The sequence below is a fragment of the Macaca nemestrina genome, chromosome 14 (assembly GCF_043159975.1).
Source record: "Macaca nemestrina isolate mMacNem1 chromosome 14, mMacNem.hap1, whole genome shotgun sequence".
In the NCBI taxonomy this organism is placed as follows: domain Eukaryota; kingdom Metazoa; phylum Chordata; class Mammalia; order Primates; family Cercopithecidae; genus Macaca; species Macaca nemestrina.
In genome coordinates, this window is record NC_092138.1 from 108,678,580 (window position 1) to 108,819,747 (window position 141,168).

At 53.1% G+C, this 141,168-nt stretch overlaps 1 protein-coding gene and 2 long non-coding RNA genes across 6 annotated transcripts; 2 read left to right on the forward strand and 1 right to left on the reverse strand.

The window, feature by feature from the left end:
- The first annotated feature begins 2,997 nt into the window (after positions 1 to 2,997).
- Positions 2,998 to 11,604, forward strand: LOC139358223 (uncharacterized). Of its 3 annotated transcripts, none has more exons than XR_011612874.1 (3): positions 2,998 to 4,381; positions 6,094 to 6,181; positions 8,493 to 11,604. It is a non-coding gene; the product is annotated as an uncharacterized lncRNA (long non-coding RNA). The 3 variants fall into 3 exon arrangements; XR_011612875.1 differs by lacking the exon at positions 2,998 to 4,381 and having other exon boundaries at positions 5,970 to 6,181; positions 8,493 to 8,660; positions 9,431 to 11,604; XR_011612873.1 differs by lacking the exon at positions 2,998 to 4,381 and having other exon boundaries at positions 5,970 to 6,181.
- A 7,478-nt stretch (positions 11,605 to 19,082) lies between these two features.
- Positions 19,083 to 24,735, reverse strand: LOC139358334 (uncharacterized). The gene is made up of 3 exons (XR_011613108.1): positions 24,381 to 24,735; positions 20,120 to 20,190; positions 19,083 to 19,501 (listed from the first exon to the last, which is right to left on the reverse strand). It is a non-coding gene; the product is annotated as an uncharacterized lncRNA (long non-coding RNA).
- Positions 24,736 to 25,068: 333 nt separating this feature from the next.
- On the forward strand, positions 25,069 to 108,068 carry LOC105463934 (LIM homeobox transcription factor 1 beta). 2 transcript variants are annotated; one of them, XM_011711374.3, is made up of 8 exons: positions 25,069 to 25,526; positions 26,302 to 26,488; positions 102,275 to 102,507; positions 104,385 to 104,566; positions 104,767 to 104,844; positions 104,992 to 105,058; positions 107,037 to 107,201; positions 107,493 to 108,068. In XM_011711374.3, the coding sequence occupies exons 1-8, from the start codon at positions 25,388 to 25,390 to the stop codon at positions 107,648 to 107,650; spliced, it is 1,209 nt and encodes a 402-aa protein (XP_011709676.1). In that variant the 5' UTR covers positions 25,069 to 25,387; the 3' UTR covers positions 107,651 to 108,068. The 2 variants fall into 2 exon arrangements, with proteins under 2 accessions (XP_011709676.1, XP_011709677.1); XM_011711375.3 differs by having other exon boundaries at positions 25,074 to 25,526; positions 107,037 to 107,180.
- Positions 108,069 to 141,168: the final 33,100 nt, after the last annotated feature.

Consider the following 141,168-nt stretch of genomic DNA (forward strand, 5'->3'; position numbering starts at 1 on the left):
AAGAAAGAAAATTAATCAACTTGTATCAATAGAAAATCATGATCAGTTTCATGCAGGAGCTCAAAAGTTATGCACATACTGTGGGCTCTCTTGGTTCTACCTCCTCTATTGCAGCTCCATTCTCAGACAACCAGTCCCACTTGGGAGCAAGATGGCTTTCTAGCAGCAGCTCTAACACCCTCAGACCAGCAAGGCCATAGAAAAGAAGTGTTTCAAGCAAAAGCCTGGAGATTCCTCCTATTGGACTGGCTTGAGTCACATGACCACCCACAGACGAATCTCTGCGGTCAGATGCTCGAGTGTTCTGATTGGCTTAAGCCTGGGTCACATGCCCCACTCAGAGCCCAGGATTGAATCACGGTTCAGGGTGGGAGAGAACTGGTTCTCCCAAAGGAAAAGCAAAATCATGGTAATGGATGCTAGATGGGGGAAAATAAAGCCATTCACAATTATGATCTCCAACTTACTGATGAGGAAACTGATAAGCTCAGAGATGGGAAATTGTTCAAAGTCAAATAAATAGCTTGGTGCAGTGGCTCACGTCTGTAATACCAGCACTTTGGGAGGCTGAGGTTGGTGGATCACTTCAGCTCTGGAGTTCGAGACCAGCCTGGGCATTATGACGAGACACTGTCTCTACCAGAAATACAAAAAAACTAGCCGAGCGTGGTGGCACATGCCATCTGTGGTCCCAGCTACTTGGGAGGCTGAGATGGGAGGATGGCTTAAGCCTGGGAAGTCAAGGCTGCAGTGAGCCATGATCCACTACACTCCAACCTGGGCAACACAGTGAGACTCTGTGTTGCAAAAAAAAAAAAATTAAGTAAGAGGGCTGGGATTTGAACCCATATTGTCTAACTCCAAAGACCATAAACTTATTTATGACATGATCTTGCCTCCCCTGATTATATATATAGTAATCATCATAATGAATGTAATCATGTCATAAATGAACTTGTTAACAAATAAAATAAAATCATAAGCCTCTGTCTGTGGAATTGTGGTGCGTGGCTGCTTAAGGTGCAGGTGGGGTCAGAGCATGCTTGAGATGCCCATGCCCAGTGCCTCCAGGCAAGATGATGGCAGTCATCCAGGTACTTCATAAGGCCTGGATTATCTTCCCATCAAGACAAGCTGCCAAGAGCAGCCCTGACACCAGCGAATGGCAAGCGCAGCTCAGAAAATAAGAGCAGAAGCTCCAAACACACAAGTTGTCATAACAATAGCTGATATTTATGGGTGGCTTATGTGTTAGGCACTGTGCTATTGATTCCTCATGACTCCCTGAAGAGGTGGGTACAGTAGCTGCCCTGAGTTACAGATGAGGAATCTGGAGTCCACAGAGTGAAGTCCCTTGCCAAGGTCACACGACCATCTCAGGTGGAGCAGGACTTAGGTGGAAGTCCCACTCCAGAGCCAGCCCTTAATCACATGCTCTAATGACTGTATGATAGTTCCTCTCTGCAGCCAAGAGGAAATTTTAGTGGTACCTGCAAAGTTCGGAACTGCAGAAAGCAGTTGTGCTGATAATACAACTCATAATATTAAAGGGGCCAAGGAAGACTGATCCCCCCGGCGGATGTCTTCGTCGAATTTCCCTGGCGTTTGCTGGGGAAGGACTGTGTAATTGAGACTGAAGCACAGCGTGCAGCCTCAAAGCCTGCTATTCTTTCCATTGTGATTTCAGCCTTAATCTTGAGTTCATAAGTATTTTATGTGGGGAAGGATGTCATCACTGGCAAAAAATAAATCCAATCTCTAAGTAGACGCTTAGCTTTAATGGGATATTTGCTTAGGAAAATGGTCATGATGCATTGTTACAGATTTTTCTCATTGCAAACAACAGAGCTATGTAGATGGTATGATCCAAATTTTTTTCTTAAAGGATGTTTCTACAGAAAAAAGACCAAAATAAGTCCAGGCACAGTGGCTCACACCTGTAATCTCAGCACTTTGGGAGGCAGAAGTGGGTTGATCACTTAAGGTCAGGAGTTCGAGAACAGCCTGGCCAACATAGTGAAGCCCCATCTCTATTAAAAATACAAAAAATTTGCCAGGCATGGTGGTGTTTCCCTGTAATCCCAGCTACTCAGGAGGCTGAGGCAGGAGAATCGCTTGAACCCGGGAGACAGAGGTTGCAGTGAGCTGAGATTGCGCCATTGCACTCCAGCCTGGGTGACAGAGTAAGACTCTGTCTCAAAATAAATAAATAAATATTAAAAAAATAAAAGCCCGGCATGGTGGCTCAAGCCTGTAATCCCAGCACTTTGGGAGGCCAAGGCAGGCGGATCACGAGGTCAGGAGTTTGAGACCAGCCTGTCCAATATGGTGAAACCCTGTCTCTACTAAAAACACAAAAATAGCTGGACGTGGTGGTGGGCGCCTGTAATCCCAGGTACTTGGGAGGCTGAGGCAGGAGAACTGCTTGAACCCGGGAGGCGGAGGTTGTATTGAGCCAGAGATGGCGCCATTGCACTCCAACCTGGGTGACAGAGTGAGACTCCAACTCAAAAAAAAAAAAAAAAAAAAAAAAAAGCTAATTCTGAGGGCTGGTATTATGGATTATTTTTATTTTCTCATTTGTGCTTTTCTATGCTTTCCAATTTTTCTATAATAAAGTATATTATATTCATAATTTAAATGTTATTAAAACTTTTTACAAAAGTTTGCTAGTTTCAGAGGCACCACACTTCAATTAACAACTTCAAGCTTTGTGGGTTTTTTTTTAACTTTATTTATTTACTTATTCATTCAACAAACATCTGCTGATTTTAGCTGTGCTGGGCTCTCGCCCAGAGTGGATCAGATGCAGATTCCTTTGAGGAGCTGCCTCGCAGGAGGTGGGCAGATGGACAGTCCCATACCACAGTTGTCTGCTCAGACATGATGACCCCACTAGATGTGAGCTCCAGGAGGACAGGACCCTCTGTGGGTCATTTCTGTATCCTAGTACCTAGGATGGGGTCTGAAACAGGTGCTGCAGAAATATTTATGAACAAGTAAGTGAAATCAGGGAGACACTTGTTCAAATCTCAGCTCATTGAGCCCCAGTTTCCTCTTCTACAAAAACCAGAGATAATACCTATCCCATTGGGGTTGTTTGAAAGCTCAATTAACAATGCCTTGGCCAGGCACGGTGGCTCACGCCTGAAATCCCAGCACTTTAGGAGGCCGAGGCAGGCAGATCACTTGAGGTCAGCAGTGTGATACCAGCCTGACCAACAACAGGGTAGAATCCTGTCTCTACCAAAAAATACAAAAATTAGCTGGGTGTGGTGGCACACTCCTGTAATCCCAGCTACTTGGGAGGCTGAGGCACCAGAATCGCTTGAGCCCAGGAGGGGGAGGTGGCAGTGAGTTGAGACTGTGCCACTGCGCTGCAGCCTGGGCAACAGAGAGAAACTCTTGTCTCCAAACAGAACAGAACAGAACAGAACAAAACAAAACAAAAGCAATGCCTAGAAATAGTAATAGACCCTTGACAAAAAGCAGAAATAACTTGTTTCAAATTGGGTAGATGATGATGATGTGCAACGTCTGAGGTCAGGCCTTCCTCTGCAAGCATCGGGAGCTTGACTTGAAAAAATGTGGTTTATAATTTGGGAGAAGACTATGTAGCTTATACTCCCATTTATCTAAGAAAAGTAGAGGCATTAAATTTGAAAATGGAAAGACAAAACAAAAACTTGAAGCAGCAACATTTCTCTAAAGGGAGAGAAGGAAGGAAACAGGGTGGAGAGGGAGACAGACCTTTCATAATATTTCTTGCTTTGTAGACCTGACTTGGAAACCAGGCAAATATTTAATATAATCATTAAATAATGTGAAATGCTTGGAAAAGAAACTTCAAATATCAAAAGCAAAACAAACCCAAAAAGCTAACTTATGGCAAGTTGGTGACATCACCACACAGAGAATTACCCCAAGTCACTAAAACGCAGTCATTTTGACTGTCCCTCCCTAATAAGACATTCCCTAAAGAAAAAGCAAAAATAAAGACATAAACTACAAAAGAAAAAAAATAATAATCATAGTGTTGGGGTGCTGTGGTCTGAATGTGTCACCCCAAAATTTCTATGTTGAAACCTATTAAGAGGTGGGGCCTTTAGGAGGTGATGAGGTCATAAGGACTCTGCCCTCATGAATCAGATTAGTGCCCTTCTGGGGGGAGCTTGTTCGTCCCTTTGCCCTTACACCATGTGAGGACACAGCTAGAAGGCGCCATCTTTGTTTTTCGCTTTTGTTTTTGTTTTTTTGAGACAAGACCTCACTCTGTTGCCCAGGCTGGAGTGCAGTGGCGCAATGTCAGTTCACTAGAACCTCCACCTCCCGGGCTCAAGCAATTCTCGTGCCTCAGACTCCTGAGTAGCTGGGATTGCAGGTGCGCACCACCATGCTGGGCTAATTTGTGTGTGTGTGTGTGTGTGTGTTTTTTTTTTTTTTTAAACTAGAGATGGGGTTTCACCATGTTGCCCAGGCTGGTCTCAAATTCCTGACCTCAAGTGATCCACCTGCTTAAGCCTCCCAAAGCGCTGGGATTACCGGCATGAGCCAAGGTGCCCAGCTGAAGGTGCCATCTTTGAAGCAGAGAGCAAACCCTCACCAGATACCAAATCTGCTGGGCCTTGATCTTGAACTTCCAGTGTCCACAACTGTGAGCAATAAGTTTTTGTTGTTTATAAATTATCCAGTCTAAGGTATTTCGTTACAGCAACCCAGATGGACTAAGACATGATGGTACTGGCATTCTTATCTGAGTGGGTGAAGTTCAAATGAGACTCAACAGATGAGTTTATCTTTCACTGGGAACTGAAAAGAAAGGGCGTTTCTCATGGGAGAAAGAACAGACGAGGCTAAGTAAAAACATGGTAAACCTGAATTTCAATTAGAAATGTCAATATGAACTCATGATTTTTTAAGTACATTAGTAGACTTTACTTTTTTAGCAGTTTTAGGTTTACAGAAAATTTCAGCAGAAAATAGAGAGTTCCCTTCATCTCCCCCACCCCCTCCCAGTTTCCCCTATTGTGAACATCTGTCAGTAATGGCGTGCTCTTTTTTAAAAATCAGACCAGTGACATTGCATAATGGCATACATTTGTTACAACTGATACATCAATAATGAGATGTTGACTAAAGTCCATAGTTTACATTCAAGTTCACTCTTAATTTACATTCTATGGGTTTGAACAAATGTATAATGACATATATCTACTATTATAATATCATACAGAGCAGTTTCACTACTCTAAAGAAATCCCCTGTGTTCCCCCTCTCCAGCCCTCCCTCCCCCAAACACGGTGAATCCATGGATTTTTTTTTTTTTTTTTTTTTTTTGAGACGGAGTCTTGCTTTGTTGCCCAGGCTGGAGTGCAGTGGCGTGATCTCGGCTCACTGCAAGTTCCGCCTCCCAGGCTCACGCCATTCTTCTGCCTCAGCCTCCTGAGTAGCTGGAACTACAGGCACCAGCCACCACGCCCGGCTAAATTTTTTGTATTTTTTTAGGAGAGATGGGGTTTCACCATGTTAGCCAGGATGGTCTTAATCTACTGACCTCGTGATCTGCCCTCCTTGGCCTCCCACGGTGCTGGGATTACAGGCGTGAGGAGCCACCGTGCCTGGCCCCATGGATCTTTTACTGTCTTTTTTTTTTTTTTTTTTTTTTTTTTTTTTTTTTTTGAGACGGAGTCTCGCTCTGCCGCCCAGGCTGGAGTGCAGTGGCCGGATCTCAGCTCACTGCAAGCTCCGCCTCCCGGGTTCACGCCATTCTCCTGCCTCAGCCTCCCGAGTAGCTGGGACTACAGGCGCCGCCACCTCGCCCGGCTAGTTTTTTGTATTTTTTTAAAGTAGAGACGGAGTTTCACCGTGTCAGCCAGGATGGTCTCGATCTCCTGACCTCGTGATCCGCCCGTCTCGGCCTCCCAAAGTGCTGGGATTACAGGCTTGAGCCACCGCGCCCGGCCTACTGTCTTGATAGTGTTGGTTTTTCGTATAGTTGGAATCATCTTTGTAGCCTTTACAGACTGGCTTCTTCCACCTAACATTTAAGGTTCTCCTGTGTCTTTTCATGGCTTGGTAACTCTTCCTTTTTAGTGCTGCATAATATTCCATGGTCTGGCTGTACCACAGTTTGTTTACCCAGTCACCTGTTGAAGGACATCTTGGCTGCTTCCAAGTTTGGGTAAGCATAATTTATGACGCATTTTACCTTTTAAAAAATGTATTTCTGAGCTCTATTCACTCAAAATGCCCAGAAACAATGACCAACCCAATAGTAATAGGCATTGCATAAAACAAGATTGTGCTTTCTAAATAATGTTCCTCACTGAAAGGAACCAGGACTCCTTAGAGAGACGGCTCATTCCAGGTTTGGGGTAGAAAATGTACAAGATGAGTCTGGGGGAACTTGCTGTTCCAGAAAACAAGGAAGCCATCAAAGCCTGCTGGGGTCAAAGACATCAAGAACCAATCCAAAGAGGTTCTCTCTGGCTGAATAGGATCATTTGAGCACCAATAAGAATAAGAATCACAGGGGGCTGAAACACATCAAATAACATTAAGTCCCTATATTCATAATGACACTCTTTTTTTGAGAGAGTTGGGCATGGGTCTTATTCTGTTGCCCAGGCTCGACCTCTGTGCTCAAGTAATCCTCCTACCTCAGCTCCCAAAGTAGCTGGGACTACAGGCATGCACTCCATGGCTAATTTTTGTATTTTCTGTAGAGACAGGGTCTTGCCATGTTGTCCAGGCTGGTCCCGAACTTCTGGGCTTAAGTGATCCTCCCGACTCAACCTCCCAAAGTGCTGGGATTACAAGTGTAAATCACCAAGCTCGGCTCCATAATGATATTTTTTAAAAAATCAATTTAAAAAAGCCTCTTAGGATGCTAGGAAACAAACTCATTATTTGAAAACCATTAAAGAACTAAGTCTTTCATTGTTTATAGTGTATATACTGGAAGAGAGCATACTGTGCCTTGGGGTAACTAAAGAGCTAACGAGGAGACACCCTTTTTCAAGTATTCCAGCTAATAAATGAAGAAGGAAGATAGGATTAGAACATCAAATTAGCTGGGTGTGGTGGCACATGCCTGTAGTCCCAGCTACTTGGGAGGCTGAGGTGAGAGGATCACTTGAGCCCAGGAGATTAAGGTTGCAGTGAGCCAAGATCGCACCACTGCATTCCAGCCAAGGCAACAACAAAACCCCGTCTCAAAAAAAAAAAAAAAAAAAAAAAAAAAAAGCATCATCATTTTGCAATCCTTAATGAAATAATGAATCTAGGCAGTGAACATCCACAACTACAAACTTCACCCAAAAACAGAGATCACAAGACATTAAGGGTCTCCTGACAAAAGGACACAGCACAATACCTCCTATGAAGTATTGCTGCCAAAAATTGAACCTGAATCTGATCAAGCCTCTAGATCTAATTACAGGAAATTCCGAAGACAGAGAAACATGTTAAAGGACCCCACAGGAATACAAGCAGCAGAATCCAGATTGGGAGAAACGCTGCTGGACAAACAATGGGTTTCTTCCACAAATATTAATAAATGGCAAGGGTGGAGAGGTGGAGAGAGAGACAGAGATGTGGGGAGAGAGAAACTATAGATTAGAGACTTAAACTAATCTAGAATTAGTTTCTGGGTATCTAGAAACTATAGATTAGAGACTTAAAACACACAACATGTATGAGACAATCAGGGAAATTGTAGATGCTGACTAGATCAATTCGATGACAATTTCTCTAGGAGTGATAATGGTATTATGGCTATTATTACCTCTTAAAGACTCCCTTATCTTTTAGAAATATATACCAAAATAGTCATGGTTGAAACATTATGGTGCCTAGGATTTGCTTTTTTTTTTTTTTTTTTGAGACAGAGTCTCGCTCTGTCGCCCAGGCTGGAGTGCAGTGGCTGGATCTCAGCTCACTGCAAGCTCCGCCTCCCGGGTTTGCGCCATTCTCCTGCCTCAGCCTCCCGAGTAGCTGGGACTACAGGCGCCCGCCACCTCGCCCAGCTAGTTTTTTGTATTTTTTTTTAGTAGAGACGGGGTTTCACCGCATTAGCCAGGATGGTCTCGATCTCCTGACCTCGTGATCCGCCCGTCTCGGCCTCCCAAAGTGCTGGGATTACAGGCTTGAGCCACCGCGACCGGCCAGGATTTGCTTTAAAATAACCCAATGAGATAAGGGTATCGGGGTGGGAAGTAGAGGAAACAAGACTGGGCTTGAGTTGTCACTCTGAGGCTGAGTAACCAGTGCATTATTCTACTGTTATATATGTTTGAAATATTGCATGATTAAAAAAAAAAAAAAAAAGCTTACCAGAAGTAAACATTTTGGAAAGCTCCTTTTCCAAAACAAAGCCAGAGGCAACCAGGATCTCTTGTGCCTCGGATGTTTTTATGTTGTCATCACTGTGTGTAACATGTGGCCAGAGTGAGTGGCAGCTTTCTTCCCAGTATTCTTTCCTTCCTTCCAAGTGTGTTGGTGAGTTAGTTCCAAGCTGCCTGAGAAGGGGTGAGGAGGAGCCACATGGGATGTGCCTTCATTGGATCAGCCTGCATCCCAGGAAGGACCAGCAACCATGGGGCAGAGGGAACAAGGCTGGGTCTGGGCCCCAGCACTGCAGCTGACTTGGCAGGTTCAAGGTAGGAGCACTGCAAACCCAGCTACCTGGGCAGGCTTCTCTCTGGGGCATGTGTGGTGCTAGGGCACTCACGGCAGGCATAAATCTTATAGATAAAGGCAGAGTCATGTGATGATTAAGAGCTTGCTACTTGGGAGGCTTAGGCGAGAAGATCACTTGAGCCCAGGAATTCAAGGCCAGCCTGGGCAACATAGCAAGACTCCATGTCTATAAACATAAATAAATAAATAGGCTGGGCACAGTGGCTCATGCCTGTAATCCTAGCACTTTGGGAGGCTGAGGCGGACGGATCACCTGAGGTCAGGAGTTCAAGATCAGCCTGGCCAACAAGGTAAAACCCCATCTCTACTAAAAATACAAAATTATCCAGGCATGGTGGTGGGCACCTGTAATCCCAGCTACACGGGAGGCTGAGGCAGGAGAATCGCTTGAACCTGGGAGGCAGAGGTTGTAGTGAGCCAAGATCACACTACTGTACTCCAGCCTAGGTGACAGAGCAAGACTCTGTCTCAAAAATAAACAAACAAACAAACAAACAAGAGCCTGGTCTCTGAGAAACATGGGTTCAAATTCCAGATCTACCCATCAGTACTTGCGTGGCTGGTGGGCACGTGCCTTTTACCTGTCTGAGCCTCAATTTCCCCATTTGTAGGTTGGGAACAATATGAGTGTATTAATCTGTTTTCACACTGCTATAAAGAAATACCTGAGACTTGATCATTTATAAACAAAAGAAGTTTAACTGACTCACAGTTTCTTATGACTGAGAAGGCCTCAGGAAACACAATCATGGTGGAAGGCGAAGGGGAGGCAGGCACCTTCACCACAAGGCGGCAGGAGTGAGAAGAGTGAGGGAGGAACTTCCAAACACTATAAAACCATCAGGTCTCCTGAGAACTCACTCACTGTCAGAAGAACAGCATGAGGGAAACTTCCCCCATGATCCAATCACCTCCCTCCCTCGACATATAGGGATTACAGGCCCCTCACTCGACCCATGGGGATTACAACTGGAGATGAGATTTGGGAGAGGACAGAGAGCCAAACCATATCAATGAGAATCTTCCTCATCAGGCTGTTTTGTGGATTCAGTGTAAGAGTATGTGTGAAGCGGTGAGCTCAGTGCCAGGCTGCAGTGATATCCAACATATGGTGGTTATTTCTATTGCTGTTATTGTTACGGTTATTAGAGCCTAGACAGAATATAAAGTAGGGCTTTTCTCCAAAAATTATTCCTTAGATTTGACTGCTTAGAGAGTATGCTGTATTATGGGACACATTCCCAATTACTTCATTTTGACCAATAGAATGCTATTTGGGAAAGATGCATTAGTCTGAAATGGCCTCACTAGATGCTCAATTTGGATGTTAATGGCAGTAACCTGACAAATGGGCTAAAAGAAAGATAAAGTAATTTTGTTGTAGCTTTAGAATTTCTCCAGGGAGTGTGGTCTCGTGCACACAGGGGATGGATATTGTTGCAAACAAGCCTTTTACTGCCCATTGTATAACACAATAAAAAAGGTGTGCAGATTATGAATTTATAACTACCAGAAGAATAAAAGTAACCTAGTAGCCTAATGTTCAGCAAACAGTTATTTTTGGCTTGGGATAATTTTAGCACCCTGTAAGAAGTTGTAACAAACAACTTAGAGAACTGGAGATAGGTGCGCTAGAAAATGATGGACATCTCAAAAAGTGGCCTGGTAATGACAAAGGACACAGATTCAAAAATGCAGATAGAGGCCAGGCAAGGTGAGTCACACCTGTAATCCCAGCGCTTTGGGAGGATGAAGCCATTAGATTGCTTGAGCCCAGAAGTTCAAGACCAGCCTGGGCAACATGACAAAACTCTGTCTCAACTAAAAATACAAAAATTAGCCAGTGTGGTGGCACTCACCTGTAGTCCCAGCTACTCTGGAGACTGAGATGGGATGATTGCTTGAGCCCAGGAGTTCAAGGCTGCAGTGAGGCAAGATCATACCCCTGTACTCAAGCCTGGGAGACAGAGTAAGACCCTGTCCCTCTCTCTCTCTCTCTCTCTCTCTCTCTCACACACACACACACACACACACATACACACACAAAAAAACACACACACAGAGCAGGTAGAGCACAAGCAACAAATGAAAAAATAAATTGAACTTTGTCAAAATGTAAAATTTCTGTGCATCAAAAGATACAATCAACAAAGTGAAATGGTAACCCATGAAATGGGAGAAAATATTGGCAAACCATATACCTGATAAGGAGTTAATATCCAGAATATATAAAGAACTCCTACAACTCAACCACAAAAAAACCAAACAACCCAATTAAAGAATGGAGAAAGGGGGCTGGGCATGGTGGTTCATGCCTGTAATCGCAGCGCTTTGGGAGGCTGAGGTGGGCAGATCACCTGAGGTCAGGAGTTCGAGACCAGCCTGGCCAACATGGTGAAACCCCATCTCTACTAAAAATACAAAAATTAGCTGGACGTGGTGGTGCACAGTTATAATCCCAGCTACTCCGGAGGCTGAGGCAGGAGAATTCGCCTGAACCTGGGAGGCAGAGGTTGCAGTGAGCTGAGATCATGCCACTGCCCTCCAGTCTGGGCAACAGAGCAGGGCTCCATCTCAAAATAAATAAAGAGTAAAGAATAGGGAAAGGGCTTGGATAGATATCCTTCCAAAGAAGATATACAAATGGCCAATAAGAACATAAAAAAGATGTTCAACTTCACTAATCATTAGGGAAATGCAAATCAAAACCACAATGCAATACCACCTCACACCTACTAGGATGGCTACTATTAAAAAAAACAAAAACAAAAACAAAAAACAAAAACAAAAACAAAAACAGAATGTGGAGAAATTGGAACCCTGTGCACTATTGAAAGGAATATAAAGTGGTGCAACCACTATGGAAAATAGTACAGCAGTTACTTAAAAAACTTAAAAATAGAATTACTATAGGTCTAGCAAACCACTGCTGGGTATATACACAAGATAACTGAAGGCAGGGACTCAAAGAGATATTTGCACACCCATGTTCACTGCAGCATTATTCACAATAATGAAGCAACAGAAACAACTCAAGGGTCCACTGGCAGATGAATAAACAAAATCTGAGATATATACACATAATAAACTATTCAGCCTTAAAAAGGAGGGAAATTCTGATACATGCTACAACATGGATGACCCTTGAAGACATTATGTTAGGTGGAATAAGCCAGTCACACATGCACAAATATGTACAATTCCACCTCCATGAGGTACCTAAGAGTAGTCAAATGCAGAGACAGAAAAAGCAGAATGGTAGCTGCCAGGGACTAGGGTCAGGGCAGTTGGGAAGTTATTCTTTAATGCATACAGTTTGTTTTACAAAATGAAAAGAGTACTGGAGATAAATGGTGGTGATGGTTGTATAACAACGGGAATGCACTTACTGTCATTGAACAGTACACATACAAATGGTGATGATGGTAAATTTCATGTTATGTATACTTCACCAAAATTAACAAAAAAAATGCAGGTGAAGGGTTTGAAATTAAATTGTTTCAGAAACTACAGGAAAAGGCAATATTCAAGGCCGGGCGCAGTGGCTCACACCTGTAATTCCAGCATTTTGGGAGGTTGAGGCGGGCGGATCACTTGAGACCAGGAGTTTGAGATCAGCCTGGACAACATGGTGAAACCCTGTCTCTACTAAAAATACAAAATATTAGCCAGGCATGGTGGTGGGTGCCTGTAATCCCTGCTACTCTGGAGGCTGAGGCAGAAGAACTGCTTGAACCCAGGAGGCAGAGGTTGCAGTGAGCCGAGATCATGCCGCTGCACTCCTGCCTGGGCGACAGAGTAAGACTGTCTCAAAAAAAAAAAAAGAAAAAAAAAGAAAAGAAAAGAAAAACCAATGTTTATTTATATGATCTTATTTTAAGCCTATTTTTCAGGTTATTGCTATAAACATCCAAAATTACAATAAAAATTGTAATTTTGCAGGTAGTACCAAACTCGTAAATGTAGTTTTTAAGTAGGTATGTGACAGTTTCATTGTCTTGAGTTTGTGAGGGTTTTTTATATACTTAAATTGGCCAAAAAATACTTGGGTTTTTTTGTTTTGTTTTGTTTCCAGAGACAAGGTCTGGCTCTGTTGCCCAGCCTGGAGTGCAGTGGTAACCTCAAACTCCTGGCCTCAAGCGATCCTCCCACTTCAGCCTCTTGAGTAGCTAGGACTATACATACATGCCCCCATGCCTGGCTAACTTTTAAATTTTTGTAGAGATGAGGTCTTTCTATGTTTCCCAGGCTGGTCTCAAACTCCTGGCCTCAAGCTATCCTCCTAGCTCCGTCTTTCAAAGTGCTGAATTACAGACCTGAGCCACTATGCCCAGTCCTGGGGCGGGTATCTTTTAATTAGGAAAATATAAAGGTATCTCCCATTGCTCTTGGCATGTTTCAGGCATGTATGGAATCATCTCCCATCACCACCAGGCTCTCCCCCAGACACCCTTGGCTCTCTCAGAAAGTCCTGGACTGTTCTGGGCTCCACATAGACATGAGTATCCAGAGCTCAGGGCTCCAAGATTCTCACAAAGCCTTCTTTCCTCTCCAACAGGGCACTTCCTAAATGCAGAGAGTATTTACTGTTTAAAAAGCTTGTATTTTGTTGCCCCCCCCACCACACACACACACTTTTGTTTTTTCAGAGACAGGGTCTCTCCATGTTGCCCAGGCTGGCCTCGAACTGCATTCAAAAGACTGCATCCCACCTCAGCCTCCTGAGTAGCTGGGACGACAGGCCCAAGTCATCATGCCAGGCTCTGTTGCACCTGTTAATATTCTTTTATTTAAAACTTAAGAGATGGCGGGGTGCAATGACTCAAGCCTGTAATCCCAGACTTTGGGAGGCCGAGGCAGACAGATTACTTGAGGTCAGGAGTTCGAGACCAGCCTGGCCACGATGACAAAACCCCATGTCTACTACGTGGTGGCACATGCCTGCAATCCCAGCTACTCGGGAGGCCCAGGTACAAAAATCACTTGAGCCCAGGAGGCGGAGGTTGCAGTGAGCTGAGATGGCGCCCCTGCACTCCAGCCTGGGCGACAGATGGAGGCTGTCTCTAAATAAATAAATAAATGGGAAGAGCTGCTCAAACAAATGGTAGAAAACATATTTTTTAAAAAGCTCTTGTACCCCCATATCCTGAAAATGCAGGTTTCCTTTTGCAGAGTCCCCTCGGGACTGTCACCTCACAATTGCCCCCACAATGGGTCCCAGTGGGAAGCTGGCCTGTTGCTTTTTGCCTTGAGTCTTTGGCTGATCTACATGGGAAAGGTATATCCCCAACTACAGAACCAGCACAACGTGGACTATGTAATATACAAGGGTACATGTCCCTTCTCTGTCTCATAGATCCCCTTCCACTGCTTTGACACTGAAGGGCAACCTCCCCATCACTCCTTTCTCATTGTTCCTGGGTTTTTCTCTGAGACTGCGAGGGCATAGAATGAGGAATGAAAAAGACATGCAGGCCGGGCGCGGTGGCTCACGCCTGTAATCCCAGCACTTTGGGAGGCCGAGGCGGGCAGATCACGAGGTCAGGAGATCGAGACCATCCTGGCTAACATAGTGAAACCCCGTCTCTACTAAAAAATACAAAAAATTAGCCAGGCATGGTGGCGGGTGCCTGTAGTCCCAGCTACTCTAGAGGCTGAGGCAGAAGAATGGCATGAACCCAGGAGGCGGAGCTTGCAGTGAGCCAAGATTGTGCCACAGCACTCCAGCCTGAGAAACAGAGTGAGACTCCATCTCAAAAAAAAAAGAAAAAAAGAAAGAAAAGAAAGAATATGACATGCAACCCCATCTCACCATGGAAAATCACAGTCACAGGTTGCTGAGAAAATGCAAGAGGTAGCTTTAAGCTAGCCTGGGAGGTAAAGGAAGGCTTCCAGGAGGAGGTGACCTTTACATTGAGACAGAAAGGATGAATAGGAGTAAGCTAGGAAGAGGGAGTGAAGAGGGCTTTCCAGGTGAAGGGAATGACCCATTGAAAGGCTGGAGGCAGGACAGAGTATGAGCAGCTTGAGAAACAGAATCAGGCCGATGCGCTCGGCACTCAGTGTAGCGTGGAGAGCCAAGGGGAGGGAGGAAGAGACAAGGCCAGGGAGAGGCCACAGGGAGGATTCTAGACTTGGAGGCTCTTGCTGGGTTTGGAAAAGCCCAAATTGCCGAGCTCTTCCAGGGAGAATAACTCAACTGGGCAGATTGTGTGAGCTGGAGCGGAGGTGGAGGTCAGGACGCCAAGATGGAATTTTCTGGCTTTTCTGCACACTGGGGACAGTTGCAGGGCTGTCTAGATCCCACAGAGCTCAACAATATGCCTGACTCACCACCCCTCTGAGGCTGCCCAGCCCACAGGTGACAGTGTCAGGGCTGCGGCCACCCGCCTTGTTCTGCCACTCAGCAACCTTGGACAAGGCACTCCTTCCCACAAGTCTCTTTATCCATACAATGGTAATGACAGCTATGTCCCAGGCTTACTCTAGGATTCCATGAGATCATTCTAGGTCAGAGGCTTTATCAATAAAGGTTACTATTATTACTATTACTGTTGTTGTTGATGTTTGCAGCCTGGCCCAACTCCTGGGCACTGCTTTGTCCGCTGGTTGCTGGTCTGTTTCAGGGACAGACACTAGCAAGGCGCAGGGCCGGCATGTTCGCTTTTTTGCATACATGCGAATCTTGCACTCAGAAGAGCCCCTCCTTCCACAGAGGGTCCAGCGGGGTTGCTTGGGGGACACATTCCAGAAAGAATAACTCTGTGTAACATGAAACCCTGAATCTGGAAACGCAGCCTCTATGGGAAATTGGAGGATAAGGTCTGGTCTGTGGACCGCCCAACCTCATTCCATACAAAAGGGATATTGAAACCCAAAGGCCTCATCCCTTGGCCTCCAGGACCTCTCACCGCTCACCTCTCAGCCTCTCACCGCTCACCGCGGCCTGAGAGATCTTCCTAAAAACCAAACTTGACCGGGACACTGCCTTGTTTCAACTCTTCCATGGCTCCTACTCAGGTTCCCCTGAGGTTTAGGTCCACACCCCTCATTGTGACCTACAGTGCTCTGTGGTCAGGCCACTGTCCACACCTACAGCCACACCAGAGCCTGCTCTGACCCAGCCACATGGGCCTCCAGCGGATCAAGTTCTTTCCTGCTCCAGGACCTCTGCACATCCGTGAGCCCTCTTCCCACTCTAACAGACCACTGCTAACTCTTCCAGATTCAAAAGTCCACAGACTTTGTTAAACCTCCAAATAATAATAGAAAGTAGGCCGGGCATGGTGGCTCACGTCTGTAATCCCAGCACTTTGGGAGGCTGAGCCAGATGGATCACCTGAGGTCAGGAGTTCAAGACCAGCCTGGCCAATATGGCGAAACCCCGTCTCTACTAAAAATACAAAAATTAGCCAGGTGTGATGGCAGGCACCTGTAATCTCAGCTAATGAAGAGGCTGAGGCAGGAGAATGGCTTGAATCTGGGAGGTGGAGGTTGCAGTGAGCCGAGATCATGCCACTGCACTCCAGCCTAGATAACAGAGTGAGACTCTGTCTCAAAAACCTAAATAAATAGATAAATAAATAAATAATAGAAAGCAGTAATATTATCCCCACTTTCCAGATGAGCAGACTGAGGCCATCCACCTCAGGCCTGGAGTCTGGCTGGCCTGGCTTGAGGTTAGTTGCAGGAGCCACTTGGTGATTTTGCAAGTGGCTCCTGCAATTAAACCTCAAGCCAGGCCAGTCAGACTCTGGAATCTTTAAGCACCCAAGGTGAAGCACCTGGTCACAGCTTCACGACCACAGGAGAGTGGAGGTCGCTCGAGAAGAGAGGCAGGCCAAGGAGAAGAACAGGGCCAGGGTAGCACAGTGTCAGGGTAGCACAGTGTCATGACATGGAAGCCATTCTCAATGCATTCAAACCCAGTTCAGCCACTCAGACGCTGTGGTCTAAGGCAGGACATTCAACCTCTCTGAACCTCAGTTTTCTCATCTGTAAAATGGGGCTAAATAATAATACAAACCTCACAGGTACATTGTGAGTATTGGGGAATGACAGATGAAGTGCCTGGCCCATGGTGGACACTCAGGGCATGGCATGATGCCACCTTCCCTTGACGCATCTGGGGAGGCTGCACCAGTCCAGACCAGCCTAGCCCAGACTAGACTTGCATCACCCAAGGTTAGGCAGCCAGGGCCTGGGAACCATCCCTGCCCTGTTTTCTGTTTGGGGCTTTGTGTTTCCCAGCGTTTCCTTTGGAAAAAGTCCAGCTTCCTCCCCACTGGAAGGAGGCAGGAGGGGACTGTTCACGCCTGGGTCTGGATGCCCGAGGGAGCCTTGTGGGGAGATGACAAGAGCCTGGGGTTTGGAGTCAGGCCAGTCGGGTTTGAATCCAGGATCTGACCTTTACAACACTGTGTGGCCCTGGGCAAGTGACTTCACCTCTCTGAGGTGCCAATTTCCTCGCCTGATCTCTGCCTCAGAGGGTACTGGATGCAGATGGAGGGGTGGGGTGAGAGAAGGTTCTGGATGCAGTTCCCCAGTGTACATCCAGTGATCCCTTTTGGGGATGGGCTGAAGACCAGGGGAGAAGCCGAAGAACGTTGACAGAGTGACCAAGACAAATGCTCCCTGGCAAACGGAATCCAGTGGGTGTCCTGCCTGGGATGGAGGTGGGAGGGACAAATTTAGGTCCAGCTTGTCAGCATGCTGCTGGAATGAGGGTCCAAAGCGATCAGACCTCCTCTGATTATTCAGGAGAAAAATCCATGCAAAACTGTCATGTAAAATCTCATGATTAAAGTATGGTAAGAAGTATATAGGATGATTCCATTTATATAAAACTCAAAACTGGCAAAACCAAGATAGTGGTTTCCTTGGAGGGAGGTGGGTGGTGCCTGGGAGGGGACATGAAGGATTTCAGGAAGCCGGCAACATTCTCTCTCTTAATCTGGGTGTTGGTAGCATGGGAATGTCCTCTTTGTAATCCTATGCTTTGTGCACTTTTCTACAATAAAAATGCTAGAATAAAGGCCGGGCGCGGTGGCTCAAGCCTGTAATCCCAGCACTTTGGGAGGCCAAGACAGGCACATCGCGAGGTCAGGAGATGGAGATCATCCTGGCTAACACGGTGAAACCCCGTCTCTACTAAAAATACAAAAAACTAGCCGGGCGAGGTGGCGGGCGCCTGTAGTCCCAGCTACTCGGGAGGCTGAGGCAGGAGAATGGCGTAAACCCGGGAGGCGGAGCTTGCAGTGAGCTGAGATCTGGCCACTGTACTCCAGCCTGAGTGGCAGAGCGAGACTGTCTCAAAAAAAAAAAAAAAAAAAAAAAAAAAAAAAAAGCTAGAATAATTTTAAAACAAATCAAGGCTGCAGTGCTGGGAGGAAAGACTACCTACCGGGGCCAAGCTCAACACACCTGCAGGCTGCCTTCTGACTCTGGGCTGGAGACATGAGGCAGGCACAGGTGCTCTTGGCCCCTGACCCCCTTAGCGGGCAGGTACTTCCTCAGCCACACAGGAGGAACGCCCATCCTGCCCCACCCTGCTGCCTTGTCCAGAGCGGGCTGGACAGCCACAGTTCCTCTCGGCCAGATCTGCTGAGCTCACATTCTAGAGAAACAGATAAGCTCTGTCACTTAAATGATAAAGTCCCCCTAAAACTCACCCTTATTATACATTTTACTTTACCAAGAATGCCCAGAGGACAGTAATCAAAAGGCAGACTCAGGCTGGGTGTGGTGGCTCACGCCTGTAATCCCAGCACTTTGGGAGGCCGAGGCAAGTGGATCACCTAAGGTTGGGAGTTCGAGACCAGCCTGGCCAATATGGTGAGGCTGAGGCAAGTGGATCACCTGAGGTTGGGAGTTTGAGACCAGCCTGGCCAATATGGTGAAACCCCGTCTCTACTAAAAATACAAAAAAAATTATCCAGGCATGGTGGCGTGTGCCTGTAATCCCAGCTACTTGGGAGACTGAGGTGGGAGAATCGCTTGAACTTGGGAGGAGGAAGCTGCAGTGAGCCAAGATCACACCACTGCACTCCAGCCTGGTTGACTGAGCAAGACTCTGTCTTTAACGAAAAAAAAAAAGCAACAGGCAGACCCAGTTATATTTCCAAAAAAGGCTTCCTAGAATCTGGGTTTCACCAAGCCCACCTGCCAGCCCTGATCACCCCCACGAGGCTACAAACTCAACTGGTAGTGTCACTGGTGCCCAAGAGCCCCTGACATCACAGGGGTTATGGTTGGCAGTGGAATTGCCCCAGCTCCATCCCTCTGCCTGGTCCAAAGTCTTGGTTTTATTTTTCTTTTCTTTTCTTTTCTGAGGGCCAACAGGAGATGAACACACCTCCTAACATAAAGTGGTACTAACCAAAACAAATGCTCATCCAATGCATGCATTTGCACACTCATAAAAACATTACTAGACACCAAATCATTACAGGAAGGGGCGAACCTTCAATCCGCCGAGCCACAGCATTTTGAAGTGGATTTAAGATAAAGATAAAATAGGATGGGCACTGGCCCCAGCCCCACATTGGGTCCCCGTCCCCAGCCACGAGTGTATGAGAGAGAGACCAAGGAACTTTCTGGGTTTTGTGACTCTGTGTCCCAATTTATAGAAAATGCCTTTCTGCGAGTTATTCTTAGTGTCTTATGTGGCTTTTATGGTTTCAAATAATACAATCCTGGGCCTTCTCTGCTCTCACTCCGGTCCTCAGCTGGGGAAGCCCCCGGTTCCAGACAGGCTGCAGAAATAATCCAGCCCATCCATTTGGCAAGAAAGCCAAATATTCTTGAAGAAAATACATTTTAAAAATAAGTGACACCTTGAGAATCCCACATGGTTGCTTTTGATGTAATGGTCTAACGCCCCTAATTCTGTGTGCCTGCAAGGGTCCAGCTCTGAGCAGCTACTTGCAGGCCCAGGCTTTAGAGCAGGGCCAGTGGTGAAGGCTGTGCCAGGCCTCTGGGCACTGCCTGGAGGTCTCCCATGCCCAGCACACAGTTGCCTGGAGCTGAGCATCACCTGCCCTGAGCCCAAGGGGTCTGTTTGCCCTCAAGCCCTGGTTGGAGGAGGAGGAGGGAGCTGTGATTTCCCCAAGTCTTGGTAGCAAGGCCCCTCTTCCATCCAATTATTATTATTACTTAAGACAGAGTCTTGCTCTGTCACCCAGGCTGGAGTGCAGTGGTGCAATTTCAGCTCACTGCAACCTCTGCCTCCCGGATTCAAGCAATTCTCCTGCCTCAGCTTCCCAAGTAGCTGGAATTACAGACACGTGCCACCATGCCCAGCTAATTTTTGTATTTTCACCAGAGATGGGGTTTCACCATGTTGTCCAGGCTGATCTTGAACTCCTGACCTCATGATCCACCCACCTCAGCCTCCCAAAGTGTCCATCCAATTATTTACCAAATATGTATAGAGGCCTGGTAGGTGCTGGGTGCTGTGGTGACCACTTACATTTCAGCCTCTCCACAACCCTGTAGGACAGATGAGGAAGCTGAAGTGTGGAGAGTAGGACAGGACCTTCCTGAAGTCCCACGGCCAGATCCTGAACCAGATCTGGGTGGCTCCCCAAGACCTGCTCTTGACCACTCCTAGCCACTGCCAGACCTCAGCCCTGGGCCACCCAGCCAGGTCACCGTCTCCCTCAGAGCTCCAATCCTGAGAGCTGATAGCAGCCTGGGCTCTAAGGGAGCCCAGTCTCCTGACCCACGGTGGAGGAATCCCATGACTAACGACCCAGATCTTGTGCTGGAAAGTCATGGGTCTGTGGCCAGAACCCCTACCCACTGAAGGGGAAGCTGCAGGAAGGACTTAGGAGCTTTGCTGGGGCTGGCTGTCTCCCGGCTGCGCGCGCGCACATACACACACTTGTGCGCAGCCTCAGAGCCCGAGCTCTGCCTCACCAGCAAATTCTGCCACAAATCTTGTCTCCCTGCAGCCCCTCTCCCATCAGGCTGGAAAACCCCAATGGGAGGGAGAACCAGTTCCCAGTCCTGACTCAAAGGACCCCAGCTGAGCCCCATCCCCTCACTCCTCTGTGTGGGCCTCCACCTGGGTTCAAGGTCGCTGTGAGGTCTCCCACCTCACAGAGGTGTGCACAGCAAGACCACAGACACTTGCACCGCGCTGCGGCAAGGTGGCCGTGTTACTCTGTGACGATCACACATGGCCATCTCTAGCTGAGAAGGGGCCTGACCCTTTGGCCCAAGTGCTCTGGGGGTCCAGCCACGCTGGGGTCCAAAAAGCATAACATGGTCACTGCTGGCTGGAAAGTTTCCAGCGCTGTTTCTGGGTGTTCCCGCTCCACTTCCGGAGTCAGTGTGGTTCTCCCTGGACCCTAGACCCGGGGCCACCTCCCAGGAATATCAGCCCCCAACCCGGCCCACTGCTTGGGACTGCTCTGGTCCACCCAGTCTGATCGCCTCTCGAGGATCTGAGGCTCGACAGGGCTGATGGCGCCGGAGCAGCGTGGGACAGCCCAGGCTTTCTGCAGCCCTGCCTCTCCGGGCAGAGTGGAGAGACACTCGCAGCTCCTGGTCCTTGTCTTCCCACTCCTCCGAACCTGGCCAGGACTGCACCCTGCGCTGCCCCAGATCCTTGCCTCCAGCTGGGATGGTAAACTGGGAGGGGGCAGTGTGGCTTTGGCTCTGGTCAGAAGCACAAAACAGTCCAGACAGCCCGGGGCGGGATGGACAGGGCTGGGTGGGGTGGGGGAGGGCAAATCCTAGAGCCGTGCCCGAGGGAAGAGGGTAGCGCAGAGGAGAGGGGCTAGGGCACGGCTCAATGGAGCCGGGGCGTCCGCAGACTGGAAAGAGCCGGGACCCCCGGCCCAGAGCCTCCTTTTCCATTCTGGCTTCTTCCAGTGATTCGGAGCCTCCGACTCAGTCTTTCCCCAGGTGGAGAGAATCCGAGGCTCTTTCTGCCGCTGAAATCCGAGCGGGAGAGCATCCCGGAGCCGCCTGCGCGGAGCCAGCGGCCCCCGCGTCGTAGGCCGGAGGCGCCCGGGAGAATCTGCGGGTCCCAGGTCGCACCCGCGGTAGCCTGGCGGAGCAAGGTGCCGTTCGCCGCCTGCGGGCAGGAGCCGGCTCTGGGCCTCGGCCCCTGCTGTGCCGTCCGGTCGGCCGCTTCTTCGGCAACGAAAGCCGTGAAGAGGCGCAGGAGCCCCGGTTGTGCTGGAGAGACCTGGGGCCTCTGCGCGTCTGCGTGCGAAGGACCCGAGACTGGCCAACTCAGCAGGGAGAACGGGACACGAGGAGTGACAAAGGGCAAGGAACGGGGCCTATAGGGAGGGAGGGTGTGTGTGTGTGTGTGTGTGTGTGTGTGTGTGTGTGTGTGTGTAGGGGGAATGAATGGACAGCGGGGAACGCATGGAGAGGGGCCCAAGGGGTGTGGACTCAGCAGCCCCACCCGGGATCAGAGAAGGCAGCCAGGCTCTGGCGTCCATCCAGCCAGCACCCCTACCTGGGCGCGGGCCGCATCGCGGCAGACCGCCCTATATCCGCCTTGGTGGCGTGGGATATGATTGGCAGGAGCGCGGGAGAGGCGCTGAGAATCCATGCGCCCCAGGACAGACCAGACGCGGCACGGAGTGGGACTGCCCACAAGTCCTCCTGCCGTGAGATCAGGACTTCGAGTTGCCGGGGCAATGCGCCTCTAGGCACAGTCAGCGGCCCCAGATCGGCACTGGACGCCAACCCAAGGGTTAGAGAAGCCTGGGAGGCCAGGTCGCAGGGGCCCTCATTCAGCCAAGGAGGGGGAAAGGAGAGCTGTAGGGTAGGAGAGGCCAGGCACACGGAAGGTGAGGAGGGGATGGAACCCTGCGCCAGGAGTTGGGGATGCAGGGCCTGTGACTGGAGAGGATTCCCATGTGCACCCTAAAGCAGAGGGAGAGGGTCTGGGGCTGGAACGAGGACTGTCGCCTGGAGGTGGTCGCCCAGCCCCGGCTGCAGGGACTGACCGCGGCCAGCAGAGGGCAGAAAGTGCCTGGTCCGCCAGCCGGCCCCGAGCCGGGCTCGGCGCTTCGGGGCTCTGGCTCTGAGCGCCGAAGCCTTGCCCGCCTGGCTTCTCCCTGCAGCAGCCGCGCCCGCGCCCCAGATGCCCGGAGAAGACGGCCCAGGCCCAGGCCCAACTTCGCGGGTCCAGGCCTGGGGTTTCCAGGTTAAGCAAAGAGGAGACCAAGATGTGGGAGAGAAACTCCACATTTACTCGTCCACTCTCCCCGACCTAGACACACAAAGGCGCCCAGAAACACAAGAAGGCACAAAGCCCCCCACCCCGCCCCCCCCCACACACGCTGGGAGACACGCTAGCACACAGAAGCATTCAGAACCCCAGAGATACGCACAGATACGCAAGGGTTACAGAGACACCCCTACAGAAAAGGATCGCAGACACAATACAGAGGTTGAGACACGCACAAAGACTTAGGCCCCTGCACGGACTGATGCAGACACACACACCAGACACAGGCACGAAGGACCCACACATTCACACACACACACGGGTGCAGGGAACTCAGACAAAGATCCACAGATTCACCCACTGGGAGTCTGGAAGGTTGCGGGGACACACATACCGTGTGTGCAGAGCCAAGGTGCACACGGAGGCAAGAGCCGCAGGGGCGGGGGCCCGACACGCACAGACACACACAGATACCCACCGACACACACGCAGGTAGGGTGGGGCGGGAGCCTCTAATCCTCCACAAAGCCGGGCCCCTCCGCGGGGCCCCGCGGCGCAGGGAGCCACTTCTGACCCAAGCCTCCCGCAGGTTCCAAATCCGATCCGCCCTTTCGCCTCCAGCGAGGTCAGGGGACCCGCCCCCCCATGCCCTCCGCCCCCGCCCGGCTCCGCGCCGCTGCCTTGCTCCGGGAGGGGCCGGGGCCGCCCCGCAGCGAATCGCGGGGGTCAGTTCGCTGCTACCCCGGGCCGCACTCGCCCCCCTGCTCCCCGGTGAGACGCGCGTCGGTGGGGACCACGGGCCGCAGACAGCCGGTCCGACGCAGTGGCCTCTCGCACCGGACGCGGGTGCCAGGCCCGGCTGGCGCGGGAGTCGGCAGCTCCATCTCGCCGGCCTTTAGCGTCCAGTTGCCGAGGCCCACTTTGCCCAGGCTGGTCAGGGCACTGTCCTTGATCCGCGCGTCCCAGCGACCCCTGGCCGGGCACCCGGGCCACCAAAGGACGCCGATCTTGGCAGCCAACCTAATCTCTTTAGAGCCGCTACCCTGGGGCCACCACTCCCTCCCAGCGCCCCTCACTGCAAACCCTAGGAGGCCCGGGTCTTGCCCATGTCTCCCGCCCCTACCCGGGGACCCCTTTTCCAGCCTTAGTTGTCCTCTAAACTCTCGGTCGCCTGAACCCAGGCCTGACCTTCCTTGTCGGCCCAGTGTCCCCCATTCTCGATCCCGGGGCCCCAACCTCCCATCGGCTCAGTCCTCCGCCCAATCTCTGCCAGGCCCGGAGCTTTTCCAGACCCCTCACCCACACTCTGGGCCCACTCCCCGTTCCTGGGCCTGAGCCCCCCTTGGACGAGTTCAGGACCAGCCGTCCTCACCTTCTGCCAGCCCCCATCCTTCGTTCCCGGGAGCCGGCCCGCTCCGCGGATCAAGCCGCCCCGAGCAGGCGCCGCCGCCCGGGGGACGCCGACTCAGCCCCCGCGACTTACCTCGGCCGACAGTCGGGGGTCCCCGAGTGTCCACTCCGGGCCGGCGCCGTCCCCTGGCGGAGCCGCCGCGCTCCCCGCCGTCCGTGCAGTCTGGCCTCGCTCGGGGCCACTTCTCGTAGCGCTGGAGCTTTACAAAATATTAATAATAAAGAAGGCAGGGGAGAAAAAAGAAAGCCTTCGCTCCCAAACTCCCAAATCAATTTTTCAAGGGGGTGGAGCAGAGGGATTTGTTTCGAAGGCGATCAAAACTTCTGCGAGGGGCCCACGGGGCAGCCGGCCGGGCCAGGGCGCCGGGGCCTGCGCTTGGGGCCGGGCGCTGAGCGGGGCGCGGGCCGGGGGCGCGGAGCCCCAGGGCGCGCGGGGGGGGCGGGACGGCACTATTTGACGTGGAGCCGGCGGCGCATCCCGGCGCAGGGATACGGGCCGCGGGGTTCAAATGTCAGGAAGTTTCGGGAGGTGAGGCGGCCCGTATCCCTCCGCCGCCAGCCCCAGCTCTAAACCCGGCGGCTCCGCGGGCGCACCATGGCACTGGAGTAGCGCGGGGAGCGCGCCCGGAGCCCCGCGGCCCGCTGCGCCCCGCCCGGGACCCCGCTGCGCCGCGCGCGCCCCCTCCCCGCCCGCGGGGCCGCCCCTACACCCCCACCCCCTCCCCCGCCCGCCGCCGCCGCCACCGCCACCGCCGCCGCCGCCTCCTCCCCGCGGCTGGGTCTGCAGCCGCCGCCGCCGCCGGGCTCCGGGACTGACAAGCAGGTGACAGAGAAGCCGGCGCGCGTGGCTGCAAGTGTCCCGGAGAGTGCGGCGCGGGCTGCAGCCGCCCCGGCCCGCCCGCACGACGCCGGGGCCCGGGGCCAGCGCGTCGCCGCTCCACGATCGCCGGGAGCCGGCGCAACCCCTGCCCTGCGGGGGCCGCGCCTCCCCGGCTCCAGGGCCGCGGCGGCGGAGAGCGGGTGGACGGGCCGGCGGGCGAGCAGCCCGGCCGGCGGGGTCCGCAGCGCGCCCCGCGTCCCATGGATATAGCAACAGGTCCCGAGTCGCTGGAGAGGTGCTTCCCTCGCGGGCAGACGGACTGCGCCAAGATGTTGGACGGCATCAAGATGGAGGAGCACGCCTTGCGCCCCGGGCCCGCCACTCTGGGGGTGCTGCTGGGTGAGTGCGGGGTCGGAACGCCCGAATGGTCTCAGGCGTGGGACAGGGGCGTCCGGGCCAACAGATAAAGGAAATGGGTTTACAGGACATGGGGAGGGGGCAGAAAGACAGGACTACTGGAGTGATCACCAGAGGGCCGCAAGCACGCCTCCGGCAGGGGTCCTGAGGGGACAGGACAGCTGCAGTCGCCACCCACCATCCTTTACAGGCCTAGGTTCTAGAGCTGCCACTCCGGTGTGGTAGGTGGCGGGTGGCAGGGGTGATGGAGGACCTAGCAATCACCTTGGTGAGCTTGGGAGAGGCGCCAGGTCACCTGGGGTGGGGGAGATTCTAAGAGGAAAAACGTCTCCCTGGTCACTGGAACCACAGATTTGGGGGAGATCGGGGACAGAAGACCACGAACGCCACCGTGGGGCGTGTCAGCCAGCGAGCGTCCCAGCCTCACCTCGCCTGTCTTGGTCCCAGCCGGCCACCCTGCGCCGTGCCGTGCTCCTCATTTGTCTTAACACGGAGCGCGGATTCTCCGGAGAAGGGGAGAGCGCAGCGCCGAGCCAAGGCTCGAGGCCCGCGGCCTCCACGCCGGAGCCCGCGGACCGGGGCGGACTAGCCGGGGCCTCCCGGCCCCTGGCGCGGCAGTCCGGGGAGCGCAGGCGGCAGGAGGTGATCCCGGGCGGCCCGAGCCCTCGGGGCCGGGGGCTGTGGGCCCCGTGCGACCGGGACGCCGGGGCTGGGCCGGGCGGCGCTGACGGCCGGGCTTTCGCCCTGTGCGCTGCAGGCTCCGACTGCCCGCATCCCGCCGTCTGCGAGGGCTGCCAGCGGCCCATCTCCGACCGCTTCCTGATGCGAGTCAACGAGTCGTCCTGGCACGAGGAGTGTTTGCAGTGCGCGGCGTGTCAGCAAGCCCTCACCACCAGCTGCTACTTCCGGGATCGGAAACTGTACTGCAAACAAGACTACCAACAGTAAGCGCTTCTCGTCCTCCTTCCCCGCCACCGCCCGGCACTCGAGCCCGGTCAGCCCCCTGCCGGGCCCGGCCCTCGCCCGCTCTGCCGCCGGCTCTGTGCGCGACTGGGCCAGGCAGTTCCAAGGGTTCCGAGAGCTGCGCGTCTTGGGGCTGGGGTGGACCAACCCAGCCCAGCCGGCACTGATGGGGTCCTGGGAGCCTCCGGACGGCCCGCAGTTGCCATCGGTTGTCCCGGAATCCTGCGCTGGGCCGGCTGAGGGATTTGGTGCCTGGGTCCTGGGATGTAGGGTCTGGCCCTACGGAGGCCTGAATTGGGAACCCAAAATTTATTTCCAGAGGAAAACAGTGCTTTAGGGAGCCAGGCCTGGCGGACTGCTTCAAGGGCCTGGTGTGTGGGGGTTTGGGATTCCTGGAGCCTGGAGCCAGGAACCAGGAGCCAGGAGGTGGAGCGCTGGGCACTGAACGGCCTGAGCCGCAAGGGAGGCCCCCTTTCTGTCAGGCTCCCTGCTGCACTTTTAGTCCCTGATGGAGAGAAAAGAATGTCCATATTCCCCAAACCGTTCCATGCGGGAATTTTGCACTTGGCAATTTTCGTTGGTTGGAGAAGCATTCTAGGAAGAGGACTTCAAAAGGTGGCAAGTTACAATCTGGGGCTCCCAATGGGAGTGAGGAGCGGACCCAGTCAGCCCTCCCTAGAAGGCCTCCTTTCTGGTAGTGTGTATTAGGAGGGGGTTGGCCCGCTCTGCCCTGGTACAACCCAAACCTCAGGGCTGAGGCCAGAGATGTGGGTTGAGCCTTTCTTGCTAACTAGTTCTTAGCTGAGACTGGATTTGTATGGCCGGGGTTGGGGACAGATAACAGTACATGCAGGCTTTTTCTTTTGACCTGCTGGGTTTTCTGCCTGGCAATGCAATTGGGACGGAGGCAGTGAGAAGGCACAACTGAAAGAGGGGTGTGGGGATCCCCAAAGCCCTGTTGCAGACACAGTGGGTGCCTGCAAAAGTTTTTAATGATGGCAGAAAACTGTCCTGGATGAGGCTGCAGAGCCGGTAGGCTGCTTAGGTGGTTGGGTGCTCAGAGAGGGCTCTGTATGCCCAAGCCTCCAGGGAAAGAAAAGCTGGGCTGCCGGCGCCTCCTGGTGAGTGCAACCTACGTGCTCTGCCCAGGGATTGTCCCCAAATCCAGGGCCTAGTGGAAAGCAGCTCGGCCCAACTGTTAAACTGAGGCCTGGAAATAGTGCAGGCCAGAGCCCTCGAGAGTGCGTCGGATTTTACCCCAAAAGGTTCTGGCTGTGCCTGGTGGTCTGGGGGCTGAGCCTGAGCTGCTTTTTGCACCTAGCTCTTTCTTCCAGCTGAGGGATCTTTGGGTAGAGATTGGAGTCCATTCAGAGGGTCTGTTGTTTTGCTGGTCCCAGAGTGCAGCTGAGGCCTTCCTCTCAGTAGGAAGCACCTCAGATTTAGGCACACTGCCGTCAGTCGGCTTTGTGCTGTGCTCTGGACTAATATGATTCTAGTTCCCGGAGAGGGAGAGGCGGCCAGTAGGTTCAGCCACAGCCCAAGCATAGAGCAGCACAAATTGAATGGGGAAAATAGTTTGGGGTAGATGTGGCTGTGGGCTCTGGGCCGGCTAGAGGAGCCCCTCTGCCGGGTGCACCAGCCTCCAACCCCCTCCCCACCACGCCCTGCACCCCTGGCCACACTCTGCTTGCCTGACCCCAAGCTCTGGCAGTGCCACTTACACCCAGCTCAGCCACCAGCCTGGACGACAACACGGGGGAAAGGGGGCCCAGGAAACTAGAAACAGGCCTCCGAATCATTTGCACGGCTTAAGAGAAAAAAAAAACAAAATATGTTGAAAAGACTTTCCAATCCCTTGTACGTAGTCTGCCCTCCCCCCACTCGCCATAATTATTTATGGAGCTTCTATTTTTAAAAAAGAAAGGATACCCCCTGGTTCTTCAGGCACAGAATGGTAAAGTCATGAAATTTCAGCTGGATATTACCTTAGAGATGAGCGGCTCACCACCTCATCTTACAAAACAATTAAACGTTAAACATTTGTGACTGCTTTGTCCAAAGTATATTTGTTTTAAAAAGAAAAAGAAAGTCACCTAAGAGCCGGCTTCTTCAGTGCAGTCCGGTGTGTTGGGAATGGTTTTTGGCACAGGGCAAATCTCAGGTCGGCAGACCTCACTCAGTCTGGATCCTGTGGGGCTGAAGCCTGGGGTGGGGAGTGCATTATTCTAGCTGTGGACAGTTCACTCCTCCTCCCTCATTCCGTTTTTTCCAATAATGCCAATTAGGTATCTGTGTTAGGCCGGCGGGCAGGATGTGCTGGGGGTGGGGTTGTGGGGTGGTTGTTATCAAGACAATCTTGGGGACAAATACCCAGTGAGTCGTTTCACAGGGAGATGGAGCGCCGCTCCAGGCAGGCAGCAGCTCACTGGAAAGGGATGTTCTTTGCACAATAAAATTTTTTTTATTTACATTTCTTTTTTTCTTTGAGAATTGCAGATGCATATTTATTTCATTTGTGTGTAAATGCTTTTCAGACAAGAATCCAGGCAAGCGGGCACAGAAACGTGCCTTCTTGATTTTGTCGTGTCTGTGCGTCAGCGGTATTGGGAAATTAACAACCCCCCAACCAAACACAACTTCTGAAAAATGTGTCCTCAACCCTGGTTGAGTTGCAGGGTTCCATCCTTAAAAAGAGGTTGCCGTTTTTAGTAAGTGTCTCTTCCTCCTTTCGATTTGTTCTCAAAGATCCCAGACTCCCAGAAGTGCCAAGTTCTTTTACGCACCACGGGGGTAATTAATTGACACTGGGGCACATTGAGCTGAATTTGATAAAAATCCTTTTGTACATCCTTGGCGGGCAGAAGAGAGCGCCGGCCGTGGAGTTTGGGCATTTTCACTCTTAACTCCAAAAGTCTGCTTTTTCCCCATGAGTGATTTTTGGGGGATCCTTCAACAACAACAACAACAACAACAACAAAAAAGCAGTCTTTTCGGACAGAAAACCGGTTAGGAAACGGAGAGGAAACGCAGCCTCCCCCAAATCAGGAACACCTCTCACCGTCCTCCACCGGAGAACAAATGAAAAATAAGGCACGTTCTCCCCTCCCATGTTTTTTTTCTTGGCGGCTTGGCCAAATAGAATTATGTAACTCTCTTTTCTTGCCGTCTGTCGCTCGTCTGGAAAGGGTTTTTATCCTGAAGAGGTGGAGAATTCCTGGAGGAGGCTCCGGAAGGGGGGAGGGTCGGTGGGAGAGTCCAAAAATCTGTCACAAAATGGAGTCTAATCGCTTGTAAGACAGCTCCCAGGTTTGGCGACCCGAGACCCGCTGGGGTGCAAGCGGGCGCCTTTGTGCACGGCGAGACGCGGGGCTGCGGCCCGGGCCGCGCTCCTACCTCGGCGGCGGGGCCGCGGCGCCCTTCCGCCCGCAGGGCCTGCCCGGGCGGCCGAGCCTCTCGGCGGCACAGACTTCCAGGGCTCCGCCGGGCCCGCCGGGGGCCCTTTGGGCTCGCCTGCCCAGGTAGGATGTGCCCAGCTTGTCAGAAGGGGAGCATCCAGGCTTTGATTGAGTTTCACAAAAAGCCCTCTTGAGTCCTGGGGTGAGTTTTTAAAAAATTTCCCCCAGCTGGCTGTGGCTCCAGTGGCCCAACCGCTCTGCCCTGCACATTCCTTTCCTTGGAAGTGCTTAGCCCGGGAAAGACCTTCCTGGGAGGCTCACCTCTCCCCCCACACTCCCCATCCAACTCCCGCGTTCGGGTGTGGCCCAGGGGGAGAGCAGTCAGCCTCTGGCCTTCTCTGGCTACTTCTCCCAGCCTGGAAGGCCTCCCATAGGCTCCCCTGCAGGGTGCCACTTCAAGCAGCACCCCTTCCTCCGTGTGTACCCCAACCAGCGAGCCCCCCTGCCCCAACCATCAAACTCACTCAGGGCTGCAGAGCGCCTGTCCTGGAAACTGTCTGCTTGGGAGGAGGAGCCAGGACTTTGCCTTACAAAAAGGCTTCTATGGTGCTGTCTCTGGGGGCTGAGGCCCAAAGGGCCCACCCTGGCAGCCCAAGTCTGGGGACTCTCTGGCCCTTTGGAGGGTACCTCTCCATTTAACCCCAGCACCTTGGCTGTGTGCAATGGGGTAAGCACAGGCCTTCCTGGGGCTGCAGTCCCCTGCTGCTGAACGGAGACATTATTCACAGTGACTCCTGGCTCACCCTCAACTCCCCGGGCGCTGGGCTGGTGTGGCCTCATTTGTTTGCCCTATTTTTCTTGAGTGGGGTAAGTAGGCTGGGAGGATCTCCTCTGGGGTATGTGATTGGTGACTGTCAGCTCTCTCCTGCCCTGTCCATTGGAGCCAGACTTAAGAGACCACATGGCCCTGGCACCTACCTGATCCTCCTCTGAAATGGGGACTTAATCTGCTGGGGGCACGTATTCTTATAAGGACTTGAGATAAGGTACCCCAAAGGACTTGGCATCTTGCCTGGCTTGTTATTAATACTCTGGAAGTTATTGCTGTTACTGTTCTCACCATGAGCATGGCAGGGAATACCTTGTCTCCGAGGACACACACCACACTGCCAACAGGTTCTATACCCAGGTTCCATGGTACACAAGGTTTACCCTGAGCCTCTCCATTCAGGGAGGATGAGGAGCACCCTGGGGAAGCCATTGCCTTTCCTTTCATAGGACACTGTGAAAGTCTTGTCTTCCTCAGCCATGAAAAGAGCTTTAGACTCCGAGTCAGACCTGAGTTCACCTCCCAGCCCCAAATCTTAGCAGCTGTGTGATCTTCGCTAAGTGGTTGCCCATCTCTGAGCCAGGGCTTCATCAACAAACTGGGGATGATGATGTGACTTTGCGGGGTGGTTATGAGGATTACACAGGCACCTGGTGGAACTCCAATAAATATTCCATTCTCTGGGGGATCCGTTATCCTCTCCTGCACCTCATTCTCTGGGGAATCCATTATCCTCTCCTGCACCTCAAGAGAGGTAGAAAACCTGATTGCGTGGGTGTGCACAGATGCCAACTGCATTATCAGAAAGGGCTGCAACAGGGTGGCCGGGTGTGCTGGGCTCTTTCTCCTTGGGGGACAGACAGGGTGGTCCAGAGCAACAGTATTTCCACCAGGAAACAATTGGCATCTCCAGGGCCTGCATATAGCTTGGAAAAGCTTAATAATTCATATTTGAAGAACTGTTTGTACTTATTGTTTTGTGATTGAAGCCACAGAAAATAAAGCTCAGCCAATGGAGAAGGGGGTAGGTGGGGGAGAGATCCGGGGATTTGTGTATTTCTCAGAAGGAAGATGAGGTTTAAAATGTGGAGAAACACCATTCCAGGAGCTCAGAAGTCCCCTCAGCTCAGGCTCTGTGGCCTTGTGAGGTTTCCACCCATGGGTGGCTGGCAATGCTTCTCCAAGGAGCCGCCTTTGTCCTGCGGCTCTGAAGTTTCTAAAAAATAAAGAAAAGGAAGGGGAAAAAAACCAGTCCTACTTTGGCATCAGTTAGGCTGAAGGATGGAGGATACTCTCACCAACATGAGTTATAACTTCCAATTTGTTGGACACCACAATCAAGCCTCAGCCAGGGGAGGGAGGAAGGGAGGGATAGTCCACTCATACAAGGAGCCGCATGTGAGCTGTCAGTCACTTGGGGGTGCCCGAGGACCCTGGCTCTCTGGCTGACCCAGCCGGAAGTTCTTCTGGCCCTCTCCAACCAGATTCTGTGCTGATGGCAGCAAAGAGCAAAACCAAAATTATATATATTTATTGCCACTGCAGTCAGAAGTGGAGAGACGGTGGTAGTGAGAGAGGGCTAAGGCTGAAAACCATATTTGAAAAAGTTGATTCACGAAGGTAGAGGAAGCAAAGTGGCAGACGTTTGCCATTTCATCAATCGGCTGGTGTTCTCCATTCATGTCATAAATGTCTCCTGTCATTTGATGCCAAAAGCAACATGATTTGGTTCCCCGGTGGCCTATAGGGTTTTTCTCTCTCGCTCTCTTTTTTTTTTTTTTTTGCAGTAAATGTTTATTTGTTAATAATATACTTTAAACAGCCTAGCCTTGACCTCAAGTCTCCTGAAGCATCCATCTTCTCTCAGAAAAATGTTTCAAAGTTTGTGTAATTTTGGGGGGAAGGTGTAACTGACGGAGCAGTGAAGGGCCTGTGTTTGCTTTAACTACTGCTGCGGTGGGGAGTGGTGGGGCATAAGGGGCCACTGTGCTCGCAATGGCAACTTTCTTGGGTTTCAGGCCGGCTGACAGCACTTCCTCTCTGCCCTTTACCTTTGCTTCGCCTGATCAGTACAAATAAATTTCCGCGTGGGCCCTTCCTTTGTTATTCCCTGGATAATACTGTATCCATTTCTGCTCAGCATCTTGACTGGCAGCCGCTGGACCTGCCCTGCTGACCTCAGGGCCCCAAAGGGAGGATGAGGGGCTGGGGATCTGGGGATGTGTGGGTACATTTGTAGGGAGGCTTTGTCTCAATTGGGAGCCTGGCTCAGACCAACCCTGGACGAATGTCCTGGCTGATGGCAGAGCACCTGGCTGGCCTTGGCACTTGGTGAACTGGGGGGAAGTGTTGCTGAAGGAAAAACCCGGTTCCTGGAGCCCGGTTCCAGAAGAAACAAAGATGTTTGCTTCCTGGCCAGGCCAGTGCGGTGAGAGAGGCTTTCCTGGGAACTATGGGGAGGTGGCTAGCTGGGGAAGGTTGTAACGGCCACCCAGAGCAACAGCGATGCCCACTGGGTCTGGCAGGAATGAGGAGGCCACCGAGCTGCTGGGTAGCTGAAGATGAGCTGAGCATGCTTAGACACAGGGCCGCCAGGGGTCCCTCCCCCAAGCACCTCCTGAGGAGCTTCAGCAGCAGTGACAGGAGGGGAGGAGCAGCACTGGGTTGGGACGGGACAAGTTGGGTGTGACTGCTGTTCCCCCTTCTCCCGCCTCCTGCCTTCCGAGGGGACTCTCTGACTCTTGTCATGTGACTCCTGGATTGCTATAGTTACTGGGCTGTTGGGTGTGGGCACCGGACCAGGACTGAGCTGCCCAGGCCTTTGGGGTTCCAGAGGATCAAGGTGCTCTGGGGTGACCTCCTCCAAATGGAGGGGTCCTGCAGTGGGGCACACTTTCTCAAAGGAAGAGCAAGCTTGTTGGCAGTTACAGAATGGGGATCCAGAATGTCTCCATCTTCTAGTGACAAAGGCCAAGGGCCTTTAGGGAAGGACTGACAGCTCTTCCTCAGCCTCAGTTCCCTTCTCTGTGAAAAGGGAATGGTAATTCCAATCTTACAGGGTTGCTCTGAGAATAAAGTGGAACAAACCCAGATGCCAGCCGGTGTTGGGCATGCAGTCAATGTATGTTTTCTTCCTTCCTGCTGGGAAATGAGCCCAAGGCAGCCCCGTCTGGCAGGAATGCATTGTCTGTCCTGTGTGGGAGGCCCAGAAAGTGCAGCCTCCTGAACAGGCCTCCCAGAGGGGTCTTGCCCACCCTTCTGCTCCTCACCCAGGTTGGGGGCCTGTGTTTTTATTTATTTATTTTTTTTTACCTTGAAAAGGGAATGGGGCCCGTCTGGATGCCAGGGGCTGCTCCTCGGAGCCAAGGCCAGCCTGTGGATGGGCCCTCATTACTACTGAGAAACGTAGGTCCCATTTTTTCCAAGAGGCTCCTGAGCATGGTCAGTGTAGATGTGAATTTGCAGGAGCACAGCCTTACTGAACAGGGAGGCAGGACGCAGTCGTGTATCTAGAAGGGCAAGGCATTGGCTTTTGTTGAGCCCCTGTGAAGTTGACTGACTGTACCGTCCCAGCTCTGTGCGGGGAGGAAACTGAGGCTGAGCAGCTTGAACAACTTCCCCCAGGCCCAGAGTTACTCTGTAGCAGATTTTTCCCGGCCCAGAGTTACCCTGTAGCAGATTTCCCCCCAGGCGGGTCCAACTCCCAAAGCCGGATGGGTTCTCTAAGTCCTCCTATGCCGACCTTCCGGAAGGTGCAGGCTCTACACTGTTGCCAATCTCCCCCAGAACGCCCAGCCTGGCAAGGGTGGGGAGGAGGAGTCGCTACCCCGAGGGCTGGGAGGCAGAGTGTCACTGACCTTCTCCGTGCGGATTGCCCCCTGTAGGGCCAGCCCTGGTCAGAGGAAGAAAAAGGTTAGAATAATTGCCTTCCCCTGGGCGGGAGAGCTTCCTTCGACGTCCGGACACGCGGATGGGGCGGCTTTCAGCGGCCTCCACCCGCCCATCCCTCCAGGCCCAACTCTCGGCGGTTCGTGCACCACGTTCTCCTTTCCTGGGAGTGGGATGACACCAAGCATAGGCTCCTGGGCTCCGCAGCCGAGTCGCGGGCGCCAGCCGCGGTTGATGAATTTCGGTGTCACCAAGGGTTTAAGCCCGGATTTGGGAACCGCGCGCTCTAATACGCGCACACGGTCCTGCCCTTTCTAAAGCGTAGCCCTTTCACCCGGCCGCTGATTTATGGAGGAATACGATCCTGAGACTGGCTGGGCTGGAGCCTGGAGTCCGGGGCCCTACAGCAGCCTTCGGGCTCCTCAGCGTTTCGGGGACCCTTGGTGGCTTGGGGACTCACCTGGGCTGGGCTCGGGGTGCCCTACCGGGTGGGGCCTTCCGCGGTCCAGAAGGAGCCAGTGATTCTCCTAGGAGCCACTGCAGGCTCCCGCTGGAGGGAATAAGGCTGGCGGGGAGAGTTGGCATTTTCATTTCTTGTTGAGCACAGCCCTCGCCCCTCCCCAAGCCCTCCCGCCGACCCCCTCGGGCTGGCCGAAAGCAGCAAGTTAGGGAGGTTTGTTTATTGAGAGAACAGAAAATTAGGGGTTGCGGGGGAGAATCTAAGACCCTTTTCCCGCCTGAGAAATGTGCAAAGTCCCTGAGCTCCTGGAGGCAACCAGGCGGCCCGAAAGCTGAGTTCCTGAGTTCCCGGCGTGGACGCTAGGGCAGACCCCAGCCCCCTCCCTCCTGCGCCCCATCCCGAGGGCGGCGAGCGGCGGGTTTTTTTTTTTTTTTTTTTTGGATTTGGTTTGCAGGGGGGAAATGTGGTTGTATCAATCCACAAATATTTACTCTTAACAGACTTGTATCTGTGGAGATTTCGAACAAAGACAGTTTAGGGGGATTACAAAAACCCTAAACCCCGTTTTTCTCCCGGACTTGGTGCTTTAAATGCCAATTATAGGCGAGCCATATCCAACAGCAACGGGGAAAGGCGAGCAGGCTCCGGGGAGGGAGGTGGGGGGCGAGTCCGGCCATTAAATGTAACTTTTCATTATGAAAAGGATTTCGCCGGTTTTATCTTCTAATAAGATTATGTCACGAACACAAGTACCTAGGATGGTGCTGAGTGACAGGGCTCTGTCGTTTAATCAGAGGCTGTGCCGCTCAAACCGCGGGGCCCTTTGTCCCACGGAGTGAACGACGGAAACTTGCAGTCCTAATCCCCTTATTCATGTCAAGCACAGAAAAGAAGCCGAGCACCTTACAACCGTGTCCCCTCCACCCCTTCGGAGGGCCGCGGGAAGAGGGGGCTCCGGCCCTGTGGCCCACTGACGCTTTCCGTTTCCGAGCACGCTTGGGCCTCAGGAGCCGGAGCGTTGCTGCGGGGGCGGGGGAAGGGGTGGTTTTGCGGGTGCCTTAATTGGCAGCGTCTGGAAAATGGGGACAATGACCCCACGACTAGATGATGAATGGGGGGAGGGTTAGTGGGATGCTTTTGCCTTCTCTGACCGAGAGCACGGGTCCTGCTCTGTCCCCTTTTCCCAGGAAAGGTGGCACTCTGGGTGCACACCCACCACACCCCCATTAAAGCGGGATTGACCAGAAGAGAGGCCGAATGGAGATGCCAGGCTGGGGCCCTCAGCGGGGCAGATTTCGTTGGATCCCTGGGACTAATGTCGCAGCGCTCGCACTCCTGCAGGTCTCCAGGGTTGGCCATTCCCGGCTGCATGCTCGGCCCCTTTCTTCCGAGGGCGAATTCCTTTGTTCGACCCCCGCGGAAACCCGCTTCTCCGCCAGGCCCGTGGCGCCTTTCTCGCCACCTCCGCCGCCGCCGCCACCACCTTCGTCCCACCGTTTGCAGGGCTTTCCTGCGGCGCCCTGGCCGCGGAGACCCAGCCCCGTCTGCCGACTGGCCCTTCGACGTCGCCGCCGTGCCTGAGCCCCGCTGCCTGCTCTGACAAGCAGAACTCCGGCAGGCGCAGCGGGCGCCGAGGCTCGGGCTTTAGCCGCGGCGCTCGCCTCTGGGCGCAGTGGGGAGCCGCGGGCGTCGGAGAAGCGGCCGCGCTGTTCCGGGTCGCTGCACCGGCTGAAAAAACCAAAAGCAAAACCAACACCCAGCAAACGAAGCCTGCGTGCCCCCGGGGGCTCCGTTTTGCTCCCCTCATGGACACAGGGGTGGGGAGCTCCTGGGGTTTCAGCCCAAAGGCTCCAGTCAGCGGAACCAGAGGGGGGACTTCGGAGGAATTTGTCTCTGATGTCCCCGCTCCTTGGCCTCCTATTAGAGCTCGTAGAGGATCCGCTCTTGAGTCCCCGTGCGCCCTGGCAGCGGTCGGGGACGCCAGAGTGCACGCAGTCTCCTGCGCGCCCAGCCCAGACTCCGGGCGCAGGGAGGATCGGGCTGAGAGCAGGGTGTCACCTCATAAAAGCGACAGGCAAGGGCTGTCCTCCTCCTATAGGGAGGGAGAAGGAGCAGGAAGTGATGCTTCCATCTCTGACAGCGTAGGGACGGGGAGCTCCGATGGAGGAAACCCTTTCTGGGCAGGACGACTAGAGGGATAGGGCAGGGCCGGAGACCATGAGATTCGCTGCCATTAAGTATGGGACGGGCAGGCGACAGCAGGGAAGGGGACCGACGGAGCCAGAAGCCCCAGCTCACCTCCCGCCTGTCCTCTCCTGGAGACCCCTCTGCAATCCCGGCTCATTCGGCAACCAGCCCTTCCTTCCAGGTCAGGGGTGGGGGAGAGACTTTCTCCCTCAAAACACTTGATACCAACTTTGTTTTTTTGGCAAGAAAAATAAGCCTTGTTTGGAAAGGGGGGGTTGGGGGGCGTCGAGCGAGAGAGGGAAGGAGCGAGGAGGCGGCGGCGGAGCAAACTCTGCGGATTAGGTTTCAGCGCCTCCGCCCCACCCCCAGCCCCGCGGCGGTGATTTGTGTGCGGGGGTCTGTGACCCTGCGAGCATCAAACGGCCCGCGGGAACCGGCCGAGTTCAGAGGGACAGTGGGCCGAAGGGCGGCCTAAGACAACGCAGATGGTTCCTATCAGCCCGACCGGGACCGCAGCGTCCGCCCGTCCGTCCGGGCTCCTCCGCAGGGAAGAGGCCTTGGTCTTGGGGGAGGCCCCCGCCTGAGCGTTGATGAGGGTCTGGACGCAACAGTCCACGCCCAGTCGGCCCCAGTGGAAAGGAGGCCTCGGAGACTAGTGTCAGAGGGTTCCTCGGCCAGGTCGTCCTGATCTTACTGGGCTCAGGAGGAGCCTGATGTGCCTGGTCTCCAGAGTGACCTCTGAGCAGGGACCAGCAGGAGAGAGACCGTCTAGCCTCCTCCCAGTGGCCAGGTTACCCTGTCCCTGCCCTGCAGGCAGCTGAGGCTCATCCACGATATAGTGCCCCTCCCCTAGGTACCGTTCTTCCCTTTTTTACTCAGAGAGGTGCCCTGCCCTGCCCTCAGCCTGCTTACTTCTGACTTCATTGATTCTAGATAGAATGAATGCCCTGCTTCTTCCTGGCAGCTGGAGCCCTTCTGCTTGGCTTGAGCTAACTTTGAGGGACTCTTCTATTTTCTCCCTCCTGTCCCCAAGGGAAAGCAGAGAAGGAGGCTCACTCATGCCTTGGCCCAGAGCCTTGCCTTGGTGCTGAGAGCCCTGCTTGGTCAGGGTGGGAGGGGCTCTTCCCTGACCAGCCCTGGCCTCTGAGCCTGCTCCCCTTCTTTCCCCAGAGCTGGAGCAGGGCTGTCAACCTCAGCAGGCCCAGGCCTCCCTGGCCTGATTTCCAGGGCCTGGCCTCCTGCGTGACCTCCAGTGACCTCAGTTGAGTACAGCAGGGCCACACTCACAGGGACCTTGGGCTGCTTTAGGATATCCCAGCTGAAGGGCTCTTCAAGATCCCAGTAGAAAGGGGAAGACCAAGGTCCAAGTGCAGCCACGACTTGTCCTGTGGTAGCAGAGCAGAGGTGGAAATCCCAACCTGCATGCTACCAGGCTTGGGGGCTGTGTGGCAACTCCACAGTCCTTTCGAGAACCCTCTCCCAAACTCTGGCTTTAACACTGGCCTACTCTGTCTTCCCTGGGCCCAGGTCTCAGGGACGGGAAGGTTCTTCAATCCCAGCTCTTTAAGAGGGGGTGACAAGTGGACCTGGACAATGAAAGTATTTTGAGAGTTTTCTGGATAACATGGGGTCACGTGACTTGGGAATTCTGTCTACTAAACTGGGACCTTGGGGGACAAAAACCAGGTGAGGACAGTGCCACATCCCACCATCTTTCTTGTCTCTGACTCCCAGACACCCTGGGCTTGGCCCTTTCTCTCTATAGTGGGTCATGGGAAGGCCAGAGGCCTGGCTGGGTACTCAGAGGGCCAGTGGACTGCTGGGACCTCTTGAGACTCTGTCTCCCAGGGTCCCTGCCTCGGGGGAGCAGCCGGCTGGGTCATCTGTGCACGGAAGACACATCTGCCCTCCACATGTTGCAGGCCAAGCAGAGGACATGTGGTTTGGGTCGTGTTATCTTAATCATATTTATTAGCCAATCCTGGGGGAAAAAAGAGTTTGATATTGTTATGATTCGGAAAAGGTCCCCAAATCTACAAGGCGACAGATCAGGAGAGGCCACCAGCAACAGCCAGGTCTCAGCTGGGTTCAGGACATGGCTTTGGAAGTTCTTTGGGTTGTTCTAGTGCAATGGAATCCCTATGCTGCGAAACAACACTTACCGCTTTCATTTTCCCAAACAGAGATCTGAAGCGAAATTAATTACCCCGCCTTGACTGATAGTTGTTCTGTTGGAGTATGGTTCTAATCCTTATTAACATTCTCTAAAGTCAGGCATGAAATATGACTTTTACACCACACTCTTTGGCATATGTTTTTCTTTTCCAGGATATTTTTCAGGCTATCTCCAAGCCTCACTGCTGTTCATTATTTTTGCCATAGGTCTAAAGTTGCCATCCCCAAAGCCAGTCCCGCACAGAGCACAGCCAAGCGGGGAGGGGGGTGTGGGAGGAATGACACATCTCTGCTAGCGACGCAAATTGCTTCTGATTATTGAGCTTTGAATATTTTTCTCCATCGTGTTTTTATTAAAAACTCCAGCGTATTTACACTTGATAGTGTCTTCAATTAGGTTAAAGAAAAAAAAAAAAAAGCAGGGGTTCCCCTTTCTATAGCAGTATGTAAGGAAAATAGTTGTTATGACCACAAAATTACCATCCAAACCTGGTTCTAGTAAAGCCAGCCCTGCTTTGACAAGCCCAGCAGGCTGGGTGCTTTTTTTCCAAGCGTTCCAGCTGCTAGGGAAACAGACCAGAGAGGAAGCCCACAGAAGCCTCCATTCTGCAGGGTACTTGGGGCACCTCTCAGGAGCTAACACTTCCCAAGTTTGTGAGCCACAGAAGGAAGCCCAGCTGCACGATGCTTTCTGAAGGGCAGGGAAGACCTGGAGCGTGCACAACAGCAGCAGCAATAATAACCCCAGCTGATGCTTGTTTAGCACTTGTGATCCATCAGGCAGTGCTCTCAGCACTTTGCATTCTTTAATGACACTACGACATGGCTTCCGTTATTATTTTCATTTACAGGTAAGACAACCAAGGCACAGAGAAGTTAAGTAACTTGCCCGAGGCCACACAGCTGATAAATGGAACCCAGGCACTGTGTCATGAGAAAACTTTCAGCAGCCTTTTGGGAGGGTGGAGTCTGGCCTCTGACTGGGATTGGTGCCCCGGTGGTGGCCTGGTATTGCAACTCAATGTTGTTTGTTGAAGAAATGGCTCCTAATGAATGGCCGGTGTTCATTTCATGCTGCTTGTGGTAAGGCTTTGATGGGGATTCGCTCACTGAATCTTCTTACTGCTCTAGGGGCAGGTTTTATTAATATTATTTCCCATTTTGCCAACATCGAAGCTTGACTTGGGTGCAGTGATTTCCCCAATGGCAAGCTGATCATTGCCAGCTTCAGATGGCACCCTAGATCTTGATGAGACTTCCTAAAAGCACTATTGTTGGCCAGGCGCAGTGGCTCACGCCTGTAATCCCAGCACTTTGGGAGACCGAGGTGGCCGGATCACGAGGTCAGGAGATCAAGATCATCCTGGTTAACACGATGAAACCCCGTCTCCACTAAAAATACAAAAAAAAATTAGCAGGCTGGTGGCAGGCACCTGTAGTCCCAGCTACTCGGGAGGCTGAGGCAGGAGAATGGCGTGAACCCGGGAGGCGGAGCTTGCAGTGAGCCGAGATTGCGCCACTGCACTCCAACCTGGGCGACAGAGCGAGACTCCGTCTCAACAACAACAACAACAACAACAAAAAGCACTCTTGTTTGCCTGGGTTTCCAGGTGACAGAATTGGGGCTCAGAGGGGTGAAGCCACACACCTAGGGCCACACAGCCAGTGGGGGTCTATGCAGCACAGAGTTAGCATCTGCGGGTGCCACAACCTGCCCTTGGAACCACTTCTCAGCTCCCGGGAACCCAGGCTTGAGGGAGCACCTGCACTGAGCCTTCTCAGTGGGTCTGACTTGGCCTGACCAACTCTCCGGGCAGTAGGCAGGGCACATTTCAGCCCTGGGGAAAGGGTTGTTATCTGTGACCTGTCTGGTGCCAAACAGGCATGGCATCATCCCTTCCGAGCCCCGTTTTACAGAAGAGGAAACTAAAGCACAGAGAACCTAAGTGTCTCGCCCTAGGTCACACAGCTAGTGAGCAGCTGATGGGAACCACACTCAGGTGGCCTGTCTTTGGGGCGGTGCCTCTCAGAGAGAGGCTGTGAATCATCATCTTCGTCATCAGTGTTGTCAGCTTTATGCATGACCACCCCTGAGTGCCTTCTCAGTACTTTGCCAATTACATAGTGAAAGCAGCGAGATTCAGAGAGGGAAGGTGATTTTCCAAGGATTATACCACAGGATGGGGCCGGTCAGGGTCTGCCCTCCTGCCCAGGATAGTGGAAGTCCATCCCATGGATGGGAGCGTGGCCAGCCCTCACAGGGCCACCTTTACCCCTGCAGTGCTTTCCTGGCTCCGGGCTGCCGGTGCAGCAATTCAGGGCAGGGGTTGTCTGGCCTTTGAAGGGACGGCTGCCTGAATGTGTCACTTTGAACTGCAAAGGGGCCTGTGGTGAGGGCTCAGCCCCCTCCCACGTGCCCCCGCCTGCCCACCCCTCCAGCTCTGGTTCCAGTCGGCAGGCGTGGAGCGGAAGGGGCAGGCAGGGCAGTGGCCCCCCTGTGGGATGTCAGCCTGATAAGTGAGCAGCGACAGACCCCTGGAGGAGGATGGAGCTGGCCGCCCACTGGTTGGGCTGTCCCACGTGGCAAGAGTTCAGGCCAGTCCCCGAGGTGCCATCCTCCCACAGACATGCCCTTACGGCTGCAGAGAAACATCTGCCTGAACGTCAAAAGATTTAAATTAAAATAACAGTAATGATAGTACTAATAATGATTTGTAAAAGGAAACATCTTGCCTTGGGGCACAGGGAGTATCAGGGACCCAACCCTGTGCTCTGCTTGGGGAGTGCTCGTGGCTGGAGGTCAGGAAGAAGAGGTATTAGGTGAGAGACCTAATGCCTATTAGGTCTGGGTTGCTGATTCCCAGGAGTCCAGCTGGGAGGCCTTTTGAGTTGCTCAGCTTCCTAGCCAGGTGCTCGCTCAGCTAGGCCAGGATGGGGCAGGCCTACCCTGCCCTCAGAGAGCTCTCAGGCTACCTGGGTGGGTGGGGTGAGTTGGGGGTGGGGGCGAGGGCAGAGTTGAGCAGAAATCAGGCCAGCACACTCTTGTGTGCCTGCAGATATTGGCTCTTGGATTTTGTGACCCCAGAACTGATTTCCTTGGGAGGCCGAGAACTTAACCAGATTTTTCACCAGTGCGTTGGAGCCTCAGGTTTTACCACTTGCCGCTGTGTGACCTTAGGTTAGAGGCTTTAACTTCTCTGTGCCTCCGTTTCTTCAAAGTTTACTGAGGATCAGACCCCTGCCTCCGGGTAAGGATGATTCACAGAGGGAGCAGTTGCCAGTCCTCGTTAGGTGAGTGGTTCCTGCTGATTTTGTTACTGATGTTCCCACAGTCCTTTGTGCCGGGCCTCAAAGGGGGCCGCCTTTGACCATATGTATCGAGTCTCAGCTAGAACAGGGAACGGTAGGTGCTCAGTTCATACTGAAAGAAAGTATAAGGGTCAGGAGCTGGGCTGGACTCTGGGCTTGGCCTCTTTCTAGCTGTGTGACCTTTGACGAATTCCTTAGCTTCTCAGAGTCTCCACTCCCTCGCAAGCAAAATGCACAAAAAGAACCTACCTTCCAGGTTGTGGGAAGAGTGAGATGAGATGCTGTGTTCAAAGAGCCATACCAGTCCATTGGAGCCGTTTTTCTTAGAGGGAAGGGTTGTGGGCAGGGGCCTCATTAGTCACACAAGAAGGCAGCAAGAGTGTGTGCCAGCTTACCACGGGCAGGTGCCCGTAAGATGGGAGGCTGCAGCTTGGGAGGATTTGGGGAGGGCATTCCAGGAGGGGGCCCTGGCAGCGGGAATATTGGGGGTTAAATGGGTGGGCTTGGACAGTGAGTCTGGTGGAGGGGCTTCTGGGACTGGAGGCTGCAGAGCAGGGCAGGAGCCCGCAGCTATGCTCTGGCATTTGGATTTTATCCTGTGGGCAGGAGGGAGCCATTGAAGGTTATTGGACAGGGGAGTGACAGGAACTGGAGAGGCACTTTATGGAGCTGATGCTGACAACATGTGCCTGGGATTAGATCGGTAGGAGGAGGCTGTTGCCACCTTGGAGGTGAGGGTAGTTGCGGGAACCGGAGAGGGAACAGGGCACAGGGAGGGTCACAGAGGCCTGGGGCTTGGAGCTGGGGTGGCTGGAACCCAGGTACTCGGCTGCCTGGTTAAGGCCTTGGGGTCCTAAGCACTCTGGGCTGGTCCCAGCAGGGGTGACCTACTTAGCTGGGTCCCTGGAAGAGCCGGCTTGACCTGTGCAGCCCCATTGGGCCCCACACCCAGAAGGGCCCTTAGCTTGGTTTAATGCTCTGCTCTCACACTCTTGAAATTTTTAATTTTTGAACAAGTGGCCCTGCCCCTGCCTTTTCATTCTGTGCTGAGCCCTGCAGGCAAGCCCCCAGCTCACCTGCCGTTCCTGCATGTCTCAGACACTTGCCCACATCAAGGTCTTGCTCAGGCTGTGGTGGTTGCCCAGGAGGCATCCCCTGGCCCATCATCCTTTCTTCTGGAAAACTCTCCCTACTCCCAAGGCCTGGCACAAGAGTCACCGGTTTCATGGAGTCTCTCTGGCTGTGAGCCCCACCTCTGTCCTCCAGGCTTGGGTCTGTCCTGCAGCACGTGTTAAACATGCAGAATCCTAGGTCTGTGAAAGAACTCCAACCCTCGAGGTGAAGCCCATGAATCTGCATTCCCAGATGGCCCCTGGGGGAAGGCTTGCATGCTGAGGTCTGAGAACCTCTGCCCAGGGCACCTCCGAGCCTGGCACAGGGCCTGGTACTTGGTAGGTGTGTCCGTGTGTCATGTCATTGTGCATGAATGAATGAACTGCGGTTACCTGTCCGTCTTGATGAATGAAGCTCCCTGGGCCTGGCTTATTGCCTGGCATGGGTGGGTGGGTTGCAGCATTCTGGCTCCACAAGACAACTGGGAGGACACCTGGCCGATCCTGGGGACTAGCTGGGGCAGCGTTCTTCTCCTTCCTGAAACCTTGGGACATGGGGGCCAGGCTAGGGGATAGAGGGGCAAAATTAGTACCCTCTGGGAGATGGGGAGTGGGCAGAGGCCACGGAGCCCACCAGCACATCCTCCCTGTAGCTCTCCCCTCCTCCGAAAGGACTGCCCACTCCTGACATGGTTATACAGCAGGCACATAATTTTACAGCATGATGGAAGAAGAGGGTTTGATTGTTATTTCCAGAGCCTTTACCCTGTGCAGACTGATTTAAGGATCACATTATTTCAGTCAACCGTAAGCCTCATAGCCTGTGAGGCAGAGTCTGTTTTTATCCCCATTTCAGCGATATGGAGACTGAGGCACAGCAAGGGTAGTTGGCAGTCCAAGTTCACACAGCTTTGTGTGACCCCTCTGCCAGCTGACCTCTGAGATGCCTCGTTCCCCCTGTGGTTCCCGCTTTTGATACCTTAGGGATGCACCTGGCACAATAGGTACTCAGTGAATGTTTGGGGAAGGCAGGAGGGAGAGAAGAAGGAAGCCCAGCTCGCTCATCCAACCGGAAGGACCCCTGCTCCAGGCAGGACTGGAATGACGCCAGGACCCCAAATGAGCAAGAGAGTCCCAGCCTGGCCTACCTGGGATGAGGAGCGGGCAGGGAAACCCAGAGGAGAAGCACCAACTTTGGCAGGATGGGGCACAAGAGGGCACCTGGAAGTCACGGTGGTGAAGCCTGAGACTGGAAAGCCTCCTTGCCCAGCAGTGACTGGGGGACCATGGAGAGGCCTCAGTGGGCAGGTCTCTGAAGACAGCGTCAGTTTCATACAAGCATTCCAGAACCACATGTGGAACTTCCTCCCTCCACACCCTGTGTGGGTATCAGGAAGGCATGGGGAAGAAAACACTCGTGTCGTGCCCTCAGCTGCCACCATGGTGCTGAACAGGGCGAGTCTAGCCAAGGGACGGCAGATGCCAGGAGCAGACCTGGTGCACAGTAGGTGTTCAGAGACTGTCCCCGTGGAGATTTTCAGTTGCGCACCTCCTGCATTAGCCCCTGGTGCCAGGTTCTGGGGCCCCCCATTCCCGGCCAATGCCACATCCATGAGCCACTATCTTGAGTCCTTTGACTTCTCTGAGCCTGAAGTTAGTCATCTATAAAATGGGTACAGCTGTTCCTACTGTCCAGGTTGTTGTAGGGATTAATTTTGTAGCGATTAATCCATGGGAGGGTCCTGCTGCAGGTGTACCTGGAAGAAGAGGTGCTGCCTGGGGAGGTGGGAGAGCTTTTACCAGGCAGGTGACATTTGGACAGTCAGGAAAGGCGAGGAGGAGAGATTTGCAGGTATGGGGTACAGTGTGAGCCAAAGCCCAGAGACATGGAAGCCTGTTAGAAGCACAGGGCTCACCATTCCCTCTCCTCTCCTCTCTGCCCCTGGCTGGCCTCTCACCCTCAAGCTGGTGCCAGTGTGGCTCTGCAGATTGGCTTCTAAGCCCTAGCACCAGCTGCATGCCAGCCAGGCACGAGCACCATATGAAGCCTCCTGACATGCCTGGGAGACAGGTGTTACTGTCATTTCCATTTCACAGATGAGGGGACTGACACCCAGAACCCAGTGGCTACTTACCCAGGGCCACACGGCTGGGGAGCTTCACCACCAGGTCTGACTCCAGCTCCTGTCCACACTTCCCCCAGCCCTCGCACTCCTCTTCTAGTCAGCTGCTTGACCCCACTCGCTCATGGCCAACACAGGGAGCAGGCAAGATGTCCCGGGACTTACACAAAGGCAGGGGAGGTAGACCGCTGGGACTTGGAAGACTGAGAACAGCTACATAGAGGAGGTGAGCACGAGAAGCTTCTGCAAAACCAGTTGCAGTCGGAGGAGATGCTATGGTGAGGGAACTCCAGGCTGAGGGCACTGCCTGGGCAAAGGCGTGGAGGCTGACAAGCCCAGCCACGCTGATGGTTGATGTCACAGCACAGTCACACACATGACCTTTGAGATTTAGGGGAATAACTGTTTCGGAGGAGGCTGGTGGTCTCAACCTTGGTTCCATCACTTTCTGCCATTTAGCTTGTTTTTTTTCACCTGTAAAATTGTTATTCTAAAAACCCAAATCAGGGGTTCCGGCGAGTGAGGAAATGATAGCTGCTAGATGATTATTATCCAAGTCTCACAAAATTGCAGCTCAGGAAACTGGAGTTCTGAGAGGTTAAGTAACTGCTCCGAGGCCACCTAGCTGTTTGGATTTGGGCCTTGACTAAAGAGCACCAAGGGCTGCGCATCTTAGGTGTCATGGGCTGTGGCCTCTCAAAGGAAAGGAAAGGAGGGGAGGGCCTGAGGCTTAACTGAACACTTGCAGGCTGAGCCAGAACCTCCCCTGTGGGCTGCCAGCCCTTCAGGGGTGTGCAGGGAGAGGCGTCCCACTCCCATGGCCCAGGGACCAGCACTGGGGATGAATGATGGGAGTGACAGCCACTTCCTGCTAGAAGACAGCCCGATGAGTTCCCTGGGTATCCTTCATACTGGAGCCCTCCCCTTTATGACCCTTTTGGACCCAAGCCTTCTGCAGGCCCCACTCTCACTCAGGAGCTACGACCCCACAAGCAGCTTCCTCCCTTCCTCCTTTCTGATATTTGCTGAGAAGCTGCTGCGTGCCTTGTCCTGGGTACTAAAGACACAAGGCAGACACAGCCCTGCCCAGTGGAAGTAGCTTGTAAAGGCCCTGATAGAGGGAATACAGGACATTGTGGTCCCAGAGGACAGGGCTCCTCACCCAGTCTTAGGGGATGGAAAAGGGCTTCGTGGAGGAAGAGCTGTTGAAGCTGAAAGCAGAGGAATTATCCAGGGAAAGAGGGCAGGAGAGCAGGTTTCAGGCAAAGATCAGCATGCACAAGGGCCTGGAGAGGTCAGGTCACAAAAGGTCTTGAAGTCTGTGCTAGAGAGTCTGGCCTTTACTCCAGGGCCCCTGGAAGCCATGAAAGGTTTCTAAGCAGGGGGGTGTCATGTCAAATTTGAGGTGAGAACATGCACTCTGGCTGCTGTGTGGATTGCAAGGGGATGTGGGGGGCCAGAGAAGAGAGTGAATGGAGGCTGTGGACACGGGGAGAGGGGCGCTACAAGGTAGTGTTCAAGTTTGTGCACCCTAGTTCACATGACTGTGAGTACACCTGTGCATAGGTGTGTGTAGGGGGTGTCAGGGATTTGCGCTGAATGAGAGCCCGACCTTGTCCTCTAGGTCAGGGCTGTCACCCAGCATCCGGCACAGGGAATGGCCCATGGTAGAGACTCAGTGAATATGTGCAGTTCAGATCTCAGTGGGCACCAGGCATTCATGTCTTTGTGTGCATGCATGCAGGCACACGTATGTGCGAGTGTGTCTCTAGAGATGTGTGTGCACATGACAAGTGGTGAGATGGCACCTCTCTGGCCATACTCGCTGGGTGGGACCCAGGAAGCCTTGGGCAAGAGGGTAGGCAGCTGTCGGCCTGGTCTGGACTGGCCCAACCTGGCAGACCTAGCCAGAGGTCACCAGCATAAGCTCTGCTTAGCTTTTGTGCCCGTGCTATCAGTCAGGGAGTTGTCGCTGCTTCAAGCATACCTGCCTTACCCGCTGCAGCTGAGCTGATCACAGGCAGTGGTAGGTGGTGGCACTGTGCTCTGGAACCGGCAGCATCTGGAGAGGCAGGCTCAGCTCCTCCTTGGGGACTCTGGCTTATTCTTCTGAATTCAGATGCCAGAGCATACGGCAGGGGCGGCGCCTGTGTCAGTGTGTGTGTCCCTGTGTGTGCTGTGGGTGTGTCCCTGAGCCTGCACGTCACCCTCTGTGCCTGTGGCTCAGGGTGCCTGCCTGTCACTTTGTGAGCACAGCTCAGGCGTGTGCGTGTGCATTTGTGTGTGTGTGGTTGTGGGTGATTCTGTGGTGTGTGGCATACGGGCTCATCCTGAGGATGCTGTGTGAGTCTGGGTGTCCGTGTGGTGTTGGCCATCGTGGGCTAATGTATCAGGGCGTGGGGAGGGTGTGCACCTGTGTCACTGTGGGCCCTGCGGGTGTGATGTATGGACGTGGGCTGAGTGTGACAGGCAGAGCAGCAGATGGCCCTTCCTGGACTGTGACGTCCCTGCGTCCCTGGCCAAGACTCTGAGAGCCAGCCCAGGTTTCGGCGGGAATTTCCTCTTACCTCTCTCACGTGCACGGGAGGGCAGGGTGATGATGGGTGACTGGATTCAGGGACTGTGGTACTTGTCCTGTCTCCGCCCCCCCCCAACCCTGTACTGGGAACAGCGGCAGTTCCTCCCCTCCCCTCCTCTCTGTCTTCTCAGGAACTTGACCCTGCTGTAGCCTCAGGGCCAAAGGGATGGACACCCAGGGCCCCCTCCCACCACGGGCCCTAAACCCTCCAGAGGAGGCACAAACCCCACACCTCCCCCTCTGCAGCCCTGCCCGGACCTGCTTTGGCCCATGGCAGGGAACCTTGTCCAGGCTGGGATCTCAGGGTCTGGAAGCGCCCAGGCTGCGTGGGGAAGCATGGTGAGAGGGAGCAGCAGTTCCAGGGCAGGGGGCAGGTTCCCGAAGTCCGAGGAGCTCCTGGCCCAGGTGAGCCCCTCTCTGCTGGTGTCCCTGGCAGGTGGGTCTCGACAGGTATGCTCCTGTGGGGGCGCCCCACTGCTGTGCCCTCCCAGGTGCGCCTGCCCATCTCTCCCAACAGGTGTGCCCTGACAGGTGTGCCCGGATGGAGTTTCCCTGGGAGGAGCAAGGTGAACGGCGAGACCTCCGGGGCTCCCCAGGACTCCCCGCAGCCTCTGCACCAGCCTGCAGCCCAGGGGGCCAGCGCCCTCCCCGCTGCCACTGGCTGCCCTGCCCGCGGCCCTGCCACCCTGGGGAGCTGACCCTGACCCCACCCGGTCCCCCATGTCCCAGCTCGGGGGCTCACAAAGGGAGAGGAGGGAAGAGCAAAATCGCAGAGATTTGTCTTGTCTGGGGCTGACAGCGGAGCGAGTGATTGCCAGGCCCGCTTGGCAGTTTTTAATCATTTTATCTCTGTTCTCGGCTCTCCGGGGAGACAGCCAGTGCTTAGCAGTCTGCTCAGAAAGACCTCGGGGCGCGTGGCGCAGCGGCGGCTCGGAGCTCCCATTATTAGCTGTGCTCTTCGGAGCGCGCTCCGATCTCTCCCGGGGGAGCCGGTGAAAAATTAACACGGGCCGGCGGCGCGGGCGCCCGATGTAACTGTAATTACTCCATTGATATTCCTCACACAATAGCGCTGTCATCAGTCATTTACATAAACTTTCTCTCCCCAGGACGGGCGGAGGTGCCTAATCCTATTGGGCGCTTCCACTGCATGCATTATACATGGCAGCTCCTAGGTGCGGACGGAGGGAGGGGCGGATCGCCGGGCTCTAGGTGAGGAGGGAGGGAAGGAGGGAGGGAATAATTGGGAAGGAGAATTGGAGAGGAGAGAGAAGGAGGAGGAGAGGAGGAAAGGGGAGGGGAAAGGAGAGTTGGAAAGGAGAATTGGAGAGGAGAAAAGAGGCTGGTAGGAGAGGAGGGGAAGGGAGGGGAAGGAAGGGAATAATTGGACAGGAGAAAAGGAGAGGAAAGAGAGGAGGGGAGGGAGAGACAGTGAGGCAGGAGCAGAGCCATAAGCTATCCCCAGAGGATGGGGCCCCCAGATGGGCTGGAGCCCCGCTTTGCCGGGTGAGGGTCCCTCTGCATCCTGGGGCCAGTCCCCGAGGGCTTGGTAATGGGGCTCCCAGCCAACCTGCCCCTCCATCATCTGTCTGGCCTGGAGCAGGTGAATCTGATTCTCCAGGGGCCTCGAACAAAGCCTGGCCCATGCCCCACCCCTCTACCGGCCTAGAGGGTCTCGCCCTAAGCTCCACTGGGCTTGGGCTGGAGGCTTTTCAGCTGCTAAGGAGTTAAAACCTCCCTGGAAATTACCCTGTAATGACCTAATTAAAGACTTCGGGCCACCTACTCTGGGGTGAAAGCTAATAACACGCGCCCAGCAATAATAATCCCGGCGGAGTCCCCCTGTTATTGCGCAGCCTGGCCCCTTCCCACCAACTGCCGCGGACACTCTCCCCTGGCCCTGCCTGTGCAAGCTGTTAGTGACTGAGGAGGGGCAGAGGAGGGCTCAGGATGGGACCAAGGGGAGAGGCCCAGGATAGTCAAATTTCCGTTGCTGAATATTTAATGAGGCCCGCGCGGTTTATTTGGTTGGCCTGTCGATTTTTATTCTTCTGTCAATAGCTTCTCATATGCGGGGCTGTGATGATCTTTAGCAGGGCCTCTCCAGGGACGGCTGCCACTAAATGCAATTATGGATTTTATACCTCAATGTGTTTGATATTTCCACTGATCTAATTTGCAGCCTGGTAGTTTATTGTTTGGCATTTTAATGGCGCTCAAATGCTATGGGAAATTTGATTTCTTTTTATAATTCCTCCTTAACGCAGTTAATGCGGGTGGCAGGATGGCCCAGATTTTAGAGCCCAATGTATAGAAAGAAGGGAGGAGGAAAAAAAGAGAACACCCCGTTGTATATATTTAAAGATGTGTCCATTGAAGAGGGAGCCCTTTAGGCCCTGGGGCCCGGATGTTTGCTGCCTCTGGAGCAGGGACCTCTGAGGGCTGGCCTGGGGAGCTGGGGCTGAGGTGTGGGGGTGCTGGTGGTGGTACCAAGGTTCAGGCAGAGGGGCCAGCAGGCAGCCCTGTGCCTCAGGTATCCTGAGCTCTGTGTCCTGTCGACCTTGTTATGGGACCCCTCCAAGTGGCTTCAGGTGACTGTCCTACCCAGTCTGGGCAGCTGCAGAGCCGAGAAGACCAGTCCTTCCACTGGCACCAGTTTTTGTGTCCTGTATCTGAGGGCAGGGGCTGCACCAGTCCTGGGCCTTTGAGGATGGGGGTGATTCTGTGACATGCCTGTCATGTATGTGACAAGTCCTTGTGGGGTCTCACCATGTTCACCACATGTGTTCTCTTCCCAAGTTCCCAGGCCAGGGGTGTCTCTGCCTCTGTCCCTAGCTGCATCTCTCCTTCTTGTCCTGGCCTCCTTGGGAAGGGTAGGTGTGGGAGCGTGGCCAGGATAGACCAGGGCTGGTTACAATCCCAGAGCTCAGTTCCTGGAGGCTGTGCTGGTCCTTTTTTCAGGCTGGACTGAGGGCAGAGAGGATGCTGGTGTCCCAGAGCAAGCTGGAGGCTGCCATCTCTTTGGGCAGTTCCCCCAAGCTAAGCTTCCTGCTTTCCTGACAGAGAGTCTGCAGGCTGGGTGGCCAGCCAGGGGTGGCCTTCTGCCCTCAGATAGCAGGGTGGGGTCAGAGGGGACACTCAGAGAGCCATATAGCAGGACAGCTTGGGCTGGACTACCAGCAATTGTTCTGGACTTTCTAAAACAGCCTCTGGAGAAAAGAAGTTGAGAGAGACTCCGGAAGCGCTTCCAAGTGACCTGCCTGGAAGTGACCAGCGGAAATGGTCCAAGACAAGTACATTGAGTTTCTCCATGGGGCACAGAGCTGGGCAGGCAGCCTGGCATGGGGGCATGTGGAGGGAGCTGTGGGAAACAGCCGTGGGCCTTCTGGGGAGGTCTGTGCAGGCTCCTCTGGTCTGTGGGCCCCAAGTTCTGGTCTGGAAAGCCCCCTTTCCTGGAGCGCAGAGGAGTCTGAAGTCCAGGCCTCTGAGATTGTAGTCATAATTCAAGCTGCCGTTGACTGAACACTTACTGTGTGCTGAGCACTGTGCTAAGTGCTGGCAAGCATCACCCGTCTGCATCCTCAGGAAGCATAGGTACCATCAGTATCCTCGTCTTACGGAGGCACAGACTGAGGCTCTGAGAATTTTATGTCACCTGCCTGAGGTCATAGCTAATAGCAGGAACAGGACATGAACCCATGTATGCGTATCTTCATGGGCCCTGCACTCAGCCGTGGTGCCTGGTAGTATGGTCTTCTCGGGCCTGAGCTGGGCTGGGCTGGGCTGGGCTAGGCGTGCCTGCTCAGGGGGAGACCACCCCCACCCAGCTGGGTTCCTCCCCATCTTGCCTCTTCCCACTCCTGTTCAGCAGCTCAAGTTTCTGTCCTTGAGCCAGTCCCACCCCCAGAACCCACCAGGCTGCTTGCTGAGCTGCACTGGGGAGGTCCTGTCTTCAAGGGAATCCTGTGCCCACGGGGGCTGTCTTCTCCCTCCTCCTGGAGGATTCCAGTGTCACCATCTCTCCCACGTTTCTGCTGGATCCAATCCACCTTCCACACAGCTGCTGTCCACAGCACCAGCCCCTCCCCAGCCTCTTGCCACTCACTCATGAGCGGTTGTGGTCACAGCTGATGTGCCCCTACCCCGGTGAGGCCCTGGGCAGAGCACTTCACCCACATTCTCTCAGAACTCTGAGATAGGGACCAGCTTATCCCCATTTTACAGATGACGCAACAGCCTCAGAGCAGACCCATTCCTGCTGGGGTCCTAGCTAGAACTCACAGCTTCCCCCAACAACCACTTCCCGCCACCTGGAACAGTTCTTCCACCCCACAGCTCTGTGGTGTGTCTCCTGGCACCTAATGCCAAGGCAATTTGTGCTCGTATGTTGTCCCTGGTCAGTCTAGGAGGCTGGAGCAGGGTCTGTCCTGCTCACAGGCTGCCTGCTGCTGCTACAACAGGGCCTGGCACACCCGAGCCTGGGAAAGATTCCTGAGCACGCAGCTGGCTGAGCGGACCAGTGAGTGCATGTGTGCGTGAGTGAGCGAGGTCCCCAGAGCCTGTGTCCCAAACCTCTCCTCACAGCCATTCCAAGATCTCCTGGCCCCTTCCAGAGAGATTGCAGCCCCGATGCCAGGGCTTCAGGTGGTTCACCGTCTTTCTTCCACCCGCCCTCAGTGCTATCACCAGAGCTTCAGCGCCACCGAACTCCCACTTTCCCTGTCTACACTGTTCCCTCCACCAAGAACGCTTTTTCCCTTCTCTTCACTGGGCAAACTCTGCTTCTCCCAGGTCATCCGCTGAAGAGCCGCCTCAGTTGCCTGGAGGGGCTGGCCCTGACTCCTCTGGGCACCCCCAGCTGCCCCAGCCCTTGTCATGTGGTTTTGCCACCGTCTCCCTCACTGTGCGGGCATTCCTCGAGGGTGGGTCTCTACTGCCATAACATAGACACTGGGGAGGGTCTGCTGAGTGAACGGAGTGAAACAAGGGGGAAGAAACGCTTCTGTTGATCATCTCAGATCGTTCTCCTTGTCTTGGAGGCATGAGACAGACTGGCTTTCTGCTCTTTCAGAAATTGCCACCCTGGGGTGGAAGGGAAAACAGATTGAAACCCCATCATTCCTGGGTGTGGACTGGGACCCCGTCCAGGGATGACGGATTGGCAGCCTGGGAAATCGGGAATCGGCCTCACCCTGAGTCTAGGTGTTAAGTGGACTGCGCCCTCTTCCCACCCCCAGTCAGTGAAATCAGACCTGAGTAATCTGATGTTCCACTTAGGAAAGAAAACAGGATTCCCCAGCCTGGGAGGAGCTGAGGCTGCCGTGGGCAGGGGGACAGCTTGCTGGTGTCAGTATGAGCCATCAGGGACCTGATAAGATCTTCACAGCTTGTTATCCCGGGTCAGGTTGACTTGTGTGCACAGCTGGGGGCTAGGGGTGGAGGCCGGGGGGCAGTTCTCCAGGTAGCTGGATCAGCTCTCAGTAACCTGCCTGTGGTGGGGTGAGGAGCTGGGTACATTCCAGACAGCTGCAGGAGGAACTGGGGGTCTCAGGGCCTCTATCTGCCCCTGGGAGTGCCAACTCTCTGACTTTGAGGCTCAATGCACCTTTGATAGAGCCAGCAGAACAGATGAATGGGGACGGCATGGTGCAGTGGGTCATGCAGACTCAGCAGTGTGACCCTCGCTCAGTCACTTCCTGCTCTGTGTCCTTGGGCAAGTCGCAAAACCTCTCTGAACCTCCGTTGCCTCCTCTGTAACTGTGGAGCACAATCTCTACTCCCCTGGATTGTTGACAAGATTTAGTGATATCCTGTTTGTCCCTGACATAACTGAGCAGCTCAGCAAATTAGGTGTACGTATCAATCATTCATTATCCCAGCTGGGACACTTTTGAAGCAAAAGGGGATGTCATTAGTAATTATGCTGGGACCACAGTTATAAGCCAGGACTGTCCTGAGCATCCTGGGATCTCTGGCCACCTGTTGGTGGGTGAGGGGCTCCTGGGGTCTTAAAAAGGGACGAACTTGAATCAATACAGTATAACCTTTATGGAGCACTTCTTGCATGCCAGGCACTGTGTTTTCTCATTGAATTGTCACAGTAGCCCTACCAGGTAGACGCCACTTTTATGCCCACTTTGCACATGAGGAAACTGAAGCTCGGGGTCAAATGACTTGCCAAGGTCTCACAGCCAGAAAGGGGCAGAACCAGAAGCAGGTCTGGCCGGCTCCGCCATGGGAGTCTCAGCCACTGGCCCGCACTGCCCAGCAGCAGAGAGGAGCAGAGGCCCGGCTGATAAAGGCCATCTGGAGGCCAGGTGGGAGTCATCTCACCCTGCCAGGTAACGGGGCTGGTGGGCCCGTGCGGATCTCTCCGGGTCCTGGGTGTCCTGCGCCCCCACCAGCGGGGCATCTGCAGAAGTCGTTTCCCAGGCTGGAGAGTCTCCCCCATCAGCTCAGCAGCTGTCAGGATTAAAGAATGAGATGAGGAGAGAAATCCATAAAGTGCGAGTTTGGAAAAACCTGTTTGTTGGGTGAGCTATTGATCAACCGACTGGCCCCTCCCAAGTCAGCATTTAAGCTTAATGGCCAACAGAGGATGGTGGGGTCAGGCTCAGAAGAGGGGGGAAGTTCACTCTCTCCCACACTATTCTTCTCCCCATCACTGGCTCCCTTCTCCAGGACGGGGGTAGGGAGTGCCCGCCCTTCCCATGGCCTTAGGACAGTTATCTTTGGGGATCAATTGTTCCCTAGTCTGAGGCTCCTTGTTTCATTCTGCAAAGCCCCGTGGCCCCCTGCATTGTGGGATTATAGAGTGAAATGCTCAGAATGGCCCCTCCATGAAACTGCACGGGGAAGAGAATAGCTTTGCCCTCCGGCTCAGCCGAGTAAGAACTCTACTTTGCCACTTCTGGCCGTGTCACTGCCCCTCCCTGAGCCTCGGCTTCCTCGTCTGTAAAATGGGACCACAACCCTCGCAGGCTATGTAGTCGGGGGTTGAAGCTGAGGGAAGTTCCTGGCTGCAGCTTCCTTAGGCGGGAGCTGGTGGAGACAGGTGTGTTTCACCTGAGATTCTCTCAACCAAGACAGGCCCTTTCAGCAATTATGTTGAGTTCCTTAGAATTCCTGCCAAGCGCTGACAAGGATGGAGGGCCTGGGGGCTTCTCCTGCCCTCCCAGCCCACCTGCTGTCAGTCTGCCTTGATAGAGCCCCCACCCTATGGAGGCACTCGGCTCCTCTGTCCCACCTGGCCCAGCGGCATAGGCGTCCTGCTGCGCTGCGTTGTTCCAGCTCGCTTTGAATCGTGTCCATCTAGCTGGGTTGCCCCTGCTGCTTCCCTGCCGCACTGGAGGTCCCTGTGGAAGAGCATCGCTCAGACCAGGGATCCCACCTCCCAGAGACCACCTCTCCCACACCAGGTGCGCACCTTTCTCCAGAACTCTACGCTTGATCCCTGGCAGACCTCTTCCCTGGCACCTCCCCTGGCCCCGTCAGCCCTGCAGAGGGACATGGGGAGTACTCAGACCCGGAGCCTGTCCTTGAGGAGCACCCAGTCTTGTCAGTCTTGTGAGGGAGACATACGTGGATCCCAAATCCCTGCTGCGCTTGAGGTCTGCCCTCGGGCCAGGCAGGGAGCAGGGCCATCTCTAACCCACCCCTTCCTGCAAGGGACATCGTTCCCAAGCTGAGCACAGACTGAATTTCAACCCACTCACCCCTCTGAGGAGCATCTTGCTTAGTGAACAACCTACACAACCACACAGGGCAGCCTGCTGGGGGAACAAGATCCTTGGAGGAGAGGTCAACAGTGTAGATCCCTTAAGTCAGAGATGGTGCTGGCAAGCAGCACACAAGGAGGGAGGGCAGGGGATGATGTCTCCGGAGAACCATTCCAGGAGGAGCTAGTGAGGAAGTGGGCTCTGTCCTCGGAATTCATGAGTTGCGTGTGTAAGAGTTGGAGTTGACTCTCGAGTCCAAAGGGAACCACAGGGGATTTCCAGCAAGAGGGCTCTGGAACCCAAACTGCTTTGCGGAGGATGGGGTGGGGGAGAAGCCACTGAGGGAGGGGGGTCAGGGAAACAGCCCCACCGTGCCCCTGAGATAGAAGTCCAGTGCGGGTAGGGCCTGCTCTGGCTCACAGAGCGTGCTTGGTACCGTATCTGCCACCTATTAGGCACTTGAGAAATACTTCCTGAGCCGATTATTAAACCAGGGGAAAGGGTTAGAATCCTGGCTCACTTCTCATTTGAGGTCTGAGATCCCTGCCTTCTTGGCAGTGTGATCAGGGCAGAACGTTGGGCCAAACTCTGTTCCTCCTCTCAGAAAACCTTTTTGCTCTATGGTGATATGAAGTGACATGTCAGGGTAAAACACGGATGACAAGAGGGAAGTCTGCATGTCTTAAAAAAGCAGGAAGGAGGCCGGGCGCGGTGGCTCAAGCCTGTAATCCCAGCACTTTGGGAGGCCGAGACGGGCGGATCACAAGGTCAGGAGATCGAGACCATCCTGGCTAACACGGTGAAACCCCATCTCTACTAAAAAATACAAAAAACTAGCCGGGCGAAGTGGCGGGCGCCTGTGGTCCCAGCTACTCGGGAGGCTGAGGCAGGAGAATGGCGTAAACCCGGGAGGCAGAGCTTGCAGTGAGCTGAGATCCGGCCACTGCACTCCAGCCTGGGCGACAGAGCCAGACTCAGTCTCAAAGAAAAAAAAAAAAAAAAAAAAGCAGGAAGGTGTGTGCTAACCCCTCCCACTCTCATTTCTCTATCCACCCACCTACTCATCCAGCCACCTACGTATCCATCCATCTACCTACACATCCACTCATCTATCCACTCATCTGCCTACCTGTACATCAGTCTTCCTGTTCGTCCGTCCATCCATCCATCCATCCATCCATCCCTTCCTCCCTCCCCCCATCTATCTTTCCATCCATGCAGTAGTCACTGAGGATCCACTTCATACAGACCCCATGTTAGGCAAATAAAGACACAACAGTGAAACCTACAGGCATCACCTGCCCTCGGGGGCCCATAGTCCAAGGGACAGATTGATTGGCCAGGTGGCCAGGTGCAGCCTGCCCCTCTCCCATGGGGCCAGAGCCAGGTTGCACACCTGTAAGATGAGCCCCTCAGCCCCTGGGTTCTACTTGTGGTGCATGAGCAGAGTCTGCCAGAGACCATGTTCCCAGAAACAGACTCTTGGTCCAGTCAGCAAATTTTTGTCAAGCTCCTGCCCTGTGCAGACCCTGCCCTTTCACTGAGACACAGCAGACAAGGTTCCTGTTCACGCTCACCCTCTGCTCCTTGTGCTGGCTCTGGAATCGCTAAGGTACATTGAACAACCGGCTCCTAACACTGAGGTCTCAGTCTAACAAGGGGGTAGGGGAGTGGAACACACAGACAGTGTGATAGGTGCTCTAGCGTTAAGGTTCAAGGGGTTGCTAAAAGGAAAGACTAACACATTTTGCTTTGGTGGATCAGGGAAGGTCTTATGTAAGAGGACACAAATGAGATGACTCTTTTGATCAAATAGCCTCTTAAAAATTATTACAAAAGCAGTATGGTGCACACCTGTTCCCAGCTACTCAGGAGACTGAGGCTGGCGGATCACTTGAGCCCAGGAGTTCAAGTCTGCAGTGTGCTATGAGGGCCCCTGTGAGTAGCCGCTGCACTCCAGCCTGAGCAACAGAGTGAGACTCCATCTCAAGAAGAAAAAAAAAAATGCTAGGAAAAATTCAAATAATACAGACTATATAAGCAAAGAAATAAAAGATCCTTCCCCCTACTCCAGCCAAGCCCAGTCCCTGAAGATAAGCTCCCTTAGAAGGTGGAATAAATTCCTCTGGACATTTTTCTACACATTTACATTCTATTCTACATGCATAACTTTGAGACACACCGGGATCGTGCCGCACACACTGTTTGGCAGCTTGCATTTTTCACTTCCCCGTTCCTTTCACCTTGGCGCCTTCAGCTCCTCCTCACTGTGCACTGGCACAGCATTCATTTAACTAGTCTCCTGATGATGGACAGTGGGGTTTGCATCCTGGCCTTTTGACCCCTTGACTTTCACTCAAACCTGCCTGGTTTAAGAATGGTCAGTGGCTCAGGTTGCCGAAGTGTTGTGTGCTTCCAGGGGAAATCCATGACCCAGCAGTTCCTTCCAGGAAGCCACGCAGGGAGGACCCTTGGAACTGATGGCTCCTGCACAGGGCAGTGTGGAGCCCTGGCCCAAGCATGAGGTTGCTAGCTTCTTGGGGAAGCCCAGGGATGTTAGCATAACCCCAGGTCCAACTCCGCAAGCCCACACTGTGTCCTTCGGGAAATCCAAAGCCTCAAGAGCAGCCAGCCCGTGGCAGTTCCAGGCATGGACTGGGTGAGTTCACAGGGACACAGACCTCTCTCCCCAGAGATCTGACATCTGCCCCCAACCCTCCATCCTCCTGTCCCCAGGGAGCTGCCATCTGTGCCCTCCCCCTCTGCTCTGCTGACCCTGGCAGCTCCCTGGGTGATGGGAAAGGCCCTGACTCTATGCACTATACATTTTTATTTTTTCAGCACATTGTGAAATTCATAACACCCAGTAATGACTTCCTCACTGAACTGGGAAAAGGGAAGGGAGAAAAAAGGGCCTGGAAGAAAAATGAACCAAGGCAGGTGTGGACTCCATTTGTAACAATATGGAAATTGATTGTTGAGTCGGAGGAATATTTTGTAGTTTGCTTAGCTGTGCTCAGCACTAATAGCCAGGAACATTAGTGAACCCAGGGAATGAGTTATGGGTGCATTAAGGAGGCTTCGAGGCTCCCTGGCCTCCCTCAAAGGCAGGTCCCAGGCCTGCAGGTCTGCCCACCCTGGCACTGGCTCCTTCCTGCCCTGGGAGAACCAGGCCAGGCTCTGTGCTAGAGCAAAATGCAAGCACCGTCTTGATGGAGTGTTGGGGGCAGGATCTGGCTTCAAATCTCAACTCCTCCCTCCTGTGAGCTGTGCTACCCAGGGCAGGTGACTTGGCTTCTCCCAGTCTTGATTTTCTCATCTGTAAAGTGGTGTTAATTATCCCTCTCAGGGGGCATGAGAGGACTGAGGACGATCATTAGTATAAAGCAAGGAGCACAGAGATTGGGCATGTTGGTGGCACAGCAAGCTGGATGGATAGATCGATGGACAGGTGCGTGGGTGATGACTCTTCAGGTGAAGGTGAGGGCTGGAATCTGGGGGATGCTGGGCTGCCCGTTGGAGGCACCAGGGGTGACAAGGCTGCCTAGGACCATAGAGGTTACCAGGACTGAGGAGGCTGTGACAGTAGGGACTGGAAGTTGGGTTCAGATAATTGGGTGGAGGGAGGCAATGGCTTGCAGCCTCCTCTGCACATGGGCAACTCCCAGAGGCAGAGGTCCACCCAGATCGAGCCATGCCACATGGGAGGCTCTGGTGGTCCTTTAGAGGCAGCATGATCTGAAGTCAGGGTCCTCACACCTGCCCATCTAGAACCTGGCCTGCTTGCCTGCTCCCTGTCTTGGTGAGAGGCACCTACCATCTTCCCAGGTTCTTACATCTAAGCTACCTGTGTCTTCCTTAGTCCTCCCTCTCCCTCACCCACAGGCTGAACATTTGATCCCCTGACCATCACTCAAATCTGTCCCTTTCTCTCCGTCCCCTTCGCCTCCCCTATCCCAGGCCTCCCCATCCCTCTCTGAACAACTGCATCAGCCTCTTCCTAGCCTCACTGCCTGCTGTCTGCCTCCCTGGCCCTGAAGTCAGAGTGAACTTTTTAAGGTCTGGTCCTGTTACTCGCTTGCTTAAAAGCCTTCCATGCTCTTACCACCCTTTCAGGGACTCAAGACCTCTAGGAATCTTCCAGAGGCATCTCTTCTGCTTTTTCTCCCTGTGTCCTCCCAGCCCCGTCCCTTGTGTGCTCTAGAACCAGAGTTCTCCAACTCGAGCAGGCCTCAGAATCCCCTGGCAAGCCTGTTCAACTATGGATTGCCACCCCTACTTCACCAGTTTCTGATTTAGTGAGTCTGGGCTGGGGCCCAAGAATTTGCATATCTAACAAAATCCCAGGTGATGCTGAGGCCACTGATGGGGGAACCTTATCTTGAGAACCTCCGTTGTTTTATTCTTTTTTTTTTTTTGAGACAGAGTCTCGCTCTGTCACCCAGGCTGGATTGCAGTGGCGCAGTCTCGGCTCACTGCAAGCTCCGCCTCCCGGGTTCACGCCATTCTCCCGCCTCAGCCTCCCAAGTAGCTGGGACTACAGGCGCCCGCCACCACACCCGGCTAATTTTTTGTATTTTTAGTAGAGACAGGGTTTCACCATGTTAGCCAGGATGGTCTCGATCTCCTGACCTCGTGATCCGCCCACCTCGGCCTCCCAAAGTGCTGGGATTACAGGCGTGAGCCACCACGCCCAGCCTTATTCTTATTTTTTTGAGACAGGGTCTTGCTTTGTCCCCCAGGCTGGAGTGCAGTGGCGTAGTTTTGGCTTACTGCCATCTCTGCCTCTCGGGCTCAAGTGATCCTCCCCATCTCAGCCTCCTGAGTAGCTGGGACTATAGGCATATGCCACCATGCCTGGCTAATTTTTATATTTTTTTGTAGAGACCAGGTTTCGCCATGTTTCCCAGGCTAGTCTCAAACGCCTGAGCTCAAGCGATCCACCCGCCTCTGCCTCCCAAAGTGCTAGGATTACAGGTGTGAGCCACCGAGCCTGGCAGAGAGCCACTGTTGCAAGCACACCAAATTTTGTACTGTTCTCAAACATCAGTTTCATCCCTGCTTGCAAAGCTTGGCACCTGCTGTGCCTGCTGTTGAGAATGTTCCTTCTTCCCCTTCTCAGCTTGGTGAGCTCCTGTTCATCCTCTCCTATAACCCCCAGCAGAGGCAGCGGCCAGGAACCCCTCTGTTCAGCAGCCTTTTGTCTCTGTTGGTCCTACACGCTGGGGACTCCTGAGCCCACTGAGGAGGGCTGGGCATAGGAGACTTCAGATAAGGAGCTTCCTGCCCTGCCCCGAAGTTGGCAGCGTGTCCTGGCACGTCAAGCAAGGGACTTGGCTGCCAGGGATGTGGGCCATTTGTAGGGTCACAGACCTCGGTCATCTTTTCCAGGGGCCAGAGGGAGCGGAGGCCTCTGGGAAGCTGAGACCAGAGCCGCAGCTCTGGCCGGTCAGCTGAGAGGCAGGCAGGAGCTCCGAGGGGGTGGCCTTGTTTTGTTTTAATCATGGGTGAAATGCTGATGTGGCCCTCCCTGGGGACGATAAAGGGGAGGCCAGCCCCACGGGCGGTGGAGGCGCTTCTGCAAACAGCGAGGGAAACCCGAGTCAGCAGTGGTCAGGGAGAAGAGCCAGTCGTCCTGGAAAGAGGATGTTAATGATGCCGGGAGGGCAGCGGGAAAGCCCCAGGCAGGCCCGGTGGCCCCCTCGCTCCTGGCCCGTCGGCACTGCCCACCGCTCAGGCCAGTCCCTCACCCTTCCTGAGGCCAGTGTGACCGGGGCAGGCAGGAGCTCACTGGGAGCCTCCAAACAGCTGGAAGTTGTTGGCCGCAGCAAAACTTGCCGGGCATCCTTTCTGTGGGTGCCCTGGGCGGCCCTCCTCGGGCAGGGAAACTGCTCGGCATACCTATTTTAAACACCAGTGTAATGGTTTATGGCCCATAGAGGGATAATTACGGAGTGCAGAACCCAGCTTTTATGGCCCCTCCTCCCCGGGGCGCACTTAGCGAACAGTATGTGTCATGTAGCCAATTTAGATAATGATTCTGATAAAGATAAACGGAATTGTTTATTATAAGTAATTGGGTCTGCTAAGGCCCAGATGAGGCGATGATGGGGAAGGACTCCGTAGGATGTGGGGACATGGGGACAGGGCCTGGATGGGGCTCCAGGGTGGAGGAGAAGGGCCTGCCCCCCTCTCCCTCCCCATCTCTCTCTCCCCATCTCTCTCCCCATCTCTCTCCCTCCTTCTCTCCTCGCTGGGGCTGACTGATCCTCCTCCATCCTGGGCAGAGGCTGCTCCTGGGCATAAATAAATCATGGGGTTTTCTGTTGAGTCAGCTGAGTGGGGGAGGCACCTGGAAGGAGGGACTGGGGGTGGCTCTAAGCTGCCCCAGGCAGAGCAGCCTGGCCTATCCATCCCCAGACCCCGAGGGCTGCCATCCTCCTCAGCAGGCAACTGGCAGGTGCAGGGGGTGGGGCACAGGGGGCGGGGGTCAGCCTAGAGCTGAGACTGCAGGGTTGTCTCAAGGGGACAGTGGCCTCCTGTTGGGGGTCTTTGTGAAGGATAAACAAAACGAAGGCCCTTGGAGCCCACCCCCCACAACACACACACCTGAGACCTCTAATTACGCCTTAGCCCCAGGCAGGGCCGTGGGAACACTGCCCTGTAACCCACTGCCTGACCCCTCTCCCCTGGGCCCCCGCTCCTCTCCTGAGGCTGACTCAGTTCTCGCTGCAGGGAGGAGAGGGGTCCCACAGACCCAGATTCAGGAACATGAACAGAGATTAGAGCCTCTGAGAACAGGGTCCCTGTCCCCAGCATCTCTGAGATGAGGATCCCACAGACCAGGGTCTGAGCTGCGAGTTCAACAGGCCGAGTCTGCTCTGAGGAATCCCACAAACTAGTGAGTCCCCTGTGAGTAGGACCTTACAAGCCAGGGTCCTAGGTGGAGGATCCCATAATCTAGTTTCAGTGGGGACCCTGCAAGCCGGGGCTATCGAGACAAAAAGAAACCCAAACCAAACCACAGGTCTCAGATAGTGGCCTGAGATGGGGTGGGCCTGCCTGCAGTGGGATACTCCAAGGCTTGGGGGTCCCAACAGCCAGGACCCTTGAGGCAGGGTCCTTACAACAGAGGCCCAGTGGCCCCTCAGACCCAGGTGGAGGGGCCCAGCTTGGCTGCCTGAGGCTGCAGCTCCCCCGATTGAAACCCAAACCGGAGGAGCTGCCTGTCACGGTGCCTGTGATCCTGTGATCCGAGGCATGATTGAGAGGGGGCGTGGCAGGAGGGGGGCTGCAGGCCCCCAGGCAGCCCCTGTGTGGAGCAGCAGGAGTCTGAGGAGGAGAAAGGGGGGGATTTTCTCTTTCTTCCTGGCCTGCTTATCTGATCACAGAGGAGGGAAGGGCTCCCGTTCAAAGGCAGTCTCCTTATCAGCTGGGGGTTTGTTTGGAGCGATAACTGCACCTGGCAGGGAAGCCTTCCTGCAGGTGGGGGCGCGGCTGCCTGGGCGGAGCTGGCTCCAGGGTGTCCACGCGGGAACATGGCTACCGCTAATGCTACATGAGTGTGCACCCCATGGTCTTTGCAGTTCTATCCGTGTGTGCATGTCTCCAGGCCAGTTTGTGCTCCCACCTGTGCGTGACAGTGTGTGTGTGGGTGGGCACAGAGTACATCTGCCCTTGGCACAAGGAAAAGAAGGGACTCAGATCTGGGCTTGTACTGGACTGGGCACTGCTTGGCGTCCGTCATGATGGAGGTCCCTGCCAGTCCCACCTGCGTCCTGTCTCCAGAGTGAAATACCTGGACCCTGTGGGAACAAGGGGATGGGTCAGGAGCAGAGGTTGTGGCATCACAGTTCACTTGTGGGCACAGCAGGGACAATGGGAAAGAGGCTCCATGGATGCTGAGGTGTGGCCCCAGAAAATGTTGATGGAGAAGAAAGAGCCTGTGGAGAGGCCAAGGCACGGACTAGATCAGGGCAGCAGGATGGGCCAGCTGAGGGCTGGGCAAGACTGAAAACAAACCCAGCAAAGGTGCCCAGGGTTGCCCGAAGATAGAAACAGAGTGGGGCCTGGGTCTTTTTGTGCTAGGAGCTGACTTAGCTTAAAACCCATCCCCCATCCCAAATCCAAACCCATTCCCCTCTCAGTGCTTTGTTTCAAGTAGATGCTTTTTTTTTTTTTTTTTTTTTTTTTTTTTTTTTTTTTGAGACAAGGTCTCACTTGATCACCTGGGCTGGAGTGCAGTGGCACAATCACAGCGCTCTTCAGCCTTGACCTGCCAGGCTGAAGCAATTCTCCTACCTCAGCTCACCCCGATGAGCTGGGACTACAGGTGAGCGCCACCACACCTGCTAATTTTTGTATTTTTTTTGTAGAGATGGGGTTTTGCCATGTTGCTCAACCTGTTCTCGAACTTCTGGGCTCAATTGATCTGCCTGCCTTGACCTCCCAAAGTGTTGGGATTACAGGCTTGACCCACCATGCCTGGCCCTAAGTAGATGCATTTTAATTCAGCTTTTTATTTTGAGGTAACTGTAGATTCATAGGCAATTGCAAGAAATAATAGAGGTCCCTGTACCCTTTGCCCAGTCTTGCACAGCTATGGGACAACATCACAGCTAGGACGTCCACATCCACACAGTGCCAATTGTACTTAGACTTCTCCAGTGTTGCGTGTGTTTGTGCATGGAGTACTGTGCAAATTCATCACATGTGAACGTTTCTGGATCTGCCCCCACAGGATCCCTCCTGTTGCCGTTTCGTGACCACACTCCCATCCTCCATTCCCAGCTTCCTGGGTTGTGTTGTGTTGTATTGTTATTTAATCTTATTAAATGGCACCTCCACCTCCCAGGCCCCCAAGATGAACATTAGGACATTGTCTTGGTATCTCTCATCTCTACTCCCCACCCCCTGCATCAGGCCAATGGTTGGCCATCCAGGCTTAGATATTCACCCTACTAATCATTTCTGGAACTCTCCCCTTCTCTCCATTGGACCTGGGCTCCCAGCCCCTAGGCTTGGTCTTGCCAACCCACCCAGTACTCACTGCCATACCCCGATCCCCTATAGCTTCACCATTCTTAGGAGAAGAATGTGGAATATACCGCTCTTGGGGCCCTACTCATCCCACCAGTCTCTACTCTGTGTTTGTTCTAGCCCTTCTGAGCCACTCCCGAGATGCCACACTGTCCTGGCAGCTTCCTCCTCTTGGGCAGCTCCTGCCCTTGGCGCAGGTTTCAGCTGAGCATCCTATCCCGGGAGCCTTCCCTGACACTCTGCTCGGGGTTGCTGCCCCCTGGCTGGGCTCCCACAGACCCCTGTGCCTCCCCCACTCCAGCCCTGGTTTCACGTATTGTCATGGTCTGTTTACTCAGCAGCCTTCCCCAGAGACAGCAAATAACTTGGAGGCAGAGACTGTGTCTGGTTTAGTGTGGTGAGCCTGTCTATGCGGTGGGGAACGGGCACCTGAATCTAGTTTGTGTGAATGATGAACAGGTAGGTTGGTGGTAGTTACCAGGTCTGCCCCACTCAGGGTAGAGGCAGTCAGCCAGGGGCTGGAGCAGGTAGAAGGAGGGACTGTTTGCCTCTCTCTTGCCCAAACTGTAGCCACACATCCCAGAATGGAGCCTTTCCCATGTGCCCTCTGTCTTTTCCCAGTGACTCTACTGCCGAGGTCTGAGTACTTGGCTCTAGAGAAGGAAATGAGGAGCAACTGCTGAGTGCCTGCTGGATGCCAGACTCTGAGCATGCCACGGAGAGCCGGGTGGGCCCATGAGAAGAGGAGTGGGCAGCCTCGGTATCTCTCATCTCTACTCCCCACCCCCTGCATCAAGACAATGGTTGGCCATCCAGGCCTAGACATTCACCCTACTAATCATTTCTGGACCTCTCCCCTTCTCTCCACTGGACCTGGGCTCCCAGCCCCCAGGCTTGGTCCTGCCAACCCACCCAGCACTCACTGCCATACCCCGATCCCCCACAGTTGTGACACCCAGTCCCGGGTCTGTTGCTTCCTGTTGTGACCTGGGGCAAGTCCCTTTACCCTGTGAAATGGTGGTGTTAGGATCTTCCTCATGCACTCCTGGGAGAAGCAGAGGAAGAGGTGGTGGGAGTGAATGTGACGAAGACTTGTGCTTTGCCACGGGATAATCAACTTTTTGGAGGTACCCAAAGATTCACTGGCCTCGGGCCACTGTCAGGAGGTTGTCCACAGCTCAGCCCTCACCACTGCTCGGCCCTGGAGGCCTTGTGAGCCTTGTCCCTCACCCGATGTGGTGGTCCCCTTCGATGGGGGGATCTAAGGGTCCCGGCTGCCCTAGACCACCCCTCCAGCATTGGAGGCAGTGGCAGGTGCTGGAGGAGGATGCCGGTGGGGCTGAGGGAGCTGGCCAGGGACACCTGCCCAGCACAGAGGAATTCTGTCTCAAGAGGGAAGACAAACAGATGGGAAGGGGAGCTTTAAGGTGACCGTGTCATGGAGTGGAATCCCGGCTTTGTCCCCTACTAGCTGAGAGGCCCTCCACCACGTAAGCAGCAAGGAGGGAGAGGTTTCTCCTGTTTTGTTCACGGATGTATTCTTAGCACCCAGAGCAATGCCTGGCACATAGTAGGGGCTAAAAAAAATGCTTGTTGAATGAATGAATCAACCTTGGGTGAATCACTTTGCTAAGCTTTCCTTGGAAATGGAGATATAATTGTGCTGTTTGTTTTGTTTTAGGTATTGTTTACATAACATAAAATTTCACATAACATAAAATTCACCATTTCAAAGTGTACAATTCAGCAGTTTTTAGTGTGCTCACAAAGTTGAGTACTACCGTTTTGATCATTGAAAGTAGTGCTTGGCGCAGCTACACTGTGGATGTTGGACTGTCTTTTCGTTTATGATGCACACCTGCTACTTCCCAAATGGGTATAGACAGCTTCCGAGAGGAGGCGAAGAGTCAGTCAGGTTCTCAAAAATAAAAGCAGAGGATCAAATCCCTAGAGTGTGCTGGGGAAGTATGTCAAATGCCCAGGCCAATCTCCACTAAAGTCGAGGATTAAATTGAACTCTGAGCATCCTGGCAGCCCAGATGGAAGGCAAAATGGGATGAGAGAGAGAATTCACATTGACCACAGGAGGCTGATGAGTTCATTGGGAGAATCTTTTTTTTTCTTTTACCAAATTTATTTTTTGCAGTTTCCTTAGATGAGGAATGGAAAATAGACAGGTGTTAATGAGCACCTCTGTTGAAGTGAAATATTAAACAAGATCTTCAGGCCGGGCGCAGTGGCTCACACCTGTAATCCCAGCACTTTGAGAGGCCAAAGCAGGCAGATCACTTGAGCTCAGGAGTTCAAGACCAGCCTGGGCAACATAGTGAGATCTGGTCTCAGACAGACAGACAGGTAGGTAGGTAGGTAGGTAGGTAGGTAGGTAGGTAGATAGATAGATAGATAGATAGATAGATAGATAGATAGATAGATAGAATAGATAGGATAGATAGATCTTCAGAGGCTATCTCCCCAGGCTCATGGTTTCAGACAGACAAGGACAAAGGCTCAGAAGCCACTTGGAGGAGACATTTCTGAAGGTCACTATGCTGAGGAAGGAAGGGATGTGATGCCTCAGGGAACTCTTGGGACATGGGGAGAGGTGGGAGCCTAGCTGGAGGGCCGTGGCGTGTTCCTCCTGCCCATCCCTCAAGCCTTCACGCTCTTGGCAGGTGAGAGCTGAGTTATCTGACAGGAGTCTAAAACAGGTAGACTGCAAGGTTTCTCAGGCTCAGCACGTTGATGTGGTGGGTCAACTCATGCTTTTGTTGCAGGAGGCTATCCTATGCATGTAGGGTGTCCAGCAGCATCTCAGCTGCCACTCACAGGATGCCACTGGCACTGCATCCCCTAGTGCATGGCCATCCAAAATGTCTCCAGACATGGCTGAATGTCCCCTGAGGCAAAATCACCTCTAACTGAGAAGCACTGAGTAGGGAAAGACACCAGGCCCTCTGACCTTCTGTGTGCCAGACCCCCAAACCTCCCTCTACCCCAGATCTGGCTTTTGCCTATCACCTGATGGGAGGATTCACGCTCTTAGGGATGGCCCTGATCACCTAACACTTGCCTGGCCCTACTGCCACCTTTTAAACAGCACTTGTGCAGTTTTCTTCAATATTTTATTGCATTTTGTTCTGAGATTTGGAGAAAGTAAAACAAGTGAGAACTGGGCAAAATAAAAGCACTACTACCAGTAAGAAGAAACGTTCTTCCCACAAAGGTAGACGTCACCAGCTTGCCAAAGTGAACATAAGACTGTCAGATGGTGAAGAGGAATAATGACATTTAAACACATGAATATGATAGAGCATAAAATGCTGGCAAATATCTTTCTTGGTCAGGTATCTGATATGACGCACAACATGCATGAAATAGGCAAAGCATATTTGAGAATCTCACCATACTTTCAGTTCTCTGCAAGAAGAACTCTGCTTACGTGCAAGCCTGCTCCCCAGTGGTGACGTGTTTCCAGGATCACCTGATCCTTGGGAGCAGGGGTTGCCTGCCTGCTTCTGGGGTCAGGACTGGGGTTGAGGGAGGAGATCCAGAGACTTTGGATCCCAGAAGCCTCCTCAGGAAGGCTGGCTGGGCGTCCTCACCACAGAGTCCTTGCCATTTCCACAGGGGCATGCATGCCCTGGCTCTGCAGCTCCCGGGCCAGAGTTTTGGAAGTGGGAGGATCTTGATGCATCCGTTCATTCATTCAGGCAAGCATTCGGCCACCAGTGAGGACTTGCTTATGCGCCAGCCAGCGTATGAGATGAAGAACGTACCAAGATAAGTCAGGGAACCGCAGGGAGCTCCCGGTTTTGTGAGATGACCTAGGGCTGTCCATTTCTGTGATGCAGGATGTTCCCTGCATCAAGGCACCCAGCCTAGGGGTGAGTGGGGGGACTGGACTCCACCTGGTACTTTGCTCACCTGGCACAGGGCTGTGTCTGGCCAGAAGAAGGGGTGCCTGCCTCACTTAGCACAGTCCAGTGTGGGCTAGCTGTCCAGTGATTAGAGTTTCCAGAGGAGGATGGGCAAGGGGCTCTACTTAGGTCCTTGCTTGGGGCAATAAGCAGCGGGATGGGGAGGTCTCAGAAGAGGGACCAAGGGACCTGAGTGGGAACAACCAAGCCAGAGACTCCTGGGTATGAAGAGCAGAGAGGGAATCCCCAGCCAAGTGCAGAGGTCAGGGGGCTGTGTCTGGGGAATGTGGGGGCTGGGTTGTAGGAGTGCAACAGGGCAGGAGCGGGTGAGTCTGCACAGGGTACCAAATGCCAAGCTCGGGGTTTGGAGAAAGGGAGTCAAGAAGGTTCTAAAATGAGGGAGGGACTTATCAGCTCTAGATCCCTTTGACCAGGGTGTGGGGAATGGGTAGCAGCAAGCCAGCCTCAAACTGGGCTGGCCCTCCCCGAGGCTGCCAGGCCCGGGGCACCCCTCTTGCTGACCCCCTGCCCTCCCTGCCGCCTGCCAGCCCCCTCCCTCTGGTCCACATTCCCAGCTCCTGATTAGATTTGGGAAGGACTAATTAGATATAATTCATTATCCTCAAAAATGAGATCAGAAATCAGGAGCTCTCCTCAGAAGAAGGTGGCCTCGCCCCTCATCCATCATGCCTCTAAGTAACCAATTTAAAGGCAGGCGGCCGCACGCGGCAGCGTTATTACCTTGTCATAAATAGTTAGGGGAAGGCCCCCGAACGAGGCAGCTTTATAAATGGCTTTTATCACATTAGTTTGCAGTTATTTGTCATCCACTTTGCTTAAGATAAATGCCGAACAAATAATCAAATTATCAAGCCCAAACCTGGGAAAGTCATTTGCATTAATTGCAGCAGGAGAGACCGGGGGTTCAAATTCGGAAAGCCCCCTGTCCCTATCAGGCCTAGTTTGCTGTGGAGGGAAGGAGGACTTTCTGGGGACATGAGAAGTCCGTACGGGAGGCGAGAGGCACCCAGAGGCCCCCCATAGGATGAGGTAGGCCTGATCCAAGTCTGGGATACAGGTTGGGAGGGGCCCTTCAGAGGGCTGAGAGGCGGGCGTTCTAGGGCTGGGGTCTGCCGGGGCATCCTCTCCCTCATGCACGCACAGAGAGGCATGCAGACACATGCAGACGCTCAGACGCACTCACAGGCACACTTCTTACTGTCTGTTGCTGGGAGCCGGGGCCTTTTGTCTAGCCCCAGAAGGGCCCTGTCATAGGCCTGAATGGGCCCCCTACCCCCAGAGAGAGTGACAGCTTCAGGCAACTCGTGCCCCAAGCCTGTCTGATTCTTGTCCTGGCCACCAGTGCTGGGCAGGTGGTGAGGAGCGTCCCAGGCCTGGGCAGAACATGTCCAGGGGCGCTGCTGACCCTCTCCCAGCTGGGCTGGGAAGGCTCCCTCCAGCAGCGGCCCCTTAGTGGAGAATGGCAATTTCACGCTGTCCCCAGGAGGCCGTCCTGTGCTCCAGCTGGGCCAGGGCTAGGTCGGCCTTGCAGGCCCCCATCCCTCCTCATCCTATCAGGGCGGGCATGGCCCATCCAGCCTCTCCACACACTCTCAGGCCAGGGGCTCTGCTGGCCCTGATGATGCTGGCTTAGCTTCAGAGGTAGTCATGTGTGGGGGCGCCTACACTGGCCTTAGAGATTGTCCTGTGTGGGAGTGTCTACACTGGCTTCAGAGGTTATCTTGTGTGTGTGTCTACACTGGCCTTAGAGATTGTCCTGTGTGGGAGTGTCTACACTGGCTTCAGAGGTTACCTTGTGTGTGTGTCTACACTGGCCTTAGAGATTGTCCTGTGTGGGGGTGTCTACACTGACTTCAAAGGTTGTCCTGTGTGTGTGTGTCTACACTGGCCTTAGAAATTGTCCTGTGTGGGGTGTCTACACTGGCCTTAGAGATTGTCCTGTGTGGGGGGTATCTACGCTGGCCTTAGAGATTGTCCCATGCCGGGGTGTCTACACTGGCGTCAGAGGTTGTCCTGTGTGGGGGTGTCTACACTGGCTTCAGAGGTTGTCTTATGTGTGTGTCTACATCAACCTTATAGTTTGTCCTGGTGTGGCCAAGGCCATATTAGCTTTCTGTGGTCCATGTACAACTGCTTGGAGCTGCCCAAGAAGTGACTTCTAAGGCCAGTGTAAATAGTATGGCAATGAATGTGGATGCTGCAGCCAGGTGGCCTGGGGTCGAACCCCAGCTCGACTACTGTGAGACTTTGGACAAGTCACTTACACTCTTTGTGCCCCAGTTTTCTCATCTGTAAACCGGAGTTAGTAGCAGTAGCCACCTCCACTGGTCACTGTGAGAGTTAACTGAGTTAACATTGTGAAAGGCTTGTATCAAAGCCTAGAACATGGTAAACCCATAGAAGAGTTTGAAATCCATGTCAGGGGGATTGCAAAGGCTGATGTGAACCCCTGGGGTGATCTCCACTCAACTGTTCTATTTATCTGCCCCTTCTTTCACCTAACAACAGTATTTCCCGAGCCCTTAGTGTGGCTGTGGAGGCAGCTCCAACCAAGCCAGCCGAAGTCAATGTCTGCTGTGGTTCTTGGGTTGGACTCAACACACATGATGAAACAGGCAGTGACGGGGCATTTCTGGAGATGCCATGATAGGGGACCCACAGGCGGCTGCTGGAGAGTCAGAGCAGGAGCGCTCGACCAGTCAAGGGACCTCAAAGAGGATGTCCCTACAAAAGCAACGCCTAAACTAAGAGCTGGGATCTGGGATGGGTAAAGGGTAGCCAGGGGAAGAAGAATGGAAATTTGGAAAACATCCCACATGGGACAGCCTCACACAGGGCAGCCTCTAACCGTAGTAGTCATGCCCACACACAGGACAACTGCTGAGGCCGGTGTGGACACCCTGACACAGGGCGACCCCTCAAGCCAGCATGGACACCCCATGCAGGGTGACCCCTCTGGCCAGTGTGGATGCCCCGTGCAGAGTGACCTCTCGACCTCTCAGGCCAGCGTGGACGCCCTGTGCAGGGTGACCTCTCAGGCCAGCGTGGATGCCCCGTGCAGGGCGACCTCTCAGGCCAGTGCGGACACCTCATGTGTGACCCCCTTCAAGGCCCTGTTGGCTTCTCTCCAGGAACTCTGTCTGTTGGGGCCAGAGTGGGTTTCTGAGCAGTAGGACAGACTAGGCAGCCAGGATGGAGCAGCTGCTCTGGGTATGGTGGGCGGAGAGCCACTGGGGGCACGGAGGCTGAGCCCAAGCACATGGTTGCTGTCTGTTTATGGGGCAGCAGGAGCAGGTTTAATGGGCCAGCCCCGGAGGCCATGGAGAGGCAGCTTTCAGAGGAACCCTGGACAAGGGAGGCCCCTCCCTCCTGCCCCAACTGCCCCAGCTCAGCTGGGCCACCAGGAGCCTGGGGCTCTGTGGAGCCCAGTGGGGCCCCGCCCTCCCCACCCGCCAGCCTGCAGTGTGGCTGTGGCCCGAGTTGAGCAGGCACCTGAGAATGCCAGGCCCCAATGGGAGGTGCTGGGCCTGCCCCTCTCTATCCTTGGAGACCTGAGGGTTCCCTGCAAGGTGTGGCTGCTGCAGAGGGGAGGGGGACACCTGGCCAGGCCTGCAGCGCCCCCTGACCCAGTCGCCCCTGCAGCCCTCAGCCGCCTCAATCAGTCATCTCCCTACCCTCCGAACAGCTGGTGCTTCCAGGGAAATTACCTAATGAATCAACAATGCAGGGATTGTGGAGGCGGAACTGCAGCAGGAAAGGGCCTTTCTCCTGCGCTAGGCCCACTGGGCATGGGACACCTGCGGGGCAGCCAGCCCCCTTCAGCCCTCCCCCACCTAGCACCCTGCAGGATAAAGAAAACTGGAGTCAGACAGACACAGGGCTGCTGCTACCAGTCCCTGCTTTGCTGTTTGCCCGCTGTGTGTCCTTATGCAAGTGTCTTTACCTCTCTGGGCTTCAGGTTTCTCGTCTGTACAAATGGGGTTAATATGGTGCCTTGTACTGGGAGCCTGTGCTGATTAAGAGTAGTGGCCCCTGTGTGGTGCTTAGCATAGGCCCGGGACAAGTGACTGCTCAGTACACGGTGGCCTGATAATAATAATGATTATCATCACTATACCTTCTCAGGAGACATTCGTTTGTGTGTAGTTCCCAGTGATCCTTGTCAGGGAATTCCCTCTGAGCCTCAGTTTCCTCGGCTATAAAGTGGGGCCAGGATCTCTTTGCTTGAGGGTAGTGGCAGGGACTGGTTCCTGCCCCTGGAGACCTCCTGGCTCCCAGCCCAGTCTGGGAGAGCAGCCCTGAGAATTCTGCAGAACCAGTTCCCTGGTCTAGCCGTGGGAGGCTCCCACGCCCTGCCCTCGGGAAGAAGGAGGCCTGCTCCCAGGGTGGGCACAGGGGCCCAGAGAGGTATGGAGGTATGGATGGAAGTGTAGGCTGGGCTGGGAGCCGGTGGGCGGCCTGTTGGAGCAGGCCCCGAGCTGGGCACAGAGGGCCCATTGTTGCTGGGCTCAGCCAGGCCAGGCCCACGAGAGCGGCCACCGCTGCCGGGTTTCAAGAAGTGTCTAGACAGGGCAGCTTAGGCCCTGCCTAAGCTTCCTCCAGGTGGGGCTGTGCCACTGGGGGCAGATAGGGAGCCTGGTGCCCTCAGCTCAAATGGGACCCGACAGACAGAGGAGGCTGGAGCAGAGGCAGGACTACCCGTCAGGAAGACAGACAGACACAATCCAAACACACTGCTGGCAAGGAGGGTGGCGTTGGCAATGGTGACTCACTTGGGATCTGGAGAGGAGCTTGGACCTGGGAGTCAGAAAACCCTGGGTTCCAGTCCTGGCTCTATTGCTGTGCAACCCAGGGCAAGCGAATGTCCCTCTCTGAGCCTTATTGGCCTCAGCTGAACAACCTAAGGCTTAAGAATGTTGAGGCTGGTGCAGTGGCTCACACCTGTAATCCCAACACTTTGGGAGGTTGAGGCAGGTGGATCACTTGAGGTCAGGAGTTCGAGACCAACCTGCCCAACATGGTGAAACCCCATCTCTACTAAAAATACAAAGAAATAGCCAGGCATGGTACATGCCTGTAGTCCCAGCTACTTGGGAGGATGAGGCAGGAGAATCACTTAACCCGGGAGGCAGAGGTTGCAGTGAGCCGAGATTGCACCACTGCACTCCAACCTGGGCAACAAGACAAGACTCTTTCTCAAAAAAAAGGAAAAAAAAGACGAAGAAGAAAAAGAAAAAAAAAAAAAAAAAGAATTTTGAGAGCAGAGGAACTTGGGTTCAAATCCCAGCTCTGCCACTTCTACAGTTGTGTGACCTTGGCAAGGGATTTGACCTCTTTGAGCCTCAGTTTTCTCATTTATAAAATGTGGATAATAGTAATTCTTGTCTCTAAAATGAGATAAACACATACGATGTTTGGAGGAGTAGTGCCTGGCTCCTAATGAGTACGAAGTAAACATTAACGCCTGCCTCCATTGTTATCACCATTTCAATTTGTTTTGGTTGACACCAGGCTTGTGGATCGCTTGCCAGGCAGTGTCTGGCACATAGTCAACACACGGTACTTGAGAATGCTTTTCCCAAGATGATGTGCTTGGCCCTTGCCCTCTCCTTGGCTTTGGTTGCCCTGCTTGGGAAATGGGCTCATCCCAGACCAGGCCACCCATGGGGCAGGGGCAGCAGGCCAGCTGTCTTTGGGGAATCCCGGGGGCCTCTCTGCCTCCCAGTATGGGGCTATTTTTAGCCAAGTGGGTAGGAGTTGCTGCTCTTATCTCTGCCTGGTATTTTTGGCACATCTTGACTGCCAGGGCTCCTCTGCCTCCCATGCCAGCTGCACCCACGGAGCCCAAGTCTGAGTCCTGTGCCAGGCTCTTGTCTCCCAACCCCAGCCCAGGGGATACCAGGTGGAGGATGCCCGTCCAGCCAGCCCTCGTCTGCCTCCAGCCGCCTCCAGGCCACCCACAGCTGGCCCCAGGTCTGAGGCTGTGGGGGGTGTCTCACATCTGTAAAGGGGAGCCGCGCCACACTCCCCTCCCCCCACGTTCTGTGTAGTTTCCATGGCGGTGAGCACAAATCCCCCAGCCCTGCACAGAGGAGCCTTGTTTGTTTCGCCCACATAACTTGGAGACCAAATCACAGGACCAGGCCCCCGAAGTTCCCCCAGGCAGCCCAACCCAATCCCCCACCCAAACAGACGGTCAGGCCCAGGGATTGGGGGGGCAGTATACCCCTTCCCCTTGAACCAGGCCAAGGGACCATGTGGGCAAGGAGCCAAGAGGTGTCACCTCCAAGTTCCTTCCCTGCTGGGAGTCTCACTTCCCTTGTCTGTAGAATGGGAACATGTCACGGAGATAGCACAAGGCCCGTACTAGGTACTTAATAAATGCACAAGTTGGTGGGCGCGGTGGCTCACGCCTGTAATCCCAGCACTTTGGGAGGCTGAGGTGGGCAGATCATGAGGTCAGGAGTGCAAGACCAGCCTGACCATGTGGTGAAACCCCGTCTCTACTAAAAAATACAAAAATTAGCTGGGCGTGGTGGTGCACGCCTGTAATCCCACCTACTCAGGAGGCTGAGGCAGGAGAATCGCTTGAACCTGGGAGGCGGAGGTTGCAGTGAGCTGAGATCATGCCATTGCAGTCCAGCCTGGGTGACAGAAAGACTCCGTCTCGAAAAATATAAATAAATGCACACGTTGTGCAAGTATTTCCTGACCTTGACCAAAGTAATTCAGCTTCCTGAGCCTCAGTGTCTCTACCTACGAGGTTGGGATGAAAGTATCTCTCTCACTGGAGGGGCTGAAGGAGTAAACACAGGGATGCCTGTACCGTCCTTAGCGCTGTGCTTGCGCTGGGCAAGTGTCCATTCAGTCCGTTCAGGAATTGCTTGTCTTCTTCCTGCCTGTGCTGCTGTTCTTGTTAGTTTTATTATTATTATCCCCAGGTGGAGGTGGGGTGTTCCTCCATGCCTTCGCGCCTCTCTGGCTTCCTCCAGCTCCCTGGAGCTGCTGGCTGAGCCGGTCCCCCTCCTCCACGGTCCATCGTAACCTGATTTGGGGGGAGGGGCGGTGCAGCCTGGCACGGCCCATTGTTGGGCCTCCCCCTGGAGCCGGGGCTGGGGTGGCGGGGGCGGGGCTGCCAGCTGTGCAGTGACATTCCGCAGCCCTGCTAACCGCTGCTCCTGACTCTGGTGGCTAAATTGAGTCTCGGTTTCCTTAAAATGACTATTTATTGCTTTAATGCAGTATTGAGTATTTACTGAGTGTTGGAGAAAAGGCTCACCCAGTTTGGAGCTCGGCAGCGGCGACCAGCGGGGCTGCTCTGGGAGGGTGAGTCTGGAGGAGGTGGGAGGCTCCTCTTACCAGAGAAACAAAAGCGCCTCCGGTGTTCCTTGTGCTGGGCTGCAGGGGCGGGGTTGCCCTGTCTCTGATCTGGACCACTCCTTCCCCTGGGTGATGTCTCTTTGGGAGGAGGGGCTCACAGGACATCCTCCCACCCGCTTCACCAGCCGTGGAGAATCGCTGGCCTTTGAACAGAGTAGGCACCAGCTGCCCCCTACCAACCCTCCGGGTAGCCCTCTTCTTCGGTGGGGCCAACCCATGCCAGCCCGGGGCAGCTCAGCTGTGTCCCCCTGCATGGAGACCTCCTCACAGCCCCAACAAGGCCAATGTGGGCCCTCCCCAAGGGCTACACCGTTGTCCCCAGGGTGAATGCAGACGCTGACCGGAACCCAGAAGGCAGCATGCGCAAAGAGGCTGAGATGTGCTAGTGAACAAAGATCAGAGGAGGAGGCCTGTCATGGCAGCTCCCACGCAGAGGTTCCCGAGCCAGGCGCTGTGCCGAGGCGCTCTGCCCTGCGCCTCAGTAACCCTCAGAACAACCTACCAGGCAGCTTCTATGTCCGGCCTGTTTTACAGATGGGAAAACTGAGGTTTGAGAGATTTGCTGAGAGGCACAAGACAGGTCTGAACCCAGACCTAGTGCTCTGCTCACCACCTCCTGGGGGCAGCCCACTGGAAGATGCTGGGAGCGGGCAGGCTCCCTGAAGGAAGCGCCCATCGAATCCAGCCTGGAAGGATGAAAAGCATTCAGCTGACAGCCCTGGAGGGGCAGGGGCAGGCCCAGTAGAGGGGACAGGGAGAGCCAAGGTGCAGAGTTGAGGGCACAGACCTCAGAGTCCAGAGCAGCTGAGCCAGGTGATGGAGGCTGATGGGATTAGGGAGAGCCTGCCATGGTGTGGCTGGAGCTGCAGATCCATTTCTGGAAAGAGGAAAGGGAGGCAGGAAGGGAGACAGAGGGTGGAAAAGTAAGTGAGGGCAAAGAAAGGAAATTGAGGGCAAAAGGAAGAAGGGAAGTGTGAAAAACAGGTTGTTAAAATAATAGCAATGCTGCCAGGCGTGGTGGCTCACACCTGTAATCCCAGCACTTTGGGAGGCCGAGACGGGCGGATCACGAAGTCAGGAGATCAAGACCGTCCTGGCTAACACGGTGAAACCCCATCTCTACTAAAAATACAAAAAATTAGCCAGGCGTGGTAGCAGGCGCCTGTAGTCTCAGCTATTCGGGAGGCTAAGGCAGGAGAATGGCGTGAACCTGGGAGGCAGAGCTTGCAGTGAGCCGAGATCATGCCACTGCACTCCAGCCTGGGCGACAGAGCAAGACTCTGTCTCAAAAAAAGAAAAAATAGTAATAACAATAGTAGCAATGCTAATAATAACCTTGCTGGCGCCGTTCTATGTGCTTTACGTATGCGTGTTCTGTGTGCTGTATGCTGAGAACACACTGGGTAGTCAGGGCTGCTCTGTCCTGTTGCATGTAAGTGGAGAAACTCTGAAGACTTCTGAGCAGGCTGTGATGCACTTTGATTTTCATTCTGAAAGAGACAGGAGACAGCAGAGGCGACAAGGAGGCCTGGGCAGGGCAGGTGTACAGGGATGAGGGCCTGCAGAGGGGCCGCGTGGGAAGAATGGGAGGGGAAGAGGCCTGGGCAAAGGATTCAAGGTTTCTTCTCTCTCAGCCCTGGGAGAACAGTGGTGTCACTTCCAGAAGAGCTGGTCAGAGGGAACTGAGCTTAGGCAGAAATGACAAATTGGTCATTTTTTTTCTTCTCTGTATTTCTTATAGATTTGTCCTTTTTTATGTTACAAAATCATTGTTGCTCGTAAAATAAATTCAGGCAAAGCAGAAGTCAAACAAAATGGGACAGTCTTCATCCATTTCCCCCACCCCTTTCCCAGAGGCAGTCAGTTGATGGATGGGTCATGTTCCAGGCCTTTCCTACAATGTAGGAGCATGTTCTGCGCACATCCACTTGGTTTTCCTTTTTCCTTTTGACGGGATCCATATTTTCTTTTTTCTTTTTTTTTTTTTTTTTGAGACGGAGTCTCGCTCTGTTGCCCAGACTGGAGTGCAGTGGCGCGATCTCAGCTCACTGCAAGCTCCGCCTCCCGGGTTCACGCCATTCTCCTGCCTCAGCCTCCGGAGTAGCTGGGACTACAGGCGCCTGCCACCACGCCCGGCTAATTTCTTTTTTTGTATTTTTAGTAGAGACGGGGTTTCACCGTGTTAGCCAGGATGGTCTCGATCTCCTGACCTCGTGATCCGCCCGCCTCGGCCTCCCAAAGTGCTGGGATTACAGGCTTGAGCCACCGCGCCCGGCCGGGATCCATATTTTCTCTAAACTGCTCTGCTCTGTACCGGCTTGTCCCACTGAGCAACACACCGAGAACGCCTGTGCACATCAGTACACACAGATTTGCTGTATCTTGCAGCCACGACGTAACAGTCGAGGGAATGGGTGAACTTTGATTTATGAACCCATTTCCCTACTCACAGCCCTTTGGGCAGCTGCCAGTGCTTTGCTGTCACACACACCATACATCAGTGAGCATCCTGGTACATATATCTTAATGCACATGTGCCACATGACGGGAGCTGGAGTGTCAACACACTGGGCGGTGCTGCCTTGGAGGCATCTACAGAGCAGCCCAGGAGGCAGGCCAGTAAAGGGGTCCGGATCCCCCGAGAGGGTGGGAACTTGACGGAGGGGTCAGTGCTATAGATCTGGAGGTGGTGGTTTGAGAGCTTTTGGCATTAAATGACACTCAAAGCCATAAGAGAACAAGAACCCTGAGGGTCCTGGCATTTAAGAGCAGATGGAGAACTAGGAACCTGCACGTCTCTGGGGAGAGACCAAGACCGTGTGCCTTCATAGAGTTTCCAGAAGAAAGGGATGGCCAAAGGTGGCCGGTGGCAGAGGGCAGTGTGAGCTTAGTTGTCCAGCCCCGGCACAGTGCCTGGCCCATAGTAGCTGCTCAGTAAGCGAGGGCCGGTTGAATAAATAAATCAATGAACGAGACACTTGGGTCTGGAAGGTGTTGTTTTTAGCCGAGTGGTGGCTTAGGGAAAGCGGAGGCGGCTGAAAGCAGGTTGATTGAGGAAGGAAGTGCAGGTGATGATGTAGTCGCACTGGGTGTGGCCAGAGCAGGGGCTGGCCAGGGAGGGTGAGAGGAGGGCAGGTTGAGGGGTTGAAAGGAGCTGAGTGTCCTGCAGGTTAGGAAATGGGGGGCGGAAGAAGAGCTGCTGAGGAAGTACTTTGTTGTTTGGGGCTCAGGGACAGAGACTCTTACTGAGACCAGGGGCCTGCAGAGATCTCAGCATTGCAGGGAAGGGTTCATCTGGGTTGGAGAAGGTGGCTGAGTCAAGCTGTCACTTCCTGAGCACCGTCCTGGCCACTCAGCGCTTACTGTCTCATCACACCTTCACCAGAACGCTGCAGAGGCAGATCATAACCTCCCATTTTACAGACAAGGAAATTGAGGCTCTGGAAGGGGAGTCATGGGCCCAGGGTCACAAAGCTAAGACACAAATACAGAAGCAAGATTGATTGATTGATTATTTTGAGATGGAGTCTCCCTCTGTTGCATAGGCTGGAGTGCAGTGGCACCATCTCAGCTCATAGCAACCTCTGTCTCCTGGGTTCAAGCAATTCTCCTGCCTCCGCCTCCTGAGTAGCTGGGATGACAGGCATGCGCCACCACAATCAGCTAATTTTTGTATTTTTAGTAGAGATGGGGTTTCACCATGTTGGCCAGGCTGGTCTCCAACTCCTGACCTCAGGTGATCCACCCACCTCAGCCTCCCAAAGTGCTGGGATTACAGGCATAAGCCACTGTGCCTGGCCCAGAAGCAGGATTTAAATCCACATCTTTCAGACCCCAAAGAGGCCCCACTCACCTCTTGTCCCCCTAACCCCACATCCACCAGGCCCTCCTGGGTGGTGCTTCAGACTCATTTGCTGTTTAGAAATGGACACGGAAGCGGCAGCAGGCCTGGGGTCCAGCCCTGCCAAGGGGCTCTCTGGCAGCTTGAGCCCTGAGCAGTCCTGGACCCCGAGGGCAGAGGGTGAGGGGATGAGAGGAAGATTGTGGCTGGCATGGGCAGGGAAGGCGGAAGGGCATTCCACGTGGCGAGGGTGCACCTGAGAGGGCATGGGCTGCCTGGGGCCAAGACAGTGAGGCCTGAAACAGGGCCTGGCCGCAAGGGTGGAGACAGGGATGAGGGCTCCTGTGGATATGAGGACTCCCGGTGGATGAGGGCTAGGGAGAGGGAGGGGCCAGACCGTGAGTCGGGGGCCCTGGCCTCGCCACCCACCAGTCTCAGACTGTGGGTGGGTCACTGCCCTCTCTGCCTGGGCCTCCCTGGACTTCTGAGAAAAGAGTTTCCTTGGGGTCTGCATTGTGTATTTGTATGAGCGTGTGTGTGTTTGTGTGTTCACGTGTGTCTGGCCTGCTTGGGCATCTGTGTGGGCCTGGGGGTCTTCGTTTTGATGTGTCCTTGTTTGTCCAGCATCTCGTGTTCAGGTATGTGAGTGTCTACCTGGGGCTTTTGTGCTCCTCTGCGTGTGTCTGTGCACACTGTGTGTGACCCCAAGTGCCTGTGTGTGCCTCTGTATATGGCCATGTGTTTCTCTGTGTAAGTAGGTGCCATTCTGGTCACCTCATATGTGTGCACATGTGTTAAGGTGTGTGTCCATGGGATGAGGGCTGGGGTCATTTGTCTCCAGGGCAGGGAGAAAAGGAGGTCATCAGAGCCCAAAGTTCCTCTGGATCCGGGCAGTCCTCTCCTCTGCCCTTCCCCCAGGATGGCCCCCAGGTACTCCCCAGGCCACGAGGCAGGACAGGAACCACAGTGGCCATGGTTAGAAGTGGAGGAGGCAGGAGAGAAATGAAGCCTTCCGAGGAGGCTGAAGGCCGGGCTCCTGGGCGGAGGATTGGTGACAACTAGGGGCGAGGTCACCCAGCAGACAGCGAGGAGACCCCCATCCTAGCAACTTTTCCGGAAACCTGGCACTGAGAGGGCCCTAACCCAAATCCCAGTTCCCAAGAGAGTCCCCAGCGTGTGCCTCAGTCTCCCAGGATATACCAGCTGGGCCCCCAGAGCAGTCACCTGACGCTGGGTCTGAGTGACCCCCTCCAAGGGGCAGAGCCCTGAAACAGCCCCCACAGCCACCTCCCATGGCTAGACATGTGCGTACATGAGTAGAGGCAGCAGACTCCCCACGGGTGGAAACGTGTGCTTGTGCATGTACAAATGCATCAGCAGTTTGTGTGTGTAAATGTGTGAGCACACTCAGAGAGCAGCCTATAGAATTGTGCACATACGCATCCTTGGTGCGTGTGAGCGTGCATGTGAGTGTATGTGGCCAGTATGTGTGCATATGGGTGCAGACGAGCTCAGATTTGCTGGCATATTGTGCTGGCATATGTGGGCACGTGTAAACAGCAGGCTTGGGCAGATGCAGATGGACAGGTAGGTGTGAGTAGCTAGACATGCTTGAGTACAGGTATGCACACATATTGTCATCATACACATATGTATTGGCAGGCATGTGTGGGTGGACACTGGTGAGGGCTTAGACTGTTGGCACAGGCAGTACAGGTGTGCACACATACATGTTACCTGGGTGCTGTGGGTGGCAGTACAGTCAGTCCTCCCTCACCCTCCTGGATAGGTTCTTGGAAACTGTGACATTAAGCGAAACCACAGACAGCAGGTCCTCGCATAACGTTTCCATATAACACAGATGAAAAAAGTTTATTTCATTATATGGCATTTATTTTAAAGTTGCAGTTTCCAAGAACCCATCCACAAGGGTAAGCAAAGACTTACTGTGCATGTCACAGGTGAATTCTTGTGGGTGTGGGTGTGGGCATAGCTGTGGGTGGGCATGAGGATTGGGAGCACAGCTCACACAGACCTCCCACACTAGCTGCCACCACTGTGGTTGTCTGGAGGGGAGTGCAGCAGGACAGATACACAGCCAGGGGCCATCCCAGGCGGCAGAGAAGGAGGCAAGAGAACCATTAGCTGGGGAACCTCCCCTATTCTCCAGAGTTTGGCACCCGGGCACAGCCCCATGCCTAGCTCACCAGCCGTCAACAGGAATTCAGTCCCACCCCAGTAAACCCAGCTCTGCTTCGCCACCACCAAGCTCCGAGCTGGGGGGAGGGGACCCCGCTCGGAAATCGGTCATAAATTTCTTGAGATGCTTTAATTTTTTAAAAGCCCCACGTAGATGCTTTGCATTGCGAAAACCCACAAATATCAGCTAAATGAGGTGCGCCGGCAGAAGGCCTGCCAGGCCCACAGCCCTCCCCTCCCGGCAGCTGGGCCCGGGCTCAGCTGGGGCCCCTGGCCTGGCCAGCCAGGGCCGAGGGGCCCATCTTTGTTCCGAGCACAGCTCAGACTGCAGAGTGGCTGGGTAAATAGTCGCCGCAGTAATCGCAGGCTGATTCCAACTAATTAAATCCTGCGCCAAGAGCCCACTCCAGCCAGTATCCCGAGAGGCCGCGAAAACACAGACACCCCAGGCGGGGCACCGCTCCAGGCCGGCTCTGGCTCTCTAATCCTGTATCTTTTGAAAGATAGGCGCGCCCCGGGATGAGGGGTCAGCGGGCCTGCCCTGTGCCGAGCGGTGGAATTTTTCAATAACCAGCAGCTGGGTCACCAGGCACACAAAGGCAGTGTAATATCCTGTGGGCTTACTCGGGGAGAGAGAGTGAGCCAGCTCCCTCCAGGCCGGGGCAGCGGCCCCCCACAGCCCAGGCCCCCAGCGGCCCAGAGGCCACTTGGCCAGGCCTCCACTCCCCTCCCTCCAGAAGGGCAGAGGGAATCAAGGTCGGCAGTCTCCACCGCCCCCTTCTCCTGGACTGGGACTTCCAAGTAAATTCATCTTCCTTATTAAAAACCAGCCTCGATGCTCCCGGGCCCCAGCTGTGGCTGTGGTGGGACCTGCCTGGGGCAGGGCTGCTGGGGCAGGGCTCCTTCCAAGGGATCAGTGGATGCTTCTCACATAGGGAGGCCACACCGCAAGGGGTGAAGGTCTCCAGCTCTGGAGTCGGAAGGACCGGGTTCAAATCCCTTGGGCCTGTCTGCTGGAGGTCATCCCGGCTGGCCCAGTACTGGCTGGTGACTTTGTGCAAGGCGCTCAGTTGTACCCTCTGTAGAATGGGATCATGAGTTACAGTGTGAGGTTATTAGAGGGACCAAATGAGAGCCAGTGTCTGGCAGCTCCCCCTGCGTTAGTTTCTCCCACGGAATAATGGAGATCAGGGGCCTCCCTCACAGGCTGTAGGGTGAGGCAGGGTCTGTGCCCATGCGGGGCTCACACACTGTAGAGGGCTGTTCTTGGCGGGACCTGTGCAGCACATGTGAGAGTGATTAGAAGCTGCAGAGACTCCGTTTATTTTATTTTATTTTATTTTTTTTCCCAGAGAAACAATAGTTGCCCCTCTCCCGAGTCTGGAATGCTTTACGCCCCGGGTCTGGGAGCCCTCATTTAAATTGGCTGCGAAGGGACAGGCACTGTGAGCTCGGGAGGGGCTGTTAGGGATGGAAAGCCGGGGCCCAGGAATTTACAATCCGTTACTTGAGGGATGTCCTGCCTCCCTCTCGCCCCATTCAGGCCTTCTCAGACCCAGCATGTGCCGTAAAGATGTCACATGGGGTGCGGGGGGGCTGAGGAACAGTCCAGGGCCTGGCCTTAGGGAGGGGGGCGCACACAGCCCAGGACAGAATCCTGGCTGCACCATGTCCTGGCCAGCTGAGGCTGGCAGGAGCTTCCCTCCCAGAGGCACTGGTAAGCAGGAGCCTTGACTTTTATCACTTGCCGGACCCAGTGATGCCAGAAGTGAGGCCAGTGACGTGCCCAGGCATATGGCACCCGGCACAGGACTTGGTCAGAATGGTGCACCTCTTGCTGCCGGCCTGTGGACTCCTCGCACACACAAAGCAAGAGGCTCTTTTCGGCTTTTGCCCGACCACACGCTGACCTATCTCTTACTGGGGGCTCTGGCACTTTGTAGCTGTGAGGCTTGGCACAAGGCTCAGTTTTCTTATCTGAGAAATGGGAAGACTCATTCTCCTTGCCTTCCAGGGTGGAGAGGAGATGAGAACTCCAGGAGCTCGACCCAGAGCCTGGCTCACAGCAGGCATCCATGCTGGGGTCTGGGGGAGCCCCCGACACCACAGGGAGCCCCTCTCTAGGGAAAGGGCGTAGAGGGGACCTGTCGGAGTGAATGGGGAACCACCCACAGAGGGTAGGGAGGGCTCTGCCTGCTGCTAGCTGGACTTTCTGGATGTCTGACACACCAGGCCCCACAAACAACTCAGCACCAAGGAGTTGGGCAGATCTGAGAGCCGCACAGGAGGCCAATGGGGTCAAGCTCAGGGCCCAGTGTAGAAAGAGGCTAACCTAGGGCTCCCTCAGGCAGGGCAGAAGGTAGCTGTTGGCACCATCAGGGAGATGGAGATGGACAAGGGGACACAGATTTGGGGCCAAACAGACCAGAGGGGTTTTGAGGGGGTCGTTCCCCAGGCACCCAGCTTCACCAGGTCCCCAGGCTCTGAGACACTCCACCCCACTCTGGGCAGAGAGGGAGCATCAGGGGCAAGGCTAGGGGCCAGCACTGTGCTCCCTGGGCACCTCACCTCCTCCCTGACTCCTGGAGATTCCCAGCCCTTGTCTGGGAGATGAGCATTTAGGAATCTGCTTGTGCAGGGGTGGTGGGAGGGGCGGGGGTGGTGGGAGGGGCGGGGGTGGAGGGCACATCCCCACGGGGAGATTGGATGGAAATGGCCTGCCAGTGTGTGTGTGAGTGTGCGCCTGTGGTGGGAGCAGAGTAAACAGCCGCTGCCCTGTCCTCTCTGCGGCCGTGGCCAGGTACACAGGCCTGTTTGGACAGCTGCCTTGTCTGTCCGTCTGTTTGGGAGATGCTGGCTGATAGATGGGGATGGGCAGACTGTTAACCCCTCGTTGCCTGCACTGCTATGTGTGTCTATGGGGTACAAGACAGCCAGAAGGTGGTCCTGGCTGTGCCCCCAGCTCCTCTCTAGGGGGACACCTCTAGTTCTGAGTCAGGGACAGAGTGAGGAGGGCTCCAGGGCATCAACAGCTTGCTCCTCCCCCCACCAGGGAGCCAAGGACAGAGGAGAAGGGGTTCTCCCCCAGTGGTGACTAGGGCCGGAATATGTCTCTGAGTGTCTGGAGCCCTCCTCTCCCCAACACCGTGCCCTGTGGAAGCTCCTCTTCCTTTATTAAAAAGTCACTGCCAGGCTTTCTCAGGGCTGCTCCTCTTCAGGGACTCCTGCTCTGCCTGGGGTGTGAGGTGGAGGAGGTTGGGGGGGGGGGTGTTCAGGGACACCAACAACAGGCCCCTGCGAAGTGTGAACAGGCAGAGATGGGGCCTGGGGCCACCTGTGGGGCAGCTAAGCTCCATCTGTCTCCTCTTCGGCATCAGAGAGCCTGGCGTGGGGAAATCCCCGACCCAGGGATGAACGGATGCTGTGCTGGCAGTCAGTGCAGTGAGCCAGGTGACTGCCTGCCTGGCATCTCCACGTGGTCCCCCATCTGCCACCCTGTGCTGCCATCTCAGGCAGGGCTCCCCCATCCACGTCCACCAGCCACCTGACAGGGCCGAGAGGGCCACCCCATTTCTCCCATTCACCCCCAAAACCCCTGTCCACTTCAGGAACTCCCTGCATGGCTATGGTAACCCACCCCTCCCACTTCCGCAACCCCAGCCAGGACCCGCTGTGCCTCTCACCTGCAGGGCACCAGCCTGGAACCTCTTAGTGAGTCTCCCCACAGAGGATCTTTCAAAAATGTAAATCACTCAAGCCACTCCCTACTTAAAACCTTTCAATGACTTCCCATGGCTCTTGAGATTAAGACAAAAATCCTTTAAATGGCCCACAAGGCCATCAACAGGGCATGGGTTAAATAAATTAGGGTTTGCCCTGCAATAGAGGATCAGGCAGCTGTAAAACCAGGTGCTCTTGTCCCGATGTAGAGTCATCTCCAATCATGGGGTGGGGGTGGCGGTTGTAGAGCATATTAGTGTTTGTATGAAAAACAAAGTGGACAAGAATCCCAATCAGTCCTCATTACCAAAACAAAACCCCCAAAATACGCCCCAAACCAGGCCAGGGAGGGGAATGACAGATGCGCTCAGCTTGGTGTATGTGGGTTTGTGTATGTGTGACATATCTCTGGAGGAGGGTCAAATGAAAGACCTGGGTTGCCTCTGGAGAGGGGACCGATGGCTAGGCATGGGGTAGAGGAGGATGCAGAGAACACCCTTTTGTATTTGTACATTTCAGTATTAAATTATGGAATGCATTACCTCTTCGAAAACAAATTCAATTATTTTTAAGATAAAAAATGTTAAGTAGATAGTGTGTAAGACCCTGCACACACAGGCAGGCTCCTGCACTCCCCCAGCTTCCTCTCGCTCCAGGCAGCCTCCCTTCCCTGCAGCCCTCTGCACCTTTTATTTCTCATTGATTCTCATTGTTTCGCAGGACCTTTGCACTCAGTGTTTCTCTCTTGCCTGGCCTCTCCGTCACCTCCCATCCTTGCCTGGCTGATTCGCCTTCCTCTTGCCGTCTCAGCCCAAATCTCTGTCTTCCGAAAAGTGGCCTTCTCTGACTCGCTCCCCACCACAGTCCCCAGGATGGGCTGTCTCCCAGCGACTTGTTCGCTGCTGTCCCCAGCACCCAGCACCGCACCTGGCACACAGTAAGCACTGCATCAGTATTTGGGGAAATGGATGAACTGGCAGGAAGAGGAGGATACCCTGGGAACCCCATGCCGTGGGGCTTGGGAAGTGCCCATCTGGCCTTTGAAGGATGAGAAGCATTTTGCCAGACTCACAGTGGGACAGTATTCCAAGCAGAGCGCAGGACAAGGTGCAAAGACCAGGTGGCTGACTTTCTCTAGCAACCTGTCTCCCCCCTCCTCCGCCCGAGTTCTTGCATGCCCAAGCTGGGTGTCTTGAACAAGTTACCTCCCCTCTCTGAGCCTCAGTTTGCTCATCAGCAAAGTGGAGGTGTTGGCAGAGACCACTCAGATCTCTCGGAGTTGCCAGGGGTAGGGTCCGCAGATCCCGTAGGGAGAGCTTGCGCACAGTTGGCGCTGGGTAAATGCTGGGGAACTGCTGCGGGCGAGGGGAAAGGGTTAAAGCTAGGCGCTTTTTAATTGTCAAATGACTACGGGCGATTAGCACTGGCAGCTTCCTCAATAATCGCTCTTCTCTGTACCTGCTGGGAGCTTAATTAAAAAACAAAGAGGCTCAATTTAAAGGCCATTACTATGCTAATGCAGCCGGGCGGGCGGTGATTAAGCGGCTGAGGCAGGCAGTGGGCGGCTGGGGCGGGGCGTGGAGTGATCAGTTACCCACTAAATGGGCGGGCGGCATGCCCTGCCTGTCCCGGAGGCCGGGCCCCGACCTGCCTCACCTGCCCTTTGCCTGTCCCCAGCCAGAGTGCAGGAGACCTAGGGATGTGTTCCTCCAGACTCTCTTCTCCATCCCTGGGAGAGGGTCCCTGTCTCTGGCAGGAAATGAGTGGCACCCACACTTTCATATACCTCCTTTTAATTCCTGCTCCTGCCCCCTCCTCTCCGGGCTCCCCTGGGCTCAGCAGGGAGTCCTGCCCCTCTCTGGCACCCCCGTTTCAGGATATTCTCTCAGGCCTCTGTGGATGACTCAGCCAGGGGACTCATCTTGCCCACCCACTACTGGTATGTCCCCACAAAAAGCCCGGCACAACAGGCCACTGGCTAGAAGCAGGTGTCAGGCTCCCAAACCTCTGGGTCATTTGCTTCCCGGTCTCCAACTACCTTCCCAACCTCCAGGAAGGCAGGAGAGTGTGGTGGTTACCAGCCCTGACCTGGGACCCCAGCTCTGCATTTCACCAGGTGGGCGACCCATGGAAGGAATAGACTCCTACCTCCCGTAGTGGTCTCGGTGAGACCCCTAAGTGTGAAGCTCTGAGCACAGAGCTGGGCTGGTTCCCGTGGGTGTAAGGTCTACTAGGAGCGTCTGCCAGCTTCTTTCACAGCCTGGGTTCAAACATTCGAGCAGAACACAGGGCATGTACTCAAGGACATTGCGGGGAGGAGGAAGCTTAGTCTAGATCTCAGGAAAGAGACTTGGTAGTAAGACCCTCCATGACTGGGCTAACAAAGTTGGTGCTATCTCTGGCTGCATTCAGAGGAGCATAGGTTGGGAAATAAGGGAGGAGATGGTTGGTCTTTCCCTCTGGAGGACAGAGCTACTGGATTTCATGCCTCAAGGGCTTACGTGTAAGGATAAACTCAGGCTCATTCAGAGGGTGATTAGAATGTGGAGAAACTGCTGGGTGCGGTGGCTCACGCCTGTAATCCCAGCACTTTGGGAGGCCAAGGCAGGTAGATCACTTGAGGTTGGGAGTTTGAGACCAGCCTGGCCAACATGGTGAAACCCCATCTCTACTAAAAATACAAAAAGTTAGCTGGGCGTGATGGCCTGTGCCTGTAATCCCAGCTACTTGGTAGGCTGACACAGGAGAATCGCTTGAATCTGGGAGGTGGAGGTTGCAGTGAGCCAAGATCGTGCCATTGCACCCCAGCCTGGGTGACAGAGCGAGATTTCATCGCAAAAAAAAAAAAAAAAAAAAAAAGAAAGCAAGAAAGAAAAAGAAAGGAAGACTGGAGAAGCTACCACAGGAGCCTAACCAAGAAAGGGAGGTGTCACTGTCTTTGAGTCTCTGATGGGCAAGAAGGAGCTCCCTTAGTCTGTGGTGCCCCAGCTGAAGCCGGACATTTGAACCCAACATATGACACCCCCAAATCTGTCTCGACCCCATGGTTTTTACCCTGAGCATGTTTTTATCACCTGCCTGGTAAAATTTGTAGTAATAAACTTTGGTAATTTTGTTAACGTTGAAAACCACCCATCCTGATCCTGGGGAAAATTTAACTTGGTAAAATCATCCATACAAAATGTAAATAACAACAGTGAGATGACCACGGTAAGATGTGTCACCGGCCACAAATTAACCAAAGACTCCATCAGCAGGATCCAATGCGGGCAAGAACCTGATGCTAGAGCAAAGCTTTATGGAAAATTTTTCATGAAAAATAATTTATCTCAATGAAAATAATTTTAGGGAAATAATGGGCAAAGTAGAAAATTATTTGACCGTACTAGAAAGAACATTGATCAAAAAATTGCTTTAATGGCGTTTGTTCCAGAAAACACTTGCTCAAAGAAGGTTTATTAGTGTTGTTATAATCCTAATTAAAATGCTGTGGTCTATGTACAGCAGTCCAAAATCCTTAAAGTCAGAATGGCAGAGTCAAAGTATCAGCTGGGTCAGCCACTTGGACACTCTAGTGGTACCCTGGAGATCTGACACTCCGCTCACATGGAATACTGCTTTCCCATTCTACCAGGAGCCCCCTGAAGACTGTGACCCTGCTGATTCCCCATCATCTAGCACAGAGCTTAGTCATGGTGGACGCTCGCTAGTGCCTACAGAATAGACAAATCGGCCGGGCGCGGTGGCTCAAGCCTGTAATCCCAGCACTTTGGGAGGCCGAGACGGGCGGATCACGAGGTCAGGAGATCGAGACCATCCTGGCTAATACGGTGAAACCCCATCTCTACTAAAAAAAAAAAAATACAAAACCTAGCCGGGCGAAGTGGCGGGCGCCTGTGGTCCCAGCTACTCGGGAGGCTGAGGCAAGAGAATGGCGTAAACCCGGGAGGCGGAGTTTGCAGTGAGCTGAGATCCGGCCACTGCACTCCAGCCTGGGCGACAGAGCCAGACTCAGTCTCAAAAAAAAAAAAAGAATAGACAAATCATATAGCGAAAGTTTCTGCCCTTTCAGGAGGAACTGAGTCACTAGTTGGGGTTTGGCATCGAGCAAGTAGCTAAGTATTTGTTGGACGGATGGAGGCATGGATGTTTGTATGGGTAGCTGGTGGAGAGGGTGGATGGATGGAGGATTGGTAATAGATGGGTGGGGGATGGGTAATAGATAGGTGGGGGATGGATGGGTAAGTGGAAGGACAGATGCATGCACACGTGGATATTTGTATGGGTGGATAGATGGTTGAGGGGGTGGGTGGATGGGGGACAGGTGGATAGATGGGTAGGTGGATGGACGGATGAGTGGATGCATGGGTGGATGGATACATGGATGGATGAGTGGATAAATGGATGATTTTATGAGAACAAGAGAGATACGACCTGTCCTCCTTAGCCCAACATACAAGGTGTCCAGCCTGATCTTTTTTTCTCGCCCACACTCCAACCTGACCCACTGTCTCCCAACCTGATCCACTATCTTCCTAACCCTGAAAATGGCCTCCATTTCCTTCATGCCATTGCTGCTTTTCAACTTCCCCCTCCCAGAATGGGCTCTCTGCTTTTCCACCTCTACACAGAGCCTGACTCTGGCCTCAAACACACACATTCCCATCCCAGCCCCAACACTTCCCCCTCTGGAATCCTCTGAACTCTTTGAAGTCTCCAGAAAGTCCTTCCTGCCACACCACTCCGCCCTCCACAGGCTGAGTTTGCATGTCTTCAGACTGCTGTGGATCTCCCACCCCTTCCTGGGCACCTGGCTCTGGGCCTGGCCTATTCTGGCCATGCAGGGCCCTGGAGAGAAATCTAAAGGCGTCTGCCTCCCATGGCCCAGGGTTTCTCACCTTCCACGTGCATTGTCAGCCCTCTGGACTGTGGGTGCCATCATCACCCTATAACCGTGGTGCCCCCAGCCCAGGCCAGAGGCCCAGCAGCTCCGTGCTGATGAGGCAAGTGTGGAGTTGTTTTGGGAGGTGGCCAGGGCAGATGAGGTTAAAGCAGGAAAGGGCTTCAAGGACAGGGAGGTCCAGGAAACCAAGCACAGAGACTGGGAGGATGAGCAGGAGCTGGGAGACCCAATGTGCCAGGCTCAAACCCCAGCTCAGACACTAAGCAGCTGTGTACCCTCTTCAACACCTTCTTCTCTAGCAAAGAGAGGAATGATGCCTGTCTCGCAGGGGTCTTATAGAGGAGGAGCCCATGGGCAAATAAAGCCCAGAGCCTGCTATGTGGGAAACAGTCAGTACATTATAGTAAGCAATAATAACGATAATAATGAATGTTGGATTTGGTAACCAGGAGCTGGTGACCTCAGTGAGAATGGGGGAAGGTACCTGGGATTAGCTCAAATGGTTTGATGAGCAGGTGGGAAGAGAAGGTTCCTACTGCAGACCAGGAGAGGGCCTGGCTCATAGTAGGTGCTGGGTATATGTTAGATAAGTGGGTGAATCACCAAATCATCAAATGTATTGAATTCACTAGTGAAGGGGCAGAAAGAAGGGGGAAGAGGGTTAACCCAAAGGTCATGAAATAGTACAGGTAAAGCCCTTTGCACAGTGCCTGGCGCATCATAACTCGCAACCTCCCTGATGCCCGGTTGGCCCAGGACTTCCTGTGACTCTTCTAGCCTGGACTAGAGTCCCAAGTTCAGCCAGAAAGGATGCAGGGAAGGATGGTCAGAGGGATGTGGTGCTCCACCTCCTACCTGCACCTGACCTGTCTGTCACCAGGGAAGGTCTGGTCCCCACAGAAGCCTCAATATCCCCATCACCCATCAGAAGTCAGAACCCCAAAGGTGGGAAACCAGTGGTCAGGTGCCAAGCCACATGGACATGGCTGCCCACCCTGTAGCAGTGTGTCTGTGTGATGTGTATCTCTGGATGTGTCTCCATCCTAGCAGCCCCCACACAGCATCTCCAGCCTGCACCTCTCCCCGAACTCCAGCCTCACACACGTAGCTGCCCCTGGACCTATCCACATGGCTGCCTAGAGGGCAGCTCAGACTTAACACATCCAGGGCTGCTCTCCCTGTTCTTCCCCTGTTTCCCCACAGACACCATGTCCTTTAGTGGCAACTCCGTCATTCCAGGTGCTCAGACCGGGAGATCTTGGACTCATCCCCAATGCCATCCTTTCTCTTGCTTCCTCTCGGGCCCCTGTCTGCCTTTGCAAGTCTTCCCCCGCCCTCCTGGCTCTGAGCCGACACCTTCACTGTACTAACTTCCCAAAGCCACTCCCTGCTCCTCCCTCTAACCCGGAGCCCCCCTACAGGTGCCTAAGGAACCTGGTTAAAATGCCAATCAGGGCCGGGTGCAGTGGCTCACACCTGTAATCCCAACACTTTGGGAGGCTGAGCTGGGTGGAACATTTGAGGTTAGGAGTTCCTAACCAGCCTGGCCAACATAGTGAAATTTCTCGGCTAATACAAAAATTAGCCGAGTGTGGTGGTGCATGCCTGTAATCCCAGCTACTTGGTAGGCTGAGGCAGGAGAATCGCTTGAACCCAGGAGGCAGAGGTTGCAGTGAGCCAAGATCATGCCACTGCACTCTGACCTGGACCACAGAGCGAGACTGTCTCAAAAAATAAATAAATAAAAACTTAAAAAAATAAAACACCAATCAGATCACAGCCCCCCCCCACAACCTTCCCAGGGTCCCTATCTCATGTGATCTGTCCCCTTTGCCCCCCAGCTCTACCTGCACTTTGTCCCCTGTCACTCATCTGCTGCAGCCACACCCCAGATATTTGGTCCCCAGGGCCCTACTTATTTATTTTTCATTTATTTATTTATTTTAATTTTTGATAGAGATGGACTTTGGCCATGTTGCCCAGGCTGGTCTCAAACTCCTGGGCTCAAGCAATCTACAAGCCTCGTCCTGCCAAAGTGCTGGGATTACAGGGGTCAGCCACAGAGCCCGGCCTCCCCAGGGCATTTGCACTGACTGCTCCCTCTGCAAGGAACCACCTCCCCCGATATCGTAGATACCATCCCTCAGGTGCCTGCTGGAATGTGTGTCTCATTCATGACTGTCCCTTCTAAACCTGCAGCCCCATCTCTCTTCCCTGTCTCACTCTTCTTTGCCTTGTAGTCACCATTCGTCATACTCTATATGAAATGGATTTATCTACGTGTTAAAATAGATCAGTGTTACTGTCCTCCCGCCTATGAGAATGTCCTCCACCGATAAGAAGGAACTGGGGGTGGGGGCATTGGGAGGGGCTGTCTCTCTGCTAGCTGCTCTAGCCCCGCCTCCAGACAGCGCTGACCCACATATAGCAGGCGCTAAAGAAATATTTGTGGGGCCCGGTGCGGTGGCTCACGCCTGTAATCCCAACGCTTTGAGAGCCCGAGGCGGGTGGGGGGATCACGAGGTCAGGAGATCGAGACCAGCCTGGCCAACATGGTGAAACCCTGTCTCTATTAAAAATACAAATATTAGCCGGGCGCGGTGGCTCGTGCCTGTAGTCCCAGCTACTGGGGAGGGTGAGGTAGGAGAATCGCTTGAACCCAGGAGGCGGAGGTTGCAGTGAGCCGAGATCGCGCCACTGCACTCCAGCCTGGGTGACAGAGCGAGACTCTATCTCAAAAAAGAAAAAAAAAAAAAAAAGAAAAAAGACAAAAAGAAAAAGAAAAGAAAAATATTTGTGGAATCGCCAAATGTGCATGTGGGCCTCCCTGGCCAGGCTGGCCCGGGATGGCTCCCCGGGCTCCCGGCTGTGCCCGTCCCTCCCTGTCCCTGGCCCGTGACCTCCAGCCCCGGCTGGGGGCTCCCGACAGCGCCCCTGGCGCGGATCAAAGGGCCGAGGGGCCGGCGGCCCCGCACAGCTGCGTCTGCGCCCGGGCCGCAGGAAGCGCCGGGGCAGCCCTCGCTGCAGGCCCGGCCCCGACGCGGCGAGGAGGCCTGGGGAGGCCGGGAGGCTGGGAGAGGCCCCGCGAGGCCCGCAGAGCGCGCCCGCCTCGCCTCGCATTCCAGCCGCGTGATTGACGCGCGTACCGGGGCCCCAGCCCGCGGCTCCCGCCGCCGCCCGCCCGGCCCGCGGCCGCCGCATCAAAGCAGATGTTTGCAGCTGGTTTGAGTTGGATCCCCATCAACAGGCCCTTTTTTGTCTCAAAATAAAAAACAGCTACACCCGGAATGATAAGGACGCGGCAGGCACGTGGGGGAGATGTCAGCGAGTCCGGCAGGGAGGAGGCCAGGCGGCTCCCTCTCCAAGTGACAGGCTGACTCTAGCAGCAGCAGCCGCGACCCCCGGAGTGTCTAGGGTCCTGTCCCCTAGCTCCTATGAACTGCAGCTCATCCTTCAGCCGGCATCATCAGAGCCCAGTCCCGCCCACAGTCATAACCTCAGCCACCACACTGAGTGCTTACTGTCCGACATGCTTTACAGCCATGCAGTCCTGGGCACCTCGCCACCAGCCTAGGAAGGAGGTGTGACACAGGGACGTCAACACATTATGATGATTACCCGTAAGGTGGGAATTGGGATCGCCAGCTTTCAAATGGGAAAAACCAGGTCAGAGAGCAGGGGTGGCTTGTCCAAGTCAGCCAGCCAGGAAGTGGCAGAGCCCGGATTCAAACCCGTTCCTTCTGCTCCAGAACCAGGTTCTTAAGTATGTGTCATGTCACCTCTGCTTGCCCAGCATGCCCCAGGACCCCATCCAAGCATGTGTTCTACGGGATGAGATTCCATCTAACTCCATGCCCCAAGTGTCTTCCACGCGTCCAGCCCAGAGTCAGCCTCCACGGGTGTTTGCTGGGTGAATGTGAGAGGGTGTAGCCGGTGGGAACAGAAGGGCTGCAGTTGCAGGACCAAACCTGGTGGTCCCCATGGAGGGAGGAGGGTGTTCCCAGCAGTGGTTGCTGCAGGGGCCATGGGTCTTGGGCATGGAGCGGCCCTAAAGGAAATCAGCCTGGAATCTGCCTAGTCCCCAGTGCCGCGCATACCCATAAAGGGACAGACAGACAGACAGACAGGGAGAGCACAAACCCAACAGTGCAATTACGGGGCTTCAGACAAAAATGGGAGGTGGGGAAGAGAAAGTTCCAGAGACTTAGATTGGGGAGGAGAAGACAGCACACACCTATTGAGATCCTTCCTGTGCCAGACGCTGGGCCAAGCCTTCCCACGTGGGTTAAAATCACCAGATTCTCAATTACCCAGGGAGGGACAGGTCAAACCCCCATTTGACAGAACAAGAATCTGAGGCTTGGAGAAGGGATGTGAATCACCCAGGGCTGTGCAGCTGGCGATGGAGGTGTGAGAGCCACTGAAGATGGAGTGGGGGCTGACAGAGCTCTTGAGTGAGCAGGGGAAGGAAGGCACACAGGACAGAGGGTCTGATTGGCCCCCCTTGAATCAGACATCCAGGCCTGGTCCAATGACTTCCGGTCATAAGAATCAGTACAAACATGGTACCCCCGGGGTCTTTCCCTTGGTACAGGGGATGAGGGTGCTTTGGGGGTTGGGGACTCCCAGCCTTGCAGGAAGCATGCGTGGAACTCCACTGATACAAATTTAACAAACTGGACCCAAGTTGTGTCCTTGTAAAGGGGCTGGGGGCAGGAGGGCGAGCTCACTTACCTTGTTACACGGTGGCAGTTTCAGACCCTTAGGAGCAGAATGCCTGGCGTTTTCTTGTGCTACCTGGCTGCCCATTTCATTTCACACAAGGTTGTTCCTTCATTTGACAAACACTAACCACCTCCTCCATGCCAGTAAATTAGACCCAGTGTCTGATTTCTAGGTTGGTCGGGACATCAGACGCACAAATAACTAGAGAGAGGCTGGGATTCTGGGTATCAGGGAAGGCTTCACAGAGGAGGTGACACTTGAATTGGGTCTTCAAGGATGAAGAGGAGTTTGGCAAGAAGCAAAGGAAGGGGGCAGAGAAGCCAGGCCTTGGAAGCAGATGGAATTTTAAGCACTAAGGAGGCAAGAAGGGACTTGCTATGTTCAGAGAGCGGTTCAGAAGCCTGGCAGCGAGAGCCGGGTGTCACGGGGTGGGTGGGGCCTCGAGTGCCACAGCGAGGTCTTTGGGCTTATCCTGACATTTTGGGGTGCTCTTGGACATTCAGAAATGAAGAGGGTTTGTAATCTAATTTAACTTGATGAGGAGGCAAGACCAAACCTTGGGTGTCTCTCTCCTAACCTTCTGGTTTATCTCTGAAGTGGGAGGTAGCAGTGTCCTGGACAAAGGCTGGGAGTTGCCCCTAGGCTGTGGCAGAGGGGCTGGACGGGGTTGCCTTGAGGGCTGGAAGAGGCCCGCTGAGAGTACAGAGACCTGAGTGGAGCGTGAAGTGTGACTTGTTCTGAGAACCCAAGGAAGAGCCACATAAACTGTAAAGGGCAGTGATGGGGTATGGGAATGGCACCCTCAGAGGAGGGTAGGAGATCTTGACTCAGCAAGGGTGGCAAGCAGGAAGTCCGGGAAGTCCTGGAGAGTTGATAACAGTGATCATGATTGCCGTTTATTGAGCCCATCTCCTGTGTCCAGCCTTGTAAAGCAGTCTCCGTCATCGTCCCCACTGGACAGTTAGGGACAGAGGCGCAAGAGAAGGGACTTGTGCAAGATTCCAGTGCCAGGAAGTGATAGAGCTGGGATTCCAAGCCCAGTGCATGCTGTCTGGACCCTAAGATCTGGGCATGAAGACCTGCTTGGAGAAGCTGGAGTGCTCCCAGAACATTAGGAAAACCAATGTTATTGGAGGTGAAAGAATCAGCCATACTCTGTGTGTCTCTGCAGTTGTCAGTGATTTAAGTCGAGACCATCCTGGTTAACACGGTGAAAACCCGTCTCTACTAAAAAATACAAAAAATTAGCCGGGCGTGGTGGTGGGTGCCTGTAGTCCCAGCTACTCAGGAGGTTGAGGCAGGAGAATGGCGGGAACCCGGGAGGCGGAGCTTGCAGTGAGCCGAGATTGCACCACTGCACTCCAGCCTGGGCGACAGAGTGAGACTCTGCCTCAAAAAAAAAAAAAAAAAAAAAGAGAAATTAATCAGATTTGTAATCCATGTTCAAATGCTCCTGAAAAAATTGGTTTTCAGAGTTTTGTTTATTAGCCTTATAAGTTTAATAAATTGAGCATTAAACAAATAAACCCATAAAAACTCAGAGGATATGGAGCTATCTTCTCACAGCCTGGACTCTTCAAAGGAGGGACATCCCTGAAAATGGAATTTCTTACTCCATAATATCAGATGACACCACGGAGGGGAAAAATGTGTTTGGAGGTGGGGGAGATGTGTATGGCCAGCCCCACCTTCTGGAGGCTGGGCTCGTGCTAAGTAATAAGAACTTGGGGTGAATCGGGCCCCAAGTCTCAGGAACAGACAGACACGGGCATGGTAGCCAGGGCCCAGGATAAGGGCGGCTTATGAGCAAAGGCACACGGAGATTCACAGATCAGGAAGGGAGTATCTGGAGTATCTGGAGTATCTGGTGATGCTGCTGTGTGACCTCGAAGGAGTGACCCGGCGTCTGCACCTTTCTGTGCTCATCTGTAAAATGGGAATGGAAACAGCATCTTCCTTTGAGGGTTCTGTGAGGATTGAATGAGGTGATGCAGGTAGCTGATAACTGAGCATTATTAGTCCTCAATAATGTTCTGAGACTGATAATGGAGCCAGGAGTGCTCTGTCCAGATCAGGCCAAACAAGCTAGAAGGACTGGCCAGAACCCGGGGTGGTGAGAAGGAGGCACAGTGGGGCCCTGTAAACCCAGTCAGTGTCAGGGAGGCTGCCTCCAGGAATTATGGAGACCCTAGCAAAGGTGAGCAACAACGGCGTTTTGGGCACACACCGAACAAAAGAAACATGGAGTACCTTCTTCATGCCAGCGTGGTGCTGAGGGCTTTAAATACATCCAGCCCCTGCCAAAACCCCATGGTCGGGATGATCATTCCCATTTTTTTTTTTAATTTTTTAAATTTTTTTAATTTTTTGAGACGGAGTCTCTCCTGTCACCCAGGCTGGAGTGCAGTGGCACAATCTCGGCTCACTGCAACCTCCACCTCCCGGGTTCAAGTGATTCTTCTGCCTCAACCTCCTGAGTAGCTGGAATTACAGGTGTGTGCCACCACGCCCGGCTGATTTTTGTATTTTTAGTAGAGACGGGGTTTCACCTGTTGGCCAGGCTGGTCTTTTTTTTTTTTTTTTTTTTTTTGAGACGGTGTCTTTCTCGGTCACCCAGGCTGGAGTGCGGTGGCGCGATCTCGGCTCACTGCAAGCTCCGCCTCCCAGGTTCACGCCATTATCCTGCCTCAGCCTCCCGAATAGCTGGGACTACAGGTACCTGCCACTACGCCCGGCTAATTTTTTTGTATTTTTAGTAGAGATGGGGTTTCACCGTGTTAGCCAGGATGGTCTCGATCTCCTGACCTCGTGATCCACCCATCTCGGCCTCCCAAAGTGCTGGGATTACAGGCGTGAGCCACTGCACCCAGCCCAGGCTGGTCTTGAACTCCTAAACTTAAGTGATCTGCCCACCTCAGCCTCCCAAAGTGCTGGGATTACAGGCGTGAGCCACCGTGCCGGCCTGATCATTCCCATTTTATAGATGAAGAATTTGAGGCTCAGAGAGGTCAAATGCCTTGCCTAAAGCCGCACAGTGAGGAAGTTATGGAGATTGTGCCCGCCATAGCCGCTGCTTTACACCGACAACTCGCTACATGCTGAGATGCAGGCAATGTTGTCCAGCCCATTGTACAGATGAGTGAGCTGAGACTCGAGAAGACAAATTACTTGCCCGGTCACCAGCTAGCAAGTGATGGGACACGGCATGGAACTCAAGTCCCTGTGATTCCAGTGCCACCTGTCTGTGGCTGGGCCTGCTTCTCAGTGGCTGGCTCCATAGTCCTCCGTGGTGGGAGGCACGAAGAGAGGGGGAATGGGGACTCACAGAGAAGAGGGGACCCCGCTGGTATCCCCAACCTCTCCCACACACGCCATTAGTCGCTCTCACCCCAGCACAGTAGACAAAGGCAGCCCCATAATTGGGAGTGAGTATTTCATGCATCCCCCCCGATGTTTTATTGGGTGGAGAGATGCTTGGAGACCAAATGGATGGCGCACGCTGTTTATAAAGTGCGTGCAGTTTGTTTTATTTCCCGAGTTTTTGCAATCTAGATAACAGATGATGCCCTGAGTGGCTGGCGCTGCCTCCGTAATGGCGGCACCGAGCCTTTGGAGAAGTATTAATAATAGATTGTGTTGATGAGTTTGGAGAAAGTAGCAATCGACCCCCTGCTGCCAAGGCATTAGCGGCTGTTCTAAACACAGCCAGCATTGTGGCTTTGACTGCAAATGCAGGTCACCCGCCCTGCTGCCTTCTCCCCAGCCTGAGAAGGTCTCCTCTCCAGGAGTCACCCAAGGTGTGCTGACCCTGGCCTGGGACCCTGAGACCCTGGCCCTGCCATGCTAGCAGCGACATGGCCAGTGTCTGTTCACTCAGAGGCCACAGAGGTCAGGCTGCAGATCTTAGTGTGGCCACTAGGTCAGGTGGAGTGTAGGGAGGGGACAGAGGGGCAGTGGGGGTTGGGGGAGGACCACCCTCCATGTCAGAACACCAGGTTCTACAAACCCAGGCTCCTTCCTCAGCCCCTCGGTAGAGCTGGACAGCCAGCCAGATTCCTAGGGCCTCTGCCTAAAGCTATCACTGACAGTTGGGTAGGTTGTGCCCTGAACAAGGGGATTCAGCCAGAGGGCCAAATTAAAGCCAGAATCCAGCCCACATTCCCCTTGCAGAGCCATGCCCTGCAGGCTGGTGGGGTCCAGCATGCCCAGAGCAGAGCCTGGCCTCAGCCTCAGCTCACCCCAGGCCCTTACTCACCTACTCTAAACACTCATGGAGGCCCCCGCTTGAGGATCAGATGGGACCAGGTCCTGTCTCATGGAACCCCAGTAAAGTTGGTAGAGTTGGGCACCAGCAGGGACATGCATTGTCATTCTGCTATGATACCCGTGCACTGAGTTACATGCTCAGCATCCTCGAATCCTGACAACAGCCTTCAGGAAGGGCTTGACATCTCCATTTTACAGGAGTAAACTGAGGCTGGGGGAAGCTCAGGGGAGCATAGAGAAGGCCACCTCCCCCAGACTGGGGCATCAGAGAAGGTTTCCCAGAGGAGGTGGCATTGGAGTTGGGCATTGCGGGATGAGTAGGAGCCTGCTGGGTAGAATAGAGGTGGGTGGCAGGGGTCACTGGGGGTGCCCCCTGCTGAGTGCTCTGGCCAGTGCCCAGGCAGCATGCAGAGCTCAAAGCGGCCCTACCCACTTCACTCCACCAGCTCGCCGTGGGCGGTTCTGATGGCAGCCCCGGGAAGGGAGGCAGGCGAGTGCCTCCCATTTATGGCCATTTCTGTTCCAGAACCGATTAGTAGAGAATTGCAGCTGTAATCTGTGCCCGTGATGGCGGGCCATAAAGAGAGATGGGATGTGCACAGCGCTCCCAAGGTGGCGCCCGCAGACGTGGCCCGGGGACGCCGGGAATGAAAAATGGTTTTAATTCCCTCCCAGCAGCAATAATTTGATTCTTCATAAATTTTTCCATCAAAGTGTTGTTGAGCTGAGTTCCCACAGAGCAGGACACGTGACAGGGTGGAGGAGTGTCGGGAGGAGCGGTCAGCAGACACAGCAGAGGAGGGGCTGTGCTGCTTAGCCCCTCCCGCTAGTGCTGGCCAGGGCCCAGAGACCCCCTCCGGCCCCCGCCGCCCTCGTTTGTCTGCAGAGATGATGGGAGATGGGACCACGTTGTCATACGGGAGCTGGATTAGGCCCAGCCTGGGAGTTGCCTCCAGCATTTACCCATGTGACTCTGAGCAAGTGACTCTGCCTCTTAGCACCTCAATTTCCTCATCTCTAAAATGGGGCTAATGTTCATTCTCTTCTTGTAGGGTTGTTGCAAGGATTAAATGCATCTCTGCACATAAGATGCTTAGAGTAGGGCTGGCACTGTGTACGTGCTCAGTGAATATCTGTTTGTGATGGAGATGCATAAGCTGAGACAGAGGGATGGGAAGGTGTTAGCCAAGCCAAAGGACAGAGAAAGATGTGTTGAAAGGCTGCCATGCTGGTGCTCTGGAGAAACTGCAGGCTGTTCTTTGGGGCTGCAGCCTGGGGAAGCAGAGGGTAGAGAGGGAAGAGGCAGGATCATGAAGGGCCTTGAGTGCCAGCCTCAGGAGCTCAGATGGTCTCCTAAGGGCACTAGGGAGCCATGGAAGAGTCTGGAGCAGGGAAGCAGCTTGATCCGATTTGTATTTTAGAAAGATCCCCCGGCTCCTATGTGTATGACGACCCCCGTGTGGGCTGTGGTTTGAAGGATTGAAGAGGCCAGGAGCCCAGAGAGGGGACCAGGCAATTGCTCAGGCAGGAGAGGAGGGGCCCAGGCTGGGCAGTGGGTTGGGCAGGGAATTGCTTGGATGTGTTGGTGAGGGAGGATCAGAGGAGAGGGAGACCAGGGAGCTGAGGAAGAAAGGATGCTTTCCAGACAGGGGCTGACCTGGCCCCCAGGGAAAGTTTGGGTGGAGCCTGCACACTGCCCTCTAGCGGCCACCATGTCTCTGAGCTGGAAGGGCCCTGAGCTGCCATGCCCGGGACAGGTGACTCTAGGCAGGATGCCAACGCCCACCCCAGGGCCTCTGGGGGCCTGTGGGCAGAATAGGGCTGCAGGGCCCTTCTGCTGTCTGGCCCGGTGCCCAAGGAAGGCCTCTCCCTCCCACCTGGGCCTGAGGGTCAGGGCGGCAAGAGGGAGAGGCCCTCGAGGGGAGTGGCCTCTGGGAGGGACTTGTGAGCGCAGCCAACACACCCGCTTTGTGCATCCGCAGGCTCTTCGCGGCCAAGTGCAGCGGCTGCATGGAGAAGATCGCCCCTACCGAGTTTGTGATGCGAGCGCTGGAGTGCGTGTACCACCTGGGCTGCTTCTGCTGCTGCGTGTGTGAGCGGCAGCTACGCAAGGGCGACGAGTTCGTGCTCAAGGAGGGCCAGCTACTGTGCAAGGGTGACTACGAGAAGGAGAAGGACCTGCTCAGCTCTGTGAGCCCCGACGAGTCCGACTCTGGTGAGGCCTGGCCTGAGCTGGGGGCAGGCCTCGGGGACGGGGCTCACAGGGGTGTCCTGGAGGGGAGTCCCGGCTGGAGAAGCTACCTCCTCCTTCCAGGACTTGAGCTGCATACACACGGTGCATGCATATCCAGATGCACATGCGCACCGACGTGTCCACCTGCGTGCACATGACACGAACGTGCACGCCCCCGGGTTCACTGCCCCGAGACCTACACATCCATACACACAAACACATGTGTGATCACGTGTACACATCACACATAAAATGCACGCCCGAATACCCCTACCCTGAGCCTGGATACATGTACATATATGTGGAGATATGTGTTCACCTATCTGGGAATGCAAAAGCCACACCCAGGTACACACACACAAGTATACACACTTAAGCATACACACACATACACACATGACACAGCACACTTGTGCACTGAACACCGATCCACATGGCTGCACATACATGTTTGTCCACATGCTCACATGTACTGTGGATTGTGCTTGTGTGCACACACACCTCTTGTTCTCTGGCCCACCCCCCTTGCCGTCTCTGCTTTGATGCCCCCCCTCCAACCCGCAGCCCAGCTCCACAGGGATCTTCACCAGCACCCGGTCCACAAGCTGGGGATGCCTGAGAGGCAGGGATCTGATGTGCTCTCCCTTGTGCCCTCCCCTCCTCAGCCCCCTGGAGCCTTCAGTGGGAAGCAAACAGCCCCGAGCCAGCCTCTGTTTCCCAGCCGAGAGGAGGGGACTGGGTCCTCTCTGCTAGAGGAGAAGACCCCATTTCCCAGGGTGAAGGACCCTCCCTACTGTGCTCTAGCCCCCAAAAGGACAAGGCCAGTGTGAAGCCCTCCTGGCAGACAGGGCGAGCCCAACCAGGAGTGAGCCTTAAGGAGGGAAAGGCCAGGAGGTGGCTTCGGCCCTTGTTCCTGGGAGCAGTGGGGAAGGACTGGAACAGGAGGCATGGAGAGGAGGTGTCCCGGTCTGCCAGGCCCCATGGGTAACCTGGAGCCCTCTGGCAACAGGATCTGCCACATGGGAAGGGTTTTCCATGGCCAGGGCCTGCGTGGAGGCAGTGAGCCCAGCACCATCTGTCCCTACCCATCCCTGGGCAGGGCACCGCTGCAGCCAGCCCCATGGCTCCTGAGGAAGAGCAGAGGCTGGCCAGGCCCAGCAGAGGGGGTCTCAGTGGGAGCAGATCACCCTCCTCACGCTCCAAGGAGAACAGGACTGAAGAAAGGAGACCAGCCTGGGTGGGGGCAGTGGGAGGCCCAGTGGTGGCTGGGGAGGCTTGGCCATCCATCTGGGGCTGCTGGCATTTCTGAGACCCAAACCTGGGGCAGGGAAGTGCCGTGTGTGTGTGGTGGGTGTGGCTGTAGCGCTGGTCCAAGTGCATATGCTTCCGCACGCTGTGTGTGTCTGTCCAGATGCGTGCAGGCCTGTACGTTCCTGCCTGTGAGCCTGGGCCCGTATATGTGAATACGCCTGTGAGTTGCATGCGCGAGGCCTTTGTGGGCCCATGTGCATGTGCCAGCGGGTGAGTGTGCATCGTGAGTGTGTGCGTGCATACGCTGTGGTCACTAGCACTCTTGTGTGAATATCTGCGGCGCATGTCTTTGCTTGCACACTTTCGTGTGTATCCACACAGCCATGTGCATAACCATGTGTACTCGCAGGGTAGAGCAGGGCCCAGGCGAGGCAGGGCCTGTGGGCCGGGGGAGGGAAGGAGACCTTATCCTGGGGGCACTGGGGAGCCATGGCAGGTATCAACAGAGGAGACAGGCTCCTGTTGAGCAGCAGGTTGCCTAAGGGGACAAGGCTGAGGCCCAGGCTGCCCCCACCCCTTCCTCACAGGCCGGGTTGTGTCCCCCACAGTGAAGAGCGAGGATGAAGATGGGGACATGAAGCCGGCCAAGGGGCAGGGCAGCCAGAGCAAGGGCAGCGGGGATGACGGGAAGGACCCGCGGAGGCCCAAGCGACCCCGGACCATCCTCACCACGCAGCAGCGAAGAGCCTTCAAGGCCTCCTTCGAGGTCTCGTCCAAGCCTTGCCGAAAGGTGAGGGGCGGCCGGGGGGCAGGGCTGAGGCTGGTGCCCGCACACCCACTGCCTTTCTGGAGACCACCCCCTGCTCCTGCTGGGGGCAGGGACATCCCTCCATCCTCCATCCCCTGCACATCCCATCATCCCCCTAAACCCGCCATCTCCCAGCTGCTGCCCCTGGATGGCCTGACCTGATCCCCCTCTCTCTGGGCCAGGTCCGAGAGACGCTGGCAGCTGAGACGGGCCTCAGTGTGCGTGTGGTCCAGGTCTGGTTTCAGAACCAAAGAGCAAAGGTAAGAGGCCACGCCCTCCACCCGCCCTGGCCCTGGGGAAGGGTGGGAGTAGAGGGGGCAGCCAGAAGACTGTGGTCCAGGGGGCGTAGGGCTGGCTGTGCCTGGAGGCGAGGGGCAGCACCGGCCTGAACCGCGCTATCCCTGCAGATGAAGAAGCTGGCGCGACGGCACCAGCAGCAGCAGGAGCAGCAGAACTCCCAGCGGCTGGGCCAGGGTGAGCCAGGGCCGGGACTGGGGCTGGGCCTGGGCCCGGGTGAGCTGGGGCAGGGGCTGGGGCTGGGTGAGCCTGGGCCAGGGCTAGGGACAAAGGGGCCTGGCATGTTTCTTTTAACAAAACTTCTGAAAAGCCTTCCACCAAGGCCATCAGATCCCAGGAGACTTCTGCGAGATACAGAGAAATAGAGAAGCCATGGGGACTAGGGGACCCAGGGAGGAGAGATGGCAGAGTGGCGGCCTGGAGGGTTGGCAGAATTTCTGCAGTCAAAACAGCAACGGTCTCCTCACACTCACTGCGCGCAGACACGGGTCTCGGCCTTCAGCACACCCCATCTCGCCCTGTCCTCGCAGATCACTGCAAGGAAGGGTATCACCATGTCCCATTTCACAGATGAGGAAACTGAGGGACTGCCTGGGATCCCTCAGCCAGTAAGGCACAAAGTTGGACCTCAGCCCCAAGCCTGGAGCTCAAAGCCTGTACCTTTAACAGGATGGCACTACCCCCCTGTTGGAATTCTGCAGACAAAGCTTGTCAGGGCGTGAGGGGCCTGCTGAGTTGGGAGGGACCAGTTTCAGGGGCATGAGTCAGGCCCCCTCATCACTGGGCTTTACCAAAAACCGTGTTTCCATATCAGACTCTTGAGCCAGGGTTGGTCTCCTGGGCCTTCAAGGCCATGAGGGAGGAGCAGGGAGCTCCCTGGGGCTGCTGAAGTGGGCGGGAGACAGCTGCCTGCGCCCTGGTGAGAGGGAGGCTTCTGGGCAGGTGCCAGGGCACCAATGGGCAGATACCCGGGCACTGGGGTCCAGGCTGGACTGGGCTTCTAAGGACACAGCCTTAGCGCCTGCGTCTTCCTCGCTTCCCCCTCTGCCCGTCCTGGGGCTGCAGTCACTGCCTCTGGTCTCCCAGCCAGGTCCTGGACTGTGTCTCACCCCTCAGTGTTCCCAGCTACTTCCTGGACACAGCCTCCCTGAGAAGGTCCCACAGTCCCCCCAGCTCATCCCAGCCCATGCCGTACCCTCCATCCTGCCTCCCTCCATCCTGCCCACATGCATATGGCATGCCCGGCTCCTCCCCACCCTTCTCTGCAAATGGCACCACCATCCGCCCTGTCGAGCCAGGAACCAGGAGTCACCTCTGACCTTTCTCATCCCATGCTGCTGAACCGCTGAGGTGCCCAGTTGGGGAGTGAAGTCTTCTCATGTCTCTCGCACCCTCCTAGGAGCTGTCTCTTCTACAGCCACCTTGACAGAGATCCCACCCTTCCTCTGACTTCCTCCCCCACTGGCCCCAGCCTGGGTCTCCTCCTCCAGCCTTTCTCACCCTTGTCTACCAAACCCTCTCGCGGCTCCCAGTGGTCTCGGGGACCCCCACCCAGCTCGGCGCCCCCGGGCTCCCCATGACCTGTGGTCCCTCTCGGCCGGTCTCCCCCCACACCGACCTCTCTCCCTGGCTCTTGGCCCCGCGTGCTGCACCCTCACTTACCCGGCAGTCTGTCTCGTCCATGCGTTTGCCGCCCGCCCCTCAGCCTGGCTTGCCTCCCCTGCTCCGGCCTGTCGAGCCCCTGCGAGTTCTTAAAGTCACATCGGCGTGAGGGCCCTTTCCTCCAGGAAGTCTTCCCAGGGCCTCTTTGGCCTGGGTCTGGGACCTTGGTGCTCCCAGATGCAGGGCAGAATCACTATTGCCTGTGTGCGGTCTGCCTCCTCCCTGGATCCCCTGGAGGGGCGAAGTGGTGGGAGGAAGGAAGAGGGGGGAGGGGAGGCCTCTGGCTTTTGGTAAACTGTGTCTGGAGGAGGACCTGGAATGTGCACCTGGGGAAGGGGATGGGGAGTCAGTGTCCGGACAGCTTCAGCCAGAGTGGGGTGCCTGGGCAGTCAGAAGGGGGTCAGACTGGGGAGGCTGCGGTGAAGCCGGGCCATGGGGTGTAGCTGGGAGGGCGTGGGCCAGGCCAGTGGGTGAAGGCTCACTGTGCCCCCAGAGGTCCTGTCCAGCCGCATGGAGGGCATGATGGCCTCCTACACGCCGCTGGCCCCACCGCAGCAGCAGATCGTGGCCATGGAGCAGAGCCCCTACGGTAGCAGCGACCCTTTCCAGCAGGGCCTCACGCCGCCCCAAATGCCAGGTGACCACATGAACCCCTATGGTAAGCCGCCCTACCTCCGCCCGCCCACCCCAGCACAGCCCCTGCCCTCTGCCAGGCCAGGCAGACCTGGGGACATAACAGCCACCTGCTGCCCCAGGGCTCAGGCAGCATGGCCAGCACAGCCCTCCTGTCTCCTGCTGACAGGAAGGGCCCCGGCCGCTCTTGGCCTGCACTAGCCAGCAGGCCATCCTATCTCTCCCTGGCCTCCAGTCACACAGTCTACAGGGCAAACAGGGCCCCCAGGAGCCCCAGCCTGCATCCCGGTCCTGACACCCCTTCTGCCCCCCGCAGGGAACGACTCCATCTTCCACGACATCGACAGCGATACCTCCTTAACCAGCCTCAGCGACTGCTTCCTCGGCTCCTCAGACGTGGGCTCCCTGCAGGCCCGCGTGGGGAACCCCATCGACCGGCTCTACTCCATGCAGAGTTCCTACTTCGCCTCCTGAGGGCCAGCTGGGCGCACGGACGCTTGGGCAGGGGCCTGGGGGGGACCGCCAGCCTGGCCACCCCCGCCCTGCTCTCCGCACAGACTACAGACAGCCATACGGTGCCCTCCCCTCGGCCGGCAGGGCCTGACCACTGCCCGTTGGGTACAGCCAGATCGGTAGATGGGCACAGCCTGGGCAGGGGCTGTGTCCTGCCCCCAGAGACCTTGTCATCCCCAGGGACCCAGAGCTCTCGACGGCCACTCGCCTCCCAGCCCCACCTTGGCCTCCATCACCACCTCCCCATCTCTTTTTTGGGAAGCTTAAATTCTCTCTATTTTTTTAAATGTCCTCTCTGTGTCCATGGCCCTCCATGCAAGCCCCAGGACGATGGCGTCATGAGGCAGTGACCTGAGAAGCGTGTGTACCTGTGCCCCAGCAAGGGCAGGGGTGGCCTCTGCGGGCAGGCCCACTGCCTGGTACCGCACCCCCCCAGCCTGAATCTGGAGCAGCAGTGGGGAGGGGCCTGAGGGGGAGGCACTGTCCGGGGGCGGGCTGGGGGCCTGAGCCTAGGCAGGCACAAAGGGAGAGAGCCACGTGCAGACACATGCAAACTCACAGACAAACCCAGGAAAACACACACACAGCTGTGTGGGGACACCAGAAGGGACAGGGATGCTCAGCGGGTCTGCCTTGCCTTGTCAGAAAGGGATAAGGAGGCCAGATAGGGGCAGGGGACCCCCCCCACTTCGTAAGAGCGATTGGAGAGGGAGGAAGGGGAGAGGAAGAGGTGAGCTTGAAGCACTGGACCCAGTTGTATCCCAGCCTGGGTCCAGATGGGGGGCAGGGAGGGCAGCCCCAGGCCCCGCCAACTCTAGAGGCAGATGGACCCCCCAGAACCAGGTAGCATCAGGCCAGACAGCAGAGCCTCCATGTGGTCAGGGACTTCAAAAGCACTTGCTGGGCACCCCATCTGCAATGTGGTCCTCTCCCCAGCCACCGCTGCCTCCCCTTACATACCTCCAGGGACAAGGAGCTCACTAGGTCAACAAGCCCAAGGCAGCTGTGCCGTCCTGCATCCCAGAGCCAGGCTTCCCTGGCTCTCCCTCTTAATACTGTCCCCCTGCAGGCCTCTAGCTGTCCCTCTAAAGATGTGGAGCAGGTATCACTTCACCTTCTCACTGATGTCAGCCGGCCAGAAGTGAGCAGGCACATCACCTCTCCTGCTGTGGCACCCTGCCTCTGTTAATGTGACCCAAAACACAATGATTTGGCCACATGACCTTAAGAGATTCCCACTGCCCTGCTGTAACTAAATCCCCGGGCCCCACACACAAGGGACAGCTAAGCCACATCTCTTCTCTGTGTATATGCAGGATGGGGGCACTTACTGTTTAGACTGAGGGAGGCACTGTGACCTCCTTCCTCTTCCATTCCCTCTTACTCGATTGATTCCAGCCTGTGGAATTGCTCTGCACCCTGATTCTGTGACCACTGCTCTGCTCTCTCCCAGCACATCTGCCCAGTGAGGAGTTGGCACTGGGTGTCTCGCCTGAGGTGTGTGGACCACGGTGGCCTCTGCCTATTTGACATTGGCCCATTCATCCACCCTCTTTGGGGGACACATTCCAATTGCATTTCCTGCCCCCTTCCTCCAGGGCGATTGCAGAAGATGGTGTCAGGCGCCCTGCTGGAAGCCAGGTGCACTAGGTCCAACCCCAGCCCGCTCAACTCTAACCCTGTCTGAGCAAGGAGGCTGGGCTGCTGGGACCTGACTGGTGAGCCCACCCTGTCCCCTGGTGACCACTGTGTCCCCTTATTCAGGTGCTCACAACCCTGCCTTTAACTCTGAAGTCAAGCCCTAGGCCACCACCCTAAAGTCTGCCTGGTCCAACCTTTGAGCAAGTAAGGATGATGAACGTCCCTTTCCACTTTTGGGGCCCTCTGCCTGGATCTCTGGAATCCTCCAAGCTCAATCTGTTCTGTGGTTTTGCTCCCCCGTTTGCTGGGGAACTCAGTCCCCCCAGAGTGTCCTGGGCCAACCTCCTCGCCTGACATGAGGCCTCGTGCCACCCATCGGGCCCCAGCAGCCAGCTGGCCCTTCTATAGCTCTTACAAACAGAGCTTCTCCAAGGACCCCAGATGATGTCCTGGACTTCTGCTGCCTCAGCCCCCCAGGGTCCGTGCCACCATGGGTCCCTGGACAGCAGCTGCGCTGGCTTCTGGAGAGACACCCCTCTTTCTCCCTTTGCACATGCACCATCTGAATCGTGCCAGGGACATTCTGGGCAGATGCAGGGGCAGACACCCTACCCCTACAGAGGACCCAGCCCTTCTCTCTCAGACCCGATAAGTTGGAAGGGAAATCAGAAGCGGTCATCTCATCCGCCCCTTATTTTATAGCTGGAAACCCTGAGGCAAGAGAGGGAAAGAGGCCTGTCCAAGGTCCAGGTTATTGACAGAGCTGAGCTGAGAACAGGGACGTTGTGCCCCATTGTCCCCTGTGGTTTGTGAATGACCCAGGTCAGGGGGTCACAAATTGTTCTTAGTAAACTTGCCAGCTGCTGGGGTCACATCTTCCCATTCCGGGGCCTCACAAGCCCCCAAATCCAGTCGGGACCCCATGCCAGGAGCTGGTCTAGGGACAGCACACTTGTGACCCACAGACAAAGCCAGAAGGGACCTCAGAGAGCTCCTCGTGCTGCAGGCACCCTGTCAGCGGTGGCTCGGGGCCCTTTGTGCTGTGCCTTGCTGCCCACAGGCTCCCAGACACCAGCGCCCACCCCGCCCAGCCCCAGACTGTGTGTGGCACACAGATGAGCAAGTTGCATGGCCTGCCCTTGGGGGGTCTCCTAGAAGGAAAGCCAGACTGTCCGGCCCAGCCAGAGTCCAGACATGGCAGGGACCCATTTCTCAGAGAAGGGAGGCAATGTGTTCAGGGCCACCCAGCAGAAGCCTGCAGGGCCCGGCAGCCTTCTCCCACTTCATGGGAGCAGCTGCAGCCTCGGCTGGGAGCTGGGCAGGGAGTAGCCAGGACCACCCCTCGCCCCTGCCATGACATGGAACCTTCATCACTAAGGGGGCTGGGGTGGGAAGAGGGAGATAACTGTGTGGTCTCCAGAGCGAAAAAGAAAGAGGTGGGCGGGGGGGGGGGGGTTCTTGGCAAAAGGCCAAGTTCCACTTCCCTGCTGGGGAAGTCAAGCCGCAGAAAGGAAAGAATCACCCTAGGTGACACAGGGCAGAGGAGGGACAACAAGCCGGGCTCATGGCCCCAGCCAGAGCCTCATCCGCCTCCTCTATGAAGCCTCCCAGGTACTCTGCTATCTTGGGAAACGCACAGGGAGGTCACCCAGAGACACTGCTCACAAGGGTCAGACCAAGGTACCAGCACAGCCTGGAAAAAGCCTGGAGAGGGGGTTGGTGCACGTGGCTGGGCATCTTTGGAGGCTTCCTGAGGGTGGGTGAATGTGGGAAGGCCCTGGCACTGCATCAGATGAGCAGGGCCCGACAGAGACAAGCCTCTTCTCCTTTGGGAAACCCTGCAGCCTCCTAGCAAGAGGCTGCCTCCCCACCGCCCCCATCTGAATGCCCTTTTCATGTCGCATGCAGGGAGCCTCGGGAAGGAGGATTGCCTGATGCCTGCCTGGCTCCATCCTTGAGCTCTGGGCACCACCTAGGGTGAGGGAGAGCCTGCAGCTCTAGGGCTAAGTCTGCCCTGTGGGGAAAGGGCTCCACACTCGTATGCACGTGCTCGCACACACACACTCACACCTGGATGCACGCGGAGGCTCACAGACCCACACGCAGGCACATGTGGCCTGGGGACTGGGGGAGCAGGAAAGACCACTCCGACATTTGGCCCTTGGAAGGCGCCATTGCCAATGAGCCTCTTTGCTAGATCCCCCGACCCCACCTGGGGGTCGCATGGGAGCCCAGCCCAGCCAGGTGTGGGGATGGGCCACCGGCATTCCTGTTTTCCTTGTACAGACAGACTCTCACTGCCCACCCGCCATCCCCAAACACATTTTATTTAATAACTTGTCATTGTTAAATTATTTATTAGCGTTTACCACACCGCCACCCCCACCCTGCCCTCCACTCTCACCTTCCACCTCTTCCCACAACAGCAGAAATGGAAACAACAAAAAGATGAGACATCAGTATATTTGTAAATAAACCAACCTGTACACGCCTGTGGTGCTTCTCCTTGGTGGGCAGGGCCTGGGTGGAAGAAGGGGCTGTCCTGGGCCTGGGCCGGTCCTGCATGCGACATTAGCAGATTTGTTGACGGCCACCAGGGACAGCAGGTCAGGAGGTGGGAGGCCTTGAGGTCCCTGTTCTTGCCCAACCCTCCCGTGATTCTCTTCTCTTCCACCCTTGTCTCATCCCAACCGTGAGTCATCTCCAACCTTAAAAGAAATGCATTCGCCCCATCTCCATTTCACTCTACCCCATTCTCCAACACTTCATTCAATCAACCAGTGTTTATGAAGGCCCCTTAAGTGCCAGCCACCAAGCTGAGAACTGGGGATTGGCTATCCCTGCTTCAAGGAGATCAACAGTGTGATGTGAGTTCACTTGAGGTACAAAGAAACCCTGTTACTCAGGTACCCAACCTCGTCTGGTGGGTGGAGAATCATGGAAAGCTTCCTGGAAGAAGCTACATATTAAGCTGAGATCTGAAGTTACCTGGCACTGGGGGGACTGGGAGTGAGAAGGGGTGTCTGAGAACATTCCAGGCTTGTCCAAAACCTCAGAGGCAGGCAAAATCTTGTGAATCTCCTAAACTGCAAGAACAACAAAGTTTGAGGGCAGGGCCAGACCATTCAGGGCCTTGCTGCTAAGTAGAGAACAGATCCGATTAGATCAGGGTGACTGGATAGAAGCTGGGAGGTCAGTTGGGTCACCAGGTAAGAGGTGATGATGGCTTTGACTAGCGTGGCAACAGTGGGGAGAAAAGAGAGGGCAGATTCCAGAGATATTGGTGAGGGAGGAGTCCAGGCGACATCTAGGTCCCTGGATCACAGAGATGGGGGCACAGGAGGCACAGGGAGTGGGGAGATGTGTGGTCTGGGCATGTGAGCTGGGGGTCCCCCAGGCATCCAAGTGGAGACATCCTGGGCCAGGGCTGGGCCTCAAAGTGACCGGACAGGATGCTGAGCACCCAGGTCTTCAACCAGGTGGCTGGCCACTGAGGCATGAGATGGATGAGCTCCCCAGAGGAGTAAGGCATGGGAGAAGGAAGAAGCTGAAGCCAAACCCTGAGGAATCGTGAGGACTTGGGATGGGATGTGGCTGTGGGGTCTCCAGAGATGGTGGCAGGGATGGGGAGTGTGGGGGTGATGGCAGAGACTCGAGGGGATTTGGTTTTCAAGGTGCGTTCCTTGAAATTCTCAGGGTGTGTGTGCATGTGTGGACGTGTGTGTGTCTATGGAATAGCTCTGTGGACCGGTTTGCCTGGATATGTCCTGCATGAAGCTGGAGGTCTGCAGGTGACAGGCCATCGTGCATGGCTGTGTCTCCTGGCGAGGCCACGTGTCTTTGCACCTGGAGACGCGCGTCCCTGGTGTGGCGGTCTGCTGGTGGGGATGTTTGCATCCCACACGGGGCGTCATTGCCTATCTTTGCATGTTTGCATCTGAGAGGCCTCTGGGCCTCCTGTCCACAGACCTGACGCCCCAGTGTTCTCTCCCTTCCACCAGCCCTCTGGTTGCTCCCCGGCCTCTTCTCCCTACACCTGTGGCGCAGACCACCCAAAGGCCATCTCTTATCCCTCTGGATGCCCGTGGGAACCAGTGACCCCTAGGGGCAGGCCCTGCCCTGAACCCTCTTCTGGGCTCGCCATTCACAGCCCGCCCTGGGCGGTTCCAGCTGCCTCCAGAGTCTAATGACGTGGAGGACCTCTGGTTCATGTCCTCATCTATACCCCGACAACCCCAAGAGGCAGGTCCCCCTGTTTCCGAGAAAACTGAGGCTCGGAAGGTGAAAGCGACCAGCCCAGTGCAGCAAACCTAGCAAGGGACAGCAGAACCAGGGTTCGAACCCAGGTGCAGCTGCAAACCCATGGCCTGACCACCATCCCAGCTGCCTCCCCAAGGCCAGACTCTGTGGCCCCGTGATCCGGTCCTCCAGGTCAGGCCCAGGGCCCCGGGAACAAGGAAACTCCTACCTTCAGAGTGCTTCACTGAGGCTCAGAGAAATCAAGTCGCTCAGCCCAGACTGCACAGTACAAAGGCAGGATTAATGAGGCTTCCTGTCCAAGCCACAGGCCGGGCCCATGTGAGGAGCCCTCTAAGCTCCACCCTCGCCCATAATGGGCTGACAGCTCTCTTGCCTATAGCAACCATTTAAAATCCTGTCACTGAAAAATGTGGGGTGAGGGGTGAAGGGGAGGAGCTGTGCTAATCCGTCTCTCCCTTGTCACCTGCCTGTCTTCTTCCCCTAGCCCAGAAGGTAAAGGCATGGATTGGTAGAGAAAATGTATGCTGAGTCCCGGGGAATAAGCGGTCACCCTCTGAACCCCCTTTCTGGGAGCAGATTTTTAATTTTGACTCTGTCACCCAGGCTGGAGTGAGGTGGTACAATCATAGCTCACTCTAAACTTCAGACTCCTGGGCTCAAGCAATCCTCCAACTCAAGCCTCGTGAGTAGCTGGAGCTACAGGCACACATCACCATGCCCAGTTAATTTTTTAAGTTTTTCTGTGGACATGAAGTCTATGTTGCCTTCGCTGGTCCTGAACTCCTTGTCTCAAGCAACTTTCTTGCCTTGGCTTCCCAAAGCACTAGGATTATAGGAGAGAGCCACTGTGCCCAACCCAGGGGCCAATGTTAAACAGGACGGACGCTAGTGGAATGCCTGCCCCTGCCAGCCTCAGACTTTGGCCCACTGGCCCTCACAACTCAGAACAGCTCCTAGCCCATTGTACAGATAAGAAAACTGAGGCTTGGAGAGTAACTTGTTCCGGAATGATTCCTCCCAGGAATTTGGGGTTGGAGGTTTAGGCCATGGATCCTGTGGAGTTGAGAAAGGAGAGATCCCAGGCAAGGAACATGACTCTGAGGTACCCTACAAAACTTATCTTCAATGACTCTGAGAGCCCCCAGTCCTGCCTCTGGAACCCCTCACTGCTGCCAGCCCCTGTCACGCATCCCAGACTGGAGAAGGTGAGGTATGTGCAGCAGCTGTACAGATTGACAATCAGCCTGGACAGATGGGCATGCGGGGAACAGTCAGGAGGAGGGCTACCGCATAGGGCCATGCAATCCCTAGCGCCATGTGAGTGGCACCCCGGATACAGGCAGTGCAGTGGCAGGTCAATGCCTGGCCTGCAGGGTGGTCAGCTGGTGGAGAGGCAGAGCGTTGGGAGAAGGCTACTGGTTCCTCTTGCTTCCTCATCAGCAGGGAAGGGAGCACTTGGGAAGCACTCTCACGCACCTGACACTGATTGAGCCTCCTGTGTCCTGCCTCACTGACACCTTGCAGCCCTGGGGGCAAACTATGTCCATTTGGAAGACGAGGACACTGCCCTCCAACCCCCATTCCTCCAGGATTCCCTGTCCTCCAACTGCCACTGGTCTGCCCCAGAAGCCCTCTTTGGCATGAGTGTCCCCTGACTCTATGCCAGGCAGACTTTGACCCCAGGCATTGATGGACACAGGGACTCTGTTCATGGCTTTGACTTCAGAGCAACCCCTGCAGCCTAACAGGAGAAGGGAGACCTGCCCTGGGCTGCTTCTCACTTTGCCCTTCAGCCCTGGCTTGGCAGACCCTCCCCAGACCCAGCCCACCTGGGCGGAGCCTAAGAAGGAGTTAGGAGAAAGACTTACAGGGACTCAACGAGTGACAGGCTGATGGCTGTGCTTGGGAAAGCAGAGAAAGCCTCCTAAAGGAGGGACCTTCGGGCTGAGCCTGCAAAGATGAGTCAGCATGCGTGGGGTGAGAGGAGGCGGGCAGGTGGAGCACAGGCTCAGAGGCGGGAGCTGCAGGAGTCTGGGGCAGCAGGGCACAGGCAACTTGTATTCAGAGTCTGAAGGCTGGAGGTGGCAGAAGGTGAGAGCCCCCGCACTACCACACTGGGCATGCCAGGGTCAGTCAGGTCCTTGGCAGCAAGAGACACTTAACACGTCACATCCTGTTCTTTGATTTAGCAGGGAATAAAAGGAGCACACTACGAGATACTAGAAATACAAAGGAGTGTATGTATTCTCAAACATGGCCTAAAGAGGAATGACAAAAACCTCTTTACCCACTTCCCAAAGAAAATGTACATTCTTAATTCCTTAGAGTCCTGGGTGTTCCCCCACCGTGGTGTCAAGAGCCTTCATTCCTTCACTGGGAAAACTGATCCCAGTAGCTCAGCCATAGCACAGAAAGCCCAGAATCCCGTGGGAACGGGCCCAGGGGCAAGCGGCCCCTGGTGCATCTTCCCTCTGCATCGAACGTGCAGGTGGCTTGCTGTGGGGAGCATTCCGCTTTCACTCCTCGCCCCCAACCCCCGTCCCCGTATCAAATCTTGGGGCGCTTTGCTGTTAAATCCCCAGAACAGACCCGAAGAGCGTTTCAATTTCGCTACAAACATGCAGTCACCCGTCAGGCCACGAGGTGGCGATCGGGAGTCACTCAGGTGTAGCCCACGTGGCCGGCGGAGCGCTGAGGGGCGGCGGGGACTGCGGAGGGCTCCTAATCGTGGCCAAAGAAGGCGGGAGCGAGGACGCCGCCTCCGCGGAGGCTTCTGTGAGCCTTGCACTGCGTGGGTGCTGCTCACCGAGGACGCCGTGGATTCCTCACGCAACCCTGAGTGGATGGAAGTGCGCATTCCCATTTCACAGGACAGGAGAGCGGGCGCAGAGATGTTAGGGAGCCTGCCCGAGGCCACACAGCTGGGAAGCGGCAGGCTGGGGTCTGAACCCGGGCTGGGGCAGTGCAGAGACAAACGTCCGGGAGGAAAACAGAGGGAGATGGGCAGGGAAAAACCAAAAACGATAGCAACCGCTTTGGAGCCTCGTTATGCCCGACCCACGGGCTCCTCACGCCGACCTGTGCGGCGGGGACGGTTGCCACCCGCTTCATTGCTGGGGATGGTGAGGATCAGGAAGGCTAAAAGCCTGGGGGGCGCTGCTTACCCGGAGCACCCTGGCCCCTGCCTACTGCGCTCCCCGAGCCCAGAGGGAGGGCCATGAGGAGGAAGTAGGGGACAGCTGAGCAGCCACCGCCCACCTCCCACCCCATCCCCTGAGCTGCCACCTCCTACCCCCACCCGCAGCCCCAGCCCAGCCAGCCCCTTTTCCCTCGAGCAAGGTCAACAGGCTTAGGCCCTCCCCAGGTCCCAGACCAGCTTCCCCTTCCCCAGGACCGCTTCGGGGCACATGAGGGGGTCCCCGACCACAGCAAGACTCATCCATCCAGGGAATGAGCCGTCCCCTGTGGATACCTCCAGAGCAGATGGACACCTCCTTTAGGCCAGGGAAGCTTCTGCCAGCTGTGTTTCCTGTCACACCAGCCTTCCCTGCCCCATCTCTGAGGCTGATGGGCAGCTGTCAAGGGAACAGACACCTGGGCTTCCCGGGACCGCACGGACCGCGCCAGAGGCGGCATCGAGGCCTAGGCAGTGGGAGCTTGTGCCTGCCAGTCAGTCAGCTCTGAGCCTGGTGGCCAGAGCACCTCATTCCCTGTGACCCGTCCAAAGCCGAAGTCGGGGCCCCTTCTTCGATGACAGTGCAGGGATGCGCTCCGCCATGTTCCTCGCCACGCGGGGGAGCCCTAGAGCTCACGGCCAGTTCACAGGCAGAAGGAAAAGAGTCAGAGAGAGGGGCGGCCCCAAGGCTTCAGTTTAGGGAGGCATTAAAGGGCTAACAAATGGCCAATAAAGCACTAATTGCTTAAGCTAGTTTGAGTCTCTGTCACTTGTCACCAAAGAGTCCTGTTTAAACCCCACACCATCTCATAGAGTTTTGGAGCGAATAAATGAGATATTTTTAAGTTTCTGGTATAAAAATCAGTGCTCAAAAAAAAGTAGTAGCTAAAATGATTCTCAACAGCACACCAGTAACTGTCTTTGCACTTTCTCCTTCACATTTCACAACATCACTCTGCCTCACTTATACAAACATGGTTTGCGAAAACTCTACACCTCACCTGTGCACGGATTTTGAGCTGGTATTTAAGAGGAGGCATTGCTTTGGCAACATTTTTTCCACAAATTGCATCCAACAGGATATTGTCAAGAGATTTCCTGGGAACAAATGAAAATGATGATTTTTGATGTAAAATACACAATGGACAACATATATCATCGCCGCAAGAGAGGTTCCTGCCATCACAGCTCTCGTGGTCCACCAGCACCTGCCTGGTGTGGGGTCTCCGCTGGCTCCCCTCACACACACAGAGCAGGGACAACTCTCATTTACCCACAGCTGGAACTTGAGTCTGTGCCTCAGGGACAGGCAGCGGGGTACTTCACATGCTACAGAGTTCAATTGAAAAAGTGAATTATTGGTGCTGAGTTACTTATAAGCAAATAATCAGTTTATACCCATCACAAAAATGTCCACAAACAGAATGATTGTGACAAGGGAAGAAAACTGCAATCATGCTCTGCAAAAATGAAGTGAAGCTGCAATTCTGTAAGAAGGCAACTTATTGCATTTGATCTTTTTGCTTATAAAACGCCCGACCAACACCTAGTAATAGTGGTAATAACGAAGATGAACACAATGACGATAGCTGCTGGGCTTTGAGTACTTACCACGATGGGTCAGTGCTTCAGACATTATCTCTTTTTTTGTTTTCTGTTTTTTTAGATGGAGTCTTGCTCTGTCACCCAGGCTGGAGTGCAATGGTGCGATCTCGGCTCACTGCAGCCTCCGCCTCCCATGTTCAAGTGATTCTCCTGCCTCAGCCTCCCAAGTAGCTGGGATTACAGGCATGCGCCATCACACCGGCTAATTTTGATACTTTTTGGTAGAGACGGCAGTTTCGCCACGTTGGCCAGGCTGGTCTCAAACTCCTGACCTCAAGTAATCCCCACACCTCGGCCTCCCAAACTGTTGGGATTACAGGCATAAGCCACCGCACCTGGCCCAGGCATTATCTCATTTAATTCTCACTCAGAGTGTTATTATTATCCCTATTCCATAGATGAAGACACCAAAGCTCTGAGGGGTGAAAGGGCTTGTTCAAGGTCACAGAGCTGGTGGACAGCAGTTCCTGAGAGCAGGTTACCAGCGTAAATAAGCAACTCTGCCTAGAAGAAAAGCCAGGACAGACCCAGACAGGAAAAACCTCAAATTTTCTGCAACTATGCCATTCTGTGGGGTGGGGCAGCCTTCACCAACGCAGGCGCCAAGCCCAGGAGTGCCTTGGAGTGGCCTGAGGGACAGGCGTAAAGGCCTCTTCACAGTGAGGACTCAGAGGCAGGGCTGGGCGGTGTGGCCCCTCCTAAGCTGCTCCCTGGGCACCAGCCAGCAGGTTGGTTCAGACATGACAAGACAAGAGGAACAGGGAGAGAGGGAGACTGAGGGCCGGAGAGCCACGCTCCTTCTCTTGGCCCATCCCAGCCCTACACAGGAACAGTCTGGGCTCCTTACATCCTTGCCTTGTGCTGTTCAGAGAGGAAGAGCAGAGCTCAGACTGGTCAGCAGCTTGCTAAGGTCACATGACCAAGCACAGCTAGGAAATGCTTTACAGAGCTGGAAGGGAAAGGAAGAGGATGGGTTCACTTTTTACAGAATAAAGGACCTTCAGGAGAGGGCATTGGGTAGTGTAGGAGCCTAGAAAGTTGGTGAACAGATGGGCATGGTGGCTCATGCCTGTAATCCCAGCACTTTGGGAGGCTGAGACAGGTGGATCGTCTGAGCTCAGGAGTTCGAGACCAACCTGGGCAACATGGAAAAACCCCATCTTTACCAAAGATACAAAAAATTAGCAAGGTGTGGTGGCATGCACCTGTGGTCCCAGCTACTCTGGAGGATGAGGCAGGAAGATCACTTGAGCCTGGGAGATGGAGGTTGCAATGAACAGAGATCATGCCACTGCACTTCAACCTAGGTGACAGAGAAAAACCCCATCTCAAAAAAAAAAAAAAATTGGCCAACAGTAGGCAGGTGATATGGTATGGCTGTGTCCCCACCCAAATCTCATCTTGAATTGTAGCTCCCTTAATCTCCACATGTCATGGGGGGGACCCAGTGGGAGCTGATTGAATCATAGCGGGGTGGGGCGTGGTTTCTGGTGCTGTTCTTGTGATAGTGATTACGTCTCATGAGATCTGATGGTTTTATAAAAGGCAGTTTCCCTACACACGTTCTCTTGCCTGCTGCCATGTAAGACTTGCCCTTGCTCCTTCACCCTCCACCATGATTGTGAGGCCTTCCCAGCCATATGGAACTGTGAGTCCATTAAACCTCTTTTTCTTTATAGATTACCCAGTCTCTGGTATGTCTTTACTAGCAGCATGAGCTAATGCAGCAGGTCAGGAGAAGCAGGAAGGAGCAGGGATCATCCCATGGGGAGGCTAGGTATAGGAAAGGATGTAGGAGCTGGGATTGAGAGGCTGGACAAGGCTAGACTGGGACCACTAGGGAGCGTGGCCATACTCCTTGGCCCCTTTCCAAATCACTGGAGAAGGTAGAAGGTAGGTATATATATACACACACACACATATATGTGTGTATATATACACATATACATATATATACATATATGTGTGTATATGTATATATTTGTGTGTGTAGCTGCTGATATATATGTAGCTGCTGTATTGTTTGATACAACAAAGTTTATTATTGTTTTATGTCCTTGGAGAAGGATGTATCCTTCTTCATTAAGTATTGTCCCTCTTTGTTCTGTTGAATGCTTTTGGCCTTGAATTCCACTTTGATAATATTGTTGATACTCCTACATTATTTTTTGTTTACCTTAATCTACTCTATCTTTGTCTTTGTACAGCCCTTTATTTAACAATCTTCCTTTGCCTTTTTGTTTGTTTCTTATCTTCTTAAAAAAAAAAAAATGCAAGGCCGGGTGCGGTGGCTCACATCTGTAATCCCAGCACTTTGGGAGGCCGAGGCGGGTGGATTACAAGGTCAGGAGATCGAGACCACGGTGAAACCCTGTCTCTACTAAAAATACAAAAAATTAGCCGGGCGCAGTGGCGGGTGCCTATAGTCCCAGCTACTCAAGAGGCTGAGGCAGGAGAATGGCGTGAACCCGGGAGGCAGAGGTTGCAGTGAGCCGAGATTGCGCCACTGCACTCCAGCCTGGTGGACAGAGCGAGACTGCGTCTGAAAAAATAAAATAAAATAAAATAAAAGCAGCACAATACTGGAGTTTATTTTCACTGTGTTATATTTGATACATACACAAAGAAAATATACAATTGACGTAAGTTATTAAGCATAATAAAATGAATACCTATGCCAATGCCAACCATAAGAACTAGAATATTGTCAAAACCACTAAGCCTTCCTGTGTATTCCGCTCCATTCCATCTTCCTATCGCACCCCTGAAGATAATCACTATATTACATTGTATGTTTATCAGTGGGTTGTTTTTATTTATTTATTTCTAATTATTATTATTATTATTATTATTATTATTATTATTTTGAGACAGAATCTCACTCTGTCCCTTAGGCTGAAGTACAGTAGGGCAAATACAGCTCACTGCAGACTTGAACTCCTGGGCTCACATTATTCTCTCACCTGAGCTTCCCAAGTAGCTGGGACTACAGGTGCACACCCCTGCACCCAGCTAATTTTTTATTTTTATTTTTCTGTGGAGATGGGGTCTCCCTATATTGCCCAGGCTGGTCTTTAACTTCTGGGCTCCAGTGACCCTCCCATCTCAGCCTCCCAAAGTGCTGGGATTACAGGTGTGAGTCACCGTGCCTGGCCAGTTGCCTTGCTTTTTAAAAAATAACTTCTGATCCCCTAATTATATATTGTTCAGTTTTGCTTGTTTTTGAGCTTCATATGAGTGATATCATATATGTGCAGTCTTCTGCTAATTTCTTTTTTCCCTCAAGATTGTTTCTAGCTTTCACCCACATTGCTGCATTCACATTGCCACCATTCACTAAGCTATGTATTAATGACATTCCGTTTGTTTTTGTTTTTGAGATGGAGTTTCTCTCTGTCACCCAGACTGGAGTGCAGGGGCACAATCTCGGCTCACGAGAATTTATTTTTTGGGTAGAGATGAAGGAAGGATCCAATGTCCTATTTTTCCATGTGGATAACAAATGATCCCAGCACCCTACATTGAATAGTCCAGACTTTCCTGGCAATCTGAAATACCAGTCCTGTCATATGTCAGGTTCCCATCAGTATATTTATTACTGTTACATTGTTCTGTTGGCCTATTCCTGTGCCAGTCCCACATAATCTTAACTACTAATATTTTATAATGTCTCTATTGCACTTAGAACCGGTTCTTCCACCATTTCTTCTTCAGGAGTGTACAACTACTCTTGAGCTTTTTCTCTTCCGAATAGGTTTTAGAAAATTTGTAAAGTACCTTGAAAAATTCGGTTTGGATTTTGATTGAAATTGTAAACACTCTTTTGATCAATATAAGGAGAATTGATAAAATTATGGACAATTTTAGTCTTTCCCCCCTTGAAAAGAATAAATCTCCCTGTTGTTTAGGTCTTCTTTTTTTTTTTCTTTTTTTTTGAGATGGAGTTTCGCTCTTGTTGCCCAGGTTGGAGTGCAGTGGTGCAATCTAAGCTCACTGCAACCTCCGCCTCATGGCTTCAAGCGATTCTCCTGCCTCAGCCTCCCAAGTAACTGGGATTACAGGTGTGAGCCACCACACCTGGCTAATTTTGTATTTTTAGTAGAGATGAGGTTTCACCATGTTGGTCAGGCTGGTCTCAAACTCCTGGCCTCAAGTGATTCACATGCCTCGGCCTCCCAAAGTGCCGGGATTACAGTCGTGAACCACCATGCCCAGCTCTTTAATTTTTAAAAATAAAGTTGTGTCATTTTCCTGTATCAGGTCTTACACAACTTTTATTAGATTTATTTTTAGATTCCTTTCTGTCTGTTGCTATTTTAAATATTGTCTTTTCCTGAATTGTTTACTTTTATAAACAAGTGTGGAGAAAAGCAATTTAGTTTTGAATATTGGTCTTATATCCTGCCACCTCGATTAACTTTTTCATTAATTCTAATAACTCTCAGTAGATTACTTTGGATTTTTCTACGTAGATAATAATATAATCTGGAAGTAATGATAGTTTTGTTTGTTTCTAATCATTATACATTTTCTTTCTTTCTTTTGTTTTAAACACCTTGGATAGAACTTCCAATAAAATGTTGATTAGGTAGCTATCAGTTGGGATCCTTGCCTTGTTCTATTAAGGAGAATGCTTTTTACTTTTTACTGCTAGGTGTGATTTTGCTAAATTTTGCAACTTAAAAAAATTCCCTTGTATACCTAGTGAGATACAAATTTTAATCATGAAAGAGTATTGCTTTTTATTAAATGCATTTTTGCACAGATTTTCTCCTTCAACCCACTGTCACTGTATATATTTACACATTTCATACACATAAAAATAGTATTATATGACATATATGATATTCTAATGTGTAATATAATGTTTTATATAAGTAATATATAAGCTACATTTCTGATATTAATATGATGTTGATATATAATATGTATTAATGTTTAACCACCCTTGCATCCATGGTATTAACCCAGTTTGGCCATGCATTTTAAAGTGTTTTGTTGTATTCAGTTTTCTACTATTATTTCGTGATCTTTGCACCTAGGTACATGCATGAGGTTGTCCTGGTTTGGGTGATAAGGTTATATTTGTTTCACAAAGTAAGCTGATGAGTGTTCCCTCATTTTTTTTCTCTAGAAGACTCTATATAAAATGATAATATCTAATCATTGAATGTTTAAAATCATTGGGGCTTCGTGTTTTGTTTTGTTTTGTTTTTAAACCTTTTTTATGTGTGTGTGTGTGTGAAACAGAATCTCATTCTGTCACCCAGGCTGGAGTGCAGAGGGGCGATCTCAGCTCACTGCAACCTCCACCTCCCAGGTTCAAGCGATTTTCCTGCCTCAGCCTCCCGAGTAGCTGGGACCACAGGTCTGCATCACCACACCTGGCTAATTTTTGTATTTTTAGCAAAGATGGGGTTTCACCATGTTGGCCAGGCTGGTCTGGAACTCCTGGCCTCAAGTGATCCATCTGCCTCAGCTTCCCAAAATGCTGGGATTACAGGTGTGAGCCAGCATGCCTGACCAGTGCTTGGTGTTTTCTATGTAAAAATATTTTAACTACCACCTAATTATGTTTAATGGCTATGAAACTATCCAGGATTTTTATTTCTTCTTGAGTTGGTTTTAGTAGGTTTTGTGTTTGAAAGAATTTGTCCATTTCGTCTGTTTTTAAAGGTATTAATACGAAGCTGCTCAGGATATTCTCTTATCTTTTTAATCTCTGCTCCATCTGTAGCAATATTTCCTTTCCCATTCTTAATGATACTTATTTATGTCATGTATCTTTTTATTCTTTATAACTATTGCCAAATGTTTATCTATTTTGTTAGTCTTTCAAAGATTTTCAATTTTTCACTTTGTTGATTCGCTCTATTTTGTCTTTATTTTTCTATTTAATTGGTTTATTGTATCCTTTCTTCTACTGTCTTTGAGCTCTGTTGTTCTTTTTCTAATGTCTTAAGTTGTATGCTTTAGCTCATTAGTTGTTAGCCTTTTTAAAAAAGCATTTAAAGCTCTAAATTTTCCACAAATTACTGCTTTGCATCATTACATAAGTTTTGATATGTAATTTTTTTTTTTTTTTTTTTTTGAGATGGAGTCTTGCTCTGTCACCCAGACTGGAGTGCAGTGGCGTGATCTCGGCTCACTGCAACCTCCGCCTCCCGAGTTCAAGCCATTCTCCTGCCTCAGCCTCCCAAGTAGCTGGGACTACAGGCATGTGCCACCACACCCAGCTAATTTTTTTGTATTTTTAGTAGAGATGGGGTTTCACCGTGCTGGCCAGGCTGGTCTCGAACTCCTGACTTCAAGTGATCTGCCTGCCTCAGCCTCCCAAAGTGCTGGGATTACAGATGTGAGCCACCCTGCCTGGCCTGATATGTAATATTTCCATTCAGTTCTAAGTATCTTTTAAATTTTCAGCGTGGGCCAGGCGCGATGGCTCATGCCTGTAATCCCAGCACTTTGGGAGGCCAAGGCGGGTGGATTACCTGGGCAACAAAAACAAAACTTGGTCTCAAAAAAAAAAAAAATTTCAATGTAATGTTTTTCGTATTTATAAACATATGGGAATTTTTTATTGCTTTGTCTTTAACTTTTAACTTAGTTGCATTGTGAGTCACAGAAACATGATCTGTATACTAGTTATTATAATTTGATCAGAATTACATTATATTTTTGTTGTTGTTGCTGTTTTAGTAGAGACGGGGTTTATCATGTTGGCCAGGCTGGTCTCAAACTCCTGTCCTCGTGATCTGCTCACCTCTGCCTCCCAAAGTGCTGGGATTACAGATGTGAGCCACCATGCCCTGCTGAGAATTACATTGTGTTCTCTGACCACAATATGCAGTCACTTTTTATAAATTCCCTATGTGTTTATGAATACATTTGTATTCTCTAATTGTTGGATTTAGGATTTATGTCCATTTGTTCAAGTTTGTTAATTAAGTAGTTTTAACCTTCTATATCTTTCTTAATTTTTACTTTGAAATATCAATAGTTAGAGGAGATATGTTGAACTCTTCCATAATAATTATAGATTTATCAATTTTTCTCTGTGCTTCTATCCCTTCTAGCTTTGTATATTTTGAGGCTACTTTATTAGTTGAATTGTTATATCTTCCACATGCACTAGAACTTTTATCATTATTAGGAACTTTATTCATCTCTTATACTAATATTGACCTTAATGACTATTTTTTGATACTAACAAAGCCACTCTTATTTTGATTGGTATTTTTCTGACATACCCCTTTGAATATCTTTATTTTCAGCTTTTCAGTGTCCTTGCATCTTAGGAGTGGCTCTTGTAGGCAATCTATACTGAATTTTTAAATTACATCTTACATATGATAATCCTCTTTTTTTTTTTTAACTAAGGAGTTTAGTAGCACATCTACATTCCCCAAAAACTAGTGATACATGTGGACTTGCATTTGCCATCCAACTTTGTGCCTTCTTTTTGATTCACCCATCTTTTTTATAGTTTTTGTTACTCCTTTTACTTTTTAAAAAATTGATGGTGGCTGGGGGCATGTGGTAGTTTACACCTGTAATCGCTGCTCTTTGGTAGCCTAAGCTGGGGGGATCTCTTGAGGTCAGGAGTTGGAGACCAGCCTGGGCAACACAAGGACACCCTGTCTCTACAAAAATTTTAAAAATTAGCTGGGTTTGGTGGCATGCACTTGTAGTCCTAGCTACTCAGGAGGCTAAGGCAGGAAGATTCCCTGAACACACGAGTTCAAGTTAATAAAGAGCTATGATTGTGTTACTGTACTCCAGCCTGGGTGACAGAGGAAAAAAAGAAAAGAATAGAAAAGAAAAGAGAAAAGGAAGGAAGGGGAGAAAGAGAAACAGAGAGAGAGGAAGGAGGGAAGGAAGGAAGGAAGGAAGGAAGGAAGGAAGGAAGGAAGGAAGGAAGGAAGGAAGGAAGGAAGGAAGGAAGGAAGGAGGGAGGGAGGGAGGGAGGGAGGGAGGGAGGGAGGAAAGGAAGGAAGGAAGGAAGGAAGGAAGGAAGGAAGGAAGGAAGGAAGGAAGGAAGGAAGGAAGGAAGGAAGGAAGGAAGGAAGGGAAGGAAGGGAAGGAGGGAAGGGAAGGAGGGAAGGAAGGAAGGGAGAGAGAGAAAAGGAAGGCAAAGGAAGGGAGGAAGGAAGGAAGGAGTTAAACTTAATATAAAAAAGGAAAAAAAATGACGATTTTCTCTCTTTTATTCCACTTATTTTCCTGTACATATTTGGTAGTTTCATACTCCTTTCTTATTCTTTTAGTAATTACCCTGGAAATTTTGCCTTGCGAATTTAAAAAAGTCTAAAGTTAATAATTATCTTATCCTCCTGAATAATGCAAGGAACTTAAAGCATATTAACTCCAATCATGCCTTCCAACTTGCATACAACTGATATCCAGTATTTGAGTTCTGCTCTTTTTTGTCCTCAAAGTAGACATTATTATTACTATTGATACTATTTTATACAGACAATTCTTACTTAGATTTGCCTACATGTTTGCCAACTCTTTTGTCATCATTTCTTCTTGTATATCAGAATTACTTTTGGGGATCATTTTCCTTTCATTTCCTTTAGTAAAAGTCTAACAGTGGTAAATTCCCTCAGTTTTGGTTCATATGAAGATAACATTATTTTGTTCTCATTCTTTAAAGATAGTTACACTGGTTGGGCGTGGTTGCTTACACCCAGCAGTTTGGGAGGCCAAGGCAGGAGGATCGCTTGAACCCAGGAGTTGGAGACCAGCCTGGGCAACATGGCAAAACCCCATCTCTACAGAAAATTTAAAAATTAGCCAGCCACGGTGGCACGCACCTATGGTCCCAGCTACTCAGGAGACTGAAGAGAGAGGATCACTTGAGCCTGGGAGGTGGAGGCTGCAGTGAGCCAAGATCACTCCACTGCACTCCAGCCTGGGTGACAAAGTGGGATTCTGTCTCAAAAAAAAAGAAAAGGTAGTTATATTGAGTGTACGAGTTTAGGATGATAATTACTTTGTCTTAGGACTCCGAAGATATTTTTCCATTTCTTAGGGATTTCCATGGTGGCTGTTGATAAGCCACTAGTATTTTGTTTTATTATTTATTTATTTATTTATTTTTGAGTCAGAGTCTCGTTCTGTCACCCAGGCTGGAGTGCAGTGGCACAATCTCTGCTTGCTGCAACCTCTGCCTCCCAGGTTCATGCAATTCTCCTGCCTCGGCCTCCTGAGTAACTGGGATCACAGGCGTGAACCACCACACCCAGCTAATTTGTTTGTATTTTTAGTACAGACAGGGTTTCACCATATTGGCCAGCCTGGTCTTGAACTCCTGACCTCAAGTGGTCCACCTGCCTTGGCCTCAGTTACTAGTATTTTAAATGTCATTCTTTTGCAGTCAGCTTGTTTCTTTTCTCTGATTGATTCCGAGGTCTTCTCTTATCTTTTGGCCTCTGCAAGTTTATTACAGTGTGCCTAGGTGTGAATTCATGTTTCTTATAAGTTCTGAAAAGTTATCAGCCATTATTTCTTTGAATGTTACCTCACCTTTTCTGCCTCTATTCTTTCCTGTGGGTCTCAGTTATATAGTAGACCTTTTCATCTTTCCCTCCCTCTCTCTTAAGCATGTTTCATATTTTACATCTCCTTTTTCTGTGTTGCAAATTATGCAGAAATAGGTACTTTGGTAGATCCATTTTCTATTTGGTTGGTGCAAAAGTAATTGCAGTATTGGCCATTACTTTTAATGGCTAAAATCGCAATTACTTTTGCATCAACCTAATAATTCATAATTATCTCTTCAGCTGCATCCGATCTGCTATTTAATCATCTGATGAGATTTTTGTATCATCAATTATAACTTTCATTTATGCAAGTTCTGCTTTGGTTTAGTTTCCAATCTTCCTGGACATTTTTGATAGATTTGTATTCTGCATTCAGTGTGTGTGTGTGTGTGTGTGTGTGTGTGTGTGTGGTGTGTGTGAATTCATCTTGCATTTCTTATTTTCTGCATAATTATGTTATTTTCTGTAGTTGGTCATTCCAACAGCTGAAGTAATTAAAGGGGTATGTCTACGCATATTGTTTTATTTGCTGACTCTCACTCATAGCGGCTTATTTCCGTGCAGTTTGGTGACCACTGACTGTGAGCTCATATTTTGTTGAGCTTAATCTGTGGGAATCCTGAGGGCCTACATTGGAGGTACATTCCTACTGAGGCATTGGCATTTGTTTCTGCCAGGAGCCAAGGAGCTGCTATTAACCTGGGAGGACTTTAACCACCTTTAAGTGACCCTGGCACAAGGCAGGAGTCTCAAGTTCTCTCACCTTGCCTCTGCCCTAGACTTAATTTCTCTATCGCAGTGCTTATTTCATCACTTAGCTCTATTTTCTTGTTTCCCTGTTAGTCCACGTTTCATGCTTTAGTTTCAGTTCCCCACTGTATTGCCACGCTTTTCTTGGCAGACGACATTTAGTCCTTAGAGATTTCCATTACTCTCTAGGAAGTCCAGCAATGTATTAAAATGATGGTTTTTTTATTTGTTTTGTTTTCCTAATTCTTTTTTTTTTCTTTGGAGCGGAGTTTCACTCTTGTTGCCCAGGTTAGAGTGCAGTGGCGTGATCTCAGCTCACTGCAACCTCCGCCTCCCGGGTTCAAGTGATTCTCCTGCCTCAGCCTCCCGAGTAGCTGGGATTACAGGTGTCCGCCACCATGCCCAGATAATTTTTGTATTTTTTTTTTTAAATAGAGATGGGGTTTCACCATGTAGGCCAGGCTAGTCTTGAACTCCTGACCTCAGGTGATTCACCCGCCTCGGCCTCCCAAAGTGCTGGGATTACAGGTGTGAGCTACCGCACACGGCCTTGTTTTCGTAATTCACGCAGAATCCAGTTATAGTTTCATGGGGTGATCTTTGAGAGCACTAGTCCGCCATCTTGCCAAAAGTAGAAATTCCATGGTGCTACTGGGATCCCCATTTGACAGATTGAAAACTGAGGCTCATAAAATCAAATATCTTGCTGGAGACCACACAACACTCAGGCTGAGTGTTTTAACCAGAGGCTGCTGCTCCCCAAATAAAAGGAAATGTATTTTCAGGGTTGCAGCCTTGGCCAATGCTCAGGGATAAACCCACAAACTTCTGCTAAGCAGGAATGAGGAGATCCAGCCCAGCCCAGAGTGAGAAGGCCCCAGGCACCCAGCACCAACTCAGCCAGTCTGCACGGGCCACTCAGCCTGCACCTCCTCCCACCCTGGGAAAGAGCCAGCAGGCGCTTCCGGCACTTGGGTTTCCATGGCAACCAGTCACCCTGTGCGATGAGATGCAAAAGCCACAGGCAGTGAGTGGAACATTCCTGAATCTGGAGCCCTCATTACAGGTGGGTCTCCTGCAGCCTTGGGGACAGTGTGAGGGGGGCTCAGAAGAGAAAGAATTTGTGTGAAGGGGTCATGTTCAAACTAGCCACAATGCCACTTGCCAGCCCCTTTCTTTTTGCCCAAACCCCAATTATGATGGCCCCAGAGTCCCAGGTCCAGGGAAGTCCAGAAACAGGCTGGAGTCTAGCCTTTTGCTAGGTGCCACACAATACCAGCTCTACCTTTTTCATTCAGCAACAGCCTTTTCACACCTCCTCTGGCCAGGTCCTCAGGATCCTCTGACAGATGAGGGTCCCTGCCTGCGGTGAGCTATCTGGCTAGTGCAAGACTCAGACAGGCCCTAAAAGCCAATTACAACCAGGAGACAAGAGAGCACAGAGGCCATGAGAGCATAGAAGAGCGAGTGCTCCCTGCAAGGAGGCTTTCCAAAGCAAAGATGTTTGAGCCAAGCCGCAAAAAAGAAAATTAGCATGGTAGAAAAGGGAGGGAAGGGCCAGGTGCGGTAGCTCACGCCTGTAATTCCAACACTTTGGGAGTCCAAGGCGGGCGAATTACGATGTCAGGGGTTCGAGACCAGCTTGGCCATCATATAGTGAAACCTCATCTTTACTAAAAATACAAAAAATTAGCTGGGCATAGTGGCGGGCGCCTGTAATCCCAGTTACTTGGGAGGCTGAGGCAGGAGAATCGCTTGAATCTGGGAGGTGGAGGTTGCAGTAAGCCAAGATTGTGCCACTGCACTCCAGCCCAGGGACAGAGTGAGACTGTCTCAAAAAGAAAGGAAAGGAAAGGAAAGGAAAGGAAAGGAAAGGAAAGGAAAGGAAAGGAAAGGAAAGGAAAGGAAGGAAGGAAGGAAAAGAGAAGAGAAGAGAAGGAAGGAAAGAAGAGAGAAAGAGAGAGAGAGAGAAAAAGAAAGAAAAGAAAGAAAGAAAAAAGAAAGGAAGGGAGAGAAAGAAAGAAAGAAAGAAAGAAAGAAAGAAAGAAAGAAAGAAAGAAAGAAAGAAAGAAGGAAGGAAGGAAGGAAGGAAGGAAGGAAGGAAAGGAAGGAAGGAAGGAAGAAAAGAAAAGAAAAGGGAGGGAAGGGCATTACAGGCAGAAGGAAGCACAACGTGGTGGGCTCAGAGGAACAAAACAGCAGTGACTTTAGTAAAACAAGGGGAGGGAGGCAGGAAAGTTGACCACAGAGAAGAGTCACAACGGAGCTTGTAGGACACTGCTGTGAACTTGGGCTTTATCCCGGAAAGAGTGGGCAGCCTTAAATGGTTTTAGAAGAGTGTGACATGGCCTTATTGTCTTTATGGCATTGAGGATGGATAGGAGACAGGGAACCCAGCAAAGAGCCCCTTTAGATAATGCAGAAGAGAAGTCACAGTAACGAACACAAAGGTGTAGCTGAGGGGATATGCAAGGAAGGGGCGGATTTGACTCAGTGCCATGGCTCACGCCTGTAATTGCAGCACTTTGGGAGGCCAAAGTAGGTAGATTGCTTGAGACCAGGAGTTCGAGACCAGCCTGGCCAACATGGCGAAATCCCATCTCTACTAAAAATACAAAAAAAATTAGCTGGACATGGTATACGCCTGTGATTTCAGCTACTCAGGAAGCTGAGACAGGAGAATCACTGGAACCCAGGAGGCAGAGCCAAGATCAGGCCATTGAACTCCAGCCTGGGCAACAGAGCCAGAACCCGTCTCAAAAAAAAAAAGAGGGGGCGGCAGACTGGAGCAGCTGGACTTGGTGAGATATTGGGGCAAAAAGGATGGCAGCATCAACCTGAGAGGGGCACAGGAGCGGGGAGGGACTAGGGTAGGGGCGGCCATTCACCGCCCCACTGGTTCCTGTGAAAGTGACCAGTTTTCCTCAAACAGATACTGGGGTTGAGCTCCCTGGAGTGTGACATTCAGGACATTTTCTCTCCAGGTCAATAGAGAAAAAGAAAGTTCCAGAGCCTTCTTCAGCCTGGAGGCTTCTGGTAGGTTCCAGTCACTCTGTAACAGATTGCAGTAACAGCTGCAATCTTGCCCCCGGGCCCCACCCACACTGCACTGCACCAGCCCTGGCATCCCATAGCCTCTGTAGGGGGCACCCCAGGCACCTCCGGGCCACTGGCCTCTGCATCTCCCAAACCAGTGGAACCAAATTTCTGTTCCGTATCCCATTTCCTTGTTCTGGTTACATGCATGTCACAAAGTTATGTCTGTGGCAGCTTGCTGTGTAGCCTGGGGCTGAATTAATAAGGAATACATTGTAGAGGAATCAAGTTCGTGACTGCAACTCTAAGGTGGCTTGGGAGTCAGACAGAACCAAGTTCAACTCCTGACTTATTGACTCTGTGTCTTTGGGCAGTGACTTCTCAGACCCTCCGTGCCCTCTGCTCACCCTTCCTCCTCCCTCACCCCTCTGTGGTTCACAGACCCTCTTCCCTCAGGACCCTCTCCTCCTTCGACCCCACCCCCGGGCCACACGCCTCTCACGCCCACATCTAGGGCAGGTTCCCCACTGTCTCCAGATCGATACTGGTCTGTCACCTCAGGGTTCTGAGGAAAGAGCGCTGGGGCCCAGAGGCCACCCCACGCCCCTCTCTTTCCCTCCAGCCCCCAACCTGGTCTCCAGACAGGTGCCAACCCGGGCCGGCCTCAGGGACCTGGCTGGCCTGCCTGGCTCGACTGGAATACTCCGCCCTGACTCAGGTCTTGGGGACACCACTCTGCCTCCAGGGGAAGTTGGGGGTGGCGGTGGCAACTGGGCTTCCAGGCTGGCCCGCATTTCTGCTCCTCTGACTCCCTCCCCCAGCAGCCCACTCCCACCGTCCACCCCGCTGCGCTCCCCTGGAGCAGGGGAGAGGCGTGGCCCGAGAAGGAGCCCAGAAATGGGGCGGGGCCGGGCCTGAGACATTCCGAGGCCAGCCCCGCCCCCTGGGCCCCAACAGTCCAGACACCCTCCGGGAAAGCCCTGGGAACCAGAGTAGGGCGCAGGCCGGGCGCCCCTCGGAGTTCGGGCGTCCCGCGCCTGACCCACGCCCGGCCTGGTGGGGCCACCCCTCGGCCGGGGAGGCTCCCAGAGCCCGCACCCGCTTCCTCCCCAGGGCGGGGCCCGGCGGCCACTGGCCAAGCGCCGTAAAATTTAAAGAGGTGAGAGAGACACTTCGCAGAAACCTCAGCGGCGCGGGGAAATGAAATAAGGCCTCCCCCCCGGGGCGCCCGCCCCCGCCCGCGCTGCACAGGCCCCGGGTCACCCCGGAGGGTCCAGGTGTGGGCCCCGCGCACAGCAGCCTCTCCCCGGGCGGGCGAGGCCCCTCTCCCTTCCCCGCGCTGCCCCAGGCACGCGGGGATCGGGACCCAGCCAACGGCCCCAGTCCCAGGCTGGGGCCGAGCTGGCCCGAGTAGCAATCCCCGTCCACGGCAGAGAGCGTCCCCTCCCCCACGTGGAAAAACAAGCCCCAAACCCCCGCCCCACTAACAACTTGTCCCTCTTCTTTCTCGGTGTCCATGGTGGGTCTGGTTCCCGCCGCTCCCTCCCTCCCCGCACAGTCTGAGACCCCCCGCCACGGGCCGCCCCGTCGATCCCAGGTGATGGATGGAGCCTTCAGGGAGCCCGCGCGGGCGGGCTCCGCTCGGGCGGAAATGAAGAGGATAAGATCTGCGAGCAGAGCCGCCTGACACTGTGATATCCGCCTGGCTCGCTGCTCTCCGGGTGATGGATGGGGCGGAGCTCCCCGCCCCCCAGCCCGGAACCTGGCGCCCCTCCCAGAAACACCGCCCCGCTGCCACACACGCGGCCGCCGGACTCCCAAGCCACCAGCACACTCACGCGGCGCCCCCCACGCATCTACCCGGCGCACACGCAGGGAACCGTTCCTCTTGCCAGTCCCCTGGCGTTCGCACCAGCAAGTCTGCCCTTAGCGCACACCATACCTTACCCACTTGCCCATCACACTGCCTCTTCCGCGCACGCACATACACATGCATGCAGGCTGCACGCCCCCCTCCCCTCGCCCACCAAACATGTGTTCCTTCCTGAGTCTCGGAGCCACTCAGGAAGAGGGTGTGACTACAGTGAAACCCAGCCCTGGGCGGGGGTCTTGGGACAGGGAACAGAACAGCAGTCGCTAATTGTGCTCAGCATTTTGTTCCGCCACTGAGCAGGTCGGGCTTGGCATGGACCACGGCAGCTGCGGCGCCAGGACTGTCAGAGCAGGCCTCACCATCAGTGTTACCATGGTTACCATCTTCCTAGCATTATCACTCAGCGACATCATCGTTACCATGGTTACAGGCACCGCATCTCCCTCTTCTGCGTTGCTGCCATTTGATTCCCATCACCGTTACCATTCATTCATTCAGTCATTCGTGTATCACTCATACCCTCAATTTATTGATCAGCTGGGGATACAGAAATGAGTCAGTCGGTCCCCACCTTTGAGAGCGCACAGCTGAAACAGGGGAGGCAGAGAGGTAAGCAGCCAAGAGCCTAGTGCATCCTGCAGAGCCTTGAGGAACAATGAGGACTTGCCACATAGATGGCACCAGGCAGGAAGGACCACAGTAAGAAGAAAGGCGTGCAGCTGTCAGCAGCAGCATTGCCACCACAGGGTGCTCCATGTGCTTGGAGGAGGGTACACTCTCTGGGGCAGGCAGGCAGTAAGGAGAGGAAACCGGTTTGGGCCACACCATGAAGGGTCTTTAATGACCCAAGGTTCCTATGGCACAGTGATTAAGAGAGACTTAGTGATTAAGACTTAGGGAGTCTGAATGAAGGACCTAGACTTGAATCCTGACTTTGCCACCCCCTGGCTTAGGGACTTTGGGCATGTCATTTCTGCACAGTCTCTGGCACTTCGGAAGTGCTCTGGAAGTCATTGTTTTTGTTACTATTCTTTTTCACCACACAGCGGAGCTTTGGAGAATCACCACATTGAACACTTTTGGCCTCTAGGAAAGCTCAGGTTCCTCTCTTCCCTAACCTACCGCTAAGCCACACCCCTGAGGAGCCAACGTGGGTGGTTAAGGCCAAGGGTATTACTAGAGGGTGAAGTCTGGGAGTGGAGCTTTCCCAGAACCAGTCCACCTGTGTACAGTGCCCTCTCCTTTGTCTCCGTGTGGCTACAGGCTGGAAAGGCCAGGCATTGTCTGTCATAAGGAAGGAGTTCCTACCCCTGCACATGCTAGGCAGGTAAAGGCTTGTTCCCGCTTACCTGAGCCAGGGATTCAACAGCATGGTTGGAACCCAGGGTCTTAGATGATTGTTCTTTATCCAGGGTTTCCATCAGAACCACTGCTGGATCTGTTTTTTTTTTAAACATGGATGGCTGGTGGCTGGGCACGGAGGCTCACGCCTGTAATCCCAGCACTTTGGGAGGCCGAAGAGGGCAAATCACTTGAGGTCAGGAGTTCGAGACAAGCCTGGCCAACATGGTGAAACTCTGTCTCTACTAAAAATACAAAAAAAAAAAAAATCAGCCAGGTGTAGTGGCGAGCACCTGTTGTCCCAGCTACTAGGGAGGCTGAGGCACGAGAATCGTTTGAACCCAGGAGGCGGAGATCATGTCGCTGCACTCCAGCCTAGGTGACAGAGCGAGACTCTGTCTCAAAAAAAAGAAAAAGAAAGAAAAGAAGGAAGGAAGGAAGGAAGGAAGGAAGGAGGAAAGGAAAGGAAGACAAAGAAGGAAGAAAGAAAAAAAATAGAAAGAAAGAAGAAGAAAGAAAAAAAGAAAGAAAAAAAAAGAAAGGAAGGAAGGAAGGAAGGAAGGAAGGAAGGAAGGAAGGAAAGGAAAGAAAGAGAAGGAAAGAAAGAGAAAGAAAGAAAGTAAGGTGGGGGTCCTGGGAAATTCTGACTTAGCAGGTCTGAGTTTAAGTCCTGAAATGTGCCCTTAGGAGATTCTGATGGGCACCCTGGTTAATTTCCCAGATATCATGGCTGCTTAGACCCCTGGGCCCAGCATACAGCGGGCATCTTTGGCACTGTCTGAACAGCTTGCTTCTCTTCTCAAGGTCACTGTCCCCAGCCCCAGCCCGCTTGCATATGTGTGGCTGGAGCACAAGCTACCGTGTTCTGGCATGACACAGGTGATTGGTCCAGAAATGGTCAACTGACCCAGGATAGGCCAACCAGACTCCTTCCCTGGGATCTTCAGAAATTTTATTAAAGTTTTAAAATATAAAACATTTCATACATATGGAAGAATAGAGAATAACCTAATAAAAACCTTTCCGCTCATCACCCATATTTGGCAAACAAGATTTTGCCAGCTCGGCACAGTGGCTCACACCTGTAATCCCAGCACTTTGCAAGGCTGAGGCAGGAGAATTACTTGAGCTCAGGAGTTTGAGACCAGCCTGGACAACATAGCGAGACATCATCTCTACTGAAAATAAAATAAAATAAATTAGCAGGACATGGTGGTGCACACGTGTAGTCCCAGCTACTTGGAAGGCTGAGGCAGGAGGATCTCTTGAGCCATGAGGTGGAGGCTGCAGTGAGCTGTGACTGCACCACTGCACTACAGCCTGGGTGATAGAGCAAGACCCCGTCTCAAGAAAAAAAGAAAAGAAAAAAGATTTTTGCCTTATTATATCTATCTGATTGTGCCTTCCTTGTCTCTTTTTATTACCTTCTTCATGCCTACTGACTCAGAAGTGACTACAGTTTTTTGTTTTAGTTTAGTTTTTGTTTTTTTGAGATGCAGTTTTGCTCTTGTTGCCCAGGCTGGAGTGCAGTGGCGTGATCTCAGCTCACTGCAGCCTCCGCCTCTCAGGTTCAAGCGATTCTCCTGCCTCAGCCTCCTGAGTAGCTGGGATTACAGGCGTACACCACGACACCCAGCTAATTTTGTATTTTTAGTAGAGACGGGGTTTTTCCATGTTGGTCAGGCTGGTCTCGAACTCCCGACCTCAGGTGATCCGGCCGCCTCGGCCTCCCAAAGTGCTGGGATTACAGGTGTGAGCCACTGCGCCTGGCCAACTACTGTTCTTAACTTTGTTTATTTTGCCTGTTCTCATGTTTACACTTTTACTATAAAGGTACCTATAAAAATGTAGCATGATTTCATGTATTTGCATAAGTTGTCATAAACTATCATGTACATATTTACCTGAATAGAATCATTCCCAACTTTTCACTAAACATTATTTTCTAGGATTTGTCCACATTGATATATGTAGCTTCAGTTCATTCCTTTTATCTGATGATGAGTAGCCCATTGTACAAAATGACCGAAATTTCTTTCTTTACTCCACTGTTTGTAAACCTACAGATTGTTTTCTGGTTTTGTTACGATTACAAGTGATCATCCTCATGCACGTCTATTTGTGCATTACAGCAAAATGGCTCTGGCACACACACTAAGAAGTGGAATTCCTGGGTGCCAGAGTGTGTATATTGTCAAATTGTATTTCCAAATTGCTCCCCAAAGTTGTTACCCTATTTTACCCTGCCACCAGCAGTGTGCAAGTCTTCGTTTCTCCATGTCCTTGCTAATACTTGCTACTGCCAGGCTTTTAAATTTTTGCCCATTTGAAGGATGTGATACGATATCTTGTTAATCTTTTAACTGTCTTCACCCAATTATGAATGACGTTGAGCATCTTTTCATTTGTTCTGGGAAATTCCCGTTTTCTCCTTTGCGTATTTGCCGTTCACACCCTTTGTCTACTTTTCTGCTGGTTATTCGTCTTTAACTTATTGGATTGGAGAAATTGTTTACATAAACTGAATATAAATCCTTTAAATTTTTTATTGTGAAAATATTTTCTCCCACTTTGTGGTTTTAAAATACTTTTGAAGAGTGTTATTTCGAATTTTATTTCATTTTTAGATGACAAAAAATAACTGAATATGTTATATATTTATGGGGTACAATGTGATTTTTTGATATATGTTTACATTGTGGAATGATCAAAGCAAGCTAATTAACAAATCTATCACTGCACATTCTTAGTTTTTCATGGTCAAAACATAAAAAATCAACTCTTAGTAATTTTGATAATTTTTTTCTGTACTTAAATGGAATGTAAATACTTTTTAAAATTTAAGATGACTTTATATATAATGGTTTTGGCACAAGGATAGGCAAATAAAACAATAGAACAGAATGAAGAGTCAAATTTATCAGTCTTCAAAGTTGGTGCTTTTCTTCCTCCCTCCCTTCTTCCTTCCTTTCTTCTCTTCTCTCCTTCCTTTCTCCTTTTATTTCTTCCTTCCTTTCTTTTTTCCTTCTGTCCTTTCCTCTTTCCTTCCTTCCTTTCTTCCTTCCTTCCTTTCTTCCTCTTTCTTTCTCTCTTTCTCTCTCTCTGTTTCTTTCTTTCTTTCTTTCTCTTTCTCTCTCTCTCTTTCTTTCTTTCTTTCTTTCTTTCTTTTTCTTTCTTTCTTTCTTTCTTTCTTTCTCTTTCTTTCCTTTCTTTCTCTCTTTCTTCTTTTTCTTTCCAATGCTTAAGAAACTTTTCCGTAAACAAGACCATGAGATATTCTTTAATAATTTCTTTTGTCCAGGCGCGGTGGCTCATGCCTGTAATCCCAGCACTTTGGGAGGCCGAGGCGGGTGGATCACGAGGTCAGGAGATCGAGACCACCCCAGCTAACAGAGTGAAACCCTGTCTCTACTAAAACTACAAAAAATTAGCCGGGCGTGGTGGTGGGTGCCTGTAGTCCCAGCTACTCAGGAGGCTGATGCAGGAGAATGGCATGAACCTGGGAGATGGAGCTTGCAGTGAGCCAAGATCATGCCACTGCACTCCAGCCTGGGTGACAGAGCGAGACTCTGTCTCAAAAATAATAATAATAATAATTTCTTCTATTATTTTATTTTATTTTATTTATTTTTTGAGATGGAGTCTCGCTCTGTTACCCAGGCTGGAGTGCAGTGGTGCAATCTCAGCACACTGCAAACTCTGCCTCCCAGGTTCCAGCGATTCTCCCGCCCCAGCCTCCCGAGTAGCTGGGACTACAGGCGCATGCCACCACACCCAGCTAATTTTTGTGTTTTTAGTCGAGATGAGGTTTCATCATGTTGGTCAGGCTGGTCTCAAACTCCTGACCTCAGGTGATCCACTTGCCTTGGCCTCCCAAAGTGCTGGGATTATAGGCGTGAGCCACCTCACCCAGCTGATTTCTTTTATTTTAAATGCTTTGATTTTTTTTTTTTTTTTTTTGCATTTAGGTCTTCAATCACCTAGAATTTATTGCTCTATATGACCTTCCAAATATTATATATTATTTTATATTGGCTTTCATATTGATAGCCAATTCTCCAGCACTATATATTACATGGTTCCCCATTTCTGCACTGATTAGTGAAGCTGTCACAAGTACATGCAGAGTTTTCTCTGACATATGGAAGTCAGTTTCTGGGCTCTGCTTTTTGTTCTGTTGATCTACTTATTTATCCTTTGCCCCACCCACACAATTTTAATGATGGTATCTGTATAAGAAATCTTACAGTGGGCAGATGCAACAGAGACTGGCTAGCTCCTCACTACACCTATTTCTGCTTGTTCTTGGTACCACAACTGGGCTCCATCTCACAACCTCTCTTGTAAGTAGATGTGGCCACTTAAGTGAGTTCTGACCACTGATGTGAATGGAAACAACATACACCATTTCTAGGCATTGCCCATAAAATCTCTCATGCATGACTTTTCATTCTCTTTCCCCTCCCACAACCTGACGCAAACAAGTATGATGACCTTGAAAGATGGGATCCCAGAATAGAAGCCTGAGTCTCCAAATTGCTACATAAAGAAAGCTGCCCACTGAACAGAAACAGCCATTTTGGATTTTACACCAGCTGGGAATTTTGTTTTTTAATTTTTTTATTTTTTTAGATGGAGTCTTACTCTGTCACCAGGCTGGAGGGAAGTGGTGCAATCTCAGCTCACTGCAACCTCCATCTTCTGGGTTCAAGCGATTCTCCTGCCTCAGCCTCCTGAGTAGCTGGGACTACAGGCACATGCCACCATATCCAGCTAATTTTTGTATTTTTAGCAGAGACGGGGTTTCACCATATTGGCCAGGATGGTCTTGATATCCTGACCTCGTGATCCTCCCACCTCGGCCTCCCAAAGTGCTAGGATTACAGGTGTGAGTCACTGCCCTTGGCCTGGAAATAAACTTTTATTATGCTTGAGCCTTAAACATGTCTTGAGGTTTGTTTGTTTCAGCAGCTAGTGTTACCCTAATACAGCATAGCTAAGTATGTACCTACCCTCCCCCTTGTTCCTCCTCTTTAAAATTGTCCCGACTGTTCTTGGCTCTTATCTTCACAGGAATTTTAAGATTAATTGACTTCCTTAAAAAAAAAAAACTTGCTGACCGGGCGCAGTGGCTCAAGCCTGTAATCCCAGCACTTTGGGAGGCCGAGATGGGTGGATCACGAGGTCAGGAGATCGAGACCATCCTGGCTAACATGGTAAAACCCCGTCTCTACTAAAAAATACAAAAAACTAGCCGGGCGAGGTGGCGGGCGCCTGTAGTCCCAGCTACTCAGGAGGCTGAGGCAGCAGAATGGCGTAAACCCAGGAGGCAGAGCTTGCAGTGAGCTGAGATCCGGCCACTGCACTCCAGCCTGGGCGACAGAGCGAGACTCCGTCTCAAAAAAAAAAACAAAATAAAAACTTGCTATGTCTTTGGTTGGAGTTCCATTTAATTTCTATATTAATTTATGGAGTCTTACTATTCTTACAATACTGTCTTTTCATTCATAAACACAGTCCACTTACTTAGATACTAATTATTAAATGTTATTAGATTTGGCTTCATTCAATATTATTAGATTAATATTTGTAATTTATGTTATAATAGGTCTGTGTATCTTCCATTACATTTAATTATTGTTATGTGGATTTTGTTGCCATTGTAAATTAAATATTTTTCTTTTTTACATTATATGTCTTAATTGGTTTCTGCTGTTGTCTAGAAACCCAACTGATTTTTGAACATTTATCTTGTATCTAGCAACCTTGCTAAATTCTCTTCTTAATTCTAATATATTTTGTAAATTTTCAATGTAGAGAATCATATCAAAGATGCTTCCACTTGCTCTTCCTTTTGCCTGGAACTTACTTATCCTAGATATCTGTATAGTTCATTTCTTCACAACCTTCAGGTCTCTATTCAAATATCATTTAATCAGACAGGCCTTCCTTGACCTCCTATATAAAGTAATACACATGCATACAGTGCTCTTTATTCCATTATTCTACATTATTTTTCTTCTTAGGACTGATATAAATTGTTCGTTTATTTTTGCCTGCTTCCTGCACTAGAATGTAAGCTCTTTAAGAGCAGAAAATTTTTCTGTTTTACTTACTTCTGTATCTCCCAGTGCTTATTTCAATAGATCATTTTTAAATGAATAATATCAAATTTAGTATTTCCTTTCCTATCACTAATCCTTATTCCTCTTCAGTACAAAATCAAAGGGGTTGCTTTCAAGATTTCACC

What these genes read in the sequence shown, in the direction of transcription:
- LOC105463934 (XM_011711374.3), top strand. Translation starts at nt 25,388, where the DNA reads ATGGATATAGCAACAGGTCCCGAGTCGCTGGAGAGGTGCTTCCCTCGC. An exon ending in TGCAAACAAGACTACCAACA is followed by an intron (nt 26,489 to 102,274) that starts GTAAGCGCTTCT and finishes GTGCATCCGCAG; the next exon opens with GCTCTTCGCGGCCAAGTGCA. An exon ending in CGTCCAAGCCTTGCCGAAAG is followed by an intron (nt 104,567 to 104,766) that starts GTGAGGGGCGGC and finishes TCTCTGGGCCAG; the next exon opens with GTCCGAGAGACGCTGGCAGC.